Raw genomic sequence first — 144179 nt, 5'->3', positions numbered from 1 at the left:
AAACATTCAGAAATAGAAAGAGGAGCACCCAGATTAGTAATAAACTACAAGCTTCTAAACAAGTCGCTGAGATGGATAAGATATCCAATACCCAATAAAAAAGATTTACTAAATAGGTTATATGAAGCCACCATTTTCTCAAAATTTGACATGAAATCAGGCTTTTGGCAAATAAAGATAATAGATCAAGATAGGTACAAGACAACTTTCACAGTACCATTCGGACACTATGAATGGAATGTAATGCCATTTGGATTAAAAAATGCACCCAGTGAATTTCAAAAAATTATGAATGATATTTTCAACCAATTTTCAAAATTTATTATAGTATACATAGATGATGTCCTTTTATACTCAAAATCAATAGAACAACATTGGAAACACTTAGAGGCCTTTATTAATACTATAAAATTTAATGGGTTGGTAATATCAGCCCTAAAAATAGTTCTGTTTCAAACTCAAATTAAATTCTTAGGACACAATATCAAGAATGGAACAATAATCCCAATAGAAAGATCATTACAATTCGCAAGCAAATTCCCTGATGAAATAAAAGACAAAAAATAATTACAAAGATTCCTAGGAAGCCTAAATTATATAAGAGACTTCTACCACAATCTTCATATCATAGCAAAACCTTTATTCCAAAGACTAAGAAAGAAAGCTCCAGAATGGACTAAAGAACACATAGAAGCTGTCAAGCAATTAAAGTTACGGTTACAAGAAATATCCTGTTTAAATATTTCAGACCCCCAACTACTAAAGGTGGTAGAGACTGACGCAAGTGATATAGGATATGGAGGAATATTAAAACAAGAAACAAATAAGAAATAAGAATAATTAGTAAGATATACTTCAGAAATTTAGAACCCTACACAACAAAAATATTCTACAGTTAAAAAAGAGATTTTATCCATTGTTTTATGTATTTCCAAATTTCAAGAAGATTTGCTCAATCAAGAATTTATTTTAAGAATAGATTGCAAATCAGCAAAATTTATTTTAGAAAAAGATGTCAAAAACATTGCTTCAAAACATATTTTTGCTCGATAGCAAGCCATATTATCTATTTCTGATTTCAAAATAGAATATATAAAAGGAGAAGCTAACTCTATACCAGATTTTCTTACCAGAGAATTTTTACAGGGTAAACAAGATGAGTGAAAATCCAATAAAATCCAAATCCAAGAGTTCTTATGACATGGCAACTGCCACACCACCAAAAATAACTCCAATAAACCCCCTTCAATTTGGCTCCCCTAGTAACCTGTCCAACAAGTTCCAAGTTTTAGGTACTACAAGTCTAATAAAATCTTACTCCCAAACAATGACAACTTCTTCAAGTCAAGATCAAGAAAGCACCTCTCCATTTTCCTTAAGGCCACAATATGTTTACAAGTCTAACCTAACTCCGATCATGACAATAGAATCTGAGTTGGAAAAATCTTGTCCAAAAACAATTGCCCAGTCAATTTTCATCAAACCAAATCATTTTATCTCATCAATCCACACCAAAACCCAAAAATTCTATGAGTTCATTCTCGTAGATTCAGACTCTGCACTCATCACCCATACCCCAGACAAGAATGATCCTAATAGAATTTCCCATTCAAAATGTCAAATCCTGAAAATCCTTACCCTCACTACCTAGGGACAGAACCTCAATACCATGAAAAGACTGTCCCAACCTTTCAATCCCCAATATTACAATTACTGAGATTACCAAAAGGCCTGGTTTAATACTTTCACCTTTCAAAATGATCAATATAACCATTCCTAATTTTTCCTATTTAATGACCAAATCAAGATCCAGTTCCCAAATTGGTTCGCAGAATGGTGGAATCAATATGGACCCATACCAGTCATTCTCCCTGCACTAGTCCAGGAAGGATTCCAATATTTCATCCAAAATTTCATGGCTCCAGAACACCTAAGTCAAATTCCAAATCTTTTAACCTTTTTTGCACAATTTTCCCTAGCATGGATCTGCTGTTGGGAATACTGTACAGGTTCAATATCTCAATTTCATCCAATTCCAGCATTCTCCAGAAAATTTAAAGTCAAATGGTGGGCAAATTTGAGATTCGATAAAGTCACTAAAGCAGGAGTAACAGCATGGTTGCATAGTCATCCTCAACAATCAAGAATAACTGCACCAAGTTCCTCAGAATTTCCACTCTCCAAGTCGCAATTACAATCCAAGTTGGCAGGAGCATCATCAAAGGCAGAAATGCGCAAGCACTCACTTGAAGCACTATCTCAAGTTGATGAAGATGAAGACCCTTTTGAAGACTTCACTCCTCTTAACGAAGATGATTACGAAGGAATACTTCCTCCATGCCATTATCCAAATATATGAAATCAAGAAAAGTCCAGTCAAAATTCAAGAATGAAGACAGTCAAGAAAAGTCAAGTCAAGAAATAGAATATCCAAGAATGATCTAGAATAGAAATAAATTATCTCTAGTGGGAAACCACCCAAAGGCAGCCGCCCATGTGTTGTTAGAGATAAAAGAGAATATTTAAATAGTATCTTCTTTGGAACCTAATAGCCACCTGTCTTAAATCTTACTGTAGACACCTCATTTTTGCATCCGCCTGATTAATCAAGTCGTCAACCCGATCGCAAAGGTTCCCAATGATGGATGTCTATTCCAATGCTTTATTTTGTTACCAGATATGTTTCAGAAATTCGGATAAGGTATCTCGAACTGATAAAACTTAGAAACCACGCTACGCTAGGAAAATACGACCCCAGAAACATAGAAATCATCATCTTGCAAACCAAAAAGAAGCTTCACGATAAAAATCACTAAAAATGATTAAATTACCAAAATACCCCTAACCTCAAAACAACCTTAGAGCCTACATTACGCTTAGGAAAATCCGTTCAAACACATAAAACAACAAATCGAAACCAAGTAAACCACTTCGCCAATTTTCACAAAATTTGACAAAATTACGAAAATACCCCTCATAAAGTTCACGATCATTTCATACAAAAAACTTCATAAATGACAAAAACCAACATTCCCATTGAATTCCTTACGAAAAGCTGATTCCAAAACATCCTGGAACATTGAAAAACGACTTAAAACGTAAAAAATCCTCTCCGAGGGCAAAACGATAATTTCACAATTTTCATAATTAAAAAATTCGAAATTAATAAATAAAACATTAAATAATTAAAGTGAAACATCAATGAAATTAATTTAAAAAGTTAAACCTAAAAAATCGATTAATTGGACTCTCAGGCAAAATTGTTGAGGGTTCGTGGGATATTTCTTTAAGGACCCCTCCATTTGGGGGTCCAAAGAATTAAAGATATAATAGAAGGGGGTTCTCCAAAAATTAAAAGTAAATCAAGCAAGACTGAAGTCAAGGTATTAAAGTCAATCAAGTGAAACTGAAGTCAAAATTAAAGTCAATCAAGCAAGACTGAAGTCAAGGTACTAATCGAGTCAATCTCATAAGACTAAGGTCAAAACCCTAAATCAAAACCCTAATCTAAACTAATCAAGTCAATCTCATAAGACTAAGGTCAAAACCCTAAATCCAAACCCTAATCTAAACTAATCAAGTCAATCTCATAAGACTAAAGTCAAAACCCTAAAACCCTAAAGACTAAGTCAAAACCCTAATTGAAACCTAAAAAAAACCCTAATCAAACCCTAAATGCTTCTAAAAACTTTATAAATAGGAGCCTCCACACCCTATTTTCGTATCAAAGAAAAAATCCTAGGAAAAGTAGGTAAAGAAGCCTCCATAGCCTCCCCAAAACCCTAATTTTGGAGTCCCAACTCCTTCCCTAACACCCCTACTCCGATTTTAGCCTAAAAAACACCCAAAAACCTCTCAAAAACATCCCAGAAATCCACAACAAATTTGAAGCACTCAGATCCAAGAAGGAGATACCTTACCTCGAAGATTAGGAATCAGATCCGGAGATAGAATGAAGTAAGGAATACGATACAAGGAGCCATTCTAACCAGATCTGAGGGAATAACACTTTTGCAGATCAAAGGTAAATTTTTTATTTTTATTTTTTTTAATCTAGGTTTATCATTAGCAATGTAGATCTATTTGGGATAAGTAGAGACCGGCATTGGCCGGGCGGGGTTGGTGCCTAACACCTTCCAACCCCGTAACATGATCCCCGGATTCAGATTTCTATAGTAGATTAGATCTTTTTATCCATTGTAGGGTCAATTTGGTTCCTAGACCGTAATAACTAGGTGGCGACTCCCAAACCTCAAGGGTCAAAAGCGGATCTGCGCACCCCGCGGATTGAGAGCGCTTTCACTTACCCATCAACCTGTCCATCCATTTCAATTTACCCAACTTTATCCTCTCAAAAGTCGCATTTTATCTCCTCCAAAGCAAATCCCACTATAATCCTTATCTCCTTAAAAGCAAATCCCATTATCAAGATTCCAATAATTAAAAGACAAGTGCCAAATCCCTATTCGGACTCCAAATAATTTGTTTCAAATCCAGACTCTATAAAAGAAAATGAAAACTTCATTTGCAAGCATCCGAAAACCTTCAAAGAGAAGAATACCTTTGATTTCCTGCCAACCAATCAAACTTCTTAGCCAACTTTTCTTTCAGCCAATCTCTTTCTATCATCAAGGATCCAGAAAAGAAACTATTTAGGTAATCTTTTTCAATCAAGTAATTTTCTTTAAAGAAATATTTTGTATTAAGCTGTTATTTTATTTTGTACTTTGTAAACAAGTCTGTTATAAACTGCTTTGCTTTAATTTTATACTTATGCCTCGTTATAATTTTAATATAGAAGAAAGGTATGAATTATTAAGAATGTATTTCGAAGAATTACTTGTCAAAGAATTATCCTATTCGAGAGAAAACAGACCAAGAGACGAAGAATATTGGGAAAACCATAAAAAATTAATAGAAATCAGAGAAGAATATTTTATAATGTCTAGATTAAGATTTGAACAAAGGAACCCCTGGATTAATCTCTTTATTTTTATGGGAAAAAAAATTAGAACTTTATTTTTATGGGAAAAAAAAACATAAAAAAGGATTATGTTTAACCATTAAATCTTAATTTTAAATTTGAGAGTACTTCAGTGGGAGTTCAATAGCCATCAATTTTCAAAACCTTGGATCAAGTCCAAAAACAACAAAAGAATTGATTTTTTTTTTTTTTGGTGTGGTTATTGTTTGAGTTAATCCAATCAAATTCGCCCCATTGTACATTTGGGGACAAAAAGAATGTATGTGCAAATTAAATATTTTAATCGACAAAAGAAAAATAGAATTAATATGAACCGAGGAACCCACCAGGGGTTAGCTGAGATGGTAAAGGTGACTGGGTTTGCTCCCAAGGTCATACCTTTGAATCTCTATATGCAGCTTCAGATAAAGTGATTATATTTAACTACTGCACACTTGAAAATTGAGTCATTTTTGGAATCCAAATTTTGGTTACAAACCACTTCTATAGTTCTACTCCTCCTTCTTCTCTCGTTAGACTATAGTAAAGAAGAATGGACTGAGGTCAAGGGACAAGTCCCAATTACGGTGGCACGAAATCCTAAACAAAACTCTTCCAAAGTTTTCTTTGTTGCAAATACGTTGGCACGAAATCCTAAACAAATTTACTCCAAATTTTTCGTTGTTGCAAATATGAAGAACTCTCTATCGTGATGATCACATATCGAAAGAGACAAAGTCCTCTCGCCCTCAAGCTCCTTCATCGTCGTCATCATGAAACTCATATCAACCAGTAAGCTCTCTTTATTTTTATTTATTTCCATTTTCTTCTCTCTCTCTCGGCTGGTTTGATATTCATAAAAAATCCTAGCGATTAACTTGCATCAACTTCTCTTCTTGTCCGCCATTAGTGGGCATTAAAACTCTTACAAATAATACAAGTTTAGTTATCCATGGTGACACCACAGAATCATAGAGAATTACTAAAGTCCATACCCGTACAGCCCTCTCTGGTTGAATTGAATTTCTATGTTTCAATTTTCATATTATTCACTTTACTTTTCCATACTTTACCTGATCTATTTGGTGGGTTTAGGATTACGTTTTATATATTTGCAGGTGAATTGGGTTCTAGTTTGTGTGACTATGGTGGTTGAATTGAGTTGCTTGAATTGCGTTTATGTATTTGCATTTGAATTTCATCATTAAGGTTAAGGCATGTCATCATTTTGAAAACATTTGGTTATCTCAATGTTCACCAAAACACCAAGGATATGCTTATTGTCCGAGTTAATCTGATCAAATTTGTCTCATTGTACATTTAGGGATAGAAAGAATGTATGTGCAGATTAAATGTTTTAATCAACAAAAGAAAAATAAGAATCATTATGAATCGAGGAACCCACCAAGAGTTAGTTGAGATAGTAAGGGTGATTGGGTTTGCTCCTAAGGTCATACCTTCGAATCTCTATATGCCCTCCAAAATTTTCTTTGTTGCAGATACGTTGGCACAAAATCCTGAACAAATTTACTCCAAATTTTTCGTTGTTGCAGATACGATATTTGAAAGAAGAAAAACCCAGAATTTTTAACTTGCCAACTCTCATTTTCTTTTAAAATAAGTGTTTTATGGTGAAAGTTGAGAGTTCTCTATCGCGAAAATCGCAAATTGACAAAGACAAAGTCTTCTCGCTCCTTCATCATCATCATCATGAAACCCATTTCAACCCCTAAGCTCACTTTATTTTTACCTATTTCTCTTTCTCTCTCTCTCTCTCTCAGTTGGTTCGATATTCATAAAAAATCTTAACGATTAACTTGCATCAACTTCTCTTCTTGTCTGCCATTAATGGGCATTAGAACTCTTACAAAGAATACAAGTCTAGTCGTCTATGGTGACACCACAAAATCATAAAGAATCACTAAAGTCCATACCCACTAGTCCTCTCTGGTTGAATTGAATTTCTATGTTTCAATTTTCGTATTATTCGCCTTACTTTACCATACTTTACTTGATCTATTTGGTGAGCTTAGGGTTAGGTTTTATATATTTGCAGGTGAATTGGGTTCTAGCTCGTGTGATTGTGGTAGTTGGGTCAAGCTGCTTGAATCGCATTTATGTATTTGCATTTGAATTTCATCATTAAGGTTAAAGCATGTCATCATTTTGAAAACATAGGGTCATGTCAATGTTCATCAAAACACTGAGGATAAGCTTATTGGCTGAGTTAATCCAATCAAATTCGTCCCATTGTACATTTGGGGACGGAAAGAATGTATGTGCAGATTAAATGTTTTAATCGACAAAAGAAAAATAAGAATCAATATGACTTGAGGAACCCACTAGGGCTGAGATGGTAAGGTTGACTGGGTTTGTTCCCAAGGTCACACCTTCGAATCTCTATATGCCTCTCCACATAAACTGGTTATATTTAACTACTGCACACTTAAAAATTGGGCCATTTTTGGAATTCAAATTTTGGTTTCAAACCACTTCTACAGTTCTACTCTACCTTCTTCTTTCATTAGACCATAGTAAAAAAGAATAGACTGAGGTCAAGGGACAAGTCCCAATTACGGTGGCAAGAAATCCTGAATAAAATTTCTCCAAAATTTTCTTTGTTGCAGATACGTTAGCATGAAATCCTGAGCAAATTTACTCCAAATTTTTCGTTGTTGCAGATACGATATTTCAAAGTAGAAAAACCCAAATTTTCCAACTTGCCAACTCCCACTTTCTTTTAAAAAGAAGTGTCTTATGTTGAAAGTTGAGATCTCTTTATCGCGAAGATTGCAAATCGACAGAGACAGAGTCCTCTCGCCCTTTCAGCTCCTTCATCGTCGTCATCATGAAACCCATTTCAACCCGTAAGCTCTCTCTATTTTTATCTCTTTCTCTCTTAGTTGGTTTGATATTAAAAAAAATCCTAGCGATTAACTTGCATCAACTTCTCTTCTTGTCCGCCATTAATGGGCATTACAACTCTTACAAATAATACAAGTCTAGTCGTCCATGGTGACACCACAGAATCATAGAGAGATCGCTAAAGTCCTTACTCGCCAGCCCTCTCTGGTTGAATTGAATTTCTATGTTCCAATTTTCGTATTATTCACCTTACTTTACCATACTTTACCTGATCTATTTGGTGGGTTTTATATATTTGCAAGTGAATTGGGTTCTAGCTTATGTGATTGTGGTGGTTGAATCATATTGCTTGAGTCGCGTTTATGTATTTGCATTTGAATTTCATCATTAAGGTCAAGGCATGTCATCATTTTGAAAATATAGGGTTATCTCAATGTTCACCAAAACATCGAGGATATACTTATTGTTCGAGTTAATCCAATCAAATTTGTCCCATTGTACATTTGGAGGACAAAAAGACTGTATGTGTAAATTAAATGTTTTAATCGACAAAAGAAAAATAAGAATCAATATGAACCGAGGAACCCACCAAGGGTTAGTTGAGATGGTAAGGGTGACTGAGTTTGCTCCCAAGGTCATACCTTCAAATCTTTATATGCCCCTCTACATAAAGTGGTTATATTTAATTACTGCACATGTGGAGAGTAGTTAGTACGGGTGGCGCCAAATAAAATAAAAAGTAAGAAAAAAAAATATCAACCAAGGAGGTTTATGACAAAAATCCAATTAATGTCTTAAAAATCTATTGGACCACTAGATCAAATATTTTTCCAATTAGTCAAGGTTTAGAATTCTAGTTATAGCAACATGACATTGTGGAAGGAAAACTGTATCCTTCCTAAATGTGAAAGGACTTGGGTGAATCTAGGTCCAATATGATCGGATGGACATAAAATTGATTCGATAACAATCAAATCAGATATGTATATATATGTGGATGGATCATAGGACATATGTAAAAATATATGTAAAAACAATGTAATAATAATAATTTTTTAAAATATGTTAGAAGTTTCAGATTGAGCCGATTTTTTGCGAGGATGATCTCTATGATGAGAAGATCATCCTATAAAAAAATCAGTCCAATCTGGAACTTCTAACCCCATCAAAGGTGATTTAGAATGTGGACCATTGATGTTTTACGAATAATTTCTAAACCACTTTTGATGGACTTAGAAGTTTCAGATTGAGCTGATATTTTGTGAGGATGATCTCCATGATACCATTCTACTCAGGATCTTCAGACAGAAGTGAGTTCTACTTCAAATTTTGAAGCAAGATTTACTGTAAAAGTAATTTTAAATATTCTTGCCTGATCTCAAATAGTCTTTGATAATTTTCTTCATATTCTTCATCCCTTGGTCTATTTTCTCGAATATAAGACCTGTGTATATTGTATAATTCTTGATAACACATTTTCAGAATTTCTAGTCTTTCTTTATTATTATAATTGTAACGAGACATCATAAACAAGATAAAACTGATAAAAGTAAATAGAACAAACTTTTAAACAGGCTTATTTATAAAGACTTGCTTACAAAGATAACTTGCTTATAAAGATAACTTACTTACAGAATAAAAAGCTGGAAAGTACTGACTTGAAGTTTGAAAATTAAAAGATTACCTAAATAGCTTTCTTTTCTAGAGATGATCGAAAAGAGAGATTGGTTTCGTGATGGGCTTTAAGATGGTTGGCTGAAAGGTTGATTCTAAGGAATTTCCAGATGCTTTCAAGTGAAGTTTTCTTTACCTTTTATAGAATACGGACTTGAAACAAATTATTTTAAGTCCGAATAGTCTTGGTTTGGATTTTTGACACTTGGCTCTTGCTCTTTGATGAGGTTAGGTGTAGACACCCCATTTTTGCATCCGCCTGATTAATCAACTCATCAACCCGATCGCAAGGATTCCCAATGATGGATGTGTATTCCATTGCTTTACTTTGTTACCAGATTTGTTTTAGATATCCAGATGAGGTATCTCGAATTGACAAAACCTTAGAAACCACGCTACGCTAGGAAAGTACGACCCCAGAAACATAGAAATCATCATCTTGCAGACCAAAAAGAAGCTTCACGATAAAAATCACTAAAAATTACCAAATTACCAAAATACCCCTAACCTCAAAACAACCTTAGAGCCTACGTTACGCTTAGGAAAACCCATTCGAACACATAAAATGACAAATTGGAACCAAATAAATCATTTCACCAATTTTAACAGAATTTGACAAAATTACGAAAATGCCCCTCATAAAGTTCACAATCATTTCACACAAAAAATTTCATAAATAACAAAAATTAATATTTCCATTGAATTCCTTACGAAAAACCGATTCTAAAACATCCTAGAACATTAAAAACCGACTTAAAATGTGAAAAGTCCTCTCTGGGGGCAAAACGGTAATTTCACAATTTTCATGATAAAAAATTCCGAAATTAATAAATAAAACATTAAATAATTAAATGTAAACATTAATGAAATTAATTTAAAAAGTTGAACCTAAAAAATCGATTAATCGGACTCTCAGGCAAAATTGTTGAGGGTTCGTGGGATATTTCTTTAAGGACCCCTCCATTTGGGGGTCCAAAGAATTAAAGAAAGAATAGAGGGGGGTTCTCCAAAAATTAAAAGTAAATCAAGCAAGACTGAAGTCAAGGTATTAAAGTCAATCAAGTGAGACTGAAGTCAAAATTAAAGTCAATTAAGCAAGACTGAAGTCAAAATATTAAAAGTCAATCAATTAAGACTAAAGTCAAAACATTAAAAGTCAATCAAATAAGACCAAAAGTCATAATAGAATTATAATTGATTAATAACTCTATCTAATAGAATTCTAACTTAAAAATAATTCTACCTAAAACAATTCTAATTAAAACATAAGTCTACCTAAAACAATTCAAACTAAAACACAACTCTAATTAAAAGATCTCTAATTAAACACTAACTCTATCCAAATCAACCCCTAAAAACATCTATAAATAGAGGTGCTCACACCCTATTTTCGTAAAAAAATCATAAACCCTAAGAGAAGTAGGTCTAGAAGCTCCCCTAGCCTTCCATAAACCCTAGTTTTGGAGCCCCAACTCCTTAGCTAACATCCCTCCTTCAATTTTAGTCTAGAAATCACCCAAAAGCCTTCTTAAAACATCCCCAAATCCGCAACGAACTTGAAGATTTCAGATTCAAAAACAAGGAGATACCTTGCCTCGGAGATCCGAAGTCAAATCCGGAAAATAGAACGAAGCAAGGGAGCACGGTACAAGGAGTTCTTTTTGTCAGATCTGAGGGAACCAAGTCCTTGCCATCGGAAAGGTAAACCTTTTATTTTTATTTATTTTCTTATCTAGGTTTTAGCAATGTAATTTACTTGGGAATTTAGTAGAGATCGGCTTTGGCCGGGGCGGGGTTGGTGCATAACACCTTCCAACCCCGTAACTTGATCCCCGAATTCAATTTTTTTTTTGTTTTAGATTAGTTTTTATCCGTTTAGAGTCATTGATCGGTTCCTAGACCGTAATAACTAGGTGGCGACTCCCAAACCTCAAGAGTCAAAAGCGGATCTGCGCACCCCGCGGATCGAGGGCGCTTTCAGTGGCGACTCCACTGGGGACATTGAGGATCAAACTTGAAAAATCCCAAGTATGGGGACATTGCCAATGTCCTAGTTTTATTTGTTTTGCTTATTTTATTTAATTTTTAGTTAGTTTCATGTTATTGTTTCTTTATTATTTTTATTCTTGTTGGTACGTCATTGATTGTTTGATTCTACTTGGAGCACTTTGATTTAACATATCATCTCTATGGTTTAATCAAGGGCCATTCGGAATGATCCGAAATAATACGAGATTTCGAAAGAATACTTTTATTGAGGATGAGATTTTTGGACCATGATTTTTTTTACATATATAAGTATATTTCGATTGAAAATTTGGGTGTGTGCTTGATTTAACATTTGACCGTTTTCCTTAAAAAAAAAAAAAAAGGATTTTTTTTTTATTAGTTATTTGTTTTTTCGCTTATTAGGTAGGTATTCGTTTTTATTTTAGTTTATTAGGCAAGACATGCTGTCCATTGACAGCATATAGAGTTTCAAAAAAAAAACAAAAAAACGCAACAAAAAAGTTTCTGCCAACAGCAGCCTCAATGGTGCGCCCCAAGTAAAGCGATGTGAGCTTTTTTCAACGATTTTCATTGGGGTGCCATAAGCAAAATCTCGCTTTTATTTTTTTAATCCTTTCTTTTAAGGGAAGTCTTCTTCCCCATGTGATCAGTCTCGACAGAGACTCGAGAAGTCTTCTCCTCGAAAGTTCCAAACCCCATGTTTTGGTTAATAAGCTCGAACGATCCCGAGGTTTTGAGTCTATTTTGGTCTGATACTTCGCGGCCGAATGAGAACCATGAACCGAAATAACGAGAGGGAGACCATCGCGGTTCCTCAAACTCTCCCCTTGTGTTCACTTAGAAATAGAAAACCTGCATTCTCATGGAGTTTTGTACGGTTTTGAACTCATGATTCAAGGTTGAACGATCGTTGATGATGCGGTGAGTTGATTTCTGTTGAACTAAAAGAAAATTGATTCAAAGAACGAACGGCTGGAGAAGAAGTCCAGAAAGAGATTTCTCTCATCACAGCGCTGAAATGGTGAACAATTCGTTGACAAATCCCATGTTACAGGCTGATCTCGACGCTGATATGCTGTTATGAGTTGATCTCGACGCTGGTCTGCTGTTATGAGTTTGATCTCGACGTTAAGCTTCTGCTGATCTCGACGGTAATCTACTGTTAAGGGTTGATCTCGACGTTAAGCGTTGATCTCGACGTTAAGCTGCCGTTGAGCTCGACGCTGGTCTGCTGTCGATCTCGACGCTGGCCTGCTGTTATAGGATGATCTCGACGATTTAACCTGCTGATCTCGACGACTAGGCTGCTGTTATAGGTTGATCTCGACGTTGAGCTCGACGTTATCCTGCTGTTTTAAAACAAAATCAATTTTTTTTTTAAAAAAAAAGAGGAAATTAATTTGTTTCTAAAAAAGAAAAAATCAAAATAATAAAAAAAAAGATTGGAGATTTTCTTTTCATAAAAAAAGGAGTTCAAAAAAACAACAAAGTCATTTTCTAGATGTTACCAATAGCAACATATATGCAAGTTTCTTTGTTTTGTTTTTTGAATTTCCTTGATTGGGCTCAATTTATTTTAGAAAAAAATTAAAAAATAAATGAACAAAACCATCCTCATTATCTCATCAATCATCATTATACCTTCAATTCAATACCCTTAGAAGTTTCGAATTATTTCGGGTCGCCCCAAAACACCCTTGATTGGACTATAAAGTTTATCAAATCATTGCGATGATCGGGTCTAATTGATTGCCACATATCATATATGTGCATGTTTAAATCGTGAAGCGGACCATATTATTAATTCATGATAATTGCCTATTTAATATGCCATAATATCATTGGGAATGCATGTTTGATGTTGGTCACAATGTTGATCATGATTAAATGTTTGTGTGATTGGAATGGTGCTTATGTCCATATAATTCATGTTATAATTGGTTTGATTGGGCCATGGGCCCATTTGTTTGGAAAAGGCCCCGGGCACACCCCACCTTATTTTGCACACACCACATGCACGTTTACCGCTTTACTCACTTACACGTCCCATTTAACCAACGTGGCACTAGTGCGTGGCCCGGTCTCTTCGGAGATGCGACGTCATTCATGAAACCCACAACTCCAGTCACGTACCTTAGGGTATATCGAACTGGGGAATCAATACCGTCTGATCAGGTGATTCTGAGAGACATATTGATGCACCCATGCTGGGGTGACCTGAGCCTTTGTCCTATTGTAAGCCACACAGTCACATGTCCCGATTGCCAACGTAGTACTAGTACGTGGTCGGTCCCCTCGTGGGATGCCAAACCATTTATGAAAGCTACAACTCTTGACTCGTACCCGTAGGTATAAAAGGTAATCTAAGTATATCAATTGTACTTCTTGGTCAAAACCGGTGCCTAAGCAAGATCTTGCCCCGCTGTACCCTACTGTACGAGGGGGATAGACTACGTCTATTCTAGACGAGAGGTATTTAAATGGGCCCTTGCTCAGCATTGTGCGCCACCTCTCAACTGGAGATCAAACTGGCTGTTTTTGGCTTCAGAGAAGTGAATTGAGGTTTTAGATTATCACCTATACGGTATATCAAACCAAGTCACCACGTATCGAAAGGTATATAGGTGTGCTTGGGCAAGGGTGGCCAGATAAAAATGCATTTCACGTAGTAAGCCTAGAGTCTAGAAACCTTCCCCATAGGTCACGACTCGAACTTATCGTGGGTGTTCCCGGGTTGTTTATTGAATGAATGCCTGTTGTTGGATGAATGTTTGTGAGTGATATGAATGTTGAGATCAAAGTGCATGATTGTCCTCAAGGATCAAAGAAATTTTATTTTTGAAAATTAAAATGGGTGCACCGACCCAGTAAAGAGTCTATTCTTTTACAATAATGACCCAGTCCATCCCGATCCAACAATCATGATGGACCGGGCCAGTTAAATCAAAATGGAAATCGAATTTTCAAAGAAGAAAAAGAAAATATTTTTCAAAAAAAAAAAAAAGGAGATTATTTTCCAAAAGAAGGCTTCTTTAGAAGAAACATTTTTCAGAAAATATATTTTTCAGAATGAAATATTTTCCAAAAGAAGTGTTTTCCAGAAAAAGTGTTATTCTCTAGAAAAAAATGTTTTCTAAGAAAAAAATGTTTTCCAGAAGAAAATGTTTTCCAAAAGAAAAGAAAAAAAGGAAAAATTTGCAAAAGATTTATTTTTGCATGAAAAGTTTTTATGGACCTTGGAAAACTACCAAAAAATGTTGCAAAAAATAATCAGATTTGTGAAATAAAAACATTATTTTCCAATATTTTTCAAGAGTGCAACATAATTATTTTTCTTCTGAATAATCATTGAATGGATGAATTTTTTAATGGATTGGTGCACCAAATTCAATAAAATCTCAGGGTTCATTTAAAATGTTATCAAGGGGGTGACACTGAAATTGGTTAAATTTACCTTCAAAGAGGTTTAAGGGTTATCATTGTATCTAAGCTCAATCGTCCATCGTCTATCTAGGGTTGTAAATTCGGTCAGTTAGAGTAAACGTCAATATCAAGTCAACAGTCAGAAATGACCTCAAATTTCTCAACATCATCCAGTTGTTCTTTGAAGATCATAGTGCCTCAATCCTGTTGGTTGTAAGCAATGTCTCAGTCCTCAGTCCTAATCAAGCCCATTGTGGGTAGTTGTATTGAGTTTTCATGAGTTATTTGAGTTAGCTCGAGTCCAATTTTTCAATGTCATATTTTCTTTAGATCGAGTCTACTCTTTTCCTATTGAGTCGAGTTAGTTTATTAAGTTTATAGAGGTGTCTGTCGTCCCTTCTGAATTTGATTGAATAAAGAAAATTTTTTAATACCTCAAGCGCATTAAAGAATTAACTAATAATCTAGCTTCAAGGATATATTTTTCTCCTGAACAAGAAAGATAAGAGTCGGGCTCAAGAAAGCAAAGGTTATTGACCTCGGAACAGAAATAAATTCCTAAAGAGATTCAAATAGAAACCGTCTTATCTCCAGAAGAACACAAGGGGATAATGAATTTTCTTAGAAATTTCGAAGACTTGTTCACGTGGGCCTATGAGGATATGTTAGGTGCAAGTTTGGGTGTTGTCTAACACGGATTATATATTGACTCGTCTATATCGATGGAATCAAAGAAGATGTTATAAAATACATCAGCACTATCCTTACTACATCTTGAGTTGCAAATCACATATTATCAATCGATATGAGGATACCTTTTGAACTGATCTCTGATAATGGGTCGTACTTCAAAGCTTAAATCATTACTCCGTGTTCAAAGTTGAAGATCCGGAATCACAAATCATCCTCCTACCGTCCTCAGATCAATGGAACGGTTGAAGCAGTTAGTAAGAGTATCAAGACTATCATCAGGAAAATGAGTCAATAACATCGAGATTGGTCAGAAAAATTATCATTCACGCTGTGGACATATCGAACCCTAATTCGATCCTCTATTGGAGCTACTCCCTACTCTTTAGTGTATGGCATGGAAGCAGTCTTGCCAGTTGAAATGAAAATTCCGTCTCTCAAGGTCTTATTGGAAAATCATTTGTTAGAAACAGATTGGGTTCGTCAGCAGTATGAAGAATTAAACTTGATCGAAGAAAACGAGTTAAAGCCCTGTACCACGTGCAAGCTTATCTAAGAAGAGTCACCTGTGCATTTGACAAGAAGGTCAAAGCTCATCATTTACAAGTCAAAGATTTAACTATCAGACTTCAAAGAAAATTGAACACTCCTCATCGACTATAGGAGAAAGTCTAAATTGGAGAAGTTCATTCTTTAAGGAAATACTGTCTGGAAAAGTCGTCAGACTTCAAGATCATGATGGAGGTGAACTACCAGAACCAACCAACCTTGACCAGATCAAGCGGTACTACATTTAAGGAGGCCATCTTTGGCCGAATCAATCCTCATATTACCCAGTTACCCTGTTCAACATATCCTTTCTCAACCCTTTGTAGCCTTTTCAAAAAAAAAATGAATGATGCCTTTTTTCTTTCTCAGCCCGATCACCTAACCTAAGGGAGGGAAGCTTCGAACTACGTTTTGATCTGATCCCAAAATTTTGGGGTACGTAGGCAACCTGAGAAGTCACTTCAGGCCCGACCACATCAAAATAAAAAAATCTAGTTCCCCACACAATAAAAAAATTAAGAAAAAAATTCAAAAGAAAAAGAAATCTAAAATGTGGAAGAAAATTCAAGGAAAGAGAAAACAATTGAAAAGGAAATGCCACACAAGGGGCATTTGGGTTTTTGAGCCTCAAAATTCCTTTCTTTTTATACCCAGTCTTAAGCCTACCCATAAAAGTCCTCCTAAGTACCGTACGAGAAGTCAAGGAAGATAACAAAACATGATCAGACAGCAACTCCAGAAGTGCAGAGGAGAAAAAGATAAAAAAATGATGAAGCCTACTAAGTTGAAAACCCGAAAAGGGTGACTTAGGCAAAAATTAAGGCAAGCTCGCAAGGTTGAAAATCTGGAAGGACAACTTTGGCAACAATCAGAGCAAAGAAAAAAAAAAAGAGCTCGCTAGATTGAAAACCTGAAGAGGCGATCTAGGCAAAAGTTAGAGCAAGCTCGCTAGATTGAAAACCTGAAAAGGCGATCTAGGCAAAAGTTAGAGCAACAAAGAAAAATAGAAGAAAATCCCAAGCTGAGAGCGGTCCGAGCTGAAACATCAGAAGTCCGAATAATCAAGTTCAATACTTAGCTTAAACCAGGCATAGACTCAGAAGCCCCAAGTATCTTGTCTACGATCGATCTGAAAATGTTTACTACCCCAAGTGAACCAAGGGAGATAAGGGTGAATTCTATGATGAGTCTCAAAAGGAAATAATTTTGTACTCTTGAGCCTGACTCAAAACTCCCAATCTTTTAACCTTTTTTGCTCAATTTTTCTTAGCATGGATTTGCTGCTGGGAATATTGCATAGGTACAATATCTCAATTTCATCCATTACCAGCATTTTCCAGAAAATTCAAAGTTAAATGGTAGGTAAATCTGCAATTCGACAAGGCCACCAAAGCCGGTGTAACAGCATGGTTACATAGTCATCCCCAACAGTCAAGAATAACTGCACCAAACTCTTCAGATTTCCCTTTATCCAAGTCACAGTTGCAATCCAAACTAGCAGGAGCCTCTTCAAAAGCTGAAATGCGCAAGCATTTACTAGAAGCACTGTCTCAAGTAGATGAAGACGAAGATCCTTATGAAGACTTCACACCTCTCGATGAAGATGATTGTGAAGGCATCCTTCCTCCATGCCATTTTCTAGAATTATGAGAAGGTCAAGAATGTTCAAGACCCATCAAGAGAATATCAACAGCATTAATCTTTGTCAAGATATTATTATTATCTCTTCAAGAACCTTCAAGAAAGTCAAAAGTCAAGTCAAGTCAAGTCAAAAGTCAAGTCAAGTTAAAGTCAAGTCAAGTCATTAACAATAATTGAGTCTTTGTCATATCTTCAAGAACCTTCAAGAAAACCAAGTCATCAAAGGTCCAGTTTTGTCAACATAATTATCTCTAGTGGGAAACCACCTAAAGGCAGCCGTCCATGTGCTGTTAGAGATAAGAAGGAATATTTAAATAGTGTCTTCTCTGGAGAAAAACAAGCCATCTATCCAAAACACACCTATTAACCTATCCATCTATCCTAATCCCATCAAACTTTATGTCACTCAAAAATTGACCTCACAAGCTTATCCTGTCAAAAGAAAATCCCCATTATCTTACTTTGAAAAAAGCTACCTAACCTCATCAAAGAGCAAGAACCAAGTGTCAAAAATCCAAACCAAGACTATTCGGACTTAAAATAATTTGTTTCAAGTCCGTATTCTATAAAAGGAAAAGAAAACTTCACTTGAAAGCATCTGGAAATTCCTTAGAATTAACCTTTCAGCCAACCATCTTAAAGCCCATCACGAAACCAATCTCTCTTTTCGATCATCTCCAGAAAAGAAAACTATTTAGGTAATCTTTTAATTTTCAAACTTCTAGTCAGTACTTTCCAGCTTTTTATTCTGTAAGTAAGTTATCTTTATAAGCAAGTTATCTTTGTAAGCAAGTCTTTATAAATAAGCCTGTTTAAAAGTTTGTTCTATTTACTTTTATCAGTTTTATCTTGTTTATGATGCCTCGTTACAATTATAATAATAAAGAAAGACTAGAAATTTTGAAAATGTATTATCAAGAATTATACAATATACACAGGTCTTATATTCGAGAAAATAGACCAAGGGATGAAGAATATGAAGAAAATTATCAAAGACTATTTTTGATCAGGCAAGAATATTTAAAATTCTGAGCTGATTTTTTGTGAGGATGATCTTCTCATCATGGAGATCATTTGAGAAAAACCAAGAGTTCATATGCCATGGCAACTGCCACACCAACATCTACCCCAACCAAGATAACTCCAGTAAATCCTCTTCAATTCGGATCTCCAAGCAACCTGTCCAATAGATTTCTATACAGGATCTTGACTGGAAGTGAATTCTACTTCAAATTTTTGAAACAATTTTATAATAATAATATTCTTAAGTATTCTTGTCTAATTTCACATAACTTTTGATAATTATCCTCATATTCTTCATTTCTTGGTCTATTTTCTCTTATATAAGATGCATGTATACTATATAATTCTTGATAATACAATTTTAAGATTTCTAATCTTTCTTTTATGCCAAAATTATAACGAGGCATGGTAATAAAACAAGACAGATTATGCTTAAACAAACTTGTTTACAGACTTGTTTACAAAACTACAAAGAGTAAAACAGTAAGGAAAAGATAGGAAATATTTGATAAAAGATTAACAAAGAAAAGACAGGAAATATTTGATAAAAGATTACCTAAAATAGTTTCTTCTCTGAATTATGGTTGACAAAAGGTATGTTGGTGAAAGATGATTGGTTCAAATGGGTTGCTTGGTTATGAAGGCTGGAATTCAAGGATTTTTGATCTCAGAGAGTCTTAGACAATTTTCGGATGCCTTCTTTGTGAAGTTTTGTTTTCCTTTTATAGCGCACGGACTTGAAATTAAAAATTTGGAGTCCGGATAAGTGTTGATGAAAACTTTGGCAACTTGGACATGTGGCTTTTGCTTTTGAAAATGAGGACATACTTTTGACTATAATAGAGTAATGAGATGAGATAAAGGTTTTTAGGATGGGTGACTTGTTTTCTTCAGAGAAGACAATATTTTAATGTTTTCTTTTACCAAAGATTCCTTCTTATCTCTAACAGCACATGGGCGGCTGCCTTTGGGCGGTATTCCGCTAGAGATAATAATTATTTTGGCAAACTTTTTTGAAGGTTCTTAGAGACTCAATTATTGATGGTTTCTTGACTTGACTTTTGACTTGACTTTTGACTTTCTTGAAGGTTCTTGAAGAGATGATATTTTGATTTGAATTGTTGCTGATGACTTGACTTGATTGCTGATGACTTGACTTGACTTCTGACTTTCTTGAAGGTTCTTGAAGAGATGATATCCTGATTTCAATTATTGCTGATAACTTGACTTGACTTGACTTTCTTTCTTGTATCTTCATAATTCTGGAAAATGGCATGGAGGGAGAATGCCTTCACAATCATCTTCATTAAGAGGCGTGAAGTCTTCATAAGGGTCTTCATCTTCATCTACTTGGGACAGTGCTTCTAGTAAATGCTTGCGCATCTCTGCTTTTGAGGAGGCTCCTGCTAGTTTAGATTGTAATTGTGACTTGGATAAAGGAAAATCTGAAGAACTTGGTGCAGTTATTCTTGACTGTTGGGGATGACTGTGTAACCATGCTGTTACACCAGCTTTGGTGGCTTTGTCGAATTGCAGGTTGACCCACCACTTAACTTTGAATTTTCTGGAAAATGCTGGTAATGGGTGAAATTGGGATATTGAACCTATGCAATATTCCCAGCAACAAATCCATGCTAGGGAAAATTGAGCAAAAAAGGTCAAAAGATTGGGAGTTTGGTTTAAATGTTCTGGAGCCATGAAATTTTGGATGAAATATTGAAATCCTTCCTGTACAGGTGCAGGGAGGATGGCTGGGATTGGTCCATATTGGTTCCACCAATCTGCGAACCAGTTTGGGAATTGGATCTTGATTTGATTGTTGAAGAGGAAAAATCATGAATGGTTATATTGGTCATTCTGGAAGGTAAAAGTGTTGAACCAGGCCTTTTGGTAATCCCAGTAATTGTAATATTGAGGATTGAATGGTTGGGATAGTTTCTTCATGGTGTTAGGATTTTGACCCCAGGATGTAAGGGTAAGAATTTTTAGAATTTGGCATTTGGAGTGAGATATTCTACTTGGATCATTTTTGTCTGGGGTATGAGTAATGAGTGCTGAGTCTGAATCAACTAGGATGAATTCATAAAACTTTTGGGTTTTGGTGTGAACAGAGGAGATAAAATGATTTGGCTTGACAAAAATTGATTGGGCAATTGTCTTTGGACATGACTTTTCCATTTCTGGTTCTATTGTTATTATGGGGCTTAAATTGGACTTATAAATATACTGAGGCCTTAGAGAAAAAGGAGAACTGGTTTCTTGTTCTTGGTTTGATGAGGTAGTTGCAAATGTCTTTACTGAGCTTGGACTTGTGGTACCTAAAACTTGAAATCTATTGGACAGGTTGCTTGGAGATCCGAATTGAAGAGGATTTACTAGAGTTATCTTGGTTGGGGTAGATGCTGGTGTGGCAGTTGCCATGGCATATGAACTCTTGGTTTTGGGTTTTATAGGATTTTCACTCATCTTGTTTTCCTTGTAAAAATTCTCTAGTAAGAAAATCTGGTATAGAATTAGTTTCTCCTTTTATATATTCTATTTTGAAATCAAAAATAGATAATATAGCTTGCCATCTAGCAAAAATATGTTTTGAAGTAATATTTTTGACATCTTTTTCTAAAACAAACTTTGCTGATTTGCAATCTATTTTTAAAACAAATTCTTGATTGAGTAAATCATCATGAAATTTGGAGATGCATAAAACAATGGACAAAATTTCCTTTTTGATTGTAGAATATTTTTGTTGTGTAAGATTCCATATTCCCGAGGTATACCTTACTAATTGTTCTTATTTTTTATCTGTCTCTTGTTTTAATATTCCTCCATAACCTATATCACTAGCGTCAGTTTCTACTATTTTAAAGAGTTGTGGATCTGGGATATTTAAGCAAGGTAATTCTTGTAATCTTATCTTTAATTGTTTAACAGCTTCTGTGTGTTCTTTACTCCATTCTGGTGCCTTCTTTCTTAGTCTTTGAAATAAGGGTTTTGCTATGGTATGAAGATTGGGGTAAAAGTCTCTTATTAATTTAAGCTACCTAAGAATCTTTGTAACTGCTTTTTATCTTTTATCTCATCAGGAAATTTGTTTGCAAATTGTAATGATCTTTCTATTGGTATTATTGTCCCATCCTTGATATTATGTCCTAAGAATTTGATTTGAGTTTGAAATAAGACTATTTTTGGGGCTGATATGACTAATCCATTGAGCTTGATGGTATTGACAAAGGCTTCTAAATGTTTCCAATGTTGTTCTATTGATTTTGAATATATAAGGACATCATCTATATAAACTATAATGAATTTTGAAAAAGGGTTAAATATGTCATTCATAATCTTCTGGAATTCACTGGGGGCATTTTTTAATCCAAATGGCATTACATTCCATTCATAATGTCCAAACGGTACTGTGAATGCTGTTTTATACCTATCTTGTTCTGCTATCTTGATTTGCTAAAATCCTGATTTCATATCAAATTTTGAGAAGATGGTGGCTTCATATAGCCTGTTTAGTAAGTCTTTTTTATTAGGTATGGATATCTTATCCATCTAAGGGCATTGTTTAATAGTTTATAATTGATGACTAGTCTAGGAACTCCTCTTTCTATTTCTGAATGTTTTCTAACATAGAATGCAGGGCAACTCCAAGGAGAATTACTTGGTCTTATTAAGTTCTTTTTTAATAGATCTTGTATTTCTATCTTGCAATATTCTAGATCTTCTTTTTTCATTTGAATGGGCCTGGCTTTGGTTTTGATTTCTCTTTCAATAAAATCTGGTTCGTATGGAAGGGTAACTTCATGTTGTTTTCTATGCCAAAATGCATTTGGTAGTTTTGAACATATTTCTTTTTCAAGGTTTTCTTTGTAACTCTGTATCCGTAATTTTAATTCTGGGTCTTCTAGTTGTTTTTTGATTTTTAACGAATTTATTTCTTGTTTCAAAAACTTAACTTGTTTCTTTTTTCTGTCTATTAAGTTAATAGTTTTTGTAATAACCTTGTTTTTTATTATATGTAGTTTTTTTTCTTGGGGTTCTTTTATGAATTCAAAATGTACTTCTTGATCTAACAATCTGGATTTTATTCCTTTTGAATCTACTGTAAAAGGTTGAATTAGAGCTAAAAAGGGTGTTCCTAATATCACAAATTTTGTTAGATTTTTTACTAGAATAAAATGGGTATTTATACAGATTCCTTGATTACAAACATGGACATTTGTTAGTTTATATTTTATTTTTAAACTTGAACCATCTGCTGTTGACACTCCTTTTGTAGTTTTCTCAAAATACTTTGTCGGTATTATTCCTTCTTGTATACAGTTTAAGTCTGCTCCTGAATCTATTAGGGCAACAATTGTTATGGTAAATTCTCTATTTATTACTAACTCAATGTTAACGAACCATTTTTGATATTGGATTTTGTTGATTATCTGAATAAAATGTTGTTCTTCTGTTTGCTCTTCTTCTTGTATTGCTTCTTTTTGTTTTAGCTTGTTAAAATTCAAGAGATCTATTTGTTCTTGTTGTCCTTTATTTATGATGTGTAATCTTTTTATTTCTTCTTTGATTTGGTTTACTTCTCTTTGTAAGTCTTGGATAGTTACTTCTTTTTCTGGTGTTTTAATCCTTTTGAATATTTCCTGAAGATTATATCCTTGAAAGTCTGGGGGTTTTGTGTCTTCTTTCTTTATTGTCTCTCTTAATTGTAGTAAGTATCCTTTTTGTAACTCTGGGTCTTTTATCTTGTCTATATAGTCGAATAATATTCTTTGTTCTCTGGTCAATGTATTTATTGACTTACACTTACAAGTTGTATTACAAAATTGTAGTGAATTTTTTTGTTCTTCTTGTTCACTAGAGCTTGGTGTTGTTTCTTCAATTGTTTCTTCTTGACTACTACTAGTGTTATTGTAATCAGAATTTATCATTAAGTTTTCTAATTGTTCCTTTAGATCTTTATCTATTTCTAGTTCATTTATTTTCTGCTTCACTTTACATTGGTTTTTGTAATGTCCTACTTTTCCACATTTGAAACATGTAGGTATCTTCTTCTTTTGATTTGCTTGTTTAAAACGTTCAAAAGGTTTCTTCTTCCGTTGCTTAGGAGTTTTCTCATAATAAGTTTGTTTTGGTTTGATTCTGTGTTCATTCTTATATCTACTATATCGGGGGTGAAAAGATTTTGAACGTTTGGAGAGTTTGGAAGGAGAAGATTGGAAAGGTGGAGGGAGGCCACATTGTTCACAGAATTGACCTAGTTCTTTTCTGGAGGAGTATCTATCTTGTTTTAATTTGTTTTGGAGTCTAAGATCGTTATAGAGTTTGAGTCCTTCTGAGTGTATATAAGCTATGAGGTGTCCATAAGTGAGGTTATCATATGGAATTGTGCCATTATTTTGGGATCTAATTCTTGTACGGACTTTTTCTGCAAAAAGTGTAGGTAATCCTGAAATGAATTTTTCTTTCCAGAAACTTTGTGCACAATCTATTCTCTGCATTACCTTGGTAAGGAAGACATCTTTGTACCATCGGAAATCATGGAGTTTTGGACACCTAAGATTTGTTAGTAGTTCTGAGGTTCTATCTCTATATGGATCTGGGTCTCCTATGAAATGTCTGGTTATGGCTAATATGAGGGTATTGACAGCATCTCCTATATCTTGTCCTTGTTCATTTTTTATTGGGATTCCTGTTTCAGTTGTTTTATTTTTGGTAAGAATGAAGTTCCTTTGTTCTTCGGTGACATAATGATCCCACCATCCTTTTAATTGGCCTGTAAATCCTGATACTAATCTTTGAGCTATTTGGTGATCTGATGCATATGGTTGTGCAGCTGTGCCAACCATAGTCATTTCTTGTAGTAAATTTATAATATTGTATTCTGTTAAGCCATCTATATTCCATTCATATAAGGATTTTCCATCATATATTGATTGGGTCATCATGCTTCTTTCTTCGTATCCTATGTCTAGTGGTGTAGGTCTATTATAATAATTTGGTAAATTAGGTCTGATTCTTGCTCTATGGATGGTAGATGCCATATTTACTTCATCTTGGAATTGATTTGAAATTTGGTCTAGATCTTTTGTTGTATATTTTTGTCCTTCATCTTCTTCTGAGGAACTTGTTTCTATGTTTGACCTAACTGGTAATTTATTTACTACTGTAATTTCTTTACCTTTTCCTAAGTTCAACTTGGCTAATTTTTCGCTTATTTCTTGTAGCATTTCCTGTTTATCTGGAATTGTTACTCTTAATTTTTCTGGTATCTCATATGGGGTAAATAGGGGTGTATTATTTTTTGATTGATCTATCACAGGTGTTTGTTTTACTTCTGTAGGTTTTGTATAATTGTTTTCTATTCTTGTTAATTGTTCTCCAATTGAATTGAGATATCTGTTTGTATAATTATTTTGTTTCATTATGTTATCTATGTCCTTTCTTGTGGATACCAAGTCTATTTCTTTATTTGTTATTGCTTTATAGGGTGATCCTATTACTGTGTCTTTATCTACTGGAATTATTATTTCATTTATTGGCGGATGATGTATAGATTCTATTTGTCCTATTCTGGGAATATCCCATAGATTAGACTTTATATCATCAATTTCTTTTTGTATGGGTTTCTTGAAATAGGATGAATTCATCCTATTTGATATGAATTTTAAGATCTCAATTTTACATCTTTCTTGTATCTTCATAATCTTCTCATCATGGAGATCATCCTCACAAAAAATCAGCTCAATCCGAAACTTCTAACTCATATTTTGAAAAACCATTGTTATATATATATATATATATTGTTGTATTTTAAACAAAATAATAGATAGCATAATTTAAGGTAGTTTACTAGCCATGCAAAAATTGGTGATATTAGGTTTTACCCCCTTGTCCCAAAGTTGAAATTACTTTTCTGTTGATGATTTTTAATGGTAATTTATTATTTATTTATTTATTTTTAACTTTTGATAAAAATAATTTAAGTTTTTTTAAGAGAATTAAAAAAATAAGTAAATTTATTGAACAAGTCAACCTTGAATTTCAGTCAAGAGTATTATTAAATTAGCTTATAATTTCACATACTTGCTCACATTATATGAGATCCAGGCCCAATCGGATGGGAATATGGTCGATCAAGAATAGATATGGATCCTTTTCAGAACCTAAATCCTCATTCCATATCCTAATCCGTCAGATCGGATAGGGTTTTAGGTCTAATCTGATCTTTTGACAATGCGTACTATGCATATTCCCGCCACTTGTGAGTCTTGACATCTCCAGAAGAACTAGAAAACAAAACACGAAGATCAATCATTCCCTTTTCTTCATCTTCATTAAAATTAGAGATAAAAAATTCAAAGTAGAAAAATCATAGGGCCTGTTTGAATTGATTTCTCTAATAACTTCTGATTCTAATGGGGAGTTGGAAGCACTTAATTTATCGTTGGGACATTCAATGTTTTGAAAGAATAATTTTTTAAAAGAGTTAAAATAGTATTTTTACGAGAAGTATCAAAATTATGCTTCTCAATTTCGTTTTTGCGGAGAGCCATTTTTCCGTCAATAATTTTTTTTTTTTCAATTTCAATATTACGCTTAAGACTGAATCCTTTAATTTTTTTTTATAACCCTAACAACACAAAACAGAAACATAACCTCACCCTCTCTCGTTTGGAACTCGACAGAACGACAACCCTCTCTCGTTTGGAACCTCGACAGCAGATCTCTCTCACTCCAACAGAGTCTTCTCACTGCGGCGGTGAGTCCTCCCTAAATTTCTGATCTTTGAAACCCTCAACGGAACCCTCGACAGAACCCTCAAGGTATTTTTGGTGTTGTTTCCGATTGATCAGACCGAATCTGATTGAAATTATGAATTTGTTCCAGTTTTTCTTTATTTGTTACGGGTTTAGCTCTACTTGTTGGTTTTGAGAAAAATAAGTTCAAAACTACTGATTTGAATCTTGATTAGAGCGTTTCTAAAGAATTGCGAATTTTCTCTGCTTGTTTTACTATGATTTTTATTTTATTTTATTCTGGAGCAGTTTTGATCTATTTAGTAGCTCTGGTTGTTGAATTTGAGTTAAAAAGTTGCATCATGTAGACCTGGGGTTGTATTTGTTCTTTTCACACTAAAGATAGAATTATATGCTGGAAGATCTTTCATAAAATTCGACATTATTCAGGAATTATGACTGCCAGGAAGAAGTTATTTATGTTTTGGAAACTGTGTGCTATCATATGGATGGCAACAGATAATTAAACTTAAAAGTTTGTTGTTGTTAGTTATTTTTTATTTTTTTCTAACTTCATTGTGTCAAAGACTAAATTTGGTCTACAAATTCTGATGGGTAAGAATAGAAGACTTAAAAATTGGGCCGGGGGGATCTGTTAACCAATATGTTGGGCATTAGAAGACCCATAGTTTCATTTGATACAGTGAACAATTGGAAATCAATTTAGTGATGAGTGAATATTAGGTCATTGTTGGGTTTTTGAGAAAGGGTCCAACCTGGTTAATACTGGTGGAAGATGTTTGGGGCTTTCTAAAAGTCATCGTTAGTATAGCTGATGGTATGGGATCCCTATTTTCTTTCTCATTGGATGATTTTCAAACTTTAGCCCTTACTTTTGGCATGTCTTAGGAAATTTCTGATTTTTCATTGCTGAAGTTGATTTTTGTTCTCCCTATTGAGTACGGGCATAGGCACTAATGCAAACAGTGATATTGTGATACCGTTCTTAAATTCTTACAAGTACACAGATTGTGTTCAGTTATCATGGATTTACATATAATGAGATTGGTTTGAATTTTTTATTTTTATATTTATTTTACCGAGGATTACTAATACATTAGAATATTTATTTTTAATGCCAGGATTCTCTAGGAATCTCAAGTACCACTCTTACCCTATTTTTAAACATATATTCAGTCTGTGTTTTCATATATTTTCTAAATATCACCATATCCATTCTTTTCTGCCTTCCTCTCATCCCTTCTAAAGCCTTGGACTTGTATACAATCACTTTTTTCACACTTAAAAAACAGATTCAATTTTAAATTTACTCTCTTTCAATTTCATCGCCCATCATAATGCCATAAATAACATACAATAAGACATAATAATGTGGTAGAATTGAGTAACAAAGGAGGGTATGAAGAAAAACCAGATTTATCACGTATCATCAAATTCCATCAGAGAAGAAGTTATTTGCTTTGTTTATCTTGGAAAAGAAAAGAGGACCCTAGCAACAAATCTCCATGGGGTCTAGTGCCAATCATCACCACTCGTCACGCCTTTAAACTAGATAATTGGCAACTTTGATAGAAGTTGGCCTAAAAAATGTACGACAATCTGAGTATGGTTTCATTTGTAAACAAGTATGATTAGCATAGTTACTCCTAGCACATGATTAAAAGGCCCAAAATAAGTCTTGTTTTTTTAAAAAGTATAATATATTGAGAAGAAGGGAAAATGATTACAAGGAGGCCAAGGAAGCCTCACAAAGAGCAGCAAGTAAAAGAAAACAAAAAAAATCAATGATTACATAGAGAGTTTCATCTAAATACCAAATCATCAAAAGTTATCCTCACAAATTCTATGTGCTGTTTTGGCCAAAGGTATAAAGAGCCCAAGATTTCCAAGAAATCTGCAAGAGAGCTTCTAATTTTACAATTGAACGCCCTGTTATTTCTTTTATTCCACACCCCCCATGCAATAGCCGATGCAAGCATAGCCCACAAGAGTCTTTTTTTGGAGTGGTAAGCATTATTGGCCCACTCTGCTAATAATGAAGAGAACTTACAAGGAAACACCCAATTAATACGAAAAAGACTAAGGAAATTTGACCAAATATTATGGGCAAAGGGGCAATGAATTAAGATATGATCAACAGTTTCCCCATCCCTCAAGCAAAGGGGACAGCAGTTAGGGGTGATCCAACCTCGAACGATCAAGTTATCCATCGTGAGGATCCTACTGAGGGAAGCCAACCAAATAAAAAAAGAAATTTTGGAAGGAACTGATTTCAACCAAATGATGGACCCCCAGAAAGATCGCTCAGCAAAAGGGATGAGTCACTCGTGGAAAGATCGCTCAGCAAAATAAGTCTTGTTGCTGGATTCTCTTTAGAGGATAAGATATTTTTTTCCCCATTAGTGGTAGTAATAGTTAGACTAGCTAAATATGAGCTCGTTTAAATCACAAGCCCATCATTTCTGTTTAAGTTAACATGTTGTATCTTGCTTTGATATAAAGGAAATGTTGTGTTTTAGTATGACTCCAATTATGCTGATTTTTACATCAGACCATTAAAAGGGAACCACTCCTAATTGTTTGCAACCACTCTACTATTGCTTTGATCTTTAGTGTGAAATAACTGAGTTGTCATGACTGCACCAAAACAATTGGCAGTAGCAATATCAGTTACGAGAAGATGCAGCAACTGGAAACTAGTGGAATACTTGAATTGCCACACAAACTAATTAAACAAGACAAACATCAACAAACAAACATGGATAAATATTATTACATATAGTTTTATGTATGATGATACAAGTTTTATTATATGATAGCTGTCATGCTTTTATACAAGTTTTATTTTTCATATATCCAATGTTTAGGGGATAGTTTGCTGATTTAAAAAATAAATAAGAATAAGTTTAAAATGATATTATAATGTTTTTATTGAATATAAACAGTAACCGTTACTTTTTTTTAGCATAAGTTGTTGAGTTATAATGTTAAAAATAGTAATTATTACATATAAGGGCATTTTGATCATTTTAACATAATCCAAAATAGTTTCCAAACACAAAACTCTATGAAAAGTACTTTTGGTAGAACTTCTTAGATCTTGCATCCAAACGTACAACACGTATCCAGCTACTTCAGATAGTACTTCAAAAAATACTTCTAGGAGTATTTATGTTTTAAGTACTTCTGGCTCCTGTATCCACACGGGTCCTAAGTTTTTTGGTGAAAAAAGTGGTGAGTTTGGAGGTTATGGTATTTTAGGTATTTCGGGTACGAAATAGGGTGAAAATGATTTTGAGGGACCATTTAGATAGAAAAAGTTTAGTATGTGTTTGGATATAGCTTTTCGTGGCTTTTGCTCATCTGTGGAGACAGAAGCTAGCAGGGCAGTTGTTTGGATTGAAATAAATTCTTGACTTTTATTCCACGCAAGAGCAAAAATTGCTCCTTGATGAAAAGCCCATATAAGTGCTCTGCAAATTATCTCCAGGGAGGAACAATTTTTGACGTTAAAAATAAAGTGAAAAGACAATTTTAACCCTCACGAATTATACAAATCCCACGACTTATGTCCTCAAACCACATCTGCCGTAACCCCTTTTCTTATCATACCTGGTTAACAAAGAAAGCTGTTGTTGCTATCCTCCTACGATCGAGTATTGTTTCCTCACAATCTGCCATTAATCTGACAGTGAGTCTTGCTTCTCTAGTTTTCTTTTAACTAATCTATTCTCTCACTCTGCAAATCTATCTTTTCTCCCTCGAAACCCTCACTCGATATCTCTAGCTCTATTTGTGATGTCCCAAAATTTAAGATAGAAGATTCCCCATATAAGAAGTAACCTTATCTTGGTTTTATATTTCTCATATAGATCAGTGGTTGGAACTAAGATTGAGAGCCTTAGCGATCTTTGAGATGTGAAGAGGTTCAACAGAGCTGGCAATGTTGATATCTGTTGGAACAGGGGAGACAACCTCCAGTTTCCTTAATGTCTTTGATGATGAACTCATTTTCTGAATTTTGGGGTTTATGGGCTTTGATTGATTCTCTCTCTTTCTCTCAAGGAAAAAATTGTTTGTTTTGGTAGAGATGTTGATCTTAAGACATTGGCTCTCGTTGAACCTCTTCTTTCCTAACAATTTGTAGTGGGTGAAATATTTTCTACACAGACAGAAGATAGAGGAAGTATGTAGGGTCGAGATTCCTTAGTCCGAAGTGCGATCTAATGGTCAATAAAGATGGTTATGGGTTGGTATAGATTTCTTTTGATAAAATATATAAATTTCTAAATAGGGGAATCTTCTATCTATCTACATAGGGGAATCTTCTGTCTTAAATTGATTGTATATAACCTCAACTTCTTTAGTTGAAGATTTGTAAATCATTTTGATTTTGTGGAGGATGATTGATTTTGATTTAATTATTCCTTCACTAGTAACCATTTTTTATTACAAGATCTGTTATTTTCTTTTTGTCTAAGAAAATAAATAAATTTATATATTGTAATTTATAATGATTTTAAATTTATATGAGATTTGTTTAAATATGGATATATATCAGGACTTGGTAGCATATATATCAGGACCTGATACATTCAAGCTTTGTTATGTATGTTTTGTACAATATGTTTTAATTTTTTACTTACCAAGTAGCTTGTTTTTTTATTGGTAACGCAAAATGTCTGAAACCCAATCTAAGGGAAAAGAGATGGTTTATCAATTAGAAAAAAAAAATTTGTACAGACACGAGAAATTCACAAGGCATTTATAGATATGTCTTGAATTGGTTCAAAAAGGTCGTAGAAATGAACCTACTTTGGATAAGCCAAGCTGGAAAGACCTTCGATTGGAATTTATGAAGAGAACAAATGTACATGTAGAACATAGACAACTTGAGATTCACTGGGATAAAGTCAAGGGTGATTGGAAGAGTTGGAATGGTTTAATGAATATGAGTGGGATTGGATATGACAGAGTGATGAATGTAATTGTTATGGACGATGCTTGGTAGGCTGATAGGTTGAAGGTACTAGTCTAATTTAGCTTATCCAATTGCATTTGTTCAATCGAGTATTTTATATTAATATTCTTCTTTTTTATAGACCCATTTGACTGAAAATAAATTTCGGACCAAGGGACTTGAATTTGTTCGTGAGTTAGACCTTATATTTGATGAGATCACATTCAATGGTTTTCATGCTCGATCTCTTGTAATGAATTACGAGTCTGTTGAAGAATATTTGGATGATAGTAGTCCTAATTTGATCTCTGAGAGTCAGTCAGAAATGCAGTTTGAAAATTAACATCAACCAAATATGTCTCAAAATGTAGATCTTGAGGGTGAGATCTCAGTTTGCGTACCTTTAAGAAGGATGTCATCTAGAGAGGAACCTCAACCACGATACAAGAAGGGGACCAAAAATAATATATTTCAAGACCAGCTGGAGATATTGTTGAAGCTATTAAGGAAAGGGGTGTCAAGAGGACTAATATTGCGAAGTGTAATGTGTTATTGGATGAACTATCAAATGATATCCCATTCATGAGTGAATTATATGTTTGGGCATATTATAACTTTGAAATAAGGTTAGGATTTAGAGATATATTCTATTGTTTTAAGATGAAGGAAATGCGTCTACAATGGTTGGTGAATAAGAGGCAACTATCAGGTGGTGATACTTTTAGTGGTCCTAGTGATGTGTAAGGTATGTTGTGATTCCTTTTTAATGTTAGCAAATTTTTTGTTGGATTTTTTTATGTTTATCCATGTTAGATGTTTAATCTTGCAATGTTGATGTTTATTTTATGTTTAAGCTTGACTAAATGTTATTTATTGTCGTTAGATCATAGTATTATGGTTAGTTATAAGTTTGAATTTTGATATTTTATTACATGTTTGAAAACAAACAAATTTGATGGATTCATCGTTGGCTGCATACTTGATGTCTTTGTTGTCGGATGAAGACTTGATAGAGTCATCGTCAGATGATGGTCTTGAAATGTTAGCAATTAATATTTCAACAAATTAAATGTTATCTCAACGTAGACTAGTTTAAATAAACAACCCAAGACAAACTATAAGTTTACTGGAGAAGATTATATGAAATATGTTTTGTTAGGAAACAATTATGTCATGAATAATTAATGATGGAAAAACACATTTTCCATCAACTATTGTCATTTCTTTGCGATAAGGCAAACCTAAAATATACGAGACATGTTTCTTTGGCTATGTTCCTAATCATATTAGGACAAAATGGAAGTATGAGATTGATTGTTAATCGATTTCAACATTCTGAAGAGATTGTAAGTAGACATTTTCATAGAGTTTTGGTGGCGGTTTTATGTTTGTGTAGGTTTTTTATCGTGCCCCCGATACACAAATGAGATCTCATGAAATTCGAACTAATTGAAGATACTGGCTTTTTTTTTTTGCGGTATCTTATTAAAAATTTTTGGTTAATAACATGAATATTTATTTATAATACATGCATTGTCTTATTATTTCAATATGAAGGATTGTGTGGTAGTCATAAATGGTACGCATATAGGAGTACGTGTTCTTGTAAGCAGACCAACTCCACTTCTTAGGTCGGAAGAGCATAATGCAGAATGTGTTGGTTGTATGCTCTTTTGACATGTTTTTTACATATGTTATGGTTAGTTAGGAGGGACAAACAAATGACTCAAATGTATTATTGAACACCATTACTAATCTCAATTTAGGATTTCCACATCCATCAGAAGGTTGGTATTTAAAGAATTAATTAAGATAATACTTTATTTACTTGAATATTTTAAAATGATCGTAATTGTTTATTTCGGTTGATAGGTAAGTACTACCTAGTTGACTCTGGGTACCAATTGATGAATGACTATTTGATACTATATAGAGGTGCTTCTTACCATCTACAAGATTTTCGAAGGGTTGCTTGGCAAAAGGGGAAGAAAGAAGTGTTCAATCATTTTCATTCTTCCCTACGTAATGTGATTGAACAGTGTTTCGATATTCTAAAGGCACGATGGGTGATCTTACGTGACATACATTCATATTCGTTTGATATACAATGGGATATTGTAATTGCTTGCATGGGGTTACATAATTTTATTCGAAAAGAGGGCTTAATAGATGTGAAATTTGCTTGATATGATCAAGATGATTTTGTAGAAGAAGATTCCACATATTTAGATAATAGAAATCCACCTATGCATGTATATCACCAATCAAATAAGACTATGGAACAGAAGAGAGAAGTCATAGCACAAGATATAAAAGAGGTTTATGATCGACACGATATTAATGTATAAGGGTGACTTGAATTAAATTCAATACTTTAATTTAAATATTGTAAAAATTTGACTTGTTATTTTTTTGAGATGTTTTAGATTTATTTATTTTGATTTTCATGCATTTGAATTTAAGTATATACGTTTGGTTGTAAATCGTTGAATGTAGTTTTGATGACACTTTGTTGTTCGTGTGGTCGAGAATTGGTTATTATCACTACTAGAATCAAAGAAAACAAGGGTAAAATTTTTTATAGGTATATGTTTTAGAAGGTAATAATTGATCTTAAGACAAATATAAATTTGTCATATTTCTTTTACAATATATCTATTTATATTATAGTTTGATGAAGTTCATTTCTTCTTTAATTCCATAATTATACTGGGAGATTTTTATGGGTTGATAAAGTTGAAGCTATTGACAAAGTTGATGTGACTGATAAAGCATGAGAAGAAACATGGATGACAAAAGAACACTAATGATTTGTTTTTTTATACATCAATATGATGTAATATATTGTAATTCATAACAATTTTAATTTTAATAGTTGTGTTAGTTATGATGTTATTTTTTAAATAGATATATGTAGATTGCATGTATGAGATTTGTTTAAGTATAGATATATTTCAGGACTTGTTATGTTTGAGACAACACTATTATATATATATATATTATTTCAACATGTGACAGGTGAAAACATTCAATTTTTAAGAGAGAGGTTGTCAATTTTTTTTTTAATTTTTAGTATACTTGGGTTTAAATACACATTATATTAATATTTATTGTTAAAATGTCAAAAACAGTACAGTTTGAAGATATATTATCACACTAAAAGACAAAAAACAATAACAGGCATAATATAAGGGTATTTTTGTCTTTTTTTCTAGAAATCATGAGAAATCAATATGGTTCCCAAACACACTTCTAGCATAAAAAACAGTTACAGGTAGATTATAAGGATATTTTGGTATTTTTTCCAAAAACCATGAGAAGTCACCATGGTTCCCAAACACACTTCCAGCACAAAAGTACTTTTGCCAGTACTTCACAAAATTAATTCCCAAACACCTTTTCAACATAGAAGTACTTCTCCAACTCCTTCACAAAGTACTCCACTCCTAAATCCCAACAACCATACCTTAGAAAAGTACTTCATAGAATTAAGTCCCAAACACCTTTGCAACATAGAAGTACTTCTCCAACTCCTTAACAAAGTATTCTAGCTTCTGTTCTTTGGCATAGTATTTTTGCTTCTGATATCCAAACAAGCCCTTATCATTGAAAACTTAAGGACTATTTAGAAAGAAGTCCATTTTTTAAGTAATTTTTCCGAACTATAATGGTTTTGGTTCTTAGGCACCTTAGGAACTGAATTGACCCATTTGACACCCCTGCTTATGAGCATGACTCAGACGAGTCAACACGGTAGGCTTGGCGTAGGCGAGTCGAGTCGAGTCGAGGCATATTATAGGATTTTAAATAATGATCCAAGCTGCGCTCCTTTTTACACCGAAATTCCTTTGAGACCGACTTCTAACTTCATCTTAATTTTTGAAATCTCATGCGTTTTCTTCTTAAAAAAAGACACCCTGAATTCATCGAAAGGTTCACTAGAGAAAGCTAAAGATATCGAAATTTGAGTACACTTGAATTCAAGTTTGTCGTTTCTTCAATGTTGTTTGAGTATGAAAATTGATTGAGCTCGTTAATGGCAGTGTTCTCGAAGAACCTATTGTTGGATTATTATATATATATATATTTAATTTTTATCTCATTTTTTTGATAGCCTTGTCGAAAATTTTTATAGAGATGGTCAAACAAATGTTGAGGAGAAAATATTTATCTAGAGTGCACTCCAAACTCCTTCTCTGTAGGGGAAATGGTTTTCTTTCTCATGGCGGAAAAGCCAAAATTGTAAACCGGTGGTATTATTCCTTAGGGTTATTATCTAGTAGCACCTTACAAATATAAAATGTGGAAACATAAGTCTTCTGATCTCCGATGTTGTGGGTTCGATTTCTCGTCTGTGGCTAGAACTCTATAATTATAGCTTGATGGCTAAAGTGGAGATATCCTTTAGTTTAGAGTGCCATGTTATCGATGAACCAGTTAAACTAAATAGAAAATTTTATAAGACCAGCTATTTATAGAGCATTATGTTGTGCAGCCAAGAAGTATTATGTTCATATAATGAGTTTATCAAAGGTATGGATGTTGGGATTTAGAGCATGGTTTATTCACCAAAGTTCTTGTGTTTACACATTGCACTAAAATGGTGTAGTTGAGAGAAAGAACCGCCATCTTCTAGAAGTTGTTCGTGGGATGCAGTTGTCCATGTTTGTTCTTAAGAAGTTCTGGGTGATGCTCTGCTTAAGACTACGTACCTTATCAATCATATGCCATCTAGGGTTCTTAGTTTTTAGTCCCCTCTTCAATTGTTAGTTCTAGGTCATTCTACATTCCATTCGCCTCTTCGTGTTTTTGGTTGCCTTTGTTTCATCTATATTCTGGGTCCAAATCGTACCAAGTTAGATGCTAAGGCTATTTAAGGTATCTTCTTGGGATACTCATTAACTCAGAAATGATACCGGTGTTTGGATCCATCCATTGGCAAACGATATGTCATTAGAGATGTCACATTCTTTGAGTCTACTCTGTTTTTTCGTTTGATTGCCTCTCTTCAGGGGGAGATGATGAGTATTTAAGAGTGGAAAAATTACTTACCTTCTTTGCCAGTTGTAGCCCTTCTATCGACTGAGATATATAATCCTTCATCATTTGTGCCTTTGTCAAGGGAGTCAATAAACAAAGGAAAATAATTACAAGTTTATTCAAGTCATCATAAGACAATCCAGCAAGAGACTCGCTGATTACATTATCCAGTTGGATTCCCCAGTTCCATGTAATAGTTATTCTGTTGCTCCTGTTAATTCTTCTAATCTTGATATTTCTATTGCCATACATAAGGGAACTTGTTCTTGCAGTGTGCATCCTATTTCTAACCACATCTTCTATTCTTCGCTATGTCCTACATATCATGCCTTGTGTCTTCTATTTCTTCTGTTCCTATCCCTTACAGTGTTGTAGAAGCTTTGAAAACTCCTGAATAGAAGAAAGCAATGCAAGAAGAAATGGATGCTCTATTAAAGAATAATACGTGAGCTGTAAGTGGGTGTTTATTGTAGAACATAGATCGGATGACACGATGGAAAGGTGCAAGACAAGACTTGCAGCAAAATGATATACTCAAACCTAGGGGATTAACTATACATAAACATTTGCACCTCTAGCCAAGATGAACACTATTAGGGTATTATTATCCCTTGCTGCAAATTTATCTTGGCTTTTACATTAGTTAGATGTGAAGAGCACCTTCCTAAATAGAGAACTAGAAGAAGTATACATGAATCCTCCTCCAGGTTCTCAAAATTCAGAAAGCAAAGGAAGGGTATGCAAATTGAAAAAATTGATTTATGGGTTGACATAGTCTCTTCGGGTATGGTTCAATAGATTTAGCAAAGTAGTGAAGCAAGTTAGGTACACTCAAAGTCATGCAGGTCATACTCTCTTTGTGAAAAGGGAGAAAGACTTCACCACAGTCCTCATTGTATATGTTTATGACATTGTGATTACAAGAAATTGCCCGTATGAAATATAGAGATTGAAGAAATTCTTAGCCTCTTAATTTGAAATTAAGGACTTAGGAGATATGAGATACTTTCTTGGCATTAAGGTTACTCGATCCAAGAAAGGTATATTTATTTCACAATGTAAGTATGTGTTGGACTTAGTTCATGATATCGGGAAACTTGGATTTAATATATAAATAGTGAGAAAGGGGCTAATTAACCCTAATCTCTTATTGATTATTCTCCCTAATCTCTTCTTCTTCACTCTTTTTCTTCTCATTCCTTTTAGATCTCAACTACAACTAGAAGGAAACCCAAGGATTGAGAATTGGATCGTCTAGCCACCAATTTTGGGTTGCTTGAAGAAGCTTCAATCTTGTTGAATGAGGAAGACAATCATTCACAAAGATATAACCATATAGGTGTTTTTAGTGTTCCTTATCATGGCAAAATAAATTTTATTTTTTAATTATTACCATCACTTGATAAACACTGATGGATCATGTTGTAAGCATGAAAAAGGTAATGCAGAGAATTAATATTCTCCTATAATTTCATTTTTTTCTAATAAGTTTACTTGTTACTTCAATACAAAAAAATGTTTATAACGTGGAAACGTGAAGAGTGCCAAATATCAGGACTTGGTTCCCAAAGGGAACTTCAGGTGTTTAATTGTTGAGACATGATTGTTCCATTATCTAGCTTTATTTAGTTTTGTTTTCCTTGATTTGATTCTATAGATTTAGTTATTTACTTAAGCTCAGGAGTTGAAAGTTATGCAAAATTGCTGATGCTTCATACGTGTGAAGTATTCGGTTTTTATAGCCTGAGGATTCGATCCACCTCTTATGCTTATAGTTCACTAAATCTTACTTTTTCTTTTCTTTATATATTTTGTAGGTGAACGTTCTTATATAAATTGACTTCATCGCACAGTTGCAAATGCATAGAGATTCAAAACCAGAGGCTGAGATGGGAACATATATGATGCAAGTTCTCTTAGCTTGAAATAATTTATTCTCACTTATAAAAAAAATACTTTATTTTCTCTCTGGTATGGATAACTTTCCTCAACAGCCAATCCCTCCTGGACCTCAATTGCCAAGTACTTTTTCAAATTCTTCTTCTGTGAGTCCATCCATCGTACATCCTCAGCCTAACCATTCTGGAAACAATCTGTTGTTCCCTATTCCCCCATCTAATGCAATATTTTCTTCTACTAAGAATTTTTATCCAAATTTTCATCCGTCAGGCCAACCTCATTTTGCTCCATATGCTTCTCCTCAGCCTAGTATTACATTCTGTCAATCTATCGGACAGCAATCACAAAAACTAACTGGAAGGGACGAGGAAATATCTCACCAGAACAAAAAGCAGAAAATCCAAGAAATATCAACAAAAGCGAAATCAATTTCAGATAGCCATGTTAGTGGAAATGATCAGAGCAAACATGGGTCCATGTCAGTTCATCAAGAACCTAATCATCGTGATCCACAAAATGTTTCCATCCTTGCTCCAGATGTTCGTGATGCATCCACAAATGATATTGAAACTGCTGCCCAGGATGCTGTGCTGCGTGAACAAGTATGATTCATTTAACATGAATTCTATTTTGTGTTTCTAATTTTTTAAAATTAATTTGTTTGGTTGTTGATTGAATTGAAAATGGTCTTGGTTTGCGATCATCAGGAAATTGCCACCCAACAAATCATACATAATCAAAGGTTACTCTCGGTACCTAATTCAAGCAGACTTGCTAAGTTCTAAAAATATAAATGCTGAAGCTAAGAATATGTAATATTCTTTCAGACAAAAATATAAATTTGATTGTATTTTTTCAGACAAGTGAGAGGTGCAACTGAACCTTCAGAGGATAACAAAGATTTTCTTGCAGGGTGCTGTGACCCAAATGCTTTGAAGGTGGGCTATACATGCCTATTTTCTTTGACACTTCCATTTTTCTCTTGTTTGGAGCCATGAATTTTCTCATACTACATCATCTTTCTAGTTTGATGAATATTATTTATTTATTTATTAACTTTATTTATCACATGTGTTTTTGCCATTCTTAACTTTTTTCTAGGAGGTTCTGTTGAAGATGACCTCCGAGCATCGTGCAGAAATGGCCTCAAAACGTGGGAAGTCTACACATGCTGAGAAAGGTTGATTCTTGAGTTTCTTGTAATTTTTTTTTTGAGAGGTATAAATGTATTTATGAATATGAAGAATAAGCCAGTGCTCTAGATGACCGTTGATAAAAAAATACCATCCATTAATCAGCCAGTTCACAAAATCAATCCCACCTAAATAAAAAAACTTTTTCAAAAAAGACACCCTTGAAGTCCATAAACAATTTACACCAAAATAACAAACCAAGAATGTCTATATTAATCTCTCATAATGATCGTTCCTTCGTTTTGAAGGTTCAGTTATTTCTCTCCTTCATAGGGCCCCAATAGACAACAAAAGGGTTTAAACACCATAGTATTCTTTCGCTTCCAAAAAATGTCCATGATTGGTAACTCTCAAAAAAGGATAGGACTGAGCTAGGGAAACAGCCGAGATTGTGAAATAATGAAATGAAGTGAGATCAAACATCTGACATGAATCTACAGTAGATTAAGAATTGATTGACCAACTCACCATTGGCTGATGGGAACATCAGGCCCATGACCCATATTTATTAGGAGCCCAGGTTCATTAGGAGTCTTTTGGCCCAGATTTATTAGGAGTTCAGGTTCATTAGGAGTCTTTGGTGGGTTTATTTTTTTTATAAAATTATTATTCATGAACCACGATTTTTGAGGGCTATGTATTAATTTTATTTAATTTTTTTATTTATTTTAACCCCTTAATTAGATGATCCACGCTTTAATTAGGATGTGTGTTTTAATTTAGTTATTTTCATGTTAACCATTTCTAGAGAATTCCACAAATGTGTTTTCTTTTTGGATATTTAGTAGTTTCTATTTCTTTGGACGCTTTAGTTAGTTTCTATTTTGGAGTTAGTAGGTTATGGTAGGGGTCTTAGTTGGAGGAGAAACTCTATATATTTGTAGTTTTTTATTTATTTATGAATCAATGAAATAATGAATAAAGAGATTTTTCAGAAATTCCTATGATTGATGTGAAGCCAAAACAAGTGTGGTGGCCATTATTGCCATGGAGTGATTCCTTGGCAAATTATTCTCCTTCTTAATCTTAATTTCTTCTTTTTTTATTTTTATTTCTTCTTCTCTCCTATATCTTTATTTCTATTTCCATTTTCTGATTTTTTTCATCCTATCAACCCTTTAAAACCTTACCCTTTTGTTTATTCGTAGAGGGTTTTGCGCTCCGAACTTCTGCGGAATGTGTAAGAGAGATGGGGAGGCTGTTAGTCACTTGTTATTATATTGTGTGTTGACCCGAGATATATGGATGTACTTCTGGGCTCTCTTTGGCATTTCGGGTTGCTTTTTTGAGTTGGTCAGAAGCTTGTTTGAATCTTGGATGACCATGACTTATACCTTCATGCGAGCAAAAAGAGTTCTTTGGGCTCTTATTTCCTTTGCAATGTGTTGGGGTCTCTAGAAGGAGAGGAATAGTCATGCACTTAATGGAATGGAATCCTCTGTTGATGACATTATTGTCTGTCAAATTTCGTTTTTAGTGGTGTAAAGTTTTTGAGGAGTTTAAGGGATTTTTTTTCTGATAACTTTATGAGTAGATGGGAATGTGTTTTTAAGTAGCCTTAAGTGTAGCTTGTTTGGGTGCTGTTTGGTCTAGTCTCTTGTATTTGCCTTGTTGGTTATCTTGACCACATTCAATAGAATTTGCATTTACCTATTAAAAGAAAAGGAAGATGGAGTGAATGCAAAAATCTTGCTATGGAAGGATATCTTGGGAACCGAGGTTTTAAAATTAGTAGGACCATAAAAAAGTATATGCAATGTAACTTTAGTGTGGACACACGAAGGGATGAGGTATAATTACGTTTTATTATTTGTAATCAACCTTTGATTATACATAATTAGAGAAAAACTGATGTGTTGATGGAGTGTCATGTGATCGGTTTGTATCGATCAACAATTAGATCATTATGCTTCATGGAATAGAATGTTAGGCAATCAAAATACATTTTTATAAAATGAGTGTAGTACAGATGAGAAAAATTCTGATGAATGAGTGGAAAGACTAGGAAAGACAAAAGCAGAAATGAGCAAATCTAAAGGAATTTAGGAGTAGATTTAATTGGGAAAAAAAGAGAGGAAAGTAACTTGAGATGGTTTGGGCCTATACAAGACCACGGACAAAACCTGATGAGAAGGAGCAATTAGGGGTAGGTTGAAGGCTCTCGAAGAGCAGTAGGAAGACTAAAATAACATGTGTTGGCAAGAAAATATTTGATGTTACACACCTTTTTAGTTGATATAGCTCTAGGCATAACTAAATAACCAAGAAATAGATGCATATAACCTACCTCAAATAGTTGGGTATATCGTTTTCAATGATGAAGGAATCTTCTTGACAATTTAATCCAGGTAATGTGTTGTGGTATGTTGGAAATATTAGAATAGTCAGTTCTAGTTTTACTAATATTAGTTTATTTCTATTACTTCTCTGTAAGGGCATATTGTTAGATATATTTTTAATGTCTTACATGACACATGTATGATTTTTAGTCTTTTTTTAAAAGAAGTTACTGATCTAATCTCTAGAATAGTGGTTGATAACAGTTAGAGAAGTAGTTTCGTGTTAAAAATAACTTCTTACTTTGATGAGAAGTGGAGTGGAAGTTACAAAAACTAAATCATATCAAATATATATAATTGATTCTAACAAATAGATCATAATGAAAAATCAAGAAAGTCTTAACTTGTGGCTTTGATACCACATGCAAATAAAAATAAATTAAAATTCCCTGATCTTAACTATCATGATTTTCACAAACATAAATAACATACCTGAATCCATAACAATTTCTTTAGATAATTCTTGATCTGAAAATATGGATTTTTCCAGGAGATAAGTTTGTCTCTCTACCCATTTTTTAAGAGGCATTATACAGTTTCCATCATAAGTGTGTGAATGCAGATTTTCTTTTTAAGAGAAAGGGCTAAGAGAGAGAAACTTATCTCCTGGAGAAATCCATCACTGCGTTTGGATAGAGCTTCTTGATGACTTCTGCTCTTGCGGGGAGCTAGCAAACGTTTGGATAGATTTTTGCTTTGGCGTGAAGAGGTTTTTGCTCTTGCGGGGAGAGATTTTTTGCTCTTTGTGGAGAAGCTTCAAGGACCTGCTCTTCCGCAGAGAGGTTTTTTGCTCTTGCGGGGAGTGATTGAGCTTTTGCTTTTGCACGGAGAGGTGTATCCACATAGGCCCCATATTTTCAGATTAAGAATTATCTAAAGAAGTTGCTTTGGATTCAGGTATGTTATTTATGTTCGTGAAAATCATGATAGTTAAGATTGGGGAATTTTAATTTATTTTTATTTACATGTGGTATCAGAGCCATAGGTTAAGACTTTCTTGATTTTCCATTATGATCTATTTGTTGGAATCAATTATTTATGGGAGATTTCATATATATATTTGATATGATTTAGTTTTGATTTTAATTTTTTTCTTCCGCTGTGACTATTAAAGTTTTCCACAGAATAAAATCCCATTTCTTTTCTACCGAACGTGTTATCTATGGATTTTGATATATAAAGCATGATGTTCTTGGCTGCCTTAATTAATTGAGAAAATCATATATTTCAGTGTATTTTCTATTTTCCATTTCCAGCATGATGCTACATACCAATTTTTATTAAATTGATAATATTGCCCATAATTTGTTTTATGGTATAGAACACAACACACAAAATGTGTGTCATTTATAAAATTTGAATCATGTTTGGAATTTATGAGTAACATTTTTTGTATTGATATGTTATAATTATTTTCTATAGTTTATTTGAACATGAAATTGTCACATATATGAAACTTTAAAAGATGACATGATGTGATTGATAATAAATTGTTTTGCAAAGTGATTATTTCAACTTGAAATCCTATTTTATGAAATAGTTTGGTGATTACCAAAGTGACCCAACTAGAAAGTCATGGGTTTTCAAGTTGTAGTTTGGATCTTAATACTCATATCCCAAGTATTAAGAAAATGACTTTGCAAATTTTTGAATAGATATTTATAAGTATTTTTGATCATGAGAATATTTTGGTTTGGCCCAAACGTGCACCACTTTTCTCGTGATTAATATACTAAGGTAAAATAATTAATGTGTATCCTTAATTGAGAGTAGGAATCGGATACCCAAAGGTAACGGACCTATCGGATTATGGATACATTATTAATTATTTTTTATAAGTGAAAGGGAATCACCATAATAGTCAAAAGTTTAATTTTGTATGCTGTAATTTTCATTCAAAGATGTGTTACAACTGTACTATTTATTGTTTATTATTTAACTCAAAGCATTAATATGTGAGCATATATTTAATTGTAGTTTCAGTTCCTATTTCACTTCATTCACATGCTTTATTTGTTCCGATCCTCAATGGAACAAATTTCTCAGACTGGTCTGAGCAAATCCAGTTTCACCAAGGTGTACTGGATCTTGATTTGGCACTCTGGATTGAGAAACCGCATGCTATTACTTAGGTTAGTAGTGCAGAAGAAAAGACTTTAAGTCATTCTTGGGAAATATCAAACAGATTGAGCATTATGTTTATGCGAACGAGTATAGCGAACAACATTAAGTCAACACTTCCTGAACCTAACACTGCTAAGGAATTTTCTAAGACTGTAGAAGAGCGTTTTTGTTTAGCTGACAAGTTTCTTGTTGGGACATTAATGGTTGAACTCACCACCATGAAGTTTGATGGTACTCGTGGGATGCATGAGCACATCCTTGAGATGTCAAATCTAGCTGCTAAACTAAAGGCTCTTGGGATGAATGTGAATGAGTCTTTTCTTCAATTTATTTTGAACTCCTTACCTCTTTAGTATGGGCCATTTCAAATTCATTACAACACTATTAAGGACAAGTGGAATGTTAATGAATTGGCCAATATGCTTGTTCAAGAAGAGATAATGCTTAAGCAACAAGGACATCATTCAGTTCACCTTATAAGCAAATGAGCTAGTAAGAAGTGGAAGAAACCTAAGTAGGGCAAAAAGGCAGAACCATCTAAAATCAATGGGCCTCTTCAAGGTCTAGAGGCTCATTAGAGGGGACAAAATAGTATCGAGTGCCGTTTCTGTAAGAAGTTTGGGCATGTACAGAGAGATTGCCACAAACGTAGGGTATGGTTTGAGAAGAAAGGTAAGCCTTTAGCTTACGTATGTTTCAAATTAAACCTTACTGAAATTCCTTCTAATACTTGGTGGATTGACTTAGGTTCCATTGTTCATGTTTCTAATTCGATGCAGGGCTTCCTTACAATCCAGACTTTAAACCAAAATGAAAGTTCCATAGTTGTGGGAACTGGAGTCAAAGTTCCAGTGGTTGCTACCGGGACATTTCGTTTATTTCTAGACATTGATTGTTATGTAGATTTGTTTAAGACACTTTATGTTTCTTCTATTTCTCGTAATTTGGTTTCTATGTCTAAACTTGACCTTGAAGTTATTTCTTTTCATTTCGTAATAGAAGATTCAGTTTGTTTAAAAATTCTTTTTTCGTTGGTTCTAGTAGTTTATGTGATGGTTTGTATAAACTGAATCTTAATAGTCATTTTGTTGAAAGTCTTCTAACCCTGCATCATAATGTTGGAACTAAACATAATCTGATCAATGAAAGTTCTTACTTGTGGCACAGACGTTTGGGTCATATATCCAAAGAAAGAATGGAGAGATTAGTAAAAGATGGGATTTTGCCTAACTTAGATTTTACTGATCTTGATGTGTTTGTGGATTGTATTAAGGGAAAACAAACCAAAACTACAAGAAGTGGAGAACTTGAAATTTTCCATACGGACATTTGTGGGCCTTTTGACTCACCATCTTTTAGTAAAGAAAAATATTTTATCACTTTCATTAATGATTTTTCATGTTATTGTTATATCTATTTATTGCGTGAAAAATATCAAGCAGTGGATGCCCTAGAGGTGTACATTGTTGAGGTTGAAAGGCAATTGGATAAAAAAGTGAAAATTATCAGATCAGATAGAGGTGGTGAATATTATGGAAGATATGATGGATTGGGTCAACACCCTGACCCATTTGCTAAACTCCTAGAAAAACATGGTATATGTGCACAATACACTATGCTAGGTATGCCGCAGCAGAATGGAGTGGCTGAAAGGCGTAATCGTACATTGATGGATATGGTTAGGAGTATGTTAAGTAACTCCTCTTTACCTATTTCATTATGGATGGAAGCCTTTAAGACCGTTGTTTATTTATTAAATAGGGTTCCTACTAAAGCAGTTTCAAAGACTCCTTTTGAACTGTGGACAAGAAGGAAACCAAGTTTAAGGCACTCTGCACGTTTGGGGTTGCCCAGCGGAGGTTAGGATTTATAATCTACATGAAAAGAAATTGGATTTCAAAACCATTAGTGGTTACTTTATTGGCTATCCAATGAAATCCGAAGGGTATAGGTTTTATTGTCCTAATCATAGTACAAAAATTATTGAAACGAGTATTGCCAAATTCATTGAGAATGGTGAAATCAGTGGGAGTGATCAATTACAAAAAACCAATATTCAAGAAGTTAGGGGTGCAAGTTCCATTACCCATAACTTCTAAAGAAATTGTTGTTCCTACAATTGCAAAATCATCTGTCAATGTTGAACAGCAAATTAATGATTAATCACTCCTCAATGAGATTATCACTAATGAACCAATTATGGAAAAACCACAACAATCAACATTAAGGTCTCAAAGAGGACAAAGACCAGCTATTTCTAATGATTATGTGGTTTATTTATAAGAATCTGATTAGATTTCATTTTCACAAGCTATTGGTTGTAATGATTCTGATAAATTGATTGATGCCATGAATGATGAGTTGAAATTAATGGATCAAAACAAAGTCTGCTATCATGCTTGCATCTGACTTAGTCCTTCACGAAAGGACTAAGGCAGTGTTTGTTTGCATTATTTTTCAGCACTTATTGCTGAAAAAAATTAAATTAAGCACTTTTTGTCAAAATAACACGTTTGTTTACTCTATATTTTCAACGCTTATTGCTGAAAATAAGTGAAAAATTCAGCACTATTTTCATGCTGAAAAAAAGTGCTGAAGCGGTAAGCACTTCGTTTTTTTCGACACGGACAAGTATGCCCTTCGTTTTTTGAGCATGGACAAATATGCCCTTATTCTTAAAATGATATTACCTCTTATATCCCATGGATAAGTATATAAGCACCCCACAAATTAATATACCCACACCATGGCTAAATTATTTTGTCTTATATGGGTTAAATTTTTTGAAATGAGTTGATTTTTGGTGAGGATGATGTCCTCATTAGCATATAAGCATCCCACAAATTAATAAACCCACACCATGGCTAAATTATTTTGTCTTATATGGGTTAAAAGTTTTGGAATAAGTGGATTTTTGATGAGGATGATCTCTACAATGAGGAAATCATCCTCACCAAAAATCAGCACATTCTAAAACTTCTAACCCTATCAAAACAAGTTCAAGAATCGTAAATCGTCCATTTTTTTTTTTTGAAAACTATCTTTAATGAGTTAGAAGTTTCAAAATGGACTAATTTTTGGTGAGGATGATCTCTAGACCATATAGACCATCCTCACTAAAAATTTGTTCATTCCAAAAACTTTAATCCATATAAAACAAAAACAAAAAAAAATGGCTATGGTGTGGGTTGCCGTTATTGATTCATAGGGTGCTTTTATAATTACACATCTTTTATTTTCATCGAAAATTATTCATCTAAAATTAAGTTATTTTAATGTTGATTTCAAATTTTGGTGACTTGTATGACATTATTATTTTTAATTTGAAATTTGTGGGTTTTTATAAATAGAAATTATTATTTATAAATTAAAGATTTGAGTATTATTTATTATTTAAAAATGAATTATATTTTAATTTGATAAGAAATAGTATATTTTATTGTGTTTGATAAGAAATAGGCATTTGAAACATGCAAACAATGTATAATATGATTGCAAGGGTAACAAAGACAATTTATCAGCTTCAGCAATGTATAACAAACATGATTCAACATCTAAACAAACAACTTTTTCAGCACTTAAATTCAGTGCTTATAAGTTTCAGCGCTTAATGCTATTCAGCACTTATTTTTTTCAGTTAAACAAACAGCACCTAAGTATATCGAGGTTGATGTTCACTTTCTCAGGGAGAAAGTTCGATCTGGTGCACTTAAGACAGTTTTTATTTTTTTTCAGATCAACTGGCCGATATGTTTACAAAGTTTGTTGGACTTTCTATCACTAACTCTCATCTTGCCAAGCTAGGCCTAGTTGATATATTTGCCTCAGCTGGAGGGGAGTATTCGAAATATTAGAATAATTAGTTCTAGTTTTACTAATATTAGTTTATTTCTATTATTTCTTTGTAAGGGCATATATGTCCATTCACTTATTATTGATTATAAATATATGCCAAGCTCTCATTTTGAGACTTGACTTTTCTTTTCTAAAATTCTACTTGGTATTCATCTGACTTGGATTTTGCTTAAATTTCTACCATTTGATGCTGAAGAGGTTTGGCATAAAATTTTATTTTTTAGTGTTTAACAAATGTTACACCATTAATGGATTGTTTTTTCTAACAATCATGATGTTCCCAAAATAATTGGCCATGTCCTTGGTAAACCTGCACTCTAGATTAGAAGACCGGATAAATTGGGCTAATAACAAAATATATAATCCTTTATTGATTCTAGAACTTATTTATCGATGTCTGGTCTGATCTGATAGTTCTTTAATATTATTTATCTTAGAATGACTAACTTTTTGCCGTAGTTTCAGGAAACATAGAAATTGGAAATGGGTATGGTGTACCAGGTGGAAGTGCTTGTTATGGTGCTTCAAGGCTTTCTATTACCACAACCAGTAAGTTCTATGTCCTCTAAAAGCATTTGTTTACTTACATATCTTCTGAATTAGTTTAGCATGTAATATGTTTTAATGCTTTAGGAAAACCTGGAGACAAAAATCTTGAGATGTCCCCCAAAATTGCTGAGATGGAGATGCAATCGGAGGTTGTAAAAAAAGAGTTGCCTAATTATTTGAAGCAGAAGTTAAAAGCGAGGGGTATTCTTAAAGATGACACAGCTACAACAACTGAGAAGGCAACTTCATTTACCATTCTCTTCTCTCTCTCTATATATACATGGGTGGGGTTCTGTTGACTAAAGAAATGACACAAGGCCTTGATCGTGTAAATACAAAATCCAACGGTTGAAAATTGTCCTCGAGATAAGTATCACTGAGATGTGTATTATGTCATTTAAGGGCCATAGGAAACCAAACATTATGCTAAACATTTTTCACTACATGGGTTAAAAGTTTCAGAATGGACTGATTTTTTGTGAGGATGATCTATATGGTGAGTCGATCATCCTCACAAAAACACAGCCCATTCTGAAACGTATAACCCCATCAAAAGTGGTTTACAAATAATTGATGGTCCACGATTCTTCAACTTGTAAACTGAGGTTAGAAGTTTAAGAATGGGCTGATTTTTTGTGAGGATGATCTCTTCACCATAGAGATCATACTCACAAAAAAATCAGCCCATCCCAAACTTTTAACCCATATATTGATAATTGTTTGGCTCAATGTTTGGTTTCTTATATATGTTTGTGTGTGCCCTATTTATTATGGATGGCCTAAAAAAACAACTTGCCAGTGTATGGCTTAATCCTTCAAGCTCAGGTAAACGACCACATGGTCTAAACATGATCCAAATATTGATGCATTCATATAGGCCACTGATTGCTATGATACACATTGATATGATCAAAATATTACGAAAAATTAAAAAAATGTTGAGTAACTCGTGCACTTCAGTTATTAATCATTGATATACGGTTGATAGGTCTTGACATTGGAAGGTATACACTCATATTGATTTGTATAATCAATTAGTTTTCTTTTGTATCAATAAAATTTTAACTTGTAAAAAAAGTATGAATTTCCTCCTGATCGAATTTCGCTTTCTTTATGTTTATTTCTTCGGGTTTTCTCCTTTGTGTATCCTATTTAATCACTTGATTTATTTCGGTAATAATTTAATGCAAAATTTTAATTTCAGAAGTTGGAGACTCAATCAACCCGTACTGCAGCTGGTGCAAAGTTGCCTCACGGATGGGTCAGTCTTATCTATTATTTGTTTTTCCCACTTCCATGAAAAAGACATCTTCTGATTTTGTAAACGGTTATGAATTTGTTCTGCTTCATTTTTTTTTTTTTTTGACATTCCAAAAGTATACGTTCATTGGAGACATTTAGCTATCTTGTTTCGGTATTTTCTTGGGCTTAGCTTTTAATGTTTCATTGGATGTTTATTAGTAATAAAGAATATTTATACAAAAGAGTGATTAAAAGTTAATATCCTCCCCAATAATTAAGGGTTGGCTAAGAGTGCCAACTTTAGTTGCTGATATGGTTACTGCATTAACACATTCAATTGTCAAGCATAGCAAGATTGAACTTCCAATGTAGATGTTTGAAAGATGAGAATGCAGTTGCTTTTCAAATAACATGATCTTTTTTCATTTTTGAGAAAAGAGAAGCTTGGAGATCTGGTGCTAATGGCTTCTTCCATCAAGTGTTGTTGTTGTAGGCTATACACTCAACCCACATCTATAAATAGTGGAGATAGCTTTTGGATAAGAACTAGTGGTGAGTCTTAAATCCTTCTGGTTGTTATTGTCTGCTTCAGGATGCTTTTCAGACTTTCAATTTGGAGCTTAGGGCCGAACCCTTTTCTCTATCTCTGGGTTCTCTTTTGCTATATTTTAACCTATGACCTACGCCTTACCATGGCGTGAATCTACTGCGGAGACTCTTATCTAAGAGAAAGTTTGAGTTCTTAGCATATTGACTTCTTCTCAACTTATAGATCTCCTAGTTGCCTCCTCCCTCAATTCCCTAGGGGACCAATAGTAAGAGGAAAGGAGATTTTTAAACAATGCGTGCCCCCTTGAGCTGATTGATATCTTATTGGTTCCACAAGGTTGAATTGGTCACATCCGACCATTGAATTAGAATTCCTAACAAACGATGCGTTCGAATTTGCGAGACCCCACTCATTTCCCTCATGCATGTAGGATACAAATGGTAAATTCAATACCAAATTTTTTATAGATGCACCCTTGGATAGATTTATAGATGCACCCTTGGATAGATGAACACATGCGATAGTAAAACTTGACTGGTTTCTCATAGGGGAAGTGGCCAGGCAAAAAGAAGATATGGAAGGGGGCTTATGAATGAGATAAACTGGGTGGCTGCATCTATAAAGCAATTGACTGGATTGGAAGATAGACTAGGTAGCTGGATTGAGATTGAGTTGAATTGGGTTGAGATTGTAGAATGGGTTAAGATTGGGTGAGTTGAACCACTAAGATAGGGAAAACTGCTTGTGAGTCAATCCTAGGCATGTTTCCGAGTGACCAAGCAAATACGTTTTTGTTTTCTTTGAGAAATTTGATCAATTTCTCCCTTTCCAAACTAAGTTCTGACCGAACATAGTTCTGCGATGTGTCTTGCTCTCCGAGGTTCATCATCTCCACCTTTTTGTTTGTCGTCGCCCTGCTCGATGGCTCTCTCCTCGTTCTTTTGACCTCTGCTTTTTTTTCCTTCCTTTGCCCCCTCTTTCACAGCCATGGCAAAACACCTCTGAGACATGAGTTGGCCCCCTTTTATTCCCATTGGCTCCTTCTCATTTGAAAAATGCACGACTTGATAAGTTTGGGGGACTGCTCTCATGGTGTGTCCTTCCAAGGATGACATTGGATACTGAGCTTGCTTTTATCACAATGAACCAAGTCATGACAGTGACTGATCTCACCATCACCGGCAGTGTGGTCTCCCCAACAAGGACAACAAGAAAACCATTGAATTTGTACATGATGGCCCTGCTGGCTCCAAACTCTCAACGACACCCATTTGCTTGGCAACTGACAAAAGCATAATGTCAATTGCGCTTCTTGCATTCACATCTTGAGCTCCACGCTCTCCACTTGGAGAAAGATAACCAAAGCGTCAACATATGGGGTGAGGATCCCTGTAGGTCCTCCCGTGTGAACACTGTAGCCTTTTCACCCCAGAACAACTTTAAAACCTGAGCAATGTGACTCTGACCAAGACTTGATACACTTTCCTGTGAGCTCTCTTCCGTATCTTCTCTCAGAGGACTCCCTGATCTCTATCTTGAATTATATTCTCTTGTGATAGTGTGCACCACCCAACTGGCACCTTGTCCCCCGTATTTGCTACTGCAAGTGTTTTCTTGAGAGCCACGTTGTGTAGTACTCCCATGCTATCCTAGGCTCAGATCCTTAGTGCTCCAGGGTAATGTGTTTATTCATTTTAGCGTAAAGGTCCTCTTGCCTCTTTTGCTGAGCTTTAACAAACGACTCATATAGTCAAGTTCCCGGAGTGATTGCAGCCATAAAGGTCATAGAGATCGTACCATTATCCGGGCTCTCGACTTGTAATGCCTTTGCCTTGAACTAAGTAGTGAAGTCCCTGATGCTCTCTCCTGGCTCTTGCCTGTGGTGGAAGAGCATGTCCATCTTGTCTTTCTGCTTCCTATTGTTTACGAATTGTGCCACAAATGCTTTTTCAAGCCCGACAAAGCATCTGACCGACTCTAGAGCCAGACTTTAGAACCATGAAATTGCTCTTCTTTGAGAGTAGAGAAGACAACTTGTAAAGCAACGTGTCATCGCTCTGGTGCAGAATCAAAAGATTCTTGTAGTGCATGACGTGCTCCAAGAGATCTTTTGTTCCATCAAACTTCTCGAACTTAGTGCGGTGGAACTTTTTTGTACGCTCAGATCGGATGATGGAATCCGAGAATGGTGTCCCCCTAAGTTCTTTGATTGCTTTTCTAGTGAGTCGACCTAATGCATTTTTTTCGGAAGACTGCTCATTTGTCCTTTGCAAGTCATAGGATTCGATGGTGGAGTATTCTAACCTTACTGTACAATTCCCTAAGAATCGTCAATTTGATCATACTCCCTATTGGTTCCTCGATGGTAACCCTCTAGTCTTTAGTCTCACCTTCATGGGTTCCTTTATTCTTGGAACCTTCCATCAGTAGTTGCTTGAGCTCTTCATTTTCCTTGCGAATCCTTTGGATCTCAACATTCGGCCTCTTATGCCCCTGATGCATCTATGCCTTCATCTAGAGGAGCAGTTGATGCATTGCCTGCACGAGATCCTAAGGATGTTGATGGTTTTTGGTTCTCTAACCTCTTACTTCCTTGTTATCACCATTGTGGTTTTAGTGATCATTCCTAATTACATCCATAGACAACACCAAATTGTGGATGCAAAAATCTGAAATCTGCAATCCACAATCCACCTTGAGATCTGCAACTTCTAGATCTTCTCCTTCCTCCGGGGTATTCTTGCACCACAGACCCCTCGACACTTATATCAGTACCAAAACAATGGTGAGAGGTTTTAAAGTGAGAGAATTTGTGCCTTTGACCTTCTGTATAGATAATAGGAGTGAATCTTGACTTGATCTTGTTTCCTGATTTGGTCTCATCCAATTTACATATCTAATTCTCGAACTAGAAATGTGAATACATTTGCTACGGGCATTAGCTATGTTATGTGCAATGATTCTACTTCTCTCTTTCTAGTAAAGGGAATCCCCTTCTTACTAAGATCAAAGTAATTTCTTCCAAGATGGATTTGATTATCAAAATTCCTCATGATTCCAAATTTTGATATACTCCTTAAGCTCTTTGAGCTTACTATGAAGAAAACTCTGCCTTGCACTCATAAGAGAGAGTCCTACAATTCCTTGGCGTTTTTTTATATCGTAAGTCTTTAAGCCATATGTTTGCAAAGCATGAAGGGGTGTGCGAGAACAATGATATCCACATTCACGAATGAGAAGGGTACAGACCATTTGATGATCGAGCAATGAATTTATCTTTCTTTCTCTCTCTCTCTCTATCTATATATGCTTGTATGTATGTATGTATCTCTCTTCTCTCTCTTTCTCTCTCTCTCTCTCTCTATATATATATATATATATATATTATATGTAAAAGGGGTGTGGTTATTATTGGGAAATATGATATGTCATCTTTATTGGAAATAATCTAGTTATGTCAGTCCTAGTTGTTTTTAGTAATAACATTTATGTCCATTAACTATTTTATTAATATAAATACCTGCCAAACTCTGAGAAGAGACTTGACAATTACTTTTTTCAATTCTTCTTGGTATCAAAGCCAAGGATTTTCATCCCTACTCCTTGGTTCCCCTATTTGATTTTCGCCCCTTCTTCTTCCTTGTTTTCTTCTCCCATTTATTCCCTATACCTTAATACCTAATCTAGAGCAGCTTCGTTAGACCTTCTCCCCTTCGGTGGCCTTTTTGTTTCTTATTCCCTTTATCATGCTGTGATTGTTTTTCTGTGCTGTGTCTCTTACCCTACGATAGGATTTCTACCTTTGATAGGCTTTCTCAATGTTTCTGCCCTCTGTTAGGGTTTCTCTCAAGTTTTGCCATTGTTGGCATTTGGAAAGTTGCAGCAACAACTACAGGGGTTATAGAATCTTGGAACAACACCGGGTGCCTTTGGAAACCTGTGATAGCAGAAACACAACCTGTGGAGGCTTGCGACATCAACAACAAGATCCAACAGCTCTGTGGGTGTCTTTAAAGGCCTGTGGCAGCAACTGCCCAACCTGTGGAGGCTTGTGACAGCAGCAACGAGGTCCAAAAACGCCTGTGGGTGCCTTTGGAGGCCTGCGGAAACAACTGCACATGCTAGGAAGTCTTGCAACAGCACCTGGGAGGTCTAACAGTGCCTGTGCGTGCCTTTCGAGGCATGTTGTAGCAACTTCACAACCTAGGAAGGCTTGCGACAACTCCTGGTGTGCTCTTGGAGATCTGCGATAGGAGTTGGGGACACGGGATCTTTGATTTTCGAATATCTCAACCACTTTGGGGGCTTTCGGAGTCGCCATCATTCATATTGGAAATGGGAGTGAATGGTCACTTGGGTTGCATTTTTTGGAAAATCATATTTTTTGGCGTTTAGTGACTTGTACGAATAAGGTTTACCGGTCCAACTTTGGATCTAGGTAAGGGGGTTCATTTTATGGAGTAGGGAAGGTGTTAGACACCCTAATCCATCCACCGTTGGTGGTAACCACGGATTCGGTCAATTTTTGAAAATAAAAATAAAATGAGAGGAATCGGAAAATCCGATATGCCCTCAAGTATGAGGGACTTTAATATTGGTTAAAATCATTGAGGGCACCCTTATTAAAAAAAGGGCCCTTCGATGACTCAAACCATTGTGTTGTGTGCAAAGGTGTAGAGAAAGGGGATAAGTAGAAGAGGGGGAGTTGGTGGGGTGAGAGGGAGAAAATCTTTGTCCAAACCCACTTTGTTCCTTTTTTGACCTTCTTTGACTTTCCTTGATGAGTCTTCTTTGACTTTCCTTGACTTGTTTGAGAGGAAGTTGAGAGTTGAGAATTGAAGGTAACGGGGTGAGTTGAGAGTAGAGGGTTGAGTATTAAGTATTTTAGAGAGATTCCTTTTTTAATCTTTTGGGGGGTTAGACATTAGGTTTTGTGAGTTGAGAATGAAGGGGGTTTTATAGAGTTTGGGAGTTATTTTTAGGGGTAGAGTCGGGTGAAGTGATGGAAAAAGATAGAATGGTTATGGGTTGAGAAAGAGGGGGGGTAAATTAAAGGGGATTGAAGGGTATTTGTGTAAGAGGGTTAAATGGGTTATTTACAATCCAAATGGGTTGGATCTTTCAACCCATTTGGGTTGAGTGGTAGGTGAAGGGGAGTGAGTGGTGAGGATGGGGGTGTAAGAGAGTGATAGATGGGTTGAGTGTTTGGTGAGATAAAGGGGAGTGGTGTTGGATTTGAGAGAATGAGGGGGGTAAAAGGGTGGTTGATTAGATTTTGGGAAGGTGAGGGAGATGATGCCATGTGTCGAAATGGGTGAAAATTTGGGGTTTAGATGAGTTGATTGGAGGTGATGAGTATTTGATTTGAGATGAGAGGTGTGGGTTTGGAGTGTAAAGATAGGTTTGTAGGGAATGATGATGGTAGGTTAGAGGGAGGTATGATGATGGTAGGTTAGGGGGAAGGTGATGGATTGATGTGATTTTTTAGAGAAAGGTGATGGGAGTGGATAGTTTGATGAGGGAGGTGAGTTGAGGTGGTGACATATGTCCCACCTTGATGATCTTGGGTGATTGGTTGTGATGTTGGGCTTGGGTTGAGAGTTTGGTAGTGGGTTGAATGATTGAGCTTGGGTAGAGAATTGGGTAGTGGGTTGAATGATTTGGCTTGGGTAGGATAGTCGATGGGCTTAGGTGATCTTTGATCCGTGGGCCACGTGGGTAGGGCCTTTGGTAGTAGGATGAGTAATTAAGGTGGTGAGGTGAGGAGGTTTTTGGTCTGTGAACCACGTGGGTAGGGCTTCAGGCCGTTTATTGAAAAAGAACAATAAGAGACGCTACATTTTTGAAGGTTTGGGCATTGGGGCCTATTCCAATTTTTACGATTTTTGGGGCATTTGCGTTGAGGGCCCGGTCTAATTTGGGTGTATACAGGAGTAATAGTGTTTTTTTGAGGACTATGGTAGCAATTGCACAACCTTTGGAGGCTTGAGGTAGCACCTGGGTGTCTGTGAAGTTTTGTGATTTTGGTACTATGAGTTTCTCCTTTAGACTTCTTTTCAAACCAAAGCAATGACTTCGGAACAAGCAATACGACTTCCACCACCATTATTGGGTCTAATTCTTCAACCCAACGTATTACCACTACTCTTCTTGATGGTCGGAACTTTCAGTCATGGTCTCAATATGTGTGACTTTATTTGGGCAGTAGAGAGAAATCTGGATGGTTCTTTGGCACTGTTACTAAACCACCCTTTACTGATCCCAAGTTAGAATCATGGGAGATCGACAACTACACTATCCTTGGGTGACTATTTAACTCCATGGAGCAGCGCATCTATGCCATGTTCATATACCATGAGATTGTCTCATCTTTGTGGTTAGCACTTATTCAGACATATGTACATGTTAGGAATGACTCGATGAGCTTTATTGAGACATTGCTCAGGCTACCTAAGGGACTTAGAGTGTAACTGATTACTTTGGATTTCTTCAGTCACTTTGGGAGGAACTTTCTCATTATGAGTATGGTTGAGGTGTCTGCAGAGATAGCTGTGTATGTGGTTAAGGGGATTGCTCAACATTAGACTTGCCAATTTCTTATGGGTATATGTCCTGAGTTTGAGGCACTTCGGATACAGATTCTCAACACCATTCCTTTACCTTCTTTATGTGAGATATTTGTGACCATTGACAGTAATGAATGTTGTCGTTGTATTGCTCCTTCTTGGACTCAGGTTCTTAACATTTTTTCTGCTCCAGTTACAGATCAGATGGTCTTAGATGCCAACTCGAGTTCCAACGACTCGTACCATGAGATCTGAGAATAATGGTCGTGGTAACTATGGTCGTGGTAAAGGGAATGGCCTTACTTGTAGTCATTGTGGGAAGATAGACCATGAGAAGGCCCGCTGCTTTTAGCTCTATTCTCATCTGTTACCACGATCTCCTTTCACTTCATTTTTGGGACAGTCCGTTCCTTGTGCCGCTGCAGTGGTGTCATCATCCATTCCTCTCACTGATTCTTTTTCTCTTGTCACTATTGAATTGCAACAACTACAAACTCAAATTGCCACTATTTTTTGGAATCAGATTTATGCTCACACTCACTCATCTTCGACGGTGGCCTCAGTTACTACGTCTCTAGGTACATCCTCTGTTTTCATGTCACGCAGTTTGGCTCTGCTCCTTTGTCATGGGTTATTGATTCTGGTCTCTTATCACATGACTGGTAAGTCTAGCTATTTTACTTCTACTTTTCTTACCACTCATAGGGAGGTTCTCCTTGCTGATGGATCTTTTACACTTATCCACAACAAGGGTAGCATACCTTTATCCTTTAGGGTTTTCCTAGATTCTATGCTTCATGTCCCTCATTTATCTCTTAATTTTTTGTCCGTGAGTAGTATTACTAAATTTCTAAATTGCTCAGTTATTTTTTTTTGTTACTCACTATATTTTTCAGGACTTGACTTCGAGGAGGATATTTGGCAAGGGGTATGAGGGATGGGTTGTACTTGTTTGGATCTCAGCCTACTGCTATTCCGTGTGCTTCTTTCCTCTGGGAGTCACGTTTTCATCTCAGACTCTAGATTTATTGCATGCTCGCTTAGGACATGGCAATTTTTAACACTTATGTTCTTTATTTCCCGTTTTAAAAACTGTTTGTATTGGACACAAATTTCAGTGTTCTGTGTGTGAACTTTCTAAATATATATGTACTTATATTCCTCGTATGCATCAATTTAATGCAATATTTGATTTACTTCATTCTAATGTGTGGGGGGCTTTCCCTGTTACTGTTTTTAATAGTCATAGATATTATGTTACATTTGTTGATGATTATTCTCGTTGTACTTAGGTTTATCTGATGCGTTCTCGTTCTGAGGTGCTCCCTATTTTTGTTAATTTCCTTCAAGTGATTTAGACTCAGTACAATATTATTGTTAAATCTCTTTGGTCTGATAATGGGGGAGAATATATATTTGATGGGATTTGCTCCCATCGTCATGAGCATGGTGCTTCACCAGTTGACTTGTCCTTTTACTTTTGAGCAGAACGGGGTGACGGAACGCAAGAATCATCACCTCATGAAATTGTCCATTGTCTTCTTCGAGGAATGCATGTTCCTAAGGCATATTGGAATATGACAATCCGCACTATGACTTTTCTTCTTAATCGTGTTCTGAGTCGCACCTTAAATGGACAAGTGCCTTTTCATGTCCTTCAACTTGATAATATACTCTTTCCCATTATACCTCGGATCTTTGGGTGCACGTGCTTTGTTCAAGATAGGACTCCCAATCGCACAAAATTGGATGACAAAGTCATTCGGTGCATTTTCTTGGGTTACTCCTCTATGTGAAAGGGGTATCGGTGTTATGATCTAATTTTTCACTGTGTCAGACACTCTCTTGATGTTACTTTCTTTGAAAATGTTCCATACTTTCGTGCCGCATCTACTTGCATGACTCTTCTACTTTGTAGGACCTGTCTCCTGTATGTTGCCTTCTTTAGTCTTTTCTTTATCTTTGCCGACGTTTAAGATCTACATTCGTTGCCCTCGTTCTCCTCCTCTTCTTTTGCCAATCTCCTCTTTGGATTCGGGTATATCCTCTCCTATCTCTACACATATACCTATTTTTAACCTTTCTATTTTTGATTCACTTGCCTATTGCCATTCACAATGGTAAGCGGGGGTGTGTGACTGATCATCTTATTGTCCAGTTTGTTTCTTATTAGAGCATTTCTTCATCTTATCAGGCCTACTTTGCAGTCACTGATTCTATTCGCGTTCCTCGATCTGTATTAGAAGTTTCGTGACACTCAATGGGCTCCAATTATGATTGTTGAGATGGGTGTTTTGCAAAAAAATAATACCTGGGAAGTCGTTACCTTTCCATCTAGGGAGTGAACCATTGGTTCTGAATGGGTCTTCACTGTGAAATATCTCGTCGATGGGATTGTTGATTGGTATAAGGCACGCCTAGTTGTTAAGGGATTTACACAGACTCCAGGAAAATATTTTGGTGTCACATTTGCTCTTGTCGTCAAACTTTCCACTATTCGACTTCTCATCTCGTTAGTTGCGTCACTCTTGACCACTTTACCAACTCGATGTGAAGAACGCCTTTCTGGATGGTGATTTGACTGAGGTTATTTATATGGACCCCTTCCTGGATTTCGTCTTTAGGGGGAGTATTCTGTGACGTAGCGGAAGCGTGTGAATCAATAAATTCGATAGATTGTGTTCAATGGAACATTCAAAATCAATTTGAATCAATAGATTCAATTGATAAACAAGCAATAGCTTAAAAGAAAATAAAGTATAAGTTCAAAAAAGTAATTAAAAGAGAAAAGATAATTGAATTGATTATTAATTCTCGGATTTGGAGCTCTTTATATAGATAACTCCATCATAACAACTTGTAATCCTACTAAAATACTAAAAATTAATATTCCTAACCTATATATAACATAATACTAACTTTCTAATCCTATTAGAAGTTAAATTGGAGACTTCTAAGTACTTTTAATTATAGTCCAAATAATAAAAACGAATTTAAAAGAAATAAGAAACTAACAAGGAATTGTACTCCTAACATAATTATGAAATATAAATTCTACTAGAAGTAGAAATAGAAATCCTATTAGAAATAGAAATAAAAATCTAATAAAATTAGAAAATTACTTAAGAGTTATAGATGTCTTATATCATTTTGGGAAGGTATGCATCCTTCTTAAATCTCTATATGGTCTGAAGCAGTTCCCACGAGCCTGAATTCAACGATTTTCTGAGGTTATTTTATCTATATGGAGTTTTCTAAATGCCACTCAGATAATACTTGTTTTGTTCGTCGAGGAGTGGATGATTGTTGTACCATTGTCTTTGTTTATATTGATGATATTATTGTGACTGATGATGTTGCACAGTGGATTGACAGTTTCACGATGCTATTAGGTCGTATTTTTGAGATTAAGGATTTGGGTCTACTCAAGTACTCCTTGGGGATAGAAGTGGCTTGCTTTTGTTGTGGTATTTCGTTATCTCAGCGTAAATACACATTGGATCTTCTTCATGCTGACTTTAGTGATCTTTTATCGGATCTTTTTTCTTATCAGAGACTTGTAGGTCGTTTGATTTATCTAACACATACTAGACCGGACTTGTCTTTTGCGGTTAGTGTGATTTATCAGTTCATGCATACTCCGCGTACTTCTCATCTTTATGCTGTTTATCGTATTCTTCGTTACTTGAAGCCGCGTCCTGGTCTTGAGATTTTCTACTCTTCCATTGCTCAGATGCATTTGTCTTGTTTTACAGATGTTGATTATGCTGGTTCTCTTACAGATAGGAGATCTATCTTTGATTTCTGTACTTTCTATTGGTGATAATGTAATCTCATGGGAAAGTAAGAAACATAATGTAGTTTGTCGTTTTTCTGTTGAAGCTGAGTATCGTGTTATGGTCTTTGGCATATGTGAGCTTATTTGGCTTCGATTTTTGCTGATAGATTTGGGATTGCCTGTTTTTGGTTCTTCTATTTTGTTTTGTGACAACAAGTTTGCTATCATGCTTGCTTCTGATTCAATTCTTCATGAAAGAACTAAGCATATTGAGGTTGATGTTCTCTTTCGCAGGGATAAAGTTCGATCTGGTGATCTTCAGAGTCTTCGTATCTTCTTCACATCAGTTTGTCGACATGTTTATGGAGTCTGTTAGTCCTTCTATCACTAAGTCTCACTTTTTCAAGTTGGGTTTAATTGATATATTAGCCCCAGCTTGAGGGGGAGTTTGGAAATAATTTAGTTATTTAAGTCCTAGTTATTTTTACTAATAACATTTATTCCCTTAACTATTTTATTAATATAAATACCTGCCAAGCTCTCATAAAGAGACTTGACAATTACTTTTCTCAATTCCTTTATCTTTTATGTTCTTCTTAGTTTTCCATTATTCTCTATGTAAGGGCATTTTTGTCCATTCACCTTGTTTATTATAAATACATTAACAAGCTTTCTTTGAGAGTTTTGATTGTTCTTCTACAATTCTTCTTGATATTAGAGCCCTAAAGGATCTTGAAGCTTGCTTCACCGTCGCCACCTCCCTCTTTTCTCTCCCTCCATCAACTCTTTTAATATGTGAGACCAAAACCCTAGGGACAACAGCTTTCGTTGGAAGATCTCCCCTTAGGTTTTTTTTAATTAATTTTTTGGCCCCAATTGCATGTTGCTATAATGATAAGACTTCGCTATTAGATCCCTACGCTAGGGTTGATGTTGTGATTCTTTCCTTGAGTGATTAGGTCCATGCGATAGGCTGGATTGGGTCGATTTTCTGTTCAGCTAGGTTGCATTGCTGCTCTTTGCGATAAGGCAGTGCTGGGTTGCGTTGCTGGCTATGATAAAGGCAGATCTGGGCTACTATAAGACTGGCTGTGTGTTGTGATCAAGTTGTGTTGCTGGCTGTTTTTACTAAATGTTGCGAGATAGGGTTGTGTGTTGCGAACAACACTGCTGTGCTCCTAGTTGTGTATGGATGTGTTGCGAACAACACTGTTGTGTTTGCGATGGTGCTGGTGTTTTAGCCGTTTAGCTGATTGCAACGAACTCCCTTCAAGCCAAAGCTTTGTCTTTTTGCCTCGGCTACTTTTCTATCCTTCTTCCTTCATCAAATTGTAGTATCCCTATATTTGATTTTTTACTTTATTCTCTTTTATCCACTTATCTCTTTGTGTGAGATATGACATCGAACCAAAAGAATAAGGAATTCAATACTACACTTGGGCAAAGTTCCTCAGCCCAACGTATTACCTGTGCCCTATTGGATGGTCAAAACTTTCAATCTTGGTCTCGGTTTCGGTTTGTGAGACTTTATTTGGGAAGTAAAGACAAATTTGGATGGCTTTTTGGGATTGTTAATAAGCCACCCACCACTGATCCCAACTTTGAACAATGGGAGATCGACAATTATACTATTCTTGATTGGTTTAATTCCATGGATTAACGTATCTATGCTATGTTTATGTACCATGAGACGCTCTCATCTTTGTGGTCCACTCTCATTCAGACATATGTTCATACTCGGAATGATTTAAGGATTTGTGAGTTGTATCAAGACATTGCCTAGGCTACTCAGGGGTCTTAGAGTGTAGTGGATTATTTTGTATTTCTTCAGTCTTGTTGGGTGGAGCTTTCCCATAATGAGTTTATGGCTAAATTGTCTGTAGAGGCGATCGGGTATGTAGTTAAGAGGATTGCTCGACATTAGACATTTTAGTTTCTCATGGGCTTAGTCCTGAGTTTGAGCCACTATGGACCTAGATTCTTAACACGTACCTTTGCCTTCCTAATTTGAGACTTTTGTGATTATTGATAGTGATGAGCACCGTTGTCATGTAGTTCTATCTCAGACTCAGGCTCTTGGTATACTTTTTGCTCTAGCGACGGATCAGATAGTTTTAGCAGCCAATTCTGGCTTCTCTGACTCTTGTGCCCTTGGATCTAGGAGTCGTGGTCGTGGAGGGCCGTGGACGTGGTTGAGGAAGTGACCTTATTTGTAGTCATTGTGGAAAGATTGGCCATGAGAAGGCCTGATGCTTTCAGTTCTATCCCCATTTGTTGTTATCTTCTGCCACTCCGTCTGTGGGGCATTCTGCTCCTTGTGTTGTCACTGTAGATTCATCACTTGTTCCTCCCATTGATTCTCCTGTTTCTCCTGGCATTATTGATTTGCAACAGCTTTAGGCACAAATTGCCACTATTGTTCGTAATTAGATCCATGCTCATACTCGATCATCTTCGACTGTGGCCTTAGTTATTACTCTTCCAGGTATATCCTCTGCATCTCATTTCACTTAGTCAGGACCTGTTCGCTTGACATGGGTTATTGATTTTGGTGCCTCTGATCACAGAACCAGTAAATCTAGCCATTTTTCTTTTATTTTTCTTGTTATTCATAGAGGTTAGCCTTGTTGATGGGTCTTTTACACCTATACACAGCAAAGGTACCATCCCTATATCTTCTGGTATTTATCTTGATTCTGTGCTTCATGTTCGTCACCTATCTCTTAAACCTTTTGTTTATGAGTAGTATTACCAACTCTCTAAATTGCTCAGCAACCTTTTTTCCTACTCATTGTCTTTTTTCAGGACCTGACTTCGAGAAGGATTTTTGGCAAGGAGTATGAGCGGGATGGACTGTACTTGTTTGGATCTCTGCACACTACTGCTCAGGCTTCTTTCTTTCCCTCCTCTCGGAGTCATAGTTTTTCTTTTCTGTCTTTAGATTTGTGGCATGCTTGCTTAGGATGTGTTAATTTTCAGCTCCTATGATCTGTATTTTCTACTTTAAAAAATTCTTGTTGTGGACACAAGTTTCAGTGCTCTGTATGTGAACTTTTTAAACACATGTATTTCATATATTCCTTGAATGCACCACTGTAATATAATGTTGGATTTAATTCATTCTAATGTGTGGGGCCTTCCCTTATTATTGCTTTTAATGGTCATTGATATTATGTTACATTTATAGATGACTATTCTTGTTGCACTTCGGTCTATTTGACGCATTCTCGTTCTGAGGTGCTCCCTATTTTTGTTACTATTCATAAAATGATTCAGACTACAACATTATTGTTAAATCTCTTCGGTTTGATACGGAGGGGAATATATTTCTGATAGGATTCATTCTCATCTTCATGAGCATGGTATGCTTCACTCCTAAGCAGAATGGGGTGACGGAATGCAAGAATCGCCACCTTATAAACATTGTCTACTGTTTTTTTCGAGGAATGCATGTTCCTATGTTTTATTGAAATATGGTGGTTCTCACTGTAGCTTTTCCTCTTAATCGTGTTCTTAGTTGAATCTAGGGGGACATGTGCCTCTCCATGTTCTTCGTCCTGATAGCACCCTCTTTCTTATTACACTTAGAGTCTTTGGGTGCACTTGTTTTGTTCAGGACTGGATCACTCATCACAAAAAATTAGATAACAAAGCCATTCAATATGTTTTCTTGGGTTACTCCTACATGTTTAAGGGGTATTGGTGTTATAATCCCGTTTCTCATCGTGTCATACATTCTCTTAATGTCAAATTTTTCGAAATTTTTTTCTACTTTTGTGCCACATTTTCTTTGAATGATTTTTTTCCTTTGCATGATTTTTCTCTTATGTTGCTGCCTTTTCTGGTCTTCTTTCTATTTTCGCCGACACTTAAGGTTTACTCTCGTCGCCCTTGGCCCTCTCTAACCTTGCCAACTTCTTGTTTGGACTCAGGTATATTCTTTTCTATCACTGCTCCTATCCCTTCTGTATCTGATTCTCTTTTACCAATTGCACCTTGCAAAGGTAAGCGGGTGTGTGTTACTGGTCATCCTATTGCTCCGTTTGTTTCTTATCTGAGACTCTCACCTTCTTATTAGGCCTACTTTGCTTCCACTAATTTTATTCGAGTTCCTTGGTCTATTTTATAGGCGTTATGAGATCCTCAGTGGACTGTAGTCATGACTACTAAGATGGATGTTTTGCAGAATAATCATACTTGGGAGCTTCCCTTTCCTTTTAGGGAGTGGATTGTTGATTGTAAATGGGTTTTCACTGTCAAGTATCTTGTGAATGGTACCGTTGATTGATACAAGCCCTATTTAGTTGCTAAGGGATTTACGTAAATTCTAGGAAAGGATTTTGGTACTACATTTTCCCTTGTCGCTAAACTTTCTACTGTTCGCCTCTATATCATTAGCTATATGTCATTCATGGTCTCTTCACCAACTCGATGTGAAGAATGCCTTTCTGAATGGTAATCTGACTGAGGTTATCTATATAGACCCCCCAAATTGGATTTTGTCTTCAAGGAAAGTATTTTGGGAAGGTATGTCGCCTTCTCAAATCTTTGTATGGCCTGAAGTAGTATATGTGAGCCTAGTTTCAACGGTTTTCTGAGGTCATTTTATTTATGGAGTTTTCCAGATGCCACTAAAATCATACATGCTTTGTTTATTGAGGTTTGGATGACCATTGCGTTGTTGTTCTGGTATATGCGAATGATATTATCCTGACAAGAGATAATGCTCAGTTGATCGACAGGGTAAAGATGATATTGGGTCATGCTTTTTAGGTTATGGACTTGGGTTCGTGTGTACTTCTTAGGGATATAAGTCGCCCGCTCTCGCCATGGTATTTCGTCATCTTAGTGTAAATGCACATTAGATCTCCTTTATGACACTAACATGCTTGGTTGTTGTCCTGCTTCTTCTCCTATGGGTCAGAATCATCGCCTTCATGTCGAATCTGGCGATCTATTATTTGATCCATTTTCTTATTAGAGACTCGTAAGGCGTCTGATTTATCTAACTAACATTAGATCAGATTTAACTTTTGTGGTTAGTGTGGTCAGTCAGTTCATGCATGCTCCGTGCACTTCTCATCTTGATGCGGTTTATCGTATTCTTCGCTACTTGAAGTCACGTCCTGGTCTTGGGCTTTTTTATTCGCCCATTTTTCAACCTCATTTGTCTAGCTTCACTGACGTTGATTATGCTGGTTCTATTACGGATTGGAGATTTACCTCTGGTTTTTATGCTTTTCATGGTGGTAATTTAATCTTGTGGAAAAGTAAGAAACAAAGAGTGGTTTCTTGTTCTTCTACTGAAACTGAGTACCAAGTTATGACCCTTGACACATGCGAGCTTATTTGGCTTCAATTCTTTCTAACAGAGCTAAGATTTTCTATTTCTGATTCCTCTACACTGTTTTGCGACAAGTCTATTATCATGCTTGCTTTTGACTCTGTTCTTCACGAGAGAACCAAGCATATAGAGGTTGATGTTCACTTTCTCAAGGAGAATGTTCAATCTGGTGTTCTTCAGACCGTCTTTGTATGTTCTTCAGACTAGCTTGCAAAATGCTTACTGTTGAATAACGCGGATAAGGTCTTTGATATTTATATATGATAATGGTGATTACAAGACTCCAAGGTCCCACTTAACCCGTAAACCAGCCTTGTGAACCTTGTTGTGCCTAGACAGATTGAAGATGAAGTATTGATGCGACTATGCATGAGAGTTCAACCCCTTCTATGGTCACATTCAGACACGACGCCGACAACTTAGCACTTTCAAGTTTGAGAAAAGGTCGCACTATGCCCTGTCAAGAGCTTGCAAATGTCAATACTGTCAGCCTTTGCAACATTTTTGTCATCCATATGACCCTCATGGTGCCAAGCGCCTTCTCCCGATAGGTGCTTCTATATGTGGGCGTCGTGATTGAAACATTAGGTTGATGCTCTTTTCGTAATGTCAGAATTTTGAGTTCTCGGAGGACGCCACGTGACAGCTTTGCTGGCGACATATGGCAGCTTTAGTAGTGCCGCATGGCGAATCGCGGTGATGGCACGTGGTAAGTATATTGCCCATGTCTACAATAATCCCTTGCGTGATGCATGAGTGATATGTTTCTTGTGTGGTCATGTGGCGGGCATGCTAATACTCATTAGTCCCCTGATCGATTTTATCGCAGAGTATGCAGTGCTCGACGCCATTTATTTGTAAGAACATAGGTAAGCGTAAATACATGGTGCCCAGAGAAGAGAAATGACCATCACGACACCTAATGAGGATGCACATGGTGCAATATCATAGCACACGACGCCTTTATTTATGGTGCATACGGTGCAATATTGCGGTGCACGGCGCCTTTGTTTAAGGTGCACATGATGCAATATCAAGGTGCATGACGCTTAATGGGATATCACACATGGTATGACGTTGCGGCGGATGACACCCAAATTAAGGTGTAAACGGTGCAATGTCACAGTGCATGACGCCTTGTATGGAATTGATCACTCAGTGACTTTTTAGGAGATGCACGACGCCCATTTCAGTCGTGACAAGTGGTCATCAAGCTTTTGGCACTTTAGGAAGCTATCGACAATTCTCAAAATTTGGCGCCTTAGCGGAGGACTCATTGCGCCTTGGGGCCGCAAGCTCAAGGCGCCTTCAAGAGTTCTTCCAAGTATTATACAAAAGTCATAAACCCTTAGCGCTTTCAATACATGGCGCCTTGCGGTCACAAGTTCATGGTGCCTTGGGTCAAAAGTTCATGGTGCCTTCAAGGGTCCTTCCATGTGTTTGACAAAATTCTTGTAAGTAACCTTATTCGTGGGTCTCTTTCAACATATTGCTCTCCTTGGGCCCCATAGTCTTCCATCGAGAAAATAGAAGGTATTTTTCATTTGTTCTCTCCCATAAAAAAATCATGAAAAATCTCCTTAGTTTTAACGATAATTTCTTTGAATATGCTGCCTCTGTCGAACATGACAAACTAACTTCGAAACATTCTTGGGAGTTTCTTTCAAATGAGGGGAATGCTGAAGATGTGATTCCTCCTGCTTCTACGACAATTCGTTTTCCTCTTGAATGTAATGAATTTTCTGCTTTTGCAATGGCTTTTGTTTCTAATGCTCATCCTACCGATTTGTGGGGAGAATGGGTAACTGAAACTTTAGCTAACAATCACAAATTCGAGTTGCTTGATCGCGTTGGGCTTGTTGATGCTTTAATTACGTCGAGGAAATTAAAAGTGGAAAGAAACGTTGAAGGTCTATTGATGTTAATGTCGTGTTGGAGTAGTAGGAATTATACTTTTTATTTGTGCTTGGGGAGAGGTTGGGGTGTCTTTAGAAGACGTTCATGTCTTGATTTGCCTATTCATGGCTACTTTATATCTATGGATCTAAGTACCTTGTCTGTAGACGAGAAGCGCCTAGTTTTTTGATTTGTAGCCGGTATTGCAACATCAAAGTGGAACATAAACAAAAGTACCAAGAATGACTATTCAAGGTGTGCAAATTTTGCCAGGTGGATACGTCACTTTTACGGATTCTCTACTGAAGAAGGCTTTACGTGAGGGACTGGTTGGGGTGATCCTTGTAATGTCGCCACGTTGATCTCATTGTGGTTGTCTCGTCACAGTTGAATGTTATCCTTCCGAAAAGGTTCAAGATTTCATTTTTCCCTTAGCCGCAAAAATGTTGTCCGACACTGTTTTTCCGGTAGGGGTAATTTTCTTGGGTTGCTTGTACAACGATCTCGATTTATTTGTTGAGAATGCCAAGCAATCGGACAGGCACAAGATTATTCAGAGTTTTGCTAGTCTTCTTTCTTACAAATGTGGTTATGGGAGCATTTCCAAAAATATGCTCCCCTAGCAAGTGAATTTGCCAAAACTGTTAAAAAAGGGGGCATACTTATCTTAGGTTTGGCTGCTACTGATGACGTTCCCAACTATGTTCCTTGAGCGTGGCGATGGTTTAATGCTAAGAGCGGCTCTACCTTGACTCCATATCTGGACTCGTATCATTCTTTCACTTTCTGACCTTACAATCGTACTCTTAAGGGTGTTTCTCCGACTAATGTGTACCATGATGTTAGTAGCATCATCAACCTTAACACCAGAGATTCTCTTGATTGCCTTGAGCTTATTTTCTTATTGTACACTACACCTTCTTTCGTGGTGAGTTTTATTAAAGGTATATGAATACCTTTGTCATACAATTCGGATCAGTATGCACATCAATTTAGCTTCGATCAAGGCGTCTCCACTAGTTTTCGTATGAGTCCCTTGATCGATGATGCTTTAGATGCGTTCTCTTGTCTCCATATGTACTGATTCGTTTGGCCTCGTGAAATGAGGCTATTTTTTTCCGCATAAGAAGTGTAGTGGTTTTCTTAGTCATTTGGCCCAAGTTGTACGTGAGAAGTGTGTTGTTTGAGTATCGCAACTATGCTTCCACTGCTTGTTGCGAACGTGTACATCTACAAGATGACATACTCGATCTTAAACCACGCCTCAAGTGCTTTCCAGGCGATCCAAAACCTTTGTTGAGGAAAAGCAAAGGCATTGATGAACGTGAAAAAGGCAAGGTGCCGGTGACTAGGCGTCGTGAGCAGGTTAAGTCCCTTAGGCGCTGTGAAGGACCACTCAATTGAGGGTGGTATCAAAGCCACTCTCTGAATCAACCTTGTCTTTGGTCCAATTTTTGTAGTACTAGGCTTTGGTTTTCTGGTTTCTTGGGTGCGGGTTCTAGTTTTGGTTTGCAGTTTTCGTTTTTTGGTGAATTTCGAGAGATTCTAGTTATGGCCAACAACTCCAACTCAGAAGTCTTTCAAACTCAGTTTACAGGGAAGAATTATGCTGCCTGGGAGTTTCAGTTTCAACTTTTTGTCATGGGAAAGGAGTTGTGTGGTCATGTTGATGGGAGTGATCCAGCACCTACCGATCCTACGAAGTTGGTTCAATGGAAGGTGAAAGATGCTCGCGTGATGACTTGGATTCTTGGGTCTGTAGATCCACTGCTTAAACTCAATTTAAGGCCTCACAAGACGGCTAAATTGATGTGGGAGTACCTGAAAAAGGTCTATCATCAAAGATCATTCCGCCCGACGATTTCAGCTGGAAAATGATCTTGCTGTCTATTCCCAAGGTACACTCTCTATTCAGGAATATTTTTATGGTTTTCAGAATCTTTGGGCTGAGTTTTCCGACATTGTGTATGCCAACGTGTCGGCCGAGTCTCTATCTGCTATTCAAGTAGTCCATGAAGCTAGCAAAAGAGACCAATTTTTAATGAAACTAAGGCCAGAATTCGAGTCTATTCGCTCCAACCTGATGCATAGGAACCTTCACCATCTCTTGACGTGTGTTTTGGAGCACTTCTTCGAGAAGAAGAACGTCTTCTTATTCAATCTTCGCTTCCGCAAGAGAATGGTGTTGCATACGCTGCTCAAGGCAAAGGGAGGAGTCGAGACATGCGTACGGTTCAATGCTACAGTTGCAAAGATTATGGGCATATTGCTGCCCATTGTGCTAAAAAGTTCTGCAGCTACTGTAAACAGAAGGGGCACATCATCAAAGAATGCCCAACACGTCCTCAAAACCGACCCGTGAATGCTTATCATGCTACTGCTACTGGCCATACTTCAGATGGGGTAACCAGCACTCAAAATCTCGCTCCAGTATCATCTTCCACTGCTGCTACACCTGCCTTTACACCAGAAATGGTGCAACAAATGATTGTCTCAGCATTTTCCGCTTTAGGGCTGCAAGGTAAGGGTACTATACCCTCTCAATCTTGGCTTGTTGATTCTGCTGCATCCAATCACATGACCAGTTCTTTTGATATGCTTAGCAATGTTCGTAAGTACACTGGTTCTTCTAATATTCAAGTTGCTAATGGCCATCTTTTACCGATTACCGGGGTTGGTGATATCGCACCATCCCTTACTAATATTTTTGTATCACCTGGGCTTTCTACAAGTCTTATTTCGGTTGGACAATTAGTGGATGATAATTATAATGTTCAGTTTTCTCGTGATGGTTGTCATGTGCAGGATCCGGTGTCGGGGAGGACAATAGCGAAGGGGCCTAAAGTTGGGAGATTGTTTACATTATACTTTTCCACTCCTAGTATCATTTCTTTGGATTGTACTACTGTCTCCAATAATTGTGAAGTATGGCACAAACGCTTAAGCCATCCAAATAATGTTGTTTTATCTCATTTGCTGAATTCTGGTTCTTTGAAAAAAAGAGATTCTTTTTTGCCTCATGATTTGTCATTTGATTGTTCTACATGTAAAATTGGAAAAAGTAAGATTCTTCCCTTCCCTTCTTTTGGGAGTAGGGCAAATAATTGCTTTGACCTTGTTCATAGTCATGTATGGGGCATTACTCCTGTCATTTCTCATGCTCATTATAAATATTTTGTGACATTCATAGATGACCATAGTCGGTATGCTTGGGTATATTTTTTAGGCTACAAGTCTGAAGTCTTTGCTGTTTTCAAATCGTTTCTAGCACATGTTGAGAATCAATTTACCACTAGCATTAAGACTTTACGATCTGATTCTGGTGGAGAATATATGTCTCATGAATTTCTTGAGTTTCTTCGTCACAAAGGAATTGTTTCTCACCGCTCGTGTCCTTATACACCTCAACAGAATGGCGTGGCTGAGTGCAAAAATCGACATTTGTTAGATGTTGCTAGGACCTTGTTACGTGCATCTTCTGTTCCTCCTAAATTTTGGGTTGAAGCTTTAGCTACAGCAGTATATTTGATTAATAGGTTGCCTTCTAAAGTGTTAAATTTCGACTCTCCATACTATCGTTTGCATAAACAGCACCCTAGCTTTCTTGACTTATACACGTTTGGATGTGTCTGTTTTGTGCATCTACTTCCGCATCAACAAACTCTCTGCGCAATCTGTGAAATGTGCCTTTATGGGATTGTGTGCTATGATGCTTCTTCTAAAAAATTTCATATATCTCGTAATGTCGTTTTCTTTGAGCATCAATGTTTCTTTCCTAGTTCTATTACATCGTCTCATGCAATTTCTGTTCTTCCTCACTTTGATGATTTGATGTGCCCTCCTGAACGCTTCAAGCCTGGTTTTGTTTATGAACGCCGTCGACCAACTCTACCCCTTCCTGAGTCTGACCTGTCACCTGATCCCATTTTGCATCCTCTCGACGATCTAGCCGTGCTACTCATCAACCGGATAGGTATGGTTTCCCTCATACCTCCTTCATGGCTACCTTATCAACTGTATCGATTCCTAATTCTTACTCACAAGCTAATAAACATTAGTGTTGGAGAAAGGCTATACAGGAAGAACTTCAAGCTCTTCAAGAAAATTAGACTTGGGACATGGTCCCTTGTCTTTCTCATATCAAGCTAATTGGATGTAAGTGGGTTTTTTCTGGGAAACTTCGGCCTGATGGGTCGGTGGACCGTTATAAGGCTCGTTTAGTTGCCCTTGGAAACCGCCAGAAGTATGGGGTTGACTATGAGGAGACCTTTGCTCCTGTCGCTAAAATGACCATTGTGCGTACTATTATTGCCATTGCAACCTCTCAGGGATGGTCCCTTTGCCGGAAGATGTTTACATGGCACGTCCTCCTGGCTCTGCTCGTCGTCGACGTCGAATGTGTGTAAGCTGAAGCGCTCTCTATATGGTTTGAAACAGGCTCCCCGAGCCTGGTTTGATAAGTTCCGGGCTACCTTACTTCGGTTTTCTTTCATCCAAAGCCAGTATGATTCATCGTTGTTTCTTCGTACGACCTCTGTTGGTATTGTTCTTCTTCTAGTTTATGTCGACGACATCGTCATCACTGGGACTGATTCTGCTCTCATTGATAAGCTCAAGCAGCATCTTTATGATTCCTTTCATATGAAAGATTTTGGTCCTCTCTGATATTTCCTTGGTTTGAAAGTTCAGTCCGATTCATTTGGGGTTTTCCTGCATCAACATAAATACACGGAGGACTTGATTTCCTTGTCTAGTTTGCAGGACTCCTCTTCAGTGGATACCCTTTTGGAAGTGAATGTCAAGTATCGACGCGAGGAGGGCGATCTTTTTCCTGATCCCACGGTGTTTCGACAATTAGTTGGTAGTCTCAATTATCTTACTATTACACGGCCTGCCATCTCCTTTGCTGTCTAGCAAGTCAGTCAATTTATGCAGTCTCCTCGCCACCTTCATCTTGCCGCGGTCCGCCGAATTATTCGATATCTCTGGGGTCCCTCTCACCGTGGCTTGTTCTTCTCTACTGGTACTCCTCTTCGCCTTGTGGCTTTTAGTGATGTTGACTGGGCAGGATGTCCTGATACTCGTCTGTCTGTCATCGGGTGGTGTATGTTTCTTGGTGATTCACTTATCTCTTGGAAGAGTAAGAAACAGGATCGTGTTTCCAAATCTTCGACCGAGTCAGAGTATCGTGCCATGTCGGCAGCCTGCTCAGAGATTGTGTGGCTCCGCGGCTTACTTGCTGAGATAGGTTTTCCTTTGTCTACTCCCACTCCTCTTCATGCTGATAATATGAGTGCTATTCAGATCGCTACAAATCCCGTCTATCATGAGCGTACCAAACATATCGAGGTGGATTGCCATTCTATTCGGGAAGCTGTTGAGACTCGGGTTATCTCTCTTCCACATGTCTCAAGTGACCTTCAGATAGCAGATGTCTTCACCAAAGCTATGACACGACTACGTCATCAGTTTCTTGGCAAATTGATGCTTCTTGATTGACCAGCATCAATTTGAGGGGGGATGTTAGTAGGATAGGCAGCAAACTTACCATAAATTGTTGTACATTTATTTAGGAAACAAATCTGTCAAACTTATCATAAAATGTGGTATAGTTATTTAGGAAACAGATCTGTGAATAGCTTTCCTGAATTAGGATTCTGTAATTAGGATGCATATAATGTTTTATAGTTATTTAGGAAATAGATCTGTAAATATCTTTCCTGAATTAGGAGATGCTAAAATTAGGATGCTTAATGTTAGGAGATGCTGTAATTAGGAGATATTGTAATTAGGAAAAAAGGACTTCTATATAAGAAAAGGACCACTCAATTGAGGGCCAGGGAGCAAATCTGACAATAGCGACGGTAGCCAGCTTCAGACATGGACGAGAAGGGTCAAGTCTTGGGTTCCTAGACGAAGAAACAAGTCCCCTCCGTCTACAAGTGCAAGTGATAATGAACGTTCTGTTTTTGATCAAATATTGAAGGTTGCAACATGTTGGCTGATTTGGCTGCCTCTTGTTATGACTTTAAGACTATTAAGTCCTTCGCTTAGTCATCTAATTTGAGAGACATTCCAACTCTTTTGGTAGTAGTGTTTCAAATTCATGAGATGGGTTATGCAGAGGCTGCTGTGAATACTGTTGGTGAGATCTTGGTTCCTGATGTTGATCTGTCCTCTAATGCGTTAGCTCAATCTTCGGATGTTGAGGACAACGTCCCCTTGAATGTGCTTCTCCAACGTAAGGTACGCATTCCCTTTAATAAGAAAATTTCCTTATGATTAAGGCTGTGCTTAGCTCAACTCAAATGCATTTTTTTTTCCAGAAAAAGGAGCTAATTCGCAATCTCATGTTCATCCGAATCAGCGTCACATCCAAAGCATGGTGCTTTGTAGGCGCCCTGGGGTGGATTTACCTCAATTTGACATTCCTTTGGACGACTTCAACTTCCTTGATTTAACAGCTAAAGGGATGCTTAAGTTTGGTGCTGAAGTACGCTTTTATGAGAACCGACATCCTAAATAAGCCGTTGATTCGCATTTCCCCAGGTCACAAAGCGTATTTGAGGATATATTCGGTAGCTTCGGTGATTGGGTTCTTGGAGTATCGAATCCCATGCCTAGTGGTAATGTCTTACATGATACTTTTGTAGCTTCTGATTAGCATTGTACCGATGAGGCTTGAAGCGCCTCCTTGTCTGAGAGGCATGATTTTCACGAAGCACAAAAGGCTGCGTAAAGTACATACGAGGCTACAGGCACTTACGAAACTCGTCATGTTTATGATGTTTAGGTACTTGTGAGGTACAAGGTGACTACCGAGGCTCAAGGCACCTTGGTCGAGGGGCACATTTTTCACGAGACGTAAGAGTCTAGTGACTGTAATGATGAGGCTATTGACGTTTATGGTGGTCAAGGTGCTTTTGGTGATGAAGGTATTTTTTAGGGTTCAACTAGGGTTGAAGAGCAAGTTTTTTATGAAGCGCAACCAAGAAATGAAACAACTGACGGTGCCTGGCAGTTTTATGAAGGCAACTGAGGGTGCGTCGTACTCTTCCGAAAGTCTTGGCTTGTCCGACCCTCCTCCTTTTACCATGATTTTTGACGGTGAGAAAAGAATCCGACATTTCGTACTTATCGATGGCTTCAAAATTCCAGCCAGATACGAGGCGTTATATGGGAGCATAATTAACTGCTATGATCATATCCTTGGTACTAGTATCTTGGGCAACGTTCAACATGCCTTAAGGGATTTTACTATAGACGTGCTTCGTATCATTCGTGCTTTAAAGACCGGATGCCTTGCAGATATTAGCATTAAACAACTCGAATTGTGGAGTCATCGTGTGACCGTTGTTGAGCGATTAAACTTCAAAGTGGGATGGCTTCATACTCGTATAGATCGGGCCATAGAAGTTCTTCATTCTCACCAAACCTTTTCATTAGAGATGGAGACAACGAAGTCAGTCCATCAAGAGGCAGAGAGGGCTTGGCGGGTAGCAAAAGAAAATGTAATAGCTCTTGCAAAGCAGGTTGCCCTTGCCAAGAAGAACGCATGTGCTTCTCATGCGGAGTATGAAATGACTTCGAGTACTGTGGCTTCTATGTACGATTGTAAGCACTTTTTTGAATTGTTTTTGCATGCTTTTGTGATATATGATTTGTAATAATGTGACCCATTTCTCAACTTGGAAAGAGGTAGTTTTAAAGATGCTAATGAGAATGTTACAAGATTATCCAGGCATAAGTCAAGATGTGATGTAAACAAGACATCTTACTACATTAGGCGCCTTTACAAAAAGAATGGATTGTAACACCATACTAGGCGCCTTCCTTCTTCTATAATTGTCGGCATGTTGTGATACTTTCTCTCTCCGTTTGTCGATGGTTTCAACTTCAACTATCATGAAAGCATCAAGTGCATCCTCGTTCAAGGCACTAGCCATTGCTACTCTTGTTGATTTAACCTTTACTTCAACAGGAATCACTGCTTCAGTACCATATACTAGTGAAAAAGGGGTTGCCTTAGTTGTACTCCTTACTGATGTTCGGTATGCCTATAGGGCTAAAGTCAGCTGTTCCCACTTTCTTGGGTGATCATCATGTACCGTTCGACTTAGAATGCACAACAAGGTTTTGTTCGTAGCTTTTGCTTGACCATTACCTTTAGGATAGTGTGGCATTGACCTCAAGTGCAGAATATTATAATCGGCTGTTAATCGTTTGACATGTTAATTAAAAAGGAGGTCCCATTATCAGAAAGTAGCTGCCTAGGTACCTTGAATCGGCAAATAATATTATCCTTGCTAAAATTGACAATGATCGGGCCATCGAGCTGATTTTAAAGGCTATTTGCTTCCTCCTACTTCGTAAAATACTCCGTCGTTGTGATGATCCACACATGTCTCTTAGTGGACTTTGGGTTACCAGGTCCTATCAGTTCAAGGTCCTAGCAGTAAAATGGCCACATGGTAGATATCGCTTGTAGTGGAATCGCGGGTACGTAGATGAAGTCAGCATGTCACTGACAGTCATTACACCTTTGTATGTGCGTTGCTGTGTCGTCGACCATAGTCGGCCAATAATATTTGGTACTCAACAACTGTTGACACAACTTAGCCTTTCCTTGGTGTTCGTTTCCATGTACTTCCTCCATGCTCATTAGATTCTCATCCTTACCCTTCATGTACAAGACGTCCTCAATGACCACAAATCTAATGGAACACTCTTCACCCAAAGCGCCTCCTGTTTGTCAAAGGGTAATTCCTCATTTTCGAGGTACTTTCGATATGGTTCCCTCAAATCATTCACTTCTTCAACGATATAAGATTCCACGTGATGCAGTGGACTCTGGCAACTTGGGAAAGCTGCTTGTATTGCTTGCGACTCCTGCGCCATCTCCGGCCAGAAATATCTTTGCGACTCTTGTAGATGGAGGGGACTTGTTTCTCCTATAGCCATCAATGCAATATGATGGTTATGATTTGGTAAATGGTTCATGTCAGTCATAACTTCGACATTATCAAATTGTAATTCCCCATTGCTACATTTCTTGGAGAAAATCTTCTTCAGTGCCTTACATTCTTTAGTTACATGCCCAACAAACCGGTGGTATCGACAGAATCGTGGGTTTGATAATAATCCAGGTGTGACTCCCTTCTAGAAGGAGGCAGACATATCATGCCATCTCGGACCCATGCATATAGTATTTTTTCAACCTCCCTTATAGTGCACGGAAAGTTAGGATATTTACCATCGTCTCGTCTTTTCTCCTCTTGCAACATCCTCCGTTCATCGTTCAGTCGCCTTTTTTCCTTTGTTATCAGCGACAAAGGTGTGTTGAGCTTGGCTCTTCTCAACGCGTAGTCTTTTAGGCGTCCTCCATACTTTTGTTTTCTCTACATTCAGTGCTACTGAAGCCGTTGTTCTCTTGGTTGCATCGTGTAGGTCGGAGAAAGAAGATATCCTTAGATTTTCCAAGTGGGCACGAAAGCAACGGCCATTCCCGCAATACACATTTTTACCAACCTCGACTCTTTAACAAACTCATAGCAGTCCATTGCACAACTTCTACATCGCCTTACATACATATTGAGGTTTTCTGTCCCATTTTGTTGAAGTCGACCTAGATTGGCTAGGGTCACTTGCTCACATACATTGAAGAATTTTTGGTGAGAGGCATTTGCCAGTTGCCTCCAAGAAGGCATGGAGCCCGTCGCCAGATTGTTATAGCATGTGTAGGCACGCCCTATTAGTGATTTCGAGAATTCACGTAGTCGTAGATCTACATTGCTTTCATGCTCTCCGAGGGCCTTTAAGAACCGAGATACATGTTCTTGTGCACTACCTTTCCCGTCGTATAGGGGGAAGGTTGGTGTAACATACCCCTTTGGGTAAGGCTTGCGTTGTAATGTCTCGTGGTATGGGGGGCAGTACTTGTACATGTATCTTTCTTTAGAGTCCCGTTCCTTTTCTAGGAGCCTTGTCAATTCATCGACGGTAATGTACCTAGGTTGCCTAGTATCTTCTTGAGTGTGTATCTCTAGTTCTACGTGGAACGTCGCTTCGACTAGCTTAGGAGCTTCGTGCTCTCTGACTGGCTGACGTCAAGTGAAAGAACTTGAGGCTCCTTGTGGTTCAACAACATTGTCTAGCGTCGATCAGTTGTTTGGCGAGTCTCGGCGAGATTTTTCCATGTGATGCGATCTTGCTAAAATCTCCTGATTCATTTTTGCAAATCCATGCAGGATTTCTCCTAATGGTTCCGTAATTGATGTGATTGAGACACGACTCCCTGGGTGTCACTGGAGGGTTGCGTCGTTGTTTGTGGTTTGTCTTCTCGCTTACATCGCTATTACGTGCTTGTTCAGATTGCTTTCTAGTCCTCATTTTGCGGTTTGAGTCTTAAGGTATACTCCCCATTGGAGTTGCTAAATGTTGGATAATGCGGATAAGGTCTTTTTTATTTATATATGATAGTGGTGATTACAAGACTCCAAGGTCCCACTAAGCTCGTAAACCAGCTGTGTGAACCTTGTTGTGCCTAGACAAATTGAAGACGAAGTATTTGAAGCAACTATGCGTGAGAGTCCAACCCCTTCTATAGTAGCCTTGAGCTCCCTTTTATAGTGGAAAGGGAGAGAGACTACTCTTAGTCAAACCTCTTGACACGATTCCTACGAGTTGTCATTTTTAGGTCCTAGGTAAGGTCATGTCCTGACACGACGCTAATGACCTATCACTGTCAAGTCTGAGAAAAGGTCTCACTATGCCATGTCAGGAGCTTGTAGATGTCAGTACTATCAGCTTCTGTAACATGTTAGTCATCCATATGGCCCTCATGGGGCCATGCGCCTTCTCCTCATAGATGCTTTTATGTGGGCGCCATGACTGAAATGTTAGGCTGATGCTCTTTTCGTAATGTCAGAATTTTGAGCTCTCGGAGGACACCATGTGGCGGCTTTGCTGGCGACATATGGCAGCTTTAGCAGTGCCGTCACCAATTCTCATAATGTCAAGTTGTATATTTGCATCAGCTTGAGGGGGAGTATTGGGAAATATGATGTCATCTTTTATGTTTTTCCTAGTTTTCTATTATTCTCTGTTTTCTATTATTTTTTTTATGTAAGGGCATTTATTTCCATTCACCTTGTTTATCATAAATACATTAACAAGTTCTCTTTGAGAGTCGTGATTGTTCTTCTACAATTCTTCTGTTGTGTCGGTAGCTACACTTTTGAAGTTTGATCTTCTAGTTTGGAACTGTTGACAGTTTTTCTACGTGTGGATATTATTTCTCATTTGCTTTCTGTGGAATACTTTTACCAACTTTCCTTTGGAAATTGTGCTTTTGTGTTTGTCATGTTGTTCTCTCTCAGAAAATAGGAGTTTGATTTTTTTCCCTGCTTATAACAAATTTTCTTTATCCCTTTCTCATTCAGATTGAATATATGGACCCTACAACTGGTTCTTTCTATTACTATAATGAAAATACTGGGAAAAGCCAATGGGAGAGTCCTTTTGGGAGTTCTATTAGTACACAGCCTCCACCATCTTCATCTCTGCCCCCATATTGGAAAGAGATATTAGATGAAACAACAGGTATGTGATTGCCCCTACCATTCTCTCTAGTTTCTTCTTTCTTTCATTCTTTGTGTGTTTCTTTCCTTTTCTTTGATGAGTAAGAATTTTTTATTTAATTAGGGGATTAAAGAAAAGAATCCTCACTTTCAATAGGGCAGCTTTCTCACTATATAAAACTTGCACCTCGTACGAATGCCATGCAAATATTTGTAGAACATTGCTTGGAGATAGATGACTTGCTTACCTTTATGTTGAAAATTGAAATACCATGCAGATATTCAGTAGAAATGTTCCATGATGGGGATTGAGATCATATTTTGTGATTTTGATGAAGGAAGCTAAGGTTGTCTGTTCTATTTGCTACCCAATTGTCCTTGTTCTGAGAATCTGGACTAGTCCTTGGTCAAACAACCATTGGATTTTGGAATCAGTAACTTGGTACTAGCTTCTTTGTGACAAGTTTTAATAGATGCGAAAACATAAACAGCTGAACATGTGAAACTGCGACAAGATCCTTTTCTTTTGACATTAAGAAAATAAAATTGTTATCTATCTAAAAAAAAATATTAAAGGAAATAGTAATAATTTAAGAGGGCTGCTATTGGGACCCCAACATTTACTTATTACACCCAAATTAAAAATAAAGAAAATAAGTGAATGGTTGAGAATAAGTAAAAGTTGGGGTGCCAATTGAAGCTCTCTCGTTTTTTTTTGCTATATTTTCTATTTTTTGGGTTTAGGATTTTATGAGCCTAATCATAATTGTAAACGACTACTGAAATTGTTTAAACTGAGTGTTATAATGTTGAAATTATAATTTGAGCCATACCTTTGTAATGTTTGAAGAGAGTGTTTTAAACTTTAATTGGGGTGTGATAAACAATTTAAGAAATTGAGGCGTAATAAGTAAAAGTTGGTGTGCCAATAGCAGCTCTCTAATTTAATCATTCTGAAGTTTTGATTTTATGCTTTACAGGTCAGAAGTATTATTACAATACAAAGACAAATGTATCTCAGTGGGAACACCCAGATTCATCAAAGCAGGTTGTCTCTCAACACATTGACGGGATGCTTTCCAGAAATATTGCTATTGGAAGTGGGAGTGATCAAACGAAATGCATGGGATGCAGTGGATGGGGTCTGGGTCTTGTTCAGATGTGGGGATACTGCAATCACTGCACACGGTAACTCTCTACGGCTGCTTCAGATTTGTCTCTCAAGATTTATGAGTCTTGCTTTTCCTCTCTTGTTATCCTTTACTGTCCAACTAGTCTTGAACAATTGCTGACCTGAGTCTGTCAATGAAATCTTAAACCTTTTCATGCTTGGAATCCAAGATTTCTCGAAAGACGGATCTCATATTCCTACACCTGTGTGTGCAGGGATTCTGGAAGTCATAGATAGGAATGAATTCATGTACTTTATTTGTATCGGTGCTAAGTAAACTTCAATAAATGACTCAGAAAATCTGAACCATCGCTGTTTATATAGGTTCCTAACAATTGGGCAACATGGGTATACTGTGGTAGTACTGAGTTGCCACCTTCACTTTCCTATTGTTCATCGATGCCTTTGCTTGAGGAATTTGGGATTATTTCCCAAGAGACCTTTCCCATAGAATACTTACTACAATACCATATAATGTTTTTCGGCATATTATTTATGATGCTTGTATTTTGTTGTTAAAGCTTTTTAATAGTCACCTAGTGAGAATCTTGCAATTTTCTGTCTACCTAGGTTTGTTTTTATTTTTTTATTTTAATTCTTTTAATCAGAGGTATCTGGGCCTCTTAGAGCACTCGACTAAACCAAAGAATCTCCTTTTACTTGCATGATGTATTTGTATACCAAATTCTCTTTCACATGGATCAAAGTTTTATACAGTTATTATTTATTGCAGAGTTCTCAATCTTCCTTATCAACAATATTCGACCCCCAATTTAAATAATCAGCATCAGACCAGCAATACTGCAAATACCAAAGAAGATTCAAGCAAAATGGTGGTCAAGCAAAGGTACCTTTTTGTCAAAGTGTTAACTTGCGTCAGAGTTTATGCTGACTTGTGTCTTTCTACCACCTCTTAAGGATGTGGAAAAAGTTGAAGAGCCCATCTTAACAGTTCAAATTAGAGAGAAGAAGATTAACTTGATGAATTAGCCCTAATTAGGCTATATAGGAATTACATAAGATAACTTAAATAAATGAAAAAGACTAAACTATCCCTACTGACTTATTTAACACTCCCCCTCAAGTTGGTGCGTGGATATCAACAATGCCCAACTTGGACAAGACATCTTCAAAGGAGGTTTTACTAACACCTTTAGTAAGAACATCAGCAAGTTGTTGAGAGGTAGGAACAAAGGGAGTACAAATCTGTCCAGAAACTATCTTTTCTCTAATGAAATGACGATCAACTTCTATGTGCTTCGTTCTATCATGCTGAACCGGATTTGCAGCTATGTTAATAGCTGATTTATTATCGCAATATAGTAAGAAGGGGGCTGGCACAGGAAGACATAAATCAGCTAGTAAGATTTTGAGCCACAACAACTCGCATACTCCAAGTGCCATAGCTCTGTATTCTGACTCAGCACTCGACCGAGAAACCACATCCTGCTTCTTACTACGCCAAGTTACCAAGTTACCACCAACTTTAGTACAATACCCCGAAGTAGACCTTCTATCAGTCACTGAACCAGCATAATCTGCATCTGTCCATGCCTCAATGCGAAGATGACCATGATTGTTAAACAAGATACCTCGACCAGGACATCCCTTAAGGTATCTAAGAATACGATAAACCGCAGCAAGATGAGATGTTCGAGGCGAGTGCATAAACTGACTTACAACACTAACAGCATAGGCAATGTCAGGGCGAGTCATAGACAAGTAGATCAACTTTCCCACAAGACGCTGATATTGGCCAATATCTGACACACACTCCCCCTCAGAATCAGCCAACCTGTGATTCTGCTCAATAGGAGTATCAGCTGGACGAGATCCAAGCTGACCAGAGGCACTGAGTAAATCAAGAACATACTTACGCTGAGAAATAAATATACCAGACTGGGACCGGGCAACCTCAATACCCAGAAAATAACGAAGATGTCCAAGGTCTTTAATCTCAAATTGACGTCCTAAGTAAGTTTTGACCTCGAGAATGCCATCGGCATCATCTCCAGTAATGACAATATCATCCACATACACAATCAAAGCAACAGTCTTGCCGTGGGAGTGACGCAAGAACAAGGTGTGATCAGCAGAACTCTGATGAAATCCAAACTGATGCATGGCCTTAGTGAAGCGCTCAGACCAGGCACGAGGAGACTGCTTCAGTCCATAAAGAGACCGGCGAAGACGACAAACATAGGTAGGCGAAGCAGAAGTAAGAAACCCAGGAGGTTGAACCATATAGACTTCTTCCTGAAGATCACCATTGAGAAAAGCATTCTTGACATCTAACTGAAAAAGAGGCCATCCTCTGATAGCGGCAACTGAAAGGAGAACGCGAATGGTGGTCATCTTAGCAACTGGAGCAAAAGTTTCCTGATAATCAAGCCCAAAAGTCTGAGCATAACCCTTGGCTACCAGACGGGCCTTATAACGAGCAATGGAACCATCCGGATTATGCTTAAGCGTGAATACCCAGCGACATCCCACAGCTTTCCTGCCAGGCGGAAGAGGAACTAGTTCCCAAGTTTGAGTCTTTTCAAGAGCAGTCAACTCATCAATCATAGCTGCGCGCCACTCAGGATGGGCAATAGCATCTGCAACAGTAGTAGGAAGAGAAACAGCGGAAACAGAAGCAAGAAAACTCCGATAGGAGGGTGAAAGTGCTGAATCAGATATATAATTAGAAATAGGATAAGTACAAGTGCGCTTACCCTTACGAGTAGCAATAGGACGATCATCACAGGGAACAGACGGAGGCGGAGCTGGAGGCGAGGAGGCGAGCGGGTCGGACATAGGAGTGATGGTAGTATCACGTGGACGTCGAGAGTAAACCTGCAATGGAGGAAGGGAAGAACTGACCGGGAGTGGAGAAGGAGAAACAGGCATGGGAAGGGGCAATAAAGAAGGAAAGGGATCATCAGGTGAATCTAAAGGAAACCACTCAGATTGAATGCCAACAGACCCACTATAATAAGGAGTATGCTCAAAAAAGGAAACATCTCGAGAAATAAAACGTCGTCGAGAAGGAGGATGGTAACAACGGTATCCTTTCTGGGTAGAGGAATAACCTAGAAAGATACATTTTATAGCCTTAGGGTCAAGTTTAGTTCGATTTCGATCAAGAATTTGAACAAAACAGACACACCCAAAAACACGCGGAGGAAGTGGAAACACGGGACGATCTGGAGAGAGCTTAGAGAGGGGTGCGACAAACTGAAGAACACTGGATGGGGTCCGATTAATAAGGTAAACAGCAGTAAGGACTGCATCGGCCCAATAGGATTGGGGCACGTTCATGCCAATCGAAATGGCACGGGCTAACTCTAAAATATGGCGATTTTTTCGTTCTGATCGACCATTCTGCTGAGGGGTCTGAACATTAGACATTTGATGCTCAATGCCAGACTCTAAACAAAGTTTCAAGACCTCACTATAAGTGTACTCAGTACCATGATCAGAACGGAAGGTCTTGATGGTACGACCAAATTGGGTATGAACCATAGCAAGAAATTGCTTGAAGATTCCATAAACCTCGTTTTTGTGTTTCATAAGATAAACCCAAGTGGTACGACTGTAGTCATCGATGAACAAGACAAAATAACGAAAACCAAGAGTGGATATGACAGGTGAAGGACCCCACACATCAGAATGAATTAAGTCAAACATAGCAGGTGTAATAGGATGCATACTAATAGGATAAGAAGAACGCACATGTTTAGCTAATTGACAAGTTTCACAAGAAAAATCAAGCAAACTGTTATTATTAAATAAATTAGGGAACATGTGTTTCAAGTATCCAAAAGAAATATGTCCTAAGCGTAAATGCCAACGCATTACAAGAGCCTTATGAGACTGACTACTACTACTACTACTACTAAGCTGAAGAGCAGAATAGGTGCTAGGTGAATCGGGAACGTCCAAGAGATACAATCCATTCACTTCATGTCCAGTGCCAATCGTCCTCTTCGACTCCAGATCCTGAAAGACACAATGAGAGGAATAAAACGTTATACTGCAGTTCAAATTTTTTGTAAGACTACTAACGGAGACAAGGTTAGTAGTGAGTTGAGGAACATGTAATGTGTTAGTTAATGATAAAGAGGATGTAGCAGGTACAAGACCTTTACCAGCTATGGGAGACAAAGAACCATCAGCAAGGCGAACCTTGCGATAACCAGAGCAAACACTATAGGTGTTAAATAGAGAGGACGTACCGGTCATGTTATCGGAGGCACCAGAATCAATGATCCATGGTGAGGAAGTGGTAAAAACACTGTGTGCAGATGCAAAGGTACCTGAGTGAGCGAAGGTAGAAACCGGCTGAGATGAAGTCTCTATCTGATTGAAGAATTTCCTGAACTTGTCAAATTCGGCTTGGGATAGAGATACCGAATCCGAAGAGGAGGTAGGAGCTGAAGGAGGTGCTAAGTCAGTCGTCTGCTGAGAAACGGCATGAGCTGAAGAGCGTTGAGACTGTTGACGATTATGATTAGGACGACCATGAAGTGCATAGCAGCGAGCCTTCACATGACCCAATTTTCCACAATGATCACACTTATGTCGCTGACGGGTAGGCAGAGACCCACTGGAGGGTTGTAGAGGTAGAGAAGGTAGGCGAGCAACCATAGCGGAGTGATCTCCTGAAGAAAGAGGTAGGACAGCTGCGCGACGACTCATCAGCCAAGACATACGAATACGCAGTCTGTAGGGACGGAAAAGGATCCATTCCCAATAAATGAACTCTCGCATACTCAAACTCATCACGGAGACCAGCCAGAAACTGAAAAACCCGATTCTTATCCAAAATTGACGCATACAATGTCTCATCAAGAGGGTCCTTCCAAACATAGGACGAGGAATAGAAGGTCAACTCCTCCCACCGAGCACGCAACTGTGATATATAGGTGGTAACTGAAGAATCACCTTGCGAAAGACGAGAAATCTCACGTTCTAAGTTAAAGATCCGAACGTTATTTTGACGTTGCGAGTAAATGCTCTTAGCCGAATCCCATATCTGTTTTGCTGTAGAGGAGAACATAAAACCAGCTGCAATGTGTGGTTGCATAGATGTAACCAGCCACGATCGGACCATTGAGTCATTAGCAAACCAATGGGAGTAGGACGTATCGGTCGATGCAGGTTGTTTATCAGCTCCCGTGAGGTAGCCGATCTTTCCTTTGCCACCAATGAACATTTCAACCGATCGTGCCCAAAGAAGATAATTAGGACCATTTAATTTCACGGTGGTAATCTGAATGCCTGGAAAGTCGGTCGAGTGAGAAGGAAGACCACTTGAGTCATTATTATTACCAATAACTGAGGAAGATGACGTCTCAGAGGCCATATTAAATATGTAAAAAAAAAAATCTCCGTATTTTTGGTTTGAAGGGAGTTCAAAGAGAACAAGGAAAAGCTCTTAACATCACTTTTGCTGTTAGTACAGGCTCCAAACAGCCTCTATGCTAATTGTAGCCCTCGAACCAGATCCAAACGATGAACCCGACTTTTGTTATGGTCGCAAACAGTCAAACTACGCTCTGTAGTGACTAAAGATCTCTAACTGCACCTTTGCAGTGATCGTATGCCTCAACTCAACCTTCTGTTATGGTCGCAAGTCGTCAAACTGCCCTCTGCAGTTATCCGAAGTACCAAATAGCTCCTCTGCAGTTATCCGAAGTACCAAATAGCTCCTCTGCAGTTATCCGAAGTACCAAATAGCTTCCTGCTATGGTCGTAGACAGCAGAACACCAACTTGCTGTGTCGTAGAAGCTAGAACAACCTCTGACGATGTTAAAAAAAACAAAAAACAAGCACCAAATAGATTCCTACTATGATCGCAGACACCAGAACAGCAACTTGCTGTATCGCAGAAGCCAGAACAGCCTCTGCCGATGTTAAAAAACACAAAACCAGGTCACCTGCTGTGATCGCACAACTCATACAGCAACTACGATGATCGCACATTACCAAATCACTACCTTGAGCGTCGTAGGGCTTAGATACAGCCATTGTTGTGAGAATAGGTTGATCGCAGGCTTCGGTTAGATGATACAGCCTGATCGCAGGCTTCGATTAGATGATACAGCCTGATCGCAGGCTTCAATTAGACAAAACAGCCTGATCGCATGATGCGATCAAGGTTTGGAATGAAAGAGAATTTTTTTTTTTTTTTTTTTAAGGATTCGATGGAGGCAGAGAACTTGGCTCTGATACCAAGTTCAAATTAGAGAGAAGAAGATTAACTTGATGAATTAGCCCTAATTAGGCTATATAGGAATTACATAAGATAACTTAAATAAATGAAAAAGACTAAACTATCCCTACTGACTTATTTAACATTAACCCACAAATCTGATACAGACCATGAGCTTCCATATACCACCCTTAACTCCTAACTTGCAAGCAATGACGATTTACCTTGACTACATCTCCTAATGACTTAAAATGTCAAAATAAATTAAGCTTCAAATTAACATGCCTAACTTGGATTGATCAAAAGTCTTTGTTATTAAATTTTCATCGATTTTCACTTTACACATTTCTTTATTTCCTAATCATTGCCCTTGAACTTGTCATGCTTTGGAGTAGTTCTCTTTTTAAATTCTTATAATGGGATCTGGGAGGAAATACTACGCTCTCCGAAAGTCATCAAATTCATGATTTGATGTCAATGTTATTTTCAATCTTTGAGCAGATTATTGAAAAGTGGTCAATCTCCATTTAGAGTCTTATTCAATAATGAAGGGAAATGGAAGGGCCACCACAGATAATAGATCAGAAAAGGATGATACTCCTTGTGCAATAGGGTATAAGCATTCATGTTTTATGACAAGCAAAGAAACAATAACTGCCACCAAAATATTATGTTAGATCAAATTGAAGAGAAGATGGATCTTTATGATTCAAATGGGACATAGAAAGCTGGTTATGCTCAACTGTTTTTGAGATAGGGACAATCTTTGGTTTATCCTGAAGAGGTAGAACCCTCGAAATTCCTAAGATTTCCATTTCAAAAATAAGACAAGTAATAAACACTTAAGGAATTTAAATATGATGCTAACCTGCAAACTGAATCTCTTTCGACTCCCTCTTTGCTCCCACTTGGAGGATGGAAAGTTTTTGTGAGGGAGAGAAGCAAGAAAGAAGTGGAGGCTCCTAATTGGGAAAGTGTTGGACTGGAGTTATGAAAATGAAAAGGCAGTTCTTTGGAGAGCTTGCACAAGTCTATCAGACGAAAGAGATGGACTTTTATGCACTAATGAATACAATAGTCGTATTGTGAAATGTTAAGGGCTTTGGGTCCATGAACATAACATTCGTGATTAGAAACTATTAAATTCATGGCATGCAAATGCATAATCATTTAGGAAACTAAGATTGAGTCATAGATGTATTGGTAATCAAATATGGACTAATTGAGCATTTGGTTGAAATTTTCTGGCTATTGGATCATCAGAACTCAGAAGTCGTAGTCATTTGAGATAAAATTTGGATTAAGGTGCAATATTTGGAGTGGGAAACCTTCTCAATAGCTGTTGTTGCTAATTCATGGGTAATGTGCCCTCATGGCTTTCAAATGGGAGTTTACAGTCTTTCAAGGGATGCCTTTAGAGCGCAATTTTGGCAGTAGCTCAATGATATCAAAGGTGTTTACCTTGGTGTGTCTGATGAGATTTGAATGTGATCAGATTTTTTTCCAAATGGAATGGGTTGCAGAATTTTTAGGAAGATGAAAGTCTTCAGATGCTTTCTATATAGGAATTTCTCGATGGAGTTTCCTTGGAAAGGGGTTGTTACACTTGTCGAATTGTCATGGAAATCCGATTTTTTCTAGATTAGAAATATTTTTTTATCAATGGTGAGTGGGAGGATTTGTTTTCCACTGTATCTAATGGGACATTCTGAGATTGGTGTCAGATAACATTCCAAGGTCTCTGGATTGTGGAAGACACCTAAATTATCCCCACCCTTTATGTGTGGTTGGAGCCTGGAGGATTTAAATAATGAGAAGGTTAAGAAATAATGATTTTTTTAGGGACTGCAATCTTGGTTTTCACAGAAATGCCGCCCTTAAATAGAAATTGAAGGTTTGTAATAAGGAGGTATTTGGTATAATGGATCTAAAGAAGAAAATCTTGTTTGGAGGAAATCACAATGATTGATGGAAAGTAGAAATTTCATCTGGTGGAGATTTTCAGATGATCAATCTCAAGTAAAAATATCTCAAAACCAGTAAATTTGAAGAAGAAATCAACTGGAAGAAGAAATCCAGAGTTAAGTGGTTGAAAGGAGATGATACCATAAAATCTTTCAACAATATGCCAATGTTAAGAAAAGCGGTTGTTCAATGTATAGTCCTACGGACAACAGAATCCTTGAGAATTCTAGGGGTAGCCAAATTTTATTCTAAGTAATACTCAAAATTTACATCTTAGAGACCAAAGTTGGTTGCTTCAATGTGATAACATCTCTTAGTAAAATAAAGAATAGTTTGAGAGATTGATAGAAGAGGAATAACTCCTTGCACGTAAAGGACTTGGCTGGGGACTAAGCCCTACTTCCCGATGGTTTCAGTATTGTTTTTTTGAAAGGATGTTGGGGGAATTTGGGGAGTAATTTTTCTGGAAATAGTTTGTGATTTCCAAGATAGATCTTTCTCTGTTATTATTTGTCACACCCCAAAAATTCTACTCGAATCCCCAAGTTGAATCCTGAGACATGATATTAATCTCATATCATGATAATCAATATGTAAGCGTAAACGACAAATAAATAGGTATATGTCATACCTGATCATTGCTCAACAGAACATATACGTATCCTCAAACATCAGTACACTTGACATATATACATAAAACAGTAATGATATAATACGGTATTCATAATTACATTAAAAAAAAAAAAAAAACGACAGCTAAAGACTTAAACCCAACTCTAGTTTAAGACTCATTACTAGTAGTACCGATACTCCACTGCTGGAAGTTTGGACTGATCATCTATAAGACCATGGTATTGAGCCTCCTCGGAAGGATCACCTAAACCAGGTGTGCTTGAAATTTGTGATGTCGTAGGGGTGAGTAACAGGGGAGTTACCCAGTTGGGGAATCTTACAATTCTAAATAATATCCTATATGCAGTTTAAACATTCTAAGAATTCATAAATCATGCATATTTGATATTTAACACATAATTGAGAATAATTGAATACCGATATCATAAAATCTAGTAGGAAATTGAAATACTAAAAATCTAACGAAACAATTGTTCATAATATAACATCAAATAATAGAGTACTATAATAGAGAGTTGAAGGTCACGACTGATGTGAACATCTCAGTCAAAATACGATTATTCCAATACTTCACCAGTGTGGAATCCCACCGTTAGTTCCTGATTCTATGGCTAGCCTCTGCCACAATTTGGGTAACTGTTTTCCGGCTCAGGTTGGCTGTTGACCAAGGCCTTAAGAAACGGGCCAACTCAAGTAGGTCATTCTTTCTTGACTACTCTAGACTATTAATGATCATTAACTAGCCATCTTCATCTATGCTAATCTGGTGTGCATGTGATCCTGGATATTTTCTATCAATCATACAACTATCTACATCTTGTTCTCTATTAAAGATAAAAAAGAAATTCCCGGATTCCTGTTGTGATGTTGTGGTCTTATGCATCCCATAATACATAACAACTCAAACAATGCTACTGTTATCCTAGAATAACACATCATTTCGGAAATGTCACTACATGTTATCTTTATAGGTTTTCACAATCTCTTTAATAAATCACTAAAATACTACATATAAGTATTTATTTTTTTTTCAAAACGTAATGAAAGTAAAACATACACGTGTTTTAAATACACAGTCCACTCTTAAATGTACAGTCTCATCTCTCTTTCTTTTTTCTTTCTTTCGTGTCTTGTACGACCCTTAGTCGAAGCATTTCTCTCATTCGTGTCTTACACAGTCTATGACTGAAGCATCACTTCATCTTTTCTCTCCTTTTTGTGTCTTATAAGGCATACGCCGAAGCATCTCACTAACTACGTATTTTAAAAGCACGACATTCAATTGAGAACTCGTTTTCATATTTATTTTAATAAATTACTTTTCTACCCAACTTTTTAATTAGAAACATTTCTTGGAAATCCATTACTAAAATGATTAAAGTAAACTGTCCACCAGTTTAACTTATCAAAAAATCATGTATGTTTATAAAAATGTGAACAAAATATATGTATTGTGTGTAAAAACAACAACTCATATAGTTGCTGTATTTTTCTTTTTGGCAAGTACAAAAATATGTATAAAATATGTATAAAGTACATATAAATATGTATAAAGTAACAAATGGTTTGAGTATTCAATCTAAGTATACATAGTAAAATATTATATAAAAGCAGCAACTTTCATAGTTGGTGTATTTTATATTTAACACGTATAAAATACGTATAACGTACGTATAAAGCCCGTATAACGTATATATAAAGCAATCATTTTTTTATCCCTCTATCTAACATACATGTTGTCAATTTTATACAAAAACAACAACTTTCATAGTTGCTGTATTTTGTTTTTAGCATATATAATTACGTATAAAACATGTATAAATCAACTACAAGCATGTAATAATTCTTTTTAAACAAACCAACAACTACTAGCATGCTTTAAACTCATAAAAACAATAATATAAATATGTATAAAGTATATGTATGTTGTTAAAAATTTAGAAAACAACTTTAGTTTTAAAATTACTGAATCAGAATTGTTTTAAAAACAAAACAATTTCTATTTTTACAATTATAAAATCAGCAATATATATTTTTTTAAATTACTAAAACTATTATAAAGAGTTGCAAGGGCCTACATTTTTTTTTTTTTTTGTTTCTCTTTCTTTTCCTTTCCTTTTTTTTTTTCTCTTCCTTCTTTCTTTTCTCTTCTTTTTTTCTTCTTACTTTTTTCTTCTTTCTTTATGTAAAAAAAATGAAACAACAAACAAAAATCAGCTAATATCATATTTGATATTTAAAAAAAAAAAAAAAATCTAGATATTTTAAATATCTAGATATTACAAAAATTCTAATTCTTTTAGAATTTTCTAAAAAGACTTTAATCAATTTGACTTAGTCAAAGTTGTTTGACTAGAGTTGATTTGACTTGAGTTAACAATAGTTGACTTGACTTGAGTCAACAATGGTTGACCCAGTCAACGTTAGTTGACTTGGTCAATATATATATATATATATATATATATATATATATATATATATATATATCTATATATATATATATTTTGAACATTACATTATTCCATTAGTATCTTCATTGCTGTTATCCCCAAGAAGCAATGTGTAAAGGATATATCATATTTGTGACTTATACATTTAGTGGGAGTGCTTACAAGATTTTAGCCAAAAATCTTTATTCGAGATTGAGGTTTGTTTTCGCTTGCTGCTCCTTTTGTATAGCAGGGCGGCCGCCTTGGCTTCTTTATTTTCAATAAAATTTTTACTCAAAAAATAAAAATAAATAAAATTAGACGAGGTGCTGATAAAAAATGAAATAATTGGCTATGGGCTAAGATTTGTTTAGCTCAAGGTGGCTTGTATGGTTGATATAGAAAAAGAATCGTGGTAATCTGACTCGATAAACCGTACTCTGTTTGTGCGCGGTTGACGTGGTAAGTGCACAAAACCACAAATATTTTTCTTCGGGATACACAAGGAAAAAGATCTACGGTTCTGCGCACTTGCCACGTCAACCTCGTACAGACCGCGTATGTTTTAATGAGTCATTTTATTATTAGTCATAGAAAAATATACAACCATGGTTGAACCATGTGAATGGGAATTTGTTGGACATTAGAAGGGAGGATGTGTTTTGGAAATATTTGGAGAAATTGGATGTATAAATGTGTCTTCAATTTTCTTCTTGGCCATAGTCATCAGTTCTCGATTTAGGACCTTGTTTTAGGAAAAGGACATTCTCTTTCCCCTTTTTTGTTTGATATTATAGTGGAAGCATTGGTAGGGACGTTTATGAATGCTCGGTCTTAATTTTATTGGAGGGTTTTCCTTTGGATGGGGATAACTTGATGATATCCATTAGCAATTTACTGATCTTATCTATTTATCCCAGTGGCCTCCATTTTATATCTGAGGAGCCATAAAGTCCTCATGGGTTGTTTCAAAGTAGTTTATGCTTAATTATAAATCTTCAAAGGAAGTAGAATCTCTTTCGAAGTAGTTTCTGGCAGAGAGATTTCTGGTTGCTTGATTAACTCTCTTGCTACCACATTTTTGGGTTTTTTTTTAGGAGCCAAATCTAAATTGAAATCTCAATGGGTCCCAGTGATTGAAAGATTATGTCACAAGTTAGCTAGTTGGAAGCCATGATTCTTTTCAGAAGGGTGGGAAATCAGTTGTGACTAGGAATACCCTTTCTTGCTTTTAGATTTATTTCCCACCCCCTTTTGGATTCCGTCATCTGTGGAAAAATTTATGCAAAATTACATAAAAGTTTTCTATTCATGATCAAGAAAATAACTTCAAGTTTAAGGTGGTGAATTGGATGCATTACTACCTCAAACGGTTGTCAAGGCATAAGAAATATTAAAAATTGAGTTGGACCCTTCTTTGGAAGTGGTTGTGGGTGAATATTCAACAAAGAACCGTATGCCTTCTTGTTGAACTCATTTTGGCAAAGTATTTTTTCACATTTGGAAAGTGGTATTCTGAGTTAATTGAAGTTGCAACCTAAGGAAACTTCTAAAAGTTGTGTAAGTTTGCTGTTTCTGTGGGGGATGTGGGACTTGTTTTGAGCCAGTGCTGTAATCACATCTCCCAAACAGGAGAGATACTTAATGATACATCGTGCCTTCTTTAGTTTATCTCCTATAACTTTTGACTTATTAACCCTCTCACTCTCTACAAAGGACCAGATGTAGGTGAGTATGTAGGATGTTTCCAAAATTATCTTTCCCATGAACATGCATTGTTAATGCACTACAAATAGTCATGGAAATACCACCTTCACCATCATAATCAAGAAAGAAACATCACCACCTATGTAAGGTAATCTAAGAAATATACCTTGAGCTATAAAGAGAAAACTCGTGGGAACAATTGCTTTGGTTGTCGATTGCAGTGGTTGCATTTCACCAAATTTCAATAGATTAAGAACATCCATGGTGGATGCACAGGTGGCATTCTAGCATAATGAAAACTCAACCCACTTTTGCTTGTACAATTCTGTATATTTAATTTGTTAATCATTAAGAAAAAAAATACAGAATGTTGCAATGCTCGACTATTATAATTAATCATAAAAAAAGGACTCATATATGAAAGAAGAAACAAAGTGATATTTTGTGTTTGACGATTCTTCTGTGAGATGGTCTCATACTTGCTCATCGTAAATTTCGACTATCTGAACATGAACCTCATAATCCATGGCATCATTCTTGGGAAAAGATATCTGGAAGAGATCATGTAGGAATTCCTATACCATGACGATGCGCCATATATCTGACATGTTGAACATATACCTATGAAGCAGTTATGCAAGTTAACAGAGGCTTTTTTAACTGCTATTGGTGCTATTGTAGAGAAATGCTTTCTACTTCTACTGTTAGTGAAAGATGACTACAAAACACAAGCACACGCACATTTATATAGTAAGAAACCAAAAAACTAGAGCAAGTAGAAGAGGAGAAGAAGATTAGAGAGGAAGAGAGAGAAAGAGAGCCGAACACATAATTGGTTGTAGGGTTCAGCCTCTTATTATTTATTAAAAACAACAAATACAAATTATGTGGGGCCCACATAAATAACATTAGGTGGGCCCCCATTACATAAATAACCAACACAATGTTAATTAAAGCCTTAGGTCTATCACACTTACACACACGAATATGACAGAAATAAAATTCTATTATACATAATTCTAACACTCCCCCTCAAGCTGGAACATAAATATCAAAGATGTCCAGCTTGGTACATAAAGAAGAAAAAGGTACACGCGATAATGGCTTAGTGAGACAATCTGTCAACTGATCACTCGACTTCACATAGGGTGTGACAATTTGTTTGCGCATGAGTAAATCTCAAAGAAAGTGGCAATAGACTTCGATATGCTTTGTATGCTCATGAAAGACAGGGTTGCTGGCAATAAAATGCTACCCTGGTTATCACAATACATTTATATAGGTAATGGAGCATCAATACCCATGTCGCGAAGAAGATAATGAACCGACATCTCAGAAGCAGAGTGAGCAATTGCATGATATTCCGTTTTAGCACTAGCGCGAGCCACAACGTTTTGATTTTTACTTTGCCAAGTAACTAGATTTCCATTAACAAATGTGCAATAACCAAAGGTAGAATGACTCTCGACCCAATCAACATCAGAGTATCCAGAAATAGTTACGGAAGATGAAAGACGAAATAAGAAACCCTTTCCAAGAACACCTTTCAGATAGCGTAGAATATAACAGATAGCTTCCCAATGAGATTGTCGAGGGCATGCATAAAATGATTGACCACTTCCACAACATAAGCAATGTCAGGACGAGTAACTGTGAGATATATAAGTTTCCCAACCAACCTCCTAGTGTCCTAAATAACTTTCCTCTGTGTAGCATCAAGCTTGACAGAAGAAACCATAGAGTATCAATTGGATGAGATCCTAGAGTATTCGTTTTAGATAATAAAGTCCAACACATACTTGCATTGGCACAAGTGAGTCCATCCTTAGAACGTGCAACCTCAATCCCAAGGAAATAACGAAAGAGGCCCAAGTCTTTTGTATGAAACTGAGTACCCAGATGAGCCTTCAATTGGACAATACCAACAGTCACTTCTAGTGACAATAATGTCATCGACATACACAATGAGAACAATAATACCTGAGGTGGAATGCCAAGTAAATACAGAATGATCAGAGGTGGAATGTTGAGACCCATACTGAAGCACTAAAGAGCTAAATTGGTCAAACCATGCACGTGGAGATTGTTTTAGTACATACAATGCCTTTTTCAACCTATGCATAAGATTTTTTTTCCCCGCAACTATATAACCTGGGGGATTGATCCATGTACACTTCCTCCTGTAAATCTCTATGAAAAAATGCATTTTTGATGTTTAGTTGGTAAAGTGGCTACTTAGAACTTACTGCGACAAATAGAAGAATTCTAACAAAGTTGAGGCGAGCAACTGGTGAGAAGGTTTCACAATAATCCACATCATAAGTCTGTGTATACCCTTTAGTCACTAATTGAGCTTTAGACGATCAACTGAGCCACTGGGTTGATATTTTACCGTGTATACCTACTGACAACCAACAATGGTCTTCTTGGAAAGAAGAGTGGTGAGGTCCTATGTCTAATTCTGATAAAGGGCATGCATCTCGTCATCTATAGCAAATTTCCATCTAGAAGAAGACAAAGCCTGACGATAAGTACTAGGAATAGAAACAATGGACAACATGAAAAGTAGATGAAAACTGATGAAAAGATACAAAATTAGAAATAGGATGGTTAGTACAGGAACGAATATCTTTATGCAATGCAATAAGAAGATCCTCAGAAGAAGCAGGAAGTGGAAGGTCCTCAGGAGAGTCATTTCGGGTGCGGTTGGACCGTAAAATACAATTGGGTGATGTTGAGAGTGCTGATAAGCCTGCAAATGAGGAGGATATGGCATTGTAAGAGGAACAATAGGCAAAACTAACTCCCCTTGACGAGAAAAAACCATATCAAAATCGAACTGACGACCCAATGTAGAGAAAAAAGTTGACTAAAAAAAGGTGACATTAACACTAATATAATACCGACGCCCTACGAGATCATAACAACGATAACCCTTTTAAGTCCTAAAGTAATCAAAAAAGACAATAGCACGAGGAGACAATTTATCATGACCAATCCTAAGAATATGGATGAAGGACACGCCCTAAAACTTGTGGAACAAAAGAAAATGACTTGGCCTTAGGATATAACAAAGAAAAGGGTATCTGGCTACCCAGAACAGGTGTAGAAACTCGATTAATGAGGTAAGAAGCAGTAACAACACCATTAGCCTGATAAGGTTTTGGAATGGACATCTTACACAATAAGGTACGAGTCACATCCAGAAGATGACGAAGTTTACATTCGGCTATGCCATTCTATTGTGGACAAGTAGTCTGATGGGTAATACCATGGTTTCTACAAAAATCAGACATACAACTGGGTATATTCAAGGGCATTATCGAAACAAAATTTTTTAACATGACGTTCAAATTGAACAAATATCTCATTATAAAAAGCTAAGAAAATCTTGGGTAGTTGAGAACGGTCTTAAAAAGGTAAGTCATTCTCGAGTAATCATTCGCAAAAATGACAGTAAGAAAAGTCAAGTACTTTTATTCTTGTAGGATCCCAAATGTTTGAATGGACTACATCAAAAGGACTCAATTGATGACTCGTTAGACTAGGAGGAAAACTACTACGGTGATGCTTGCCTAATTGACGAGCCTCACATTTTAATACTGAAATAGGACTCAATGTGGGAACAACTTGATGCAACTTTTGCAATGACGGGTGATCCAAACGATAATGCCACTGTAGAAGAGAGACGACAATACTCAAAGTAGGAATTGACTCATTACGGTTTAGAAAATACAACCCATTCCGTTCATTCCCTGAACCAATCACCTTCTTCGTTTTGAGGTCTTGAAAAACATGAGGTGGGAGAAAAGATTACAAAACAATTTAGTGAGTTTGTTAGTTGACTGAACGAAAGAGAGTAAAAAATAAGCTAGAAGTGAGTGTCGTGGAATTGGTAGGGTGAAGATCACCAATGTTAAGGACAGAGCGAGAAGAATGATCATCTAAAACAATATGAGATCTAGATGAGTGAAAATTAGAAAAGAGGGAGGAGATACCAGACATGTGAACACTAACACCAGAATCAATAACCCAGGAAGATGTAGAGGATCGAGCAACTACAAAAGCAGAATTAACTTTATTGACCATAGTTGCTGTGGGAGCATATTAAGGAGAGGGTAGACCTGAAAATTTCTGAAGGGTCTGGCTAAGTTGAGCAATATGATTTTCTTGAGACTCAAAATCAATAATTGGGGGTTTGGAAACAGATGGTTAAGTGACAGATACGGAAAACGTATCAACAAATGTATTGTGGGCATAGTCAAGGCATCCCTATTTTTCCCAACAATAATCCTCGATATGTCTTGGCTTACCACAATAGTTGCATTTCCAATTTGACCTATCGGTACCACGACCAGAACAATACCACCACCACGATTACTACTACGACCACCATTGCAAGTACCGCCACATTCACCACGAGGAGTCCCACGAGTACCATTACTAGTGATTAAAGCAAATGACTCCTTTATATAAGGAGCTGAGTGCGTAAGAGAGGCCCTCTGAAAGCGAGAATAATCGTTCGTTGTAGTAGGAAGCTGTTCACCAGTCAAAATCTAATCCTTAAAGACACTGTACACTTGAGTTTACATTAGATAATAACAACGCAACTTGGAACTCTTCTCATTGACATTACTAAACTTCCAAATCAGTGCTCAGAAGTTGATAAAGTAGTAGTTCTTCCCACATACCTTTCAGATTGCTGTGATGTTCATTAAGGGGTTTATCATCCTATTTGGTAGTAAACAAACGCTCAAACAACCCAAACACCCTATCCACATTATTTTCTTGAGAGTACATCTTTGTAAGAGAGCTCCAGATCTTCTTTCCAATGTCCAATGTTGTTAAATAGCATATGCGACCAACATAGGCGTGCACATATGCGGTCACATGTTGGTCAACATTTTTTTTGAAAAATCAGAAAAAAGAAGAAAATCATAACAAATCATAAAGAATCTCAATAAATTATGTAAGACTTACAAATATGTATATAATATGAAAGATCAACAAAACTTTATGATATTCAAGTAAAAAATCACAAATCTTTATTAAAAATGAAAGTTAGAAATTACAAATTACAAAATATAGTCTTTAATAAATTTGATTTACGTCATATTCCACACAACCATCTCTAATCCATTAGGGAACATCTGGATTAGGACCACCTCTTGCGCCATCATCACTTCCATTCCCATCATCATCTGAATCGTCATCTTTTTCTCTATATATCTCTTCTTCTTCTATTTCTTTATCACCTATTCACACTAACATCTCATCTATTCCCAATGGTTCTTTAACTTGGGCCCAAGTTAAGTCTTTTCTTTCAAACACCGGCTCTTCTCGTGCATTGGTGAGCCATGAATGATCTTCACTGAAGTCTTCAATAGAGATAGGGTCGTGAAATCCCGGATTCTCCTTCCTTTGCTTGAATTTTTCATGCAATTTTTTATTGTATTGCACGGAGACCAAATCATTGAGCTTCTTCTGCTCAAGTCTATTTCTCTTCTTTGTATGAATCTGTTCAATGCATTATAAATTTTAAGTTAAGTTAGTAACTAATAAGTAGTAACTACTAACTACTAACAAGAAGTAATAAGTTAAGTTGTTAATTTGTTATACTATCTCAAATGTGCTTCAATTACGTCGCATCTTGATGCCGAACATGTTAGGCCAAGTATTCTAATAATAGCCAATCTCTTCAAGGTCGGATCCTTAGTAATTGGATCAACTCCATAAGCGGACCACCAATCGGTTGTATTTAATTATAAATATTTTAATTTTAAAATACAAAGTACATACAATAACAAAATATATATTTAATTTTTTCTAATTATATATACTTGGAATCTTTGTAGTTCTAAATCTCTTTACAATCTCCCTTCCAAAAATTTCTTCACGGTTTTTGTATCGATTTAGCTGCAATGAGATCTTATTTTGTTCTTCCTGCGTTGGAATCATCTTTTCCAAGACATCAAGGAATCCAACTATATGCGTCGAATCCGCCTCATCATGATTGACGGATTGGAAGTATACGACTGGATTAAGGATGTAGCTAGCCGCATATAAGACAGATGACATTTGGCTGCCCCATCTCTTATTTATAATATCAACTACTTTATTATAATTTCTTTCTTATTGATTATTTTTCTTAATTTTGTCAATTGTTTTTTCCATAGAGTCATAAATATAACCCATGGGTGGCTTTTCATCGTCATTTATTAATCTAAGCACAGTAATTAAAGGCATGGAATCTCCAAGTGCTTTAACAACACTTGTCCAAAAGTTTTGGGAGAAGATAATATGGGCAACTAATTTACCTTCGGGCCTTTTACCAAGGCCCATTGTTCCAATTAGCTAACACTGCAAAGCTTCTAATTTATGCCTTTTTCCCATGAAGGCTTTGTAGTGTCAGAAAGGCAGTAGCAAACGTGTTGTTGTAGGTCTAAGTAAATAACCATTTATATGAGCACGCATTCTTTATAAAAGTAAAACATGTTTATACATAAAAACATCTACTTTTCTATCTTTAGTTATAGTATGTATTTGCAATTTACTTATATCTTCTAATATGAGATCTATGCAATGTGCCGCACATGGCAATCAATATAAGCGAGGCCTCTTAGCTATTAAGAGGTAACTGATGGCCACATAGGCGACGAAATTGTCTGTTACAACTTGGATAACATGTTCATCACTAATTTCATCTATTGTTTTATCTAACAATTGAAATAAATACTTGGCCGTAAGAATGGGCCAAAACATCCATAGATTTAAGGAACATTGTTCCTGTAGGATAGTTAACTAAAAAGTTAATTATTGTTCGACTTCTATCTGTCCATCTGTCGGTCATTAGAGTACATCCATAGATTTTTTAAGATTCTTGATATTTGGTAATTAAATCTTGGATAAACTCTACCTCTTTTCTTAGACATGACTCTCGTATTTCATGGTATGAAGGTGGTTTGGGTCTAGGTCCAAATTGACCAATCGCTTCCAACCATTGCTTTGAAATTTTTTAGTTTAACGGTGTTGAAAGCAATACCGGCTTGGTATAACCATTTAGCTATGTACTGAATGGTGGTTTTCCCGTCTTTAGTACTACGTTCTATGATTGTTTGAACAAGACCTTTACCCTTTCTTCTTTGATTGACCACATCCTCTGAATGTGGTTTACACCACTTATCAAGTGGACTAGGTGCTCGAGCTCTTTTAAGAGCTCTTCATTTGGGGGGGGGGGGGGGTGACCAGTGGTCGACTACGTCTTGTTGATGTAGGAGTATCATATGTGACAATGTCATCGTCGTCTTCATGAATCCCACCACCTTCAATGTAACTTTCAAAGCTCATTGCATCAACTTGTTTTTTCCTAGAACTCTTATTCATGTATTCCATGATCTTTCTTCAGATCTTGGGTGTAATCTTATCACATGCCCTTGCATTTGATCCCGACATATGCACACTAGATGTTTTTTGTGGTGTGCAATGCCACCTTGGCTTATGCAGCCACATAACTCACACTCAACTTGACTTTTTCCGTTTGCACTACGATAATGCCCGTATTTCCAACCGGGGTCATTAGACTTTGGTCTTAGGAAAGAGTTGGCTGACGAGTTGAACTTCAAAGCTCTAGGTAATTCAAATGTGAGTCAAAGTATGTTTTAAATTCTATTTCTAATCTAATTTCTAACTTACGACAAGTTAACAAACTAACATGTAACAAAGTAATAATAACATATTAACACAATTAAAAAAAATATATAAATACCTCAAGAGTGAAGAGTTGAGATTTGATTTTGGATTGAAAAATAATGATAATGGTGAGTTGACTTGAGAGTTAAGACTTGGGATGATGATGATATTGAATTATTGAGTGCTTTGAATACTTGATGAATGATGATGTATTGAATCTTGATCTTAAGTCTTGACTTCTTGTATTGTTGTACTTGTATATTTGTATGTTGTATTATTATTTCTTGAATCCTAAGTCTTGAATGCTTGAGTTGAAGATTTGAAGCTTGAATGTTTGATGATGAATGATGAAATATTGATTGATTGCTTTGAATCTTGATATTGGCTTTGGAAGTTGAGACTTGAGACTTGAGAGTCTTGAATCAATGCAAGACTCTTGATCTTGAATCTTAAAGAAGGTTCCATGCTTAACCAAAACTAGGTCATAACCAATGAATATTCACTCCATTAATCTTCATAGTTCTTTGAATCCTCAGGAGGAGTATCTTCAACAAAGTGCTTTATTTTTTTCTTGGCTCGTAAGAATACCTTTATAGCATCAGACCAAGAGTGATAGTTATTTTCATTCCATCTTACAGAAGTAATTTGTTTGGCCAAATCATCACTTGAAGAGCTACGTTCATCCATTAGAACAACCACGAGGAGGAGCAAACACACAAAGATGTAGACAACAACCTGTGTAAAAGAACCTAAGAGAGGTGAGGCAAAAGTAGGAGATGCAAAACTCTATTAATTTTGGGTAAATAAAAAAGAAACAAATTTCCGCCAAAAAATGACCTAGACACCACTCACAACATTTAAACCTTTTAAAACATCTGAAAACAACACCACACAGCCCCCAAAACTCAGTTATAACCACCACAAGTACACAACCACACCCTAGATACACATCTAGGGTTTATCTTGAAACACCACGACGAATCGAAGTTTTTTTCACCACAAAATTTCTCACGTCCTAAATCCGACTATATGTCGATTCGACAACATGACTGGGGGATACTCATCCTTACCCCAAATTCTAAACTTGAGCATAACCCTCAAAACTATGTGGGGGAGAGATCTGCCAGTACCTAAAGCTTATTGGTCTTGATACCACGCCTTGGGACTCTTATGATTCCCAAGGTATGGAGCGAGAGTTGAGATAATTCAAAGACCTATCTACCCAAAGAAATTTCAATTTACGTAGCAATAGAAAGAATTTATTCTTCTACAAGCTAACAATTCATAACACAATAATTTTATCTAAAGCATGGGTGATACTATCATATAAAGATATTCAATGACATAACATATTGTAGCGATAACTAAAAAGAGAGTTGTACAAGAAACCAACTACATCCTGAAAAATAATATACATAAATAAGCAAATGACATCCTGACATCTAACAAAAGACCTATTGTTAGGGAGAGGAGATCGTACAACGGCAGAAAGATGGCTCCTCAGGGCACGACCTTTGAATCTGGGTCTGGCTTGTAGTATGTCTCCGATTCTAGCTCCTAATACGGTTCCTCCTCAACGTACTCCTCCACTAAGAAGGTGTCTTCTACGGGAAAACCTGAAAGGTAGAAAAAAATGGTATGAGTGACAAAGTTGCCCAACACGTACCAACTAACCCTAAGCTAGTCACCCAGGGGTGATAAAACAATCTAGTTTCTAAGTTGTCTTAAAAATACGGTGTCATGATGCATAAATCGGTCATTATATTTAACTATGTTTTGCATCTACTATATGTCATCTACTAATAGAAGAAAACGAGTAAATATCATGATAGCTGCATATCTAGAGCATTGCAATGATAACCAATTGATTACAGTTCAGTTATAGTTATGTAATGACATAATAAATATGCATACAACATCATATCACAATGCATGAGGTGAGTTGTATCTCTAGTGGGTCCAAGCTAGTGATTGATCTTCTGATCAAAACTGGCTTGCCCAGTTGTGCAGAGTTCTATTATGCATAGAACGGATCCGAGGTCCTATTAATTTACTGACGGGGGATCCTAACATTGTTGGCCTTTAACGCGGGCTAGGCTTATTCACTTGTGCTAATTTACCGGTCTAGCATGGTATCCATTGACTCCCGTAGAGAGTGTGGTGTCATTCGCAGTATGCCATATTTTCCGGCCCGGGTTGCAGTTTGACAATAGGGTCAATGACTCAACTAAACCTAATGGCTGTCAACAATTTGACAACTAAAGTCTAGGATGGATCTATGTCTAAACCAAGTGTGAACCTCGTGTCTAATGCCTATCAAGCGTATGTGCAATCTCAAATCCCTCTCACTACTAACGTCAACTTCTTTATAACCAAAACTAATGTTTATCGGAAAAAGATATAACTAGTATTTCTCAGCCTTCGTTGAGAGTGACTGTCTCCAAGGCGTCCCATACCACCAGGGAGCAAGTCAAATTCATTAATATCTTAGGTGATTCCTCATTTTTGGAAGAGCCAAGGAATTACCAGCAAGGTAGTTTCACGGTCATTTTTCGACTCACCAATATACTAAAATAATATAAGTAGGTGTTTTATTTGTGAGAAATCCCGAAGAAATTGGTGAGATGATTATCTTCAGTATAATAATTGTTTTAATTCCATTTTGTTAAAAAAGAATCAAAACACGAAAACTGAATATTATAACTCGTTCCATGGATACCTAGAAATTGTTTGTCAAATGTCATGTTTCATCTCGATTTACTCATTGAATAACCCATCCATAATCATAAACAAGGTATTATCCATATCCAAGATTGATTGTCCATCATATCACTCCTAAACTACACTACTAGGTATCCATGTGACGAGTACACGTCACAATATCATCTATACATACTTCGTAAATGCAAATACTTTTATCATAGATAACATTGAACATAGAAAATATTTTTTTGTTTTCAAAACATAAATACTTGATAAGAAAATGAGATATTTTTAAGTTTACTAAACGTGATATCTCAGAAGTAAACATAAGAGGTTTTTAAGTTATAAAATATAAATTTCTTATGGTAAATATGAAACATCACTATGATTTACAAAACAAAACCTTTCATGGGTGAGATGAGATGATTCTAGATTATAAATCAATATTACAAAACATTAACTTTTTTTTATAAAAATGAGGTATTTGTATGATGTAAAACAGAAATATTTGAGAGCTTTTTAGATAATAAAACATAAACATTTTATGGTAAAATGACGTATATTTATATAACAAAACAAAAATATTTAGAGCTTTATAGTTAATAAAACATTTCAACTTGCTACCATTTTTCATTAGCTTACCATTCGTCACTAGGCACACACGACGATGTATAGAGAACTTCGGAATGGGATTTCCGGAGGCATCGAAGTCGAAGAACCCAGTTTTCTTAGCCATCGATATCATCGTGCGTTGGATCCATGGGTGCACCACATAGCTATCCACCACAAGACTCTTATTTTTGCATACCGGTTTGGTCATGCCCTTTAGGATTGCAGGGGAATATCTTTCGAAAGAGTGTCATGGTTCTTAGTTTTGGAAGCATTGGTTTTTTCTTTCTTCTTTTTCTCCTGCCTTGGTAGGTTGTCTAATGCTTCAGGGCTGCTGCAATTTCTTTTTTAGGCTTTCTCTTCATAAAATCTCAACAACAGCAAAGCCTTGCTCCAAATATCTGTTACATCTATGATATATCCTCGAGAAAAATAAAGGAATAAAAAAACACCTATTGTCTAACGCCTGAAGAAGAAAAATCTTTGCGCCCATATGTTACATTGATCATGAAAATCTCCTTTAAAAATCATGTGGGGTGATCCGTCCAGACTCCAAAAAAAAAATGTTATAAGGGAAGATCTTCCATGTTATTTTTCTTCTTGTGACAAAGGTCTTGACTTAACCATCGAACAAACAAATCCACAATGCCCATCTAGAAAAACTCAGACCCGAATAGACAAAAGAATTCCAAATTTTCAGGATATTATTTCCATCAGCGAGAAGGCACGCACATTAAAAGTAGAAACTCATCTGTATCTACCTACATATTTCACATATGTTCGGAACCGACATCACTTTAAATAAAGATATTATAATCCTCAGTACTACAACTTACCGGTCTCAATTTGGAATTGCAGGTTTAATTCAAAACCCCCATTGGGAAAGGGCAATAAAAGAGAAAACCGGAAACGTACCTACAGTGAGGATGATGAGTTGGATCCTATGGATCCTAGCTCTTATTCGGATGCTCCACGTGGTGGCTGGTACGTCATGCATATCTCATTCAAGCACAATTCATTTCATGGGTGAACTTTGTTCTTTGCTTTCATATATATAGTATGATCTCATATACATTTGCATGCCTTGATACCCGTTGTTTCTCGATAATTTAAATGATCATCTTGGCTCCAACTGCTAGATCTGGCTGGATATTCAAGAGAAATGCTCGTACATTTACCCTTAATGCACATCTGAAAAAAAAAAAAAAAAACGTGTTTGATAAAAGGCCATGATATATTTGCTATTGTTGTCTAAAAAATGTGGTGTCATTATCAAATCGGAGAAGTATAAAGACTAAAACATTGAGTTACTACCATATGCTTCTTTCTTTAATGTACTGTTCAAGATTCAGGTGTTCTTAAGCTCCATTGGATTGTGTATGACGGTCATATTTACTTTGTGAAGGTCACTTGGATTTCATCAATATCTAGGCTTTTAAATACTTAAGAGCACAACGTCTTGACTTGTTTCAAGATTCTCAACCAATTGGTGTTGATTTTGCAGGGTAGTTGGTCTGAAGGGAGTACAGCCACGAGCAGCAGATACCACTGCCACGGTGTGTAATAAATGATCTTTTTGTTAATGAGTCCACTCGTCCTAAGCTACTAGAATTATATCTCTTTCTTTATATGATAAACATGTTAATCAAAACAGTTCAATACTTGACTATTGGACAATGTTGAAATTGCATGATAGAAGTACTCAAAATAACAACCTAAGCTTTGGGTGTGGACCTTGTATAGTGATAGAGACTTTTTTGCACATAGTATCGAGCTAACCAACTAGGGAAGGACTCGACGAATGGATTAATAAACTAAGTCTCAATGGTTAGGTTGGCCAATGGGCTTGGAAGAAACATTGTCTTTCTCAATAGAACATCCAAATCATGTAGTGAGAGGGAACTGCTACAAACGGACATGGATGTCATTTCTACTAACTAGGAAGTTGGGTGCATGACTAGATAGTGGTAATAGATTCAGTGAGAGTGATGGTGACAAGCCCCTAGTCCTCAAAACATACAATTGTGATCCCTGAGTGGATAGTGCCCTCCTGAAGTGTCACATCCCTCTTATTGCTTGATAAACCACTACAAGTAGCCATTAGGGAACCATCCGCCATGTCCTTGAGGCGCAGCCGTGGGGCCTTTGATGTGTTAAAGACTAGTCACCAATAGGGGTGATTCTTTAAGGGATAAAGGTAGGGAGGCCATGAGGGAAACTGATGCAGAACGATGAGGGGAGATAGGAAAATAGATGGATTTAGGGAAATTCTGGTTGGGGATTGGGTAAGGATTTCGGTAGGGTAATTTAATTATGATCTTGTGCAAGTATGACCATAATCCCAATGAACATAGTTAAAGGTTTGTAGGATAAGGAAATGATTAAGGGTAAAATAAAATGGGGTTTGTAGGTTTCAAGAATCAAGAATCAAAAATCAAAAATCAAAAATCAGAAATCAAGAAATTAAGAAATTAAGGAATCAAGAAATTAAAAATACATAGTTTATGGATTGATTTCTTGAAAGGATTAAAGGTTTCTTGATCTCACAAATAATAATAAACCAAAAAGTAGAAAATATAGATTGAAGAAGAGAGGATAAGAAGAAAATTAAAGAAAAAAATGATATTTACCTTGGAATCACCCCAATGATTTCTATGGCATCAATCATGTTGAATGCACTAACATTTAAAATAAAAAAAATAAAAACTTATGTAATTTGTTTGTTCCATGCATTCTCCATAAATAAACCCTAATACAATCTATAAATAAAGAAAATCAACAAAGAGTCATAATAAAATTAAAAACCTAATTGTCGTAAATTTCTTTCTTTTAAATTTTCAACCCTAATAAACTTAAATAAAACACATCCTAAAGTTACCAAACTGTCCCTAAATATTATACTAAGACCTTGGGCCAATAAAACATGAAAATAAGCCTCAAAAACATAAAAATAGACTCCTAAACTCCAAAAAAAAAAAAAAAACTAATCTAAAATAATTTTGACGATAAATCTAGATCTAATTAAGTGAAAACCTAAATAATTAAAAAAAATTCGTCAGAACCCTTGACTATTGATTTGATTTGTGTTCCGCATTATTCTCCACTGGTTGGAGAAAATTCGTCATCGAGTTTTAAAGTACTTGAGAATGATCATGATAATTTGTGATTCATTCCTTTTGGTGAAGATTTGTTCTAATGTCTTGATGTTGTGTTGAACCATTAACTTCAAATTGCAATATTCTATCTTGACAAAATCTTCATTGTACCCGGTTGAGATGATTCAGTCGGTTTGAGGTAGTGATGGAACAACTGCATCATGAACAAAAATAGTAGATGTTGTCTCCAAAAGATCTTTCTTAGGCTCTTTTGATGTATTTTCCATTTCATGATCTTGTTCCTGTGTTAATTTTAAAGTTGTAGGCACACCAACTTCTGAAGTTAATGTCTGATCTGTCTTTTTTTCAACTTGTTCTTGGACTGATGGTACTGAAGGAGTTGACTTCCATGGTGATATCTTGAGTAAATATCGTTTGTATGAAGCAACACATAGAATACCCTACTCTCAGCGTAAATACACATTAAATCTTCTTCTAGACACTAGGATGCTTGATTGTCGTCCTGCTTCCTCACGTATGGATCAGAATCATTGTTTTAATGTTGACTCTGGTGATCTTTTGTCAAACCCTTCATCTTATCAGAGACTTGTAGGTCGTTTAATACTAGATCGGACTTGTTCTTTACGGTTAATGTTGTCAGTCAAGTCATGCATACTCCGCGTACTTCTCACCTTGATGCCGTTTATTGTATCTTGCACTACCTGAAGTCGCGTCCTGGTCTTGGGCTTTTCTACTCTTCCATTGCTCAGTTGCATTTGTCTTGTATTACAGATGCTGATTATGCTGGTTCTTTTACAGATAGGAGATCTACCTCTAGTTTCTATACTTTTTATGGTGATAACCTTATCTTGTGGAGAAGTAAGAAACAGAATGGGATTTTTCGCTCTTCTACTCAAGCTGAGTATCGTGTTATGGCTCTTGGCATATGTGAGCTAACTTGACTTCTTTTTTTGCTAGCAGAGTTGGGATTTCCTATCTTAGGTTCTTCTACTTTGTTCTGTGACAACAAGTCTGTTATTATGCTAGCTTCTGACTCAGTCTTTCATGAAAGAAGTAAGCATATTGAGGTTGATATTCACTTTCTTAGGGAGGAAGTTCAATCTGGTGATCTTTAGACAATTTTCGTACCTTCTTCAAATCAACTTGTTGACATGCTTACAAAGTCTGTTGGTCTGTCTATCACTAATTCTCATCTTGTCAAGTTAGGTTTAGTTCATATATTTGCACCAGCTTGAGGGGGAGTATTGGAAATAATCTAGTTATTATTTTAGCTTTAGTTGTTACTTAGATATAACTTTTTATTTAGTTTTTATTTATTTCTGGTTTGTACGGACATTTTTGTCTTTTTACATTTTTACTAATATAAATTCTTGCCAAGCTCTCACATAGAGAATTGACAATTATTCTAGTACAATTCTTGTGTCGCTAGAGTAGCATTGTGAGAAGATTTGGTGACCAACTTATCATATTCTTTTCAGGAAATAACAATAGATTCTTTATCAGTATTCTGATCATATGAGACAGACCCTATGTTAGCATCTGGAACTTATATCACTGAAGTCGGATGTGCTATAGGTTTCCCATGGAGATCCTGGTAGTAATCAACGGTATGGCTATCCATTCTACAGTTAGTGCACTTCTGGGTTCAACAACCTCCCCTTGAATTTTAACCACCATCTTTACCACCATAACCTCCACCACGTTTTCCTCAACCACTTCTATAACCTCGGTCACAACCATCACGATCTTCAAAGAAGTCAAAGTAGAATGATCACTAATAGGATTAGCATTCTTTGATAACGTGACTCGCTTCAATCAGGAAAGGACATCTGTAAGAGATGAAGCTCAAGGCTCCCCAAGATATGGGATTTCACAGCATTAGACTTGGATCGTAGGAAGGGGAGAAGCTGGATAAAATCCATATCTTCTATTTGTTTTTACATTTGATGAAGATCACTCGTAATAAGTTGATACTTGTTCAGTTCCTCATGCATACGCATCAATGATGCAAACATTTAGTCCAGTGTTCTATCATCTTGTTGTTGAGTGAAATATTGCTGAGTAATTTCATAAGTTTGGGCAATATTATTCATCCCTGAATGCATCTGTTCCTAGATGTCTTTCACAGTATTCAGAATCATGGAGTTGGCATTAATTTGAGACTTCATACTATCCTGCATCCAAGTAACTATTTGAGCATCCTCTTGCTCCCATAGCTTGAGATTTTTCATGAAGAGTTGTTGGTTTATCTTTAACAAGATGACTTCGTTTTCCTTTGGCCTTCAGAAAAATTTCTATCGCTTTTGACCACTCAATATAATTGCTTTCATTTAAGCAAATGTAAGTCATTTGAGTTCCGACCAAACCAATAGATATACCTAAGATTTTCTTATGCTCCATGATGAAACAATGGATTGCCAAGAATCAATAAAATTGCTTTACAATTTTCAACGCTTCCCCTCACAAAAATAATTTTCTTTTCCTTTTAAGATATTTTCATAAACGATTTTCTTCTGGTGGAAAATCTCCTCGGCACGAATTACTTATAGCCAAAATCTACAAAAAAAATAGAGAAATCTATCCTAGTGAAGTCGCAGGGTTTTAAAATCCCTCAAAATAAAATCGCAGGGCTCCAAAACCCTTTCCAAATAAAATCATAGATGTCCAATACTAAAGATGAAAGTGTTGGGTACCTTAAGGCCAAAAATACAATCTGAAAACCTAACCACCACACCGCACCATAACCAACCCCAAAAAACTAGGGGTGAACATTGGATTGGGTAAATCAGAGAACCGAACCAATCCGAGCCTTTTGGATTGGATTGGTTCGGATTGAGCATGGCTTGGTTCGGGTGTGGATTGTAAAAAAAAATATCCAATTGATTTGATTTGGTTCCAGATTAGGGTAAAATAGAACCGAACCAATTTATATATATATTTTCTATTTCTCTCTTCTTCAAGTCTAAAGAAAACCTAGCCGTCGTTCATCTCCCTCACTCATCTCGCCACTCGCCACCTCGTCGAAAAACAAAGAGGTAATCTATCTCTCTCTCTCTCTCAACTGTGTTATTGTGTTAGAGGTAACTTATCAAAGTCTTCAACTTCATCGCCTCTATTTTTTTCTAACAAAAACTCAAAAAAATGTGCCCCTTTACTTTTAATCACAAAGTAACAAGCAACAAACAACAAGCAACATTTGGTTTTAAGAATGACTTTGATCTTCAATCATCCCTTACAAAGTAATTTTTAAATGATTTTTATTTTCTAATTTTTTCATGATTTTTATTTTTAATGTGTTATGCATAATGCTTTGTTTATGTTGAAATAATATATTGATGCTTTGTTTATGCATGTTATGTGCTATGCGTAATGCTTTGTTTATGTTGAAATAATATATTGATGCTTTGTTTATGCATGTTATGTGCTATGCGTAATGCTTTGTTTATGTTGAAATAATATATTGATGCTTTGTTTATGCATGTTATGTGCTATGCGTAATGCTTTGTTTTAATATTTATTTTAGTTTTAAGTTTTAACTATTTTAATTTTACTATTGAAAATAATAAGTATGAGAATCGAGAACCGATCCGAACCAAGGTTGGCTTGGATTGGTTCGGTTTCAAATTTGTAGAACCGATCATGTTTGGTTCGGTTTCAATTTTGCTAAAATCCGAACCAAATCGAATCATGTGCACCCCTACTAAAAACTGACGAAAATCCCTTGATCTATGATCGCATTAGGGATATTTTTCAACCACAAAGACAATCTTCCAAACAGAGGACATTAACCACCATGAGGATAACGTGTACAAATTAGGTAAGAAAATTTGGTTTATACCAAGAGAAGAAAAAAAATGCGGAAGAAGAGGAAAGAACCAAAATCTGATCACTAGAGAAACTCTAATACCATGTAGAAGATTAGATGAGGATTTAGAGAAGAAGAGAAGAAGAAAAGATTGGAGAAAGTTCGTGCCACTTATATATTAATGAATAAAAAAGGAAATTACATATATTATTAACATTTGACACTCTTTTGATAATAAAAAATATGGGCGTTCCTTTCCTTCCAATTTTCCTAGTATATGGAAAATGGAACTAGGCTCTACAAAATTCGTTTTGCGGCAGCACATGACCCACTCATATGTATCCAACCTTCAAACAATGCACCAATGGAGAAGGGAAGACAACTTGTAGTCCAAAAGAGAAGAAATATGACCATACCTCTTTAACCACCATACAATAAGGAGATGATTAATATATCCCGCATCCGAATTTGCCAACCAAACAAAGGCCTTGTAGCTTTTGAAGGCACCCTCGGGCCCACACTTGAATAAAGGGAAAGAAACTAGCATGGGACGAGGGTGAACCAATCATCATAAAAAGAATTGACCATGAAAAGCCCATCCTTATTAGCACCCCACTCCCACCGATCATCCTCGTCAAAATACAATACAATATGGGACGGCCTAGAAACCAAGTGTGAAACAAGGTCAAAATCTTCCTGTCAGTGAAGGCCTTTCTAAATCCTCAATCCTAGGAAAACTTCAAACCCAAGTGCCTAAAAAATAATCTCTTTTTTGGGACAACTTGTACAAACTGTGGTATTGCTCCATAAGAGAGACCCTCATTAGTGCTAAGATCAATGCAAGAACAACCATAAGGCTCTTAAAACTATCGAGACCAAACCAGCAAGGGGTTGGTGAGATGGCTAGGACCACGCCTCAAGAAGTGGAGGTCCTGAGTTCAATCCCCCCCCCCTGAGATTTATCCCAATACACCTGGTACATGTGGATGGGGTGAGATGCATGCCCCATGGGATTAGTTGGGTGCTCTAACCAAATACCCAAGGTATCAACATCAACAACAAAAAAAGAGCTGTCGAGACCCAAGCGTGACTCATCCTAGTGCTCAAATTGCAGTCTCTTGTACTCTTTGCAGGATGGGTGACAAATGGTATAGATTGTACCTTAACTTTCTTCATGACCAGCTTTGTTGGTCCAACCTTGACTTCATAGATATGGTTATTTATTTATTTCCATATCATTCAAATCCTTGCGTTCCAAGATCTCACTGCTCTCTTCCATTATTACAGTTATCCAAATTTGGCTTGCCATAGTATTATTGGCAAGGTTACATTATCCTACATTTCTAGATTGAAACCTCCTTTAGCCATAAGTCCCCTTTGCACGACGTATTTACCATGCATTAGATGATAGTCTCAGCTGCTTTTCAATTTAGTAATTTCATATGGTAAGATATATGTATGTATTTCTAGACAGCAATGAACTCCGAGCTAGCCAAGGTGAGGACATAGAATGCTGAGTAACACTTTAGTTTGGATTTGTGAATTTCAGGGTCCTCTCTTTCAACAACGTCCTTACCCGTCTCCTGGCGCTGTTCTGCGAAAGAATGCTGAAATTGCTGCACAAACCAAGAGACCTAGCTCTCATTTTGCACCCATATCCAAGAAGGGGGATGGAAGTGATGGTCTTGGTGATGCAGACTGAAGCAGCCTCAGTTAATTGGCACAACAGTATGGAGGACAATTCCCTTCGAATTTGTTCGTAACATTTCTTCATTCAGTGTAGTATGTATGTAAGCATCTAAGATAGTTGTTTTCTTTCCAACATTTTTTCTTTTTCTTTTTCTGATTAGTTAAAAAGTTTTTATGCAATCTGGGATTTTGTGACACTATAGCATCTGAAATCTTAAGGTCAACAGTATGACAGCTACTAATCTTGATACAGATCCCTAAAGTGGATTTCCAATTATAGAGAAATGATCATATAGTGAAGATGATGTGCTTTGGTTTTTTGTTCATAAATTTGTTCAATGCCTTCAAGTACTCTCATATGGAATTCATTCTAATGCACTTTCTAATATTAATTAATTTGTTTGAATCATGGTTTTAAATCTCCCGAGATCCGAGACCAAGACGACTCGTCCGATATGTCTCGGTATTGTCTGCCAACGAGACAGATAGACAAGTCTAATGTATTGGACGAGATTTAAAACCATGGTTCATTTGTCTCATTGTTGAATGAGACGACTCAAAACATATCGGAAAACTCATCCGAGACAACTCAGTCTTGTTCATGGATGAGATGACACGTTAAAACCATTTTTAAGACCATGGTTTGAATTGCTATGGATTCTTATATTTAGGCAGCTTAATTAGCCCTTATATGCCAAACAAGATAAACGTCAATTCTTCATTGATTATTATAATTTTGGTTATTCTTTATTTGGTAATTTTTGGTTGAAATTACGGATACCACCTCCAGGTTTCATTCCAAGGGGTCCTACTTCTGGATATGAACTCGTTGGATGATCTAGAAGATAGGTTGGATATCCATCATTTAGGGTCTGTTTGGAACAGCTTCATGGAAGAGTTAAACATTGTTGTCAAAAGCTGCTCCTAAGTTCGGCTTCAACCGCTTAGACGATCCAGACCTTAACTGCTTTAAGCAGTGTTTCAAATGTTGATGTTTAAATGTCAAGTTTATATGATATTTTTGTAAATAATAAAATTGTGATTTAAGTAAGTGGTATTTAATCGATTTTGGAACGTAATTGGTATCTCAAATATTCACGCAAACTTAGAGAAATATAAAAGAAATAAAATAAATAAAGAGAGATTTGAGAGGGCCGGGGCCTTGAATATTAACAGTTAAATGATCAAAGGCAACTCACTCTTCACATCTAATATTTCAAAACCCCATCCCCACCTTCCTAAGAGGCTCTCAAAAGAAAAAATCTTTGAAGATCTCACACCAATGGAATTTAAGCTGAAATGAGAATTTTCTCAAGTGAGTATTGACGATGGTTCTCAATTTCTTTTCCTATCGTAAATACAATCTGTGAATAGTGTTATGCTTCAAAGAAATTTTTTGTGAGGCTAAAAGATTGATCCAAGATATACTACCAACCAACAAACAAATTTTTGAAGGAACTAACCACACATTCTATATAGAAAAAGAGAAAAATAGAGTTTTAGAAAAACCAATTTTCTTTGGCTATTTAAGCTTAAAAGTTGAAGTGCTCTTATGTTTTGTTTGGACAAGTTGTACATAAAGTTACTGATATTGAATTAAGTTGCTAAATCTGAGAGAAAGTTATTGTTGTTGCTGAAGCAACTTGTTGAATTGAGTATATTATTTGGTAACATTTTGTCTAATTGTGCTATTAAGATGTTGAACTGTTTGGTAACTTACTGTCTAGAAATTGCTAGATGAAATTAAAAATAATATTAAAAAAAAGAGATTATTTATGTGATATAAGTAATAATATGTTAACAAGTATAAACATATGATTTAATATTAAAAAATTAAAATTAAAATTCAATTTCATTTTTTCTGTAATAATATACTTAATGTCCATCAAATACTTAATAAATAATTAAATAAAATTTTACATCATGTATATATAGCATTATAAATTTGTTAAGCAGTCTCATCTTGTACAATATTCATATCAGCAACCAATTCATCATCAACTTCATTTGATGTCGTATTAGATGTGCCTCTTCTATCAATATTAACATTTTCATCTTCATATTGTGTAAACCAACTATCATTAATTGATTGTTGTCGGATGAAATTATGTAAGGCCATACACATACATACAATACGTATCTGAGTCACAAAAGAATACGAAACTATCAGTTTCAAAATTGAAAATCATTTATTCAGTAGACTGAAACAACGCTCAATAACGCTTCTACACGAAGAGTGATAATAATTGAACCACTCCTTCATTCTTGGCCCATTTCATGTATGTGATACTGCGTATTACAATATGGTGCAAGATATCCTCGTATATTTTGGTAACCCGCATCAACCATGTAATATTTTTCTAAGACAATTAAGATATTTTTTTTAGTAAATTTAAATTACCTTAATGGATATAAAAAAATATCCAAAAATAAAAAAGTAAAATAACGTTTCATTACCAGTAGGAGGATACGAAAAATTCAAACTTGGATCGCAAAGTACATTTTGAAAGATTAGCCAATCGAGGGCCGAACCTTCCCATCTAGCTAAAACAAAAGTGAACTGCATGTCAATGAACAAATAACCAAGACATTCTATGTACATTTGGTTTTTCTTCCTGATCGAAATGATATTTATTTGTCAAATTGTATAACTACAGGTATATGAGTCTCGTCAATTGCACCAACGCAATCCTATTTCATTTAAAAGTAAACATTAAACAATTATTATGTTATTGATTATATTAATTCAAATATTAAATAATTAATTACCTTAAACCATGGAAAATATCGTCGATTTGCTAATATTTTTGGTGGTGTGACGCTCATGTCAGGTGATTTTATTAAGTCATGGGCAAAACTATATAATGCTTGCAACACATGATGAAAATATCGACTTATCGTTTCACTAGAATGTTGGAAACTATCTTGATTATTTCTATTTCTAACATTATGCCCAGCTGTATATAAAAAAATTGTAATTTGTTCTTCAACTCTCACTGTTCTACTATCTTGAAGTAATCCTTTATCTCTCATAAAATAAAATAATCTATTGAAGACATACTTATCCATACGAAAATTATCGAGTATTGGGTTGTCTAAATCAAGTATTTCTCTGACATATGAATCACCAAAAAGTAGTGAAGTTTGACTTGATTGCTTCATGCGTTGATTCCTTATACGGTAGTAATATTATAGTAAAATAAAAAGGAAAAATTTCTTCCTTGTGCTATCATCCATCTGTTATTGCATATATGCAAATCATATGATTATAAACATATAACAATTTATAATCATCCAATTATATAGAGTTTAAATGAAAAATAAAAAAGTTAAGCACAAATATTTCTAACAAATATAACGTAAAATTATTAAGTAAAAAATGCATGTAAAAATTTAATAAACTAAAGTAGTATCATCAAACAACTATGGTAATAAAAAAAAAATATCACTATTCTATTACAACATTTAATAGAAATTGTAATCATAAATTTATCCCATCCTCAGAAGATTGTCCATCACGAGATCCCATTAGTTTCTTTAAACTTCATTTTAATCCACTCTGATGCAGATATGCGATCAATATCCATCAATCCAACAAAAATCTCTCTGTTAAAAGACTCTTTAAATAATTTGTCAACTAAAAACATCCATATTGGTCCATATTGATCCATGTCATGAAAAGTACTCAACAGGTTAATGCATGAGATAATAAAAGTGTCATTCTTTAAGTTTTTCATCATCTTTTATTTTTTCAAATCCGTCTCTATACTGTCAATCATAACACAAAGTATTCTATGGACTTCAACATCGTCCATTTTTGCATTTCTTTTTGCATTTACACTTGTGGTAGAAGAGGGGTCAAACTCACTCGATCTCTTATGACGTCTTTTAGGTATCTCTTCAATAGATTTTTCAACTGGATCAATTGAAGTATTTGGTGTTGACCCTTCATTCGAATCATCAATATCTGCATTCAAATCATCGAGACAAACACAACTATCTTGCATGATTGAAGAAGACTTCTCGTTTGGAGTCATACAATATTTTTCAGTTGCAATGGTCCCACCAAATATTTGGTCAGTTCATCTTCGTACTCTAGTGCCTTATATCGAAATTGATTGAAATGTTTATTTAACTGTTAAAAGATATAAAACATAATCATAAAAAAAAAAATTAACCAACTCATTTAACTTTAATTATCATATGAAAATAAAATAAAAATTACCAAAACATATGACTTCCATAGTTTATTAGTTGCTTCAAAGGATCATGTATTTACATCCCATCGTAATCCAGATTTCATCCTAAAATTCTTCCATGCTTTACATATATCATTCACGTAATCCCAGCGATACTTGTATTGAACTTTAGTGTAAGATTTTTTTGACTTTTCTTCAAATATAATTATAAAATAATCATGTCCTTTTGAGGTTAGACCCCATCCTCCTTTACCATATTTGTGAACTACTTCAACATAACATTCCACCCAAATTTTATGTATCGCTAAATCTCAATATATTTTTGCTAATGGTTGACTAGATATTATCTTGATAAATACTGCAAAAGTAAAATTTAAATTAAAAAAAAAAATTTAAGTGAATAGTATGAAATACCTTAACATGAGAATTATATAAGTAAAACTGATGCACATTTTAGTCAGATAAAATAATCAAAGAACTACAAAGAGGATGATGCACAGAGTCAGATAAAACTCTGCTAGCACCATTTTTTCAAAACCATGCAGGCAATAAAACATCTTTGAACCAAGGCAATACATTGCCTATTCTCTGCTATTTCATATCACAGCTATACAAAATCATGTTGTGTTTAGGCTCATAAAAATGACCTAGATTCGTTGAGCTAGTTCAAATCAAAAAGAAAAAAAGAGAGAGGCCATACAATGATCAGAATAACAGAAAAATAGTAACTCGCTATAGAAGGTCAGAACTATTATACTAAAGGTGATAAACTAGGTTTCTTGAATGGGTACTAAAGAGAAGAAACAATAACCATTGACATGAACTAGGTTAGAAGATGGAATTTTGTGGCTCATTAATTGTCTAAAGGTGCTTCATAGGTTTTTTTGCCACCTAGAAAAAGACAAGGGCACAGCCACACAAGCACCCAATCCTTGTGCAAGATATAATTGAACTTTCATCTAAACATATAGTTGGCTGACATGGATGATATCTATTGTACAAAACAAATCAATTAACTGGAAGCTTTGCATTCATACCATTGTTAACAGTCTGATCATCCATCACACACATCCAAAGTCCTCTCCTAGGCTCCCACCTCGACACCCCCATTCTCATCCCATCCAAAAGTATAAATATATAGAAGACATTTCCCGGACTCACTCAAGGAAACAACAATAGCGACCCACCTTAAGCCGTACAAGACATTCGATTTCTTCTAATTGGGATAGACCCACAACCAAATCGAAGATCTCTAATTACTTGTAAGTTCGTTTCTGTTTTGGGATTTTTATTTTTATTTTTATAACTTATTATAAGTTCTGTTTTCTAATTTTATTTTTATCCTCTTTGAAAAAAAAATTGATTTTGATATATTCCTATGCTTCAATGTTAGGGGAACTTTTGGTTATCTTGATCTCGAATATATGTCAACAATGGCTTTCACTAAGAAAAGTGATGTATACAGCTTCAAAGTGCTATTCTTTGAACTTATTGCAAGCAGGAATCCTCAACAAGGTCTCATGGAATACGTTGAGCTTGTATGCTCTCTCTCTTACATAGACACACACACGACCTTCTTTGATGAGGTTCCATGGTGGATAGTTGAAAGCGCCCTCGATTCGCGGGGTGCGCGGATCCGCTTTTGACCTTTGAGGTTTGGTAGTCGCCACCTAGTTATTACGGTCTAGGAATCGAATATCAACTCTAAATGGATAAAGACAACTAATCTACTTGAAAAAAATAACTGAGTTCGGGGATCGAATTACGGGTTTGGAAGGTGTTAGGCACCAACCCCGCCCGGCAAACGCTGGTCTCTACTAATTTCTAAATAAACTATATTGCTAAAAGACCTAAGTAATAAATAAAAAAAATAAGAAATATATACCTTTCCGAAAACAACGGTCTTGTTCCCTCAGATTTGATAGAGTAGCTCCTTGTACAGTACTCTTCGCTTCGTTCTGTCTCCAAATCTGATTTCTGATCTCAGAGGCAAGGTATCTCTTTCTTAGATTTGGATTCTTCGAATTTTTTTATATATTTATGGGTCTTTTTGAAGGTCTTCTAGGTGTTTTTCGAGCTAAAGTTGAAGTATGGGTGTTAGGTAAGGAGTTAGAGCTTCAAAATTAGGATTTATGGGAGGCTAGGAAACCTTTTTGACCTACTTCTCTTAAGGTTTATTATTTGATACGAAAATAGGATATGGAGACTCCTATTTATAAACTTTGTTAAGTGCCTTTTAGATAGAGTTAAGGTTTAATTATAATTTTTTTAGAGAGAATTATTGTTTAATTATAATTCTTTTAGAAAGAGTTATTATTTAGTTAGAATTCTATTAAATAAAGTTATTATTTAATTAGAAATCTATTAGGATTTATTATTTGATTAGGATTACTTTAAATAGAATTATTATTTAATTAAAACTCTATTAGGATTTTTACTTTTTGTCTCATTTGATTGACTTTAAGATTTTTACTTTAGTCTTACTTGGTTGACTTTTAATATCTTGACTTTAGTATTACTTGAGTGACTTTAAGATCTTGAATTTAGTCTTACTTGATTGACTTTAATTTTTTGGAGAACCCCCTTTATTATATCTTTAATTCCTTGGGCCCCCAGATGGAGGGGTCCTTGAATAAATATCTTGGCAAACCATCAACAATTTTGCCTGAAAACCTGATTGATCGATTTTTTTAGTTCAAAATTTTAAATTAATTTTATTAATATTTTACTTTACATTATTTAATATTTTATTTATTAATTTTAAAATTAAAAAAATTTTGATTGGAAAATTATCGTTTTGCCCTTGAAGAGAATTTTTACGTTTCAAGTCAGTTTTTGATGTTCTAGGATGTTTTAGAATCGATTTTCGTAAGTAATTTAATAGAAATATTAGTTTGTATCATTTATGAATTATTTTGTGAAGAATGTCGTGAACTTTATGAGGAGCATTTTCGTAATTTTGTTGAATTTTGTGAAAATTGACGAAATGATTTATTTAATTTCGATTTGTTATTTTATGTATTTGAAAGAATTTTTCTAAGCGTAATATAGGCTCTAGGGTTGTTTTGAGATTATGGGTATTTTGATAATTTGGTCATTTTTTATCGATTTTTATCGCAAAGCTTCTTTTTGTATACAAGATGATGATTTCTATGTTTCTGGGGTCATATTTTTCTAGTGTAGTGTGGTTTCTACAGTTTTGTCAGTTCGAGATACTTCATTTGAATTTCTGAAACATATCTAGTAACAAAAACATATCTAGTAACAAAAACAATATTGGAATAATCATCCATCATTGGGAATCGTTGCAATCGGGTTGATGAGTTTATTAATCAGACGAGTGCAAAAATGAGGTGTCTACAGATGCCCCTCTTTGACAGAGGATTGAAGCAAACTAGATAGCAAATCTATTTTGGTAGATATTTCGATATCCGAATACCAAAGCTAGTGAGAGTTTATTTTGTCACCTGATTTAGCAATTTGTCGAGGCGTTCGGATCCTTGAGGGTAAAGCTCTCCACGAACTAAAAAAAATGTTAGGTCCTTGAGCGCAAGCTCTCACTGGCGGTGTCAGATCCCTGAATTTTATAAAATTCTCCCTGACTAATGCAAAAGTGCACGTGTGTGCATTGGTGTGATGCTAATTTTGGAAAAGTACGTTTCTATTTTACGCATTCATAAAAAAACTTAGTAAGGTGATGAGCAAAACATGAAATCTGGGTAAAGCCTGAGAAAAACTTTCAGTTTGAACAAAGAAAAATAAGATCTGAGAAAAATTCGAGCAAAGGTTGAATGTCCTACTTTACCTACCCTGGGTGAAAGAGTAATGAACTCAGCTTTTTGGGAAGTTTTACTCTACCTACTTGGAGTGAAAGAGTAATAACTAAATTTTTTTCGGAAGTTCTACTCTACCTACTCGGAGTGAAAGAGTAATAAACTAATTTTTTTGGGAAGATCTACTCTACCTACTCGGAGTGAAAGAGTAATGAACTAAGCTTTTTGGGAGTTCTACCTACTCAGGGTGAAAGAGTAATGAACTAATTTTTTTTGGAAGTTCTATTCTAACTACTCGGAGTGAAAGAGTAATAAACTAATTTTTTTGGGAGTCCTACTCTACTTGCCCAGGGTGAAAGAGTAATGAACTAATTTTTTTTTGGAAAGTTCTACTTTACCTACTCGGAGTGAAAGAGTAATGAACTAATTTTTTTGGGAAGTTCTACTCTACCTACTCAGGGTGAAAGAGTAATGAACTAATTTTTTTGGGAAGTTCTGCTCTACCTACTAGGAGTGAAAGAGTAATGAACTAATTTTTTTTGGGAGATTCTACTCTACCTATTCTGAGTGAAAGAGTAATGAACTAGCAAAATTCGAGAAAACCCTCGGCGACAATTGAGTAAAATCCAAGATAACCCTTGATGGCATCTGAACAAAATCCAAGTTAACCTTTGGCAACAACTGAGCAAAATTCAAGATAACCCTTAGTGAAAACTGAGCAAAATCCAAGATAACCCTTGGCGACATCTGAGCAAAACTGGTAGAGGAATGAATGAATTTTGGAACAGAATGAATGAATCTGGAGAAGAATGATTAAAATGAATCTGGATGAGATTGAAAATGAATCTGGAGAATAATGATTGAATCGGAGAATGTATGAATAAATCTGGAAGAGAATGATCGAATCCAAGAATGAATGGATCTGGAAAAAGATTAATGAATTTGGGAACGAAAGAATGCATTATCTCCTGCTCTAAGTAAATGAGTTATTCTCTGGGAGAAAATCAAAATATGATATTAGGAACATTTTTGTTTAACCCTCAAAGGGTTTTTTTTATAAAATTTTTATGAATTTAAAACCTGAGTTTTTATTTCTTTTGAACCTCAAGGGTTTTTTGAAAAACTGTTATCAAGATGGTAACCTTAAGTTTGGAGTTTCTATTATCTTTTAGGATTAACATTGCTAAAAAACAAAATGCCCCTAGTTTGACAATAAACATGGCATTGGAGATAATTGAATACATCATGCAAAAAAATGCCCCTAGTATAAGGGGGAAACTACATATTTAGAGGAGAAAGAAAATGCCCCTTGTATAAAGATTTGAAATCCTTGATTATCACAAGCGTAATAAAGGTTTAACTTTTAATTTTGACTTTTTATATTGAAGATTTTGAGTCAAGCTCAAAGAAATTGGAACAAAATATTTTTTTATGAAATTCATCATAAAATTTGTTCTTTCTCCCCGTCGGTTCGCTTAGGGACATCAAACTCTTCAGATCAATAATAGACGAGATGCTTGTATCCACTGAATCTATATTTGGTTCAAACTGGGTATTGAAACTTGATAATTCGGACTTCTGATATTTCGGCTCAGACTGCCTTTTTAGCTTTTCAACTCAATGGAGATTTTCTTTTATTTTTTTATTACTTTAAGTTTTGCCTAGATTGCCTTTTCAGGTTTTTAATCTAGCAAGCATGCTCTAGCTTTTGCCTAAATCGCCTTTTTAGATTTTTGATCTAGCAAGCTTACAATTTTTTCTCTTTTCTTTGCTCTGATTGTTGCTAAGGTCGTCCTTTTAGATTTTCAACTTTGTGAGCTTACCCTAATTTTTGCCTAAGTTGTCCTTTTGGATTTCCAACTTAGCAGGCTTTTTATCTTATTTTTTTTCTTTTTCTTCCCTTCTGAACTTTTGGAGTTACTGTCTAATCATGCTTTACTACCTTCCTTAATTTTTTCGCACAGTACTTATGAGGACTTTTATGGGTAGGCTTAGGACTGAGCATAAAAAGAAAGGAATTTTGAGACTTAAAAACTTAAATGCCTCTTGTGTGGCATATTTCCTTTTAAATTGTTTTCTTTTTTCCTTGAATTTTCTTCCCCATTTTGGATGATATTTCTTTTTCTTTTGAATTTTTTTTCTTTTTAGATTTTTTCTTTATCGGGAAATCTATTTTTTTTATTTTGATGTGGTCGAGCCTGAAGTAACTTCTAAGGTTGCCTGCGTACCCCAAAATTTTGGGATCAGACCAAAACATAGTTCAAAATTTTCCCTCCCTTGAGTTAGGTGATCGGGCTGAGGAATAAAAAGGTTTATTTTTTTTTACTTTATTTTTTTTTTGAAAAAATGCTGCAAAGGGTTGAGAAAAGAGATATTGAACTTTTGAACTGGGTAACAGGAAATCGATTCGGTTAAAGATTGCCTCATTAAATGTAGTACCGTTTGATCTGATTAAGGTTGGTTGGTTATAGTAATTCGATTCCATCATGATTTTGAAGTTTGACAGTTTTTCCAAGTAATATTTCTTTAATGATGAACGATCCACCCCAATTTGGTTTGAACTTCTCTCTAGGGTCAAAGATAGGTGCCCGATTTTCTTGGAGTACGAAATCCTCGACTTGTAAGTGACGGGCCTTGATCTTTTTGTCAAACGCACAGGCGATTCTTCTTTGATAAGCTTGCAAATGGTACAAAGCTCTTAGTCGTTTTTCTCCGATCAAGTTTAATTTTTTATATCATTGACTAACCCAATCTATTTCTAACAATTGACTTTCCTTGAAGGCCTTGAGATACGGGATTTCCATTTCAACTGGTAAGATTGCTTCCATATTATACAATAGAAAGTAGGGAATAGCTCCAGTAGAAGACTGTATTGAAGTATGATGTGCCCTTAGTGTGAATGGTAACTTCTCTAACTAATCCTGGTGTGATTGACACATTTCCTTGATGATTGTTTTGAGATATTTTATTGACTGCTTTTACCTTTCCATTAAGCTGAGGACGGTAGAGAGATAATGTGATGTCGAATCTTGAACTTTAAACACAGAGTGATAACCTAAGCTTTGATGTACAACCCATTATCAGAGATCAATACCGCTTCAACTGTTTCATTAATCTGAGAATGATAATCTATTCTGGGAGCTCTACCATTTTGAAAAGTATAACACTAATACATTTTGTAACATCTTCCTTGATCTCATTTTCTCAAGCTAGTATCTATTCTGTGTCAGACAACACTCAAGCTTGTACTTAACATATCCTCATAGGCCCACACGAACAAGTTTTTTGAAATTTCTGGGAAAATTCATTATCCCCTGTATTCCTCTAGGGATATGATGGTTTCTATTTGAATCTCTTTAGGAATTATTTTTTGTTCCAAGGTCAATAACCTTGGCTTTCTTGTTCAGGAGAGAAATCTATCAGATTATTAGTTAATTCGTTAATGAGCTCGAGGTATTCAAAAATTTTCTTTATCCAATCAAATTCAGAAGGGTGACAGACAACTTTATGACTCAACAAACTAAGTCGACTCAACAGAAAAAAGAGTCGACTTGAAAATAAGACATGACCGTGCTGGAAAAAAAGGACTCAAGTTAACCCAAATGACTCATGAAAACTCAAGACAACTCACAACGGGCTTGATTATGGACTGAGGATTGGAGACAATGCTTATAATCAGCAAGACTGAAGCACTATGATCTTCAAGGAATAACTGGGTGATGTTGAGAAATTCTGAAGTCATTTCTGACTGTTGACTTGATATTGACGTTTGTTAGATTTATAACCTTAGCTAGACGAAGGACGATTAAGCTTAGGTACAATGATAACCATTAAACCTCATTGAAGGTGAATTTAATCAATTCCAGTACTACTCCCTTGATAACATTTTAAATGAACCCTGAAAATTCATGCAATGATTATTCAGAAAGAAAATAATTCTATTGCACTCTTGAAAATTATTGACAAATAATATTTTCATTGAATAAAACTTTTACAAATCTGATTATTTTTTTGCAAGTCATTTTCTTTTTAGAAAAATACATTTTAGTAATTTTTCAAAGTCCATGCAAAAAAGAAAATTTTCAAGGTTCATGCAAAAATATATCTTTTGTAAATTATTTTTCCTTCCTTCTCTTTTCTTTTGGAAAACATTTTTCTAAAAACATTTTTTTTCTGGAAAATATTTTTCTTCTTTTAAAATGGGTCGGAATCCAAATTTAGAAAAGGATTTGATTTCCATTTTGATCTAAATGGCCCTGGCCATTATGATTGTTGGATCGAGATGGACTGGGTCATTATGAATTATTGCAAGAAATGGATTCTTTATTGGGTCCGTGCACCCATTTTAATTTCCAAAAGCAAAATTTTTTTATTCTTGTGATAGTCATACATTCTGATCTCATACATCATTCACATACATTCATCAATCACAAGGTCTCATTCAAATAACAACCCGGGAACACCCATGATAAGTTCGAGTCGTGACCTATAGGGGAGATTTCTAGACTCTAAGCTTACTACGTGCAATACATTTTTATCTAGCCACCCTTGTCCAAGTACACCTATATACCTCTCGAGCGTACCCAATCAGACAGTACGTGGTGACTTGGTTTGATATACCGTATAGGTGATAATCCAAAACTCCAACTCACTTCTCTGAAGTAAAAAAATAATCAGTTTGATCCCCAATTGAGTGGTGGCGCACGATACTGAGTAAGGACCCACTTAAATACCTCTAGTCTAAAATAGACGTAGTCTACCCCCCTCGTACAGTAGGGTACAGCGGGGCAGGATCTCGCTTGGGCACTGATTTTGATCAAGAAGTACAATTGATGTACTTGGATTATCTTTGATATACCTACGAGTACGAGTCAAGAGTTGTAGTTTTTATAAATGGTTTGGCATCCAACGAGGGGACCGACCACGTACTAGTAATACGTTGGCAAAGGAACATCTGACTGTGTGACATACAATACGTCAAAGGCTCAGGTCGCTCCAGCCTGGGTGCATCGATATACTTTTCAGAGTTACCTGATCAGATGGTATTGATGCCCCAGTTTGATATACCCTATGGTATGTGATTAGAGTTGTGATTTTCATGAATGACGTCGCATCTCCGAAGAGATTGGGCCACGCATTAGTACCACGTTGGCTATATGGGACATGCAAGCATGCAAAATAGTAAACGTGCATGTGGTGTGTGTAAAACAAGGTGGGGTGTGCCCGGGGCCTTTCCAGACAAATGGGCCCATGGGCCTGATCATATCATCACACATTGATACCATATGAATATTAGCCAAAATAAATACCAATCCAATAACATCATTAAGATCACCAATAATCACATCAACTATATATCTGATCAAGATCAATGGTAAGTCAATTAATGATCATGGCATAGAATAATTGATCAAACCTAAACATTGTAATAGGCATAATTTTTATCATTTTTAAGGTCCAATCAATGATCACTTTTGGGTGATCCAAAATAAATCAAGATTCCAATAGATGTTAACATTGATGATAGAATGATAATTGTTGAGATGAGGAGCGATGAACCCTTTTTTTTTTAAATTATAAAAAAAAATTAGAAACACATCCCAAAAGAAAATCAAAGAGAAAGATCCTAGTACCAAATGAGCTCGCTCTCAGGAACATTACCTGTGTTAACACTAGATAAAATCGGATTTTCTGTGAATTAGGAAAATACAATCTAAACTTGCATCGATGATATCTAAGACTCCCGATAACGAAATCAAGTGAATTCAGATTCTAAATTAATCTACTCAATGAGATCTACGTTTTGTTAAAGGTGTCCAGACCTAATTCTAACTAGAATGTTCTGTAAAAACGTTTTAACATTGTTGTCTCAACCTTCATTCAGCAACAATTCTAGATTTACATATTGAACTTGCATTGATGATATCCAATACTCCCGATAACTAAATTGAGTGAATTCAGGTTCTAAATTAATCTACTCGATGAGATCTACGTTTTATTAAGAGGTTCCCAGACTTAATTCTTATTAGAATGTTCTGTAAAAATATTTTAACATTACTGTCCCAATCTTCATTCAACAACAATTCCAGATTTACAGATTGAACTTGCATCGATGATATCCAATGCTCCCGATAACGAAATCGAGTGAATTCAAGTTCTAAATTAATTTACTCGATGGGATCTATGTTTTATTAATAGGTGTTGAGACTTAATTCTCACTAGAATATTCTATAAAAATGTTTTAACATTACTGCCCCAACCTTTATCATTCCATCTTTTTCATATGTCAATTTGAATCTTTCATTATTTAGGGGTCATCAAAAAGTGACCCTTAATTGGACAAAAATATAATACCCAAAATCATCCACAATCAAGCCACAAAAATAAATAAATAAATAAAATAAATCGAACTAAATAATAATATAAAAAAACCTAGGTCATCCTGGCAATGCTCTCATAATTGGGGTTTTTCAAGTCTGATCCTCAATAGTCCCCAGCGGAGTCACCATTGAAAGCGCCCTTGATCCATGAGGTGCTCAGATCCACTTTTGATCTTTGAGGTTTGAGAGTCGCCACCTAGTTATTATGATTTAGGAATCGAATATCAACTCTAAACGGATAAAAACAACTAATCTACTTAAAAAAATAACTGAGTTCGGAGATCAAATTATGGGGTTGGAAGGTGTTAGGCATCAAACCCGCCCGACAAACGTCGGTCTCTACTAATTTTTAAATAAACTACATTGCTAAAAGACCTAAGTAATAAATAAATAAAAAATATATATATACCTTTCCGAGGACAACGGTCTTGTTCCCTCAGATCTGATAGAGCAGCTCCTTGAACAGTACTCCTCGTTTCGTTCTATCTCCGGATCTGATTTATGATCTTCGATGCAAGGTATCTCTTTCTTAGATTCAGATTCTTCTAATTTTTTTATATGTATTTCTGGGTCTGTTTGAAAGGCTTCTAAGTGTTTTTCGAGCTAAAGTTGAAGTATGGGTGTTAGGTAAGGAGTTAGGGCTTCAAAATTAAGATTTATGGGAGGTTAGGGAAACTTTTTGACCTACTTCTCTTAGGATTTATTATTTGATACGAAAATAGGGTGTGGAGGCTCCTATTTATAAACTTTTTTAAGTGCCTTTTAGATAGAGTTAAGGTTTAATTATAATTCTTTTAGAGAGAATTATTGTTTAATTATAATTCTTTTAGAAAGAGTTATTATTTAGTTAGAATTCTATTAAATAGAATTAGAACTCTATTAAGATTTATTATTTGATTAGGATTATTTTAAATAGAATTATTATTTAATTAGAACTCTATTAGGATTTTGACTTTTAGTCTCATTTGATTGATTTTAAGATTTTGACTTTAATCTTACTTTGTTGACTTTTAATATCTTGACTTTAGTCTTACTTGAATGACTTTAAGATCTTGAATTTAGTCTTACTTGATTGACTTTAAGATTGATTTTAGTCTTACTTGATTGACTTTAATTTTTCGGAGAACCCCCTTTATTATATTTTTAATTCCTTGGGCCCCAAGATGGAGGCGTCCTTGAATAAATATCTTGGCAACCATCAACAATTTTGCCTGAAAGCCTGATTAATTGATTTTTTTAGTTCAAAATTTTAAATTAATTTTATTAATATTTCACTTTACATTATTTAATATTTTATTTCTTAATTTCGAAATTAAAAAAAAATTTAATTGAAAAATTACCATTTTGCCCTTGAAGAGAATTTTGACATTTCAAGTCGATTTTTTATGTTCTAGGATGTTTTAGAATCGATTTTTCGTAAGGAATTCATTGGAAATATTATTTTGTATCATTTATGAAGTTTTTTTTTGTACGGAATGGTCGTGAACTTTATGAGGGTCATTTTCATAATTTTGTCAAATTTTGTGAAAATTGGCGAAATGATTTATTTGGTTTCGATTTGTTATTTTATGTATTCGAAAGGGTTTACCTAAGCGTAATATAGGTTCTAAGGTTGTTTTGAGATTAGGGGTATTTTGGTACTTCGATCATTTTTTATCGATTTTTATCACAAAACTTCTTTTTGTATGCAAGATGATGATTTCTATGTTTCTGGGGTCATATTTTCCTAGCGTAGTGTGGTTTCTACAGTTTTGTCAATTTGAAATACCTCATTTGAATTTCTGGAACATATTTAGTAACAAAATAAAGCATTGGAATAATCATCCATCAATGGGAACCGTTGCAATCAGATTGACAAGTTGATTAATCAGACGCGTGCAAAAATGGGGTGTCTACAATAATCAATCATATATGTAATTTATGTCATTATGCATATAGTCTTATATTTCTCCATCTTGAGGCCTCAAACTACATTGTAGTTCTAGTGTGTTGTAGTTCTTGAAAGTTATTCATCCCTCCTTCAATCAATGTGCAATACTGTTATGTTGATATATTGAACTTCTCTACACTAAAGAGGCATCAATGAACATAGAAGGGAAAGTTGGGTGGGAGGAGATTGTGGATTCCTGCCTCCATGGGAAATTTGATGTGCTACAACTCAATGATATGGCAACCCTTGCATACAAATGCATCAACCATATCTCAAGAAAATGACCTTCTATGAGGAACATTGTGCAGGCACTTTGTTTGATTATCAAATTGATGAACACTAAAAAGCATCACAGATTGTCTTTTACAGATGAGGAAGTTACTGTCAAGGAAGACCAATCAAAAATTCAGATCCAATTCCTGACCTTGAGAGAGAGGAACATATAGACATCAAAGGACAAATACCTAAAGTTTGATGGTTCTTTCACATATCATTTGTTTATCCCTTGTTCAGGATTTTGGGTTGTGATATATTTTCATTTTAATGGTGAATATCATCTACTGTAGCATAGAGTGATTTGGGTTTCAATTCAAGTTTTCGTTTTACTCTGTTTTTAAAGCAATCCCATTTTTCTGGTATATATTTTTACTTGATAAGGGAAAGAAGGAAAAAAGAAATTGCTTTGTGTGTGTGTGTGCATGTTTTATAAATTCATATATTTGATCCACAAATATCATAACGAATTGCATAATAGAGTTCGACTACTTCAAATGGACCACGAAGAACATTGTGATGGCTTTGATGGTTAGGAACACTTGATTGATTTAGCATCCACTCCCATCTCTTATCGATCTATAGCTTTTTATGGAATCATGGAAAAAAAATTCTTTTCCTTTAAAAGAATATTCTATTTCTTAAAATTTCTTAGAACATAAGAAATTTAGTTTCCAAGAAATTTTTGTTGGTTTCTGACAGTGCCTTAATTCTTCATTCTTTTTCCCAAAAAATTTAACTTAATCTTAGATCCATCTAATTCCATCAATAATTGTGGATTGGTGTCATCATATACACTTTTTTTCATGTCTACATCCTTATGATGGATTATAATTGAATTATAATTTTAAATTAGTTTTGCAAATATGGATGTCGAATCACTACTACTGGTTTGCCTAGCAACAAAAGGAAAAAAAGCATAAAAAAAATAATAATAACTTAAACTGGTTTAGGATGGATTGGCTTTGGCTGATCATCCATCAGGGATCCAACTTGTTTTGTAGTTCAAGGTAAGAACATACTAATCAAAAATCAAAAGTTATATGAAGTAGCAGCTTTCAAGATGATTCCATAAGTGATATATCAAATGTTAGTAACAACAGTACAATGGCACTTGCAGACATTGTGATTATTCACCAACAAACATCTTACTTCCGTGTTTCAATTCGAACTATCAACTAACACAATAGAAGAGCATTCACCTACAAACACACGAGATCTTCTCTATGAGGCTTAAACAATCAAGACTATTTCAGTTGTTAGCAGGGATTCATACAAAAAGTTGACTGATAACTAATTTATATTGTTAATTCATTCGTCAGATTTTTTTATTTTTAGTTTTATCGGAACAGGAAGAAAATTGATCTCACACAAAAATAATTTCTTGTCATAGTACAATGAATACTCCCAATGTTTGTTTTATCATTATGACTAATTCATTAATGGAATCTTGACCTGTGGCATTGAATCATATTCCAAAAGCTTATGACCATGGTCACTTTGTAGATCACAAACCCCTGTTCCTTTCATGGATACTAATTCTTCCCAACATAACACAACCATGTCAAACAACTAGGTGGTTAACTATAGTCACACATCCTGTGTACCCAAAGAAATCTAGATACCATTCACTGATGCATATATTTTTGGGCCTGGTAATCTCAAAAAGGACACATCTGATAGAAACATAGTTATACAAATGAAATCTAGCTTCAGCGACTCGATGCAATTCATCTAAGGAAACTCAAAAGATCAAGACCACCATTGCAGCAGGGCAACAAAACACAGGAAGGAAAGATGGTATAGTTTCCATGACAGTACCTTCTGCCCACTCTCCAAAATTGGATCTGAAATTAATCTACTACCATGTACTGCACTAAATGGAAGCTCAACATAGGAGGACAAAAAATAAGCTACCAAACAAACTAGAAACCCAGCCAAAACATCAATACAAAATGTTTCCAAAGAAAAACAACACCTCACACTTCTGATAGTTGGTTTCCAACCTAAATACCACTTCAAAAGAAGTAAGAAGGCCCCTCAAAAATCTTAATTAGTCACCCAAGGTATTGAGAAAAATCAAGGTGTCATCCAGGTGTTCCGAAAAAAGAAGATTGCTTGAGAAAGATTACACCACTTGCGACCCAAATCATTAAAATTTTGATACTACAACCCATGTCACATAGATCAAAAAAATTACGAACTCTCTTAAGCTAAAGAGTAAGGAATTTCAAAACATAACTCTACTAAATCGAGAATTCCAAGCAACTAGTCTTACCAACTGGAAGCAAGGGAAATCCACAAACATATAAACCAGTTGAACAGAATCACAAAATGTACAATCGAAACAATGTTGAAATCAACAATAACATATACAATCCTAAACTAAACTTTGTTCAAACACGTAAGGTACAATTTCCCATAAACAATAAAACATGAATCAGAGTGCTAAAAACGAAAGAAGAAAATGATTAATAATCAAATTACTACCTCCAAGTTTTTCAGATTAGTGATGTTGAAGTTGAAGAATCAATCAGATAAAGAAAACATGCAAATAGAAACTTGAAGTGAACAATCTCGATAAAGTTGAAAACAGAAGAAAAAACTCTTCCAAGACAATCTATCAATCAACAACCAATGGAGTAAGAAAGAAAGTGAAGTAAAATTGCATTAAAGATGATCCAAAATTGTCACCTTCTATTTTTTCGAGATAGCGCCAACTTTGCTACTTTGTTTTTGCGTAGGCGTGTGATTTTGCGGAGGCACGTTGAAGTGTTGGTAGTCGAGAGAATCAACTGACTTTTCTGAACAAATTGAAAACTAAAAAGAGTTTGTAACAATCCAAAACATTAAAGTTCCAAAAACGAAACGTGTTTGACATGAATTTAGCTTTCGCACGACTTTTCCAAATGCAGTATTAGAAGGAGATCATACCGAGCAAAATTGGTACTTAGGAACCATCTAGATTCTAGAAAAAAATGATTAGAATGCAAATAAAGGTTTAGAATGATACCCATATATCAGAAAAGACATCCATTTTTTAATTAGTGTGTTTTCCTTTCATTTCCAATTTATGCTCATTTTGGGTTTGTCCTAGTCTCTATATAATTTTTTCTTATCATGAATCCTCTTAGCTTGCTAAAAAATTAAAATATCAGGGGTATATTGGTCATATTTGAATTTTTTTTTGTGATTTATCTAGTTTGAATGTAAATGCATAGTTTCTGTAAAGGAAAATAATTGCACAGCAATCTTAATTGTACACGTGTCCAAGCCGGTCAAGTGGTACCTAACACAGAACAGCTAGTGAGATGTTGTCTAGCAAGTAGGACAGGTAAGAGTAGAGCTATCCCTAGTCTAGTTGGCTAGCAGGGTAGCACGACACTAAGCAAGGCCAGTCCTGCCAGGCAGGGCAAGCCAAGCCTTGAGAAAACCACAATATTGTTGCGTGCACGTCAATCTCGGAGGGGATCTCAGCAAATAAATCCGATCGATCCAGAATATCCCGGTTAGGTATACAACCCCACCGCACCAGTAAAAATCCCACGATTGTATCCTATATTGTAGCCTACAAAAGGGCAAACCCTATGGTAAGGTATATAGGGGGTTAAATAGCACAGGGGACACTATTAAGAGAGGGGGGTGAACGAATACTGATGACATGTTTTTCTTTTCACCTCTAACTTGAGCGTCGGAGTATCTGTGGAAGGTACCAGGTCGTCGCGGGGAGGGAGGTGCGATGAACGACTTCAGATCAGTGCAGGTTGGGACCATCAGAGCCGTCTGCTAGACTTCGACTGCATAGAAACTGGCGTCGTCTGTGGGAAACTAGTAGCAAATTGATAAGTTCTTAATAATTCAATTTTGGGACCGTAAATTTACAAAGATTATCAACGTTTAAATGTTAGTTCCTATAAATAATAGTAAATTATATTAATTTTCTTAATTAATGAAGCTAATGAGAATTCTTACTAATTGCAGGTAAGTAAGGCACATTTGGAAGTCAACAAATAATGTAACAAGCTTCATTACAACGTGCAAGCAAAAAGAGAGCAACCAACCAAATTCGAGCAACAAAAGCTGCCACATTACCTCGTCACGGTGATCTAGAGCAACCTTACCTCGAGATTTGCACTGAATACTCTAGATGCTTCGGCCATTGTAACTAACTGATCCTCAAGAATCGAATCATCTAAAAAGTCGACCCAATAATCTGATTACGAATGTTATAAATTAGAGGGTTAATTTCAAAGAAGAGGATCATCTCTATTTTCTCTGAATGTAAATTCTCTGCAATTTTTTATAGCTTCTTTGGTTCTTTGAGAAAATTCTTGATTGTAGTGAGAACATCAAGAGTGACTATGTTAGTTTTCCTCCATTAGTTCTTTTTGTAATTTTCTGGAGAACCATTTAAAGAAGGAATCAAAAGTGCAGTTTCATCTTACATCATCTTCTTCATCTATCATCTTCTTTCTTTTGTATTGCTGCAACTATGAACCTTGCAATGAGTGGCTAGACTCTCCTTAGAGAGGTCAAGAATGCCAGAGCAAGTTCATCTCTCTAATGTAGTTTTAATTCTTTATTCTAGCTTTACATGTTACTTATTATGAAAATTTACCTATGATTAGATAATCTAACTTACATTTCTGATTCAAACTTTGGTAGCCATTTCTTAGATAAGTTCAAGAATGGCTATGCTCAGTGAAAATTTTAAATATAAGTTAGGCAATCTCAATTAAATCAAGAAAAATCTTTGGTTACTTTCGATGATTAAACTGCTCTACTTTCCGATCCATGAGCAATGACTTACTACATGGATTGAGTTATTTTTAGAATTAATCTATATTACGGATGGTTTTTAAAGGCTGAATTGACTTCTCTAAGCCCCTTTTATTATATTTTCAATATCTATTTTTTGTTTTAATTCCAATTACAAGTTAATTTCCATTTTCTATTGTGTTACAAATCTGTTTTGTTTTTAAACTAATCTGTTTTCAACTCTATTTTAGTTCTTAATTCGAATGAACATTTGAATCTTCATTGTCCCTGTGGAACGAATTTGACTTACCAAAAGTTCATATTTTAATCTCTATTTCTGAAATTTACTACACAAGTTTTTACATCGATCAATTTGGCGACACTGCCGGGGATAGCGGTTTGATTCATTTTTCAATTCAGAAAGAGTCCGAAATAGATTCGAAACATAATTGAGACTTGTTTTGTTTGAAACAGAAGCTAAAAGAATAGAAACAATCTTCAAAATATCTTTATTATAATCTTAGAATATCATAAACTAGTTCCAACTGAAAAAATCAATTTTCATCAAAATTTCACCGCTCAGCGGTACCCTACTAGTGCTTAACGGTAACGTGGCACTATATTTTACTGATTTTTGTTGAGCAAGTTTCTAATGTCATGGACATTGTAATGGGCATTTTGATTTTTTCCTTAACATTCTGATTGGAATAATTGTGTTATTTTTAGGTGAAGGACTCAACGGAAGCTGACGAAAGACGACACGTGAAAATTTTATCCACTAACTTGGCTTCTTTACCAAGAAGACAGCAACTCTCCAATTTTCTTTTTATTTTAATTTTCGTAAAAAAAAATAATTTGTATTAGAAACTTGAACTTGTAATACTTTTTAATTGTATTCGAAAGGGCTGGGATTGTAATAGATTTAGGGACGGACGATAGTGGCATGAAACTATCTCAGCCCCTCGGGTTCGTACACCAAATTTGGTGTTGGTGGCCCAAGTTGATTCAGTTTGATCATCCCCCATCTAGAACAGGAAATAAATTTTCGAAACACTCATGCATTTTTTGTTAGTGAGTTTCTGTATTAATCTTGAATGACTAATCTGTACACCTTGGATCGCACATAGTGAGGGTGGAGCCTCGAGGGGCCAGATTCTTCATCTTCTTCATCTTACCCTGATCAAAGGGTGGAGTATCCTTGATGATAGGGGATAAGGAGAAAGGGAACTTTAAGAGGTCAAGGTACATGGTGTCGGAAGACCCTAAGAGAATTAAAGGTGAAGGAAGATCGAAAACAGAAGCCAAGGAAGATAACGGATCTTCAAAGATATGTTCAGCCTGATCATAGGAAACCTGATTAGATAAGGCCCGTTGTGCAAGTGGATGAGGCAAAACATAAGGAAGAAGGTGAATTCGATCTTCCATTGCCACCACCTCAATAGTTCTAGTTTGGAAGTCTAATACCACTAGCCTCTTATCTTTGGATGTTTTACACTGCTCTTTCTTAGGCTCAACAAACGGAAAGGATAGAAGAATTTGTGGAGAAAAAGAAAGCAAAAGTTATACTCATATCAAATTGTAGACAGAAATCGTAAAGTGGGACACAACCAGTGACCTAACAGTCAATCTTACCCTAGAAGGTCTGAGGGATTCTAAATCCCTTACGAGGAACACCAGTGGCGAACTCCCAACTCCTAAAGATAAATAGGAGGTCTTTGTACCACCTATTGTCAACATTGAAGAGAGAAGGAGCCAATGCCATTGCTGCACTCTTAGAAAACATCGAGTAGTACCCCGAGCGTTGGGATAACTTTCAGATTGTATTTGGAGAGGAAGTCATTGGGGGTGATACTTATCTTCTCCACAATTTTCACAAAATGGTAGAAGTTGTAAGACATTTGGCTTGGAGCCCAATTTATTTTACTCAATACCTCCCTAAGAAAGGGAGAGAGAGGGAAACTAAGGCCAGTTTTAATTTGGTAGGCGTAGACCATAATATCTCCCTGACGACATTCACCAGGATTTTTGGGGTCATCATAGACCCGAAGAAACACAAAGGCAGGGATATAGAGACCCATATGAAGTTGGATTATGTTAGCAGCTATTGAGAAAGTAAGATTGCATAAAAGTGAAGAAAAGGAAAGATGGTTACCTCAATTTGAAAGAGGTAAGAATAGTAGTAAAGTAGAAAGAAAGAGAGATTTTTTTTTTGTAGAATGCAGAGAAACGAAGTCACAGAGAGCAATAACACAGTAAGAGGGAGAATGACTATTAAGTCTCCTATTTATATGAAAGAGTAAGAGAGTACATACGCCTAAAAGGATAGCCTAAATCTAACCTAAACATCACAATTTGGGGGTAGTGCTGATGATAGTGGGGCACATAAATGGACACAAATGAAGATCGATCCATCTTGGCCGTCAGAGATGATTTGAAAGGACATTGCATTAAATACGTCGATTCATTAAGAGTAGAAGTAATTATTAAGAATCTAAGTAACCAATGAGAAATATGTTACGTGTCTCGAGAAGATGGAAAGACTTCGCATCTCCTTGAGAGGGGGTAATTGTAGAAGAAAATAACTACGCAATTATTTAAGATGTACATGTGTCTAGGCCAATTAAGTGGTGCCATGCACACATTAGCATGCAGGCGCTACCCAGTAGTAGGGCAAGTCAAAGCAGAAATCTCCCTAGTCTGACTAGAAGGACAACACAACACTAAATAAGATCTGGTCTGCCAATCAGGACAGACTTGGTCAAAGAATACCCGTAATCCTAATATGCACACGTCAAGCCAAGAGATTTTGGATGAGATCTCCTCAGTATAGTATAACCAATCCAGAAGATCTCCATTTCGTTTATGGATCCATAGAATCAGGGAATTATCTAGGAACACCGCTCGTGAGAGGGGGAAACCCTGATTAGCAGTAATGATCCATAAATAACACAATTAACATAGAAGAATGGATCTTTTTAACAGATTGGAAGTCTAACCAGTTCTTTAGACTTTTCTTCTGCTTTTCTTACTTGATCGCTGGAGTGATTTTGGCAGGTACCACGCCAGCACAAGGAGGGAGTGATAAGAGCAACTTCTGATCAGTGAAGAAGAGTCCATCAACACCGTTCACCGGATTTTGACCGCACAACATACAAATCTATATTTATATTAAGTCCGTATGATAGGATTTTAGCATGCTTAACCGTTCAACCTACAATCATTGTTATGCCTCTCCTTTACTGATAACATATCTATTACACACTAAAAGTTCCTTCGATCCACAAGTACAGATTCGATTATTTAGAATTGCCACTTAGTTTTAAGGTCTTGGAATCAAAAATTGACTCTAAACAAAATAAAGAAAAATCTACGAAGAAAACTATGGATATGGATATCACATTACATGGTTGGAAGGAGTTAGACACCAATCCCACCTGTCGAAGGGCGGTCTCTATTATTATAAAAAAATCTACATTAAAAAAATTGCTTAAATCTAGAATAAATATAAGAAAATTACCTATTTTACCTATGTGATTGTGAAGATTGGTTCCCTTAAAAATTGGCAACGAAGTTCCTTGTGCGAAGTTTCGATCTGTATCCGTTCCTAGATTGCTCCTGAACTCGAATATGAGAATTTATTTTTCTAGATATAAATATTTTTTGACTTTTTTGGGTGTTTTTTAAGATTTCTAAGTATTTTTTGGGTTGAAAATCAAGCTTGGTGAATATAGGTATGAGTTAGGGTTTCAGATTTAGAATTTTGAGAGTGTTCTAGGAAGTTTCTAACCTACATTTTGTAGAGTTTCTGAATACTTGCGAGATTTGGTGGTGAGATGTCTTTTTATGAAAGTTTTAGATAGGGTTAAAGTTAGATTGAGTCTCTTCTAGATAGAATCCATTTCTAACCAATCTTCAAATTGTTTTATATAAGATTCAAGTTGTTTTTGTTTGGATTTAGTTTATTTGAGTTACGTAGAATTACTTTTTTAATTTTTTGGAGAACACATCGGTAGAGGGTTTATTTAATTATTTTAAATTCTTTGAGACCTCTAGTGAAGGGTTTTTTAATTAAATGTCAAGGAGCATATAAGTTTCTTAACGTGTCTAAAGGGAAAACATTAAAGTGCATTAAATACACCTTGAAATTTTATTTTTATACTAAAAAAGCTCTCAATTTTTTATTTCCAAGGTGTATTTAATGTACTAGTGTGCCTTTAGGACACATGTAAACCAAACCCTATAAATGTAAGGAAAAATTATTACAACAATAATAAATTTAATAATATATTAAAAAAATAATACATTTTGCAAATTTATTTAAAAAGTAATAAAACGATGGCTGCATCCCCGATTTTCATATCTTCTAATAAATTGTCATTATTATTTTATTATTATTATTCCTAAAAATTATTATTATTACTTTTTGATAAATTCATTATATTATTCCTAACAACTTACTATATTATTTTTTAAAATACTTTTCCCTACTTATAAATATGTAATTATTTATTTTGTTTTATTATATTTATTTGTAATGTTATCCTTGAAAATATATTTATTTTTAATCCTTAAAATTATTACTTTTAATAATTATAACTATTATATTAAAAAAATTTTATAATAATACTTAAAAATAATAGAGAAAAATAAATACTATTGGTAATTTTATATCTTTTTTTTTTACTTTATTATTTGTAACTATTATATTGATAATATAATATTAGAAAAAAATAATATTAGATATTTATTATTAACAAATAAATATAATGGCTACTATTATTTTGTTATTTTTATTATTTTTTATATTTCTTTATATTAATACTTAAAAATAATATTGATAATTACATAAACATTATTTGTTATATTTTGTGATTTGTAACTCTTGAAATAATTATTATTTGTTATCTCTAATAATTATAACATTAGATTAAAAAAATAATTGTAACTAATGCATACAAATAATTAAAATTATTATTTTTAATAATTATAACTATTATATTTTTTTCATAATGTTTATTAAAAATAAGGAAAAATTATTATAAAAAAATAATATAGTATTTTATAATTATTAAATAATTAATAATCTAAATAAATTTATAATAATATAACAAAATAAAAAATAAAAAAATTTAAAACATAAGAATTTCTTATCCAATTTTATCAACATGAGAGTGAGAATGGGACCTTTAATCGAAATGTGGGGGTAATTGAGATTGAATGAGCGGGAGACCATAAAAGCATTATGTATAGAACGAAAATTGACGGTTGGAATGCCGATTTTCATTAAAAATAGGTGATTAGCAAATGGAGAGGATGTTAGTATGAAAATTGATGGTCAAACTGCTAGTTTTCATGATCAAAGGGTTAATTCGATCATTTTCAAAATTAAAAATTGAACATGAATGATCCAACTGTGGCTTTATTATTTATTTTTGATAAATTTAAAAAATATATTATTTTTGAATAATATTTTAATAATTTTTTCTAAATGAAAGGATCTGAAGTGACCTGCATAGTCCGATATTTAGAAAAAAGAGAGGTGTTCAGTAAGAGTTACGTATGATTCATACACAAAGCTTAAATTGATTGGTGATTGATGTGGAAGTAAATTGCAATTGTCTCTGTCAACTCTGCGGAGGTGAATATGATTGATGGATAATATAGTGGAATCAATTAAAAGCCATCTTAGGATATTTTTCTATGTCCAAACACTCTACTCCCAATGGTTGATTAGTTATTTGACTTCTAGACAAGATTGAATATTTGACCAACCGATGATTATTTAAAAAAAACGAAAAATTGAAAAATAATAAATTTATTTATTAGGCTACAAATAAAAAGATTAAATAAGATAATCAATAAGCTAGGGTTGAAGGGATTCCACCCTTTTATTAAAATGGTTTATAATTTCCTATATAATAGAAAAATAAGACAAATATTATGATAGTTCCAAGAGTACAATAACATATAATTAACACTACTGTTATTGGCACCGTAATTTTTACTTATTACACCCTAATTTAAAATAAAGAAAATAAGTGAATGTTTAAATATATATGAAACAACTATTGAGATTGTTTGCACGAAAAGATTATAATTTGAGCCACACCTCTAATATTTGATTCAATTTTTAGTTTTTTATTTTTTTTACTTATAAAAATATATATATATTTAAAAAATATCTTTAAAACTTTAATTGGGGAGTGAAATAATTTAAGAAAGTGGGGTGTAATAAATAAAAATGGGGTGCCAATAGCAGTTCTCTAAATTTACTAGGCTAAGATCAGTCCCCATGAGGGAGAAGATGTTTGTCATTTGATGACAATTAAGATTTGATAAGAAGTCGAGAGACGTTCGGGAACATTGTAATATAATACAACGAGAAGTATAATATCAGATTCTTGTTTTCTGTTATTAAAATGACTCACGAATAAAATTATAGAGGGAGGGGGCGCGACACAAGGGTTAGCCAAAGGTCACCCATCCGAGTAATAGCATTCTTATTTTAAAAGAAGAGAAAATAATGATGTCTCCCCCGAATTGACTTTTTGTTATTTTGATTAATATTTATATTTAATTTTTAAAATGGTAGAAATTTTATATTATTTAGACATAGGCCCTCAAGTTTTAACGAATATTTGAGTTACGTAGGTACATCTTTAGTTTTTAAAAAGGCCATTCAATTTGCACCCACTATTTATGCTCAGTGCACCTACTTTCCACTATACATTCCAATCCAAAATGTGTTGTAGTGGGTGCAGGCAGCACAAATGGTGGGTGGAAATATCCTTGCTCTTTTAAAAATGGTAGAAATTTTAGATGATTAGATATAAGTCCCGGTGTTATTTAGGCAAAGGTCTCTAATTTTAGTGAATATTTGAGTTAAATCCCTATGTTTTCAAATTGATGACAAAATCCCTTGACATTGGTCATTTCTAATTGATTGAAAAATAACATAAATGCCCTCATCTTCAATCTATAGCTAAAAAGCTTGGAGTTTCTTAATTCTCAAAAAACAATCATCTTTAATCTTCAACCACTTAGGTCAAATATTTTATCCACTTCCTTGACTTTGAGATATTATTTACTTAAACCTTCAAGCCTCAAGAACAAAATATGATCTTTGGAGAAATAGAACTCAATGTAATCTTTTATTGATTTTTTTTTCTTTTCAAAAAATGGATTAAAGATGATGAATTTGAACATCATTGGAATGGGTGAAAAAATCACGGTCTTTTGTGAATTTGAAAATGATCAATCGAAGATAAGGGCCTTAAGATTACTTGTTTGGGTGGAAGCAATCAAGGTTTTTCATTAATGGATGATGAAAATGATCAATTGAAGATGAGAAACTTGAAGATTATAAGTTTTTGGGACAAAATCAAAGTTTTATTTTTTTATTTTTTATACTTTATTAGGTTAAAGGTTGAATATTAGGGTACTTAGGCCATTTTAAGTCAACAAAAAACCACCAAGGTTAAAGAACCTTTATCATTAGTTAGAAATATAGGGATGTAAATAAAATAACCTATATCTGATTTTTCTCTTGGTTGTGGTTAGATCTATGATTACCTTTTGCAATCTCTTTGGATCAGAATTAACTTAAAATTTAGTTTTGAATATGAATTCTTTCATTTTTGGTCTATTTCCTAGCTCAATTATGGATCTAAATAATTTTTAAAGGACAGGTTGTTTGTGCATAAACTATGATCAAGAGTGCACAAGTGTAATTTGAAAAATCAAAGTGTGCCATCTTTATAAGGAAAATAGTCCCAAAAAATAAAAGAAAAATCAGTCCTACATTATTACAACACTCACCACACATAAAAAAGAGAAAACAAAATAGATAAAACTAGTTAACTACAAAAACTAGTAAGTTAATATTTCAAAATTATCACTAATGGTCAACAAAATTCTGGTTTGAACCTTCGCCATATCTCTAGTGGATTTACCAAGTTGTAGATATGTAAGCTTCAAAACTTTTGGGGGTTTGAGCTCATCTAGACAGATTTAAGAGTCACCACCATTCAATTAAGCTGTGAATAGGTACTATAAAAAAAATTAAAATCTATTTTTCTTTGGCTTGTAGTGACTCACATATCCAAAAGATGAAGTGAGAAAGATCTACCTAAAGAATCTAAGGTAAGGAGGTTCGGTTGAGGGGCAAGAAAAGTGTTAGACACTTTGTCTCTCCCATCCTAAGATGGTTATCATTGATTGATCAAAGGAGAACTAAGAATTTAATTTTTTTGGATTTCGAAAATAAATGAAATTATAATAAAATTTATGAAAAATTGACTATAATCAAATTCTAGCAAACTAAGAAATTAAACTAATGAACAACCTAAAAATAAAAAATGTTGCTTGTTGGAATTCTTTATGAGCCTAGAATTTGGTTAAAATCCATATGTACTTCACCTTCTTGGATCCTAAGACTCTTTTGAAAACTTATGTATTCATGAGAACATTTTTTTGTTGATTTATCCTTTCAGAGGTGCCCATGAGTTGGGCACTATTATGGAAAGAGTAGGGATTTTTATGCACGAGATGTTTTTCCTTTGGGATTGTTTTAGCTAGCCAAGGGATTTTAGATATGGATCCAAAGGGACCCACACCCTAAATCATAGTCCTTTTAGATAATGATGTGTGCAAGTGTGTATGAATGTGATAGACTTATCAAGAGAAGATTACCTCCTAAGAGGGTTTAATCTTTCGCTCTATTGCCATCAAAGAACAAGAAGTAAAGTACTTAGTCTATAAATTAAATTGCAACTAATCTTAGAATTTAAATTGCATAAAAATAAATGAAATCATATGTAATCTATTATAATATTCTCAAAGAGCTTACTGAGGGCGTATAGGGAGAGATTACCTCTAGGAGGTTGTAGTATCTACCCCCAAGCTTCAAACTGCAAGTCTACAAATCTACATTTCTTGAAATTAAAAGAAACAACAAAGAAAGATTACTTGAAAGTAAAGAAAATGATTAGATGGAAGTGGGGAGATGGAGAAGGGATTATTACATAAAAGAAACTAGAATTTGATTCTACTCCCCACTTTGATCTCTTTTTCTTCTTTCTTTCCTCTTCTTCTTCTTGGTTAGAGCTTTTAGGGGTTTTTAGAGAAGTTTTGAGAAAATGGGAGGCTAAAGATATTAGGAAGATTTTTGGGAAAATTTTTGGATTACCGAATGAGCCTTTCCTCTTTTTTCTTGGAAGGGTCTCTTATTCTAAGAAAAAAATTTCATGAAAAACATCAATTTCACCTTTTAACCTTGGTCTTGATGGTTTTAACCTTTTGTAGAGTCACACCAATTTTGATCATTAAGGTTTAGGAAAATATTTGCACCCAAAGGTCTAAAGAATTATTTGTGGAGGGTAGAGTGGTCATAGTCTTAGATTTTGGATTTGTAGACATCCTAATTTGAACGGGCCCTCACTCGAAAGGGCCTAAAAACAACAATTTTCCAATAAACTGGGCCAACGGGCCTCGAAGGTCTTAAGCATTGAAATTTGACAATTTTATCAAATCGAGAGCCCTAAGATCCCTAGGGTTCTAATGGGCCCACATGGAGAGATCCGACATGCTCCCATCTACCCTGCTCCACTTAAAAAATCAATTTTTCGACAAAATTGGCCAAC

The 144179-nt window shown here is 35.5% G+C and overlaps 2 protein-coding genes across 8 annotated transcripts; both read left to right on the top strand.

Annotated features, from left to right (window-relative positions):
• Positions 1 to 26371: 26371 nt before the first annotated feature.
• On the top strand, positions 26372 to 113555 carry LOC147394256 (WW domain-containing protein). Of its 7 annotated transcripts, none has more exons than XM_086453902.1 (15): positions 26376 to 26597; positions 38413 to 39096; positions 39202 to 39236; positions 39354 to 39432; positions 39596 to 39674; positions 48465 to 48554; positions 48639 to 48793; positions 49759 to 49815; positions 63496 to 63579; positions 79372 to 79531; positions 80490 to 80697; positions 81414 to 81527; positions 105474 to 105599; positions 106120 to 106171; positions 113086 to 113555. In XM_086453902.1, exons 2-15 carry the CDS (start codon positions 38569 to 38571, stop codon positions 113236 to 113238), a joined length of 1920 nt encoding a protein of 639 aa, XP_086310028.1. In that variant the 5' UTR covers positions 26376 to 26597; positions 38413 to 38568; the 3' UTR covers positions 113239 to 113555. The 7 variants fall into 7 exon arrangements, 6 of the variants coding, with proteins under 6 accessions (XP_086310032.1, XP_086310033.1, XP_086310028.1 ...); XM_086453901.1 differs by having other exon boundaries at positions 26376 to 26661; XM_086453904.1 differs by having other exon boundaries at positions 26377 to 26661; positions 48471 to 48554.
• Positions 65043 to 70855, top strand: LOC147394257 (uncharacterized). The gene is made up of 2 exons (XM_086453908.1): positions 65043 to 70451; positions 70736 to 70855. The coding sequence occupies exons 1-2, from the start codon at positions 70154 to 70156 to the stop codon at positions 70771 to 70773; spliced, it is 336 nt and encodes a 111-aa protein (XP_086310034.1). The 5' UTR covers positions 65043 to 70153; the 3' UTR covers positions 70774 to 70855.
• Positions 113556 to 144179: the final 30624 nt, after the last annotated feature.

The sequence above is a fragment of the Akebia trifoliata genome, chromosome 9 (genome assembly GCF_017979445.1).
Source record: "Akebia trifoliata isolate Shusen 1 chromosome 9, ASM1797944v1, whole genome shotgun sequence".
Classification (NCBI taxonomy): Eukaryota; Viridiplantae; Streptophyta; class Magnoliopsida; order Ranunculales; family Lardizabalaceae; genus Akebia; species Akebia trifoliata.
This window is presented reverse-complemented; position numbering and strand designations above follow the sequence as displayed.

What these genes read in the sequence shown, in the direction of transcription:
- LOC147394256 (XM_086453902.1), top strand. Translation starts at nt 38,569, where the DNA reads ATGGATAACTTTCCTCAACAGCCAATCCCTCCTGGACCTCAATTGCCA. An exon ending in GATGCTCCACGTGGTGGCTG is followed by an intron (nt 105,600 to 106,119) that starts GTACGTCATGCA and finishes TTGATTTTGCAG; the next exon opens with GGTAGTTGGTCTGAAGGGAG. An exon ending in CAGCAGATACCACTGCCACG is followed by an intron (nt 106,172 to 113,085) that starts GTGTGTAATAAA and finishes TGTGAATTTCAG; the next exon opens with GGTCCTCTCTTTCAACAACG.
- LOC147394257 (XM_086453908.1), top strand. Translation starts at nt 70,154, where the DNA reads ATGCGTACGGTTCAATGCTACAGTTGCAAAGATTATGGGCATATTGCT. An exon ending in TTCCGCTTTAGGGCTGCAAG is followed by an intron (nt 70,452 to 70,735) that starts GTAAGGGTACTA and finishes TGTCATGTGCAG; the next exon opens with GATCCGGTGTCGGGGAGGAC.